Here is a 120242-nt window from a genome sequence, read left to right as displayed (position 1 = left end):
CTCTGGATCCAGAGAAAGGGGCAGATCCAGGAATTGCTTATCATTTTCTTGAACAATGTGATATAGGACATTTTAGGGGTATTTTTTCACTGATTTGAGTATGAGAGAATAATTCATGGATCTTGATTCGAAAGAAAAAAACCCAGCACATTTAGGGAAGCGATACCAATGAATGTGTGAAATTTGGTGCGGCTCGATTGAATATCAGGGGGCCGATGGGCCTCGATGGAGGTATCTGCTCTACTCCGTGACATTCTTGTTATCATCTGCTATTCCCAGGGGTCATCCATCTTGGTTTTCCAACTTGGAAAACCAAAACACAGAGAACTTGGCTGTAACGTGATTTCAAGCTCTGACTTGTGAAATACACAAGCTGCAGCTATAACTCCCCAGCGGTGTCACACTGAATATTGCTGGATGATTCACATCTTTTATTTATTTATTATAGTTAAAAAGAGAAAGATTATCTCCACAGGATAATGTTGGTCTCTGTGTCTGTACCTTGAATAAACACTTCTGATTAAACCTTGCTGCAGCAGATGCCAAATAAACGCAGAGTGAAAAAGCACAAACATGGAGGAGAAATGGAGTCATCTGGGTTGTGTGTGCGCACACAGCACTGTGACTCATTAGCCGTGTGCTTCATTGTTTTTTGGGGGTTACACATTTCCGCCTTTTTTTTTTTTTCCTGTTTTATGGTTTGTCAACAAATAACTTTTTCAAAGTGGCCCCTGCTTTTGAGCTGACCCCCTTCTCTGTGTACTATGACATCATTTCCCTATCGTGTGAGGATTTCTGCTTTGAATCCAGAGTAAAGTGATACTGTGCCAGAAGTTAAGGGAGACGACTTTACTCCCTCCTGTAAACAATGAGAGGCCGAGCTGAGACTGTGGGCATGTGTGGTGGGAGAGAGCTCTTTTCACTGTCTGAGCACAGTCAAACAAAATGACAATGAATGAATGTGTTTACTGTGAGCCGAGTGGTTTTGTAGAAATGAATTAAGTTATGAAAAATAGCTAAAAATGACAGACAGGATATGATTCATTGGTTTTGACCAAGGAGCTTATAGATCAAAATAACTTCTGCTGCCCCCAAGCTGTTTGTAATTGTACAAAAAAGAACAATGGTCATGGCTACATTACAGACAAATATAATTCATTTATTACAGTGCCATGTGTTGACTTGATATATGACATTGTTTTCTTTTATAATTTTCAGCGTATGTCAAGTAACTTCTCATTATATGTGTGTGTGTGTGTGTGTGTGTGTGTGTGTGTGTGTGTGTGTGTGTGTGTGTGTGTGTGTGTGTGTGTGTGTGTGTGTGTGTGTGTGTGTGTGTGTGTGTGTGTGTGGTCCTCAAAATTCAAAATCCTGCTTAGATTTACTTCAGTGTTATTTGATTTATTTACCAGTAGAGCAGAGCAGGAGAAGAATGAAAAACTGAACAGTAGAGTTCGGTGAATTGATCAGAAGAACAACAAAGCTGAGTTAAGTTACTGTGACGTTATTGGCATTATTTCTCTATAAGAGCTTGTAATGCAATATAATGGACAAAGAGAAATCAATTTGAAGTGTAAACGAATATTTAATATTAGATGAAAAAGAACAATCTAAAAACACCAAAGCTTTACCATTGGAGACTCAAAGAACCTCTGTACATATACTTAATCTGAAATGATCCGATTTTAAACAAAGAGCAGAGATGCTAGGGGAGAACCTAAGTGGATTAGGGTATGAGTTAACGTTACATTAGATGACATTAGAGAGGAGGCGAGTGGAATAAAATCCAAATCTGGTTTCAGTATTTCTATACCTCATCTATTTCTAAATGTGTTTGCAAAGTGGTATAATTCTGAAAATGTACACCAGCAACAACAACGAAGAGTAGAATAAAGCAGAGCAGAGCTGTTAAAAATGAGTAGAGTGCAGTAAAGTACAGCAGAGTGTACTAGAGTGCAGTAAAGTGGAGCGGTGCAGACCAGAACAGAGTCGAGCGGAGCGAAGGAAATTGGTGTAAAGTAGAACAGAGGCCCTATAAAGTTAAAAGTGTCACAAAATCAATAAAACCCAGCTGTGCTCTGATGGCTGAAGTCTGGGTGGGAGATGCCTCTATAGGCATTACTACTGATGGTACCACCAGTTCAATACAATTCTATTTGTATTTCTCCACGCACTTTTTGTAGGAGTGTCAAGACCTTACATTATTATAGAGAAACCATACAGATTCCATATCCCACTCACCCTAACCTTAACACTTGGTGACAGTGGTGAAAAAAAACTCCCCTTTAACAGGAAGAAATCTCTGGAGCAAGACTGGATGGCCGTCTGCCTCGACCGGCTGGGTTGTATTATGTAGATGTAATGATCGTATTGATGATAACAGCACCAGTTAAATAACTGGAATGACTCTCAGTGCAGGCCCAACAGTCTCCATATGAAGCCATATTTAAATTCACTAGTTCCAGATTTTTATTTGGATCTGCAGTAAACTGCACACGCTCATAAATAACACCCTACATGTGCCCGATTTTTTCATCATGATCCATTCATTATTCTTTGAGAAATCAAAGAAAATGTAAAAAACTAAAAAACTAAACCCTTTCTCACAATGTTGAAGACATTTTTATTCCTAGATCTGCTCCCTGATCCGCACCAAGATTTAATGGCTTCTTTATATACCGCATCCTTCCACCAGGTTTCGTGGTAATACGTCTATAAATTCCGCTGTAATCATGCTAACTAAGAAACTGAAAATTGGGGCAATTGTGATAACGCCGATGATAAGTAATGGGGTAGTAGTAGTGTTAGATCTGGATCCTGCAGACCTGGAATCAGAGATGTCTGCAGAATGAGAAATGGGGGTTCTGTCTGATAATAGATTGATAATGTGATTAGTTTTGCTGCCCAGAGCCCACAGGCCCAGACAGTAAAGGTCAAATCCCCTCTGAACCTTGTATTTATCTGGACGTCAGGGCAGCCACTGTGATGTGGTCCAGCTCCTCGTGTGTCAAAACATCTGAGCTGGAGCTGGAAACCAGGTCTGACTGAGCTTTAAGTGGCATCATCTTAAAATCGATTATAAAGTTAGGACCAACAATTTCAGTAATTGCCAGCGCAATAAAACCCACATAAGATTATAGTTATTCTACACGCCCTCCACCTCTAAATGCAGTGTAAAGTGGTATAAAATCATTTTTATAATTTCACCATTAAAAATATATGTCAGCTGGAATTTAACTCATTTGGTCCTGAAATGATCAAATATCGTATTTTAAAAAAAAAAGTTGTTATCGTTGCTTCACACGATTAAAGGAGAGGCACTGCTGGAAATTGGTTTATGTTACGGACTGAGATCTGACAGCATGCACGGTGTGGAGTTTCCATGTCTACACACACACACTAACACACACGCACACACACACACACACACAGGACTGCGGACTTAAGTGGCAAACACTCTGCAGGCCTATCCAATTTTCAAGGCGATTTCCTAACTTGAGAAAGAGCGGGCTGTGGATAATTGTGGTGCTCTTCATGCTTGTGATAATAATGTTATTCTAAAGGGGTGAGAGTGGTACCAATGGTGGAAAAAACACTTAAGTTAAAAAAAAAAGAGAGAGAGAGACTGAAGGTAGGACATGTGAGAAACCAGACATTTTAACTCCAGGTTTCATTTACTCTGACAATTAAAGCAATGCGAGAGCTCTGCTAACACCAGTTCTCCTTCTCAATAATCACCACCAGTGAGTTTATAAAAAGAATCAGTTCAGATCATATGAGTGGAAAAAAAGAAAAACATTGTATTTTATAAATATTCATTTCTAGATTGCTAGAACAAATAATTGTCATATCCAGACAGTGTCATATTAGTCAAATGCTGTTTAAATCGGACACACATTCATTTTAATATGCGATAAGCAGTGATTATCCAATGACCAAGATCCATCCATCCATCCGGGGTATTGTTTTTACCCCCGTCAGTGTGTATATGCATTTTAACAATTCTTCTTTTTCACATTCTCTTGCTCATGACTTATAAATGAACTGCTGATACTCTGTCACTTGCACTTCCTATATACACTGTATGTTTTTCCCCATGTTCTCCACAGATCAGGATGCTTGAAGCAGTGAGCGTTCTCGACGCAGTCAAGAAGAACGGGGTTCACTTCTTTTGAGGAATTCCAGAACCACTGGACAGAGACTGTGAAGACGTGGCTTTTTAACTTATCCATCAACAAGTGGTAAAATACTCAGCCAGAGAAAAGAGTGAGAAAAGAGTTACATACTGAAGTAACATAATATTCTTCTTGATCTGTTTAGGTGTGTATTCTGCTCTGTGGTATCTGTAACACACAGCTTTTGATACCCTGAAGAGCATCGAACCACCTGGGTGAGACCTTCAGGGTCAAAACTATTGATTTCAGTGTGTCCTTCATGACCTAAGGACTCGCATGGGAAGAGAACTCTAGTACACACACACACAGTGAAAGCAGTAGTACCTGAGTTTATTATTAATACAATAATAATAAAATAATATTATGGATTTCTCTAATATTTTAACATGAATTCAGTATTTTAGTAACAATTCAGTAACAATTTTGTATCATTTAGCATATGTGCTGTGAGAGAGCAGAAGGAGTGGCAGGAGAACTTAGTGAGCTTTCAGTTAACAGAAACATTCAAGCAGTGCGCAGATGCACGTGTGTGTTGTTAGAAATGCTCTTCATTGGGAAACCTAACACATTATGTGGAGAAATGCTCTCAGAAATGTGGAAATTCATTGTATTTTACAGTATACAGGCCGTCAGGCGACATGGTGCACGTCACCTGCTTCCCTGGCTCAACAAACATCACTTTAAAATTGAAGATACAGTCTATAAATGTTTCATGTTGAATTTATCAAATCTCCCATGATGTTGTTGTCTCATCACGTGACACACTGTAGCACTGCTGTGGCAAAAAGCAGGTCGGCAGGAGTCTGCGATCCCAAAAAAGTAATATTTATGAACATAAATATAAACAAACTGGAGAAAATTAACCAGCTTCCACCTACACTCTCCTCCCTATACTGACCTTCTCACGTCACTGGCTCAGACCACCTGCTCAGGTAAGCATGGGTGGGACCTCCACATATACAAAGCATACAGAACACAACTCAATTATAACCATTGTGTTACCATCTACAACACACACCAATTATCCATGCAGATGCACAAGGTTGAACCAAAATCAAATTTACAACTTGACCTACCATTCTACCCTGTCCCCGTCTTCACTCTCCCTGATTGAGCAGCTGATCTACCCCCACATTTCAAAAACCCTGATAAATCAACAGAAATACAAGAGAGCAGTCGTAATGTTGGGAACAGGGCAACGTGAACGAGACAACCTCTTCACAAACACCATAGGAAACTCAGGTGTAATGTCTATTTGTTGGAGTTATAATCTTAAATCATATATGGTTCCTTTTGACAACATCCAAAGTAGATGAGTTATTGTGTGTCTGTGTTAGTGATTTATTGATTTCCCTGCGACATTGGAAACATATGTGATCCACACAGTAACTCATTGGGAAAATTTAGATAATTGAGTTATCAGGTATTTTCCCAATGAGTTACTGTGTGGATCAGTCAGCTTGGGTTGGTGACTGTACCTTTGTGTATAGGAAGCAGAGAGGAAGCATTTGTGTACATGTTCAATGTTTTGTCGGTGGCTTGAGTACCCAGGCTATTCTGGTGTGTGTGTGTGTGTGTGTGTGTGTGTGTGTGTGTGTGTGTGTGTGTAATACCTCAGAGAGTGCTCAACCGACTGTCTGTGGATGAACTGAATTATGCATCAGGAGTTTCCCTTCCTCCTTCTTATCTCACTCCCTGTCTCCTTCACTCATCTTAACCCCCCCGGTCTCTCAATCATTTGGTTGTTTATCTAATATTCTCTTAGTTACATGACCTTTGTTCTGCGCATCATCCTCCACCATCAGTGTACAGCATCATCCCCTCCTCCCCCATCCGCACGCCTCCCCTCCCTCCATCACTCAGCCCCTCCCAAGCCTACTCATGCGTAAGGTAGTGGGGTGAAAATGCTATGCTCTCAGTGCAGCCTCTGCACGCAATAGTGCTGGGATCGTGTGAGAAGGCCGGCAGACATGATGCAGCCCCACATGGCTGTGGCATGGAGCCACGGAAGAGAGGAACGGAGCAGAGGGGAGGGGTGTAAAAAAATCCCCACAGTCCCTGTTACCCGCAACCAGGGGTCTCAGCTCAGCCGAAACCATGGCAACGTTTCACACTGATGAGGGATTTTTTTCTCTGCCATTGCCAGGGTCAATCAGACGGGTCTCACGCAATGCCACTCTTAAAGGGAGGAGGGGAAGCAGGGTGGAGTGACAGGACGCATCGAGAAAAACAAACAATGCTGAGCGACTTTCCATTCATTTAGGAGGGCGACTGATGAAATCTGTAGCCCAGTATTCCCCGGGCATATTTCTCTTAAACACATTGATTTAAAGTGGTGATTACCGCGCAGGCTAAGGGAGGAGGAGTGGGTACAAATCACACCCATCACTCATCCTCTCTCGCTTTTCAGGGCTCAATCCTCAAAGGCCGGCCGGCGTGCCCCTGTGACTCCCCCTTTTCCCCTCGGGTCCCTCGCAGCCGCTCTGCACACCTCTGCTGGTGCTGGTCTCATTTCAGAGGCGGGCTGTAATGAAATCCTCGCCCTCTGATGTATGTTCCTCCGAGGCAGCGGGCCGTGTGGGCCAGGCCGCTGAGCAAGCGAAGGCCTCTCCATTACAGACGGGTTAACGTCTTGTGTCAAGCTTTGGCCGGCGTGGCTGCAGTTGTGATAACAACGTAATGACTTTCTACCTCTGATTACCAAAGAGTCAGAAACATACAGGATCAAAGTAAATAAAACAGAGTAGCACCTTCGGCTACAATAATAAACCCCCTCAGAAGTGGTGCATGCTGGGAGGATTACTCATATTTTCTCATCTAATTAGGACAATACATCATTTACTTTTCACATGGTGGACCGGGGCTAAATGGAGAGGCCCAGGTTGCTCCACATGGGGTAAGTTAAAGCTCACAGGGAACTGAGGAAAATGAATCAAATCATGAAATACACAGAGTATGTTCAATTATTTTAACAATAACATGACCATTTTGTTAATGGGAGTAATTGTAGTCGTAGCTCACATCTTGAGTAACATGAGACAGGAAATCAGTCAAGATCTGCTGCAATTTCTTCTTTAAATAGACACCACAATAGGGAGTGTGTGTGTCGTTCTGTTTGAATGAAGGTTTACTATAGATTTGTGTGTGTGTGTGTGTCTCAGATGGTGCAGGTGTCTGTGTGTGTGTGGTCCTGCACAGTGGAGGTGCTGGCGGTATGTGGGGGGGCTTTGAGTGAGGAGGCCTCTTGGAGAACCATCACTCGCAGGGTTAATATCTGTTTCCCATCTTTGCCAAGTGGCTCTTGAGGGACTGTGGGTTTCCCCATTTCATTCTCAAAAAGGGGGGAAAAGAGGGGGAAAAAGGCCTCTCTTATGAAATTACAAGCACTTGAAAAGATCTAATGTGGTCTTAATTGTCACGTTGCATTTGACAATGGGTGTGGAGGGAAACCATTGGGTTGGAGAGGGGTTTCTCAAGTGTGTTTCAAATTACAATACGGGGTCCCACAGAAAACGTGCTTGTCTCTGTTGTGCGGCTTTGTTGTCTTGAACAGAATAAGGAGGTGCAAGGCTTGTGTGAAGCACTTCTCCAGAGATAAAGCAAAAAGTAATGACGAGCTTGAATCCCGAGTTTGAGTTAACTGTGCAGCGCTGCATCACATTTACCACACAGTGTGATGAACATAGGGATATTTTCCTGACTTGAAAATATTGGAAACAATATTTAAACACTGTTAATTGACAAGGAGCTCTATTGGCTGTATGAACGGTGACTGCTGTCTGCCAGAAACAAAGCCGAAGGTGACTTAACAAAAAAATCACTTTGCACAGAAGGTCGGGGTGAATGGATTTTGCCTTAATCCTAATCTTTGCCTCTAAATGTTGTGTGAACATAGTGGATGCAGATCAGAAAAGGTCATATGAATAATATCAGATCAGGAAACTTTGAATTTTGTCAATGTGGAAATAAATGATAAACTAGAATAGACAAGATTGAGGAGTTGTAGCAAATTTAGTGGTTTACAATCATTTTGGTTGGTGAAAAAAACAAAGCTATGTCCACATTGTACATATGTCCATTGGATACAGAGGCCAACACTATCCTGAGGTAAATTTTAAAAAGGAGAGAAATTTAAGAATTTCTTTTTTTTCTTTTGTCTTTTTTCTTCTCCCTCTTTCCCGTTCAGACTTCCCTGGGCTTTGGGAACCATTCTAGTTTGTCAACATTTAAAGTCCTCCAGTCTGCTCAAACCATTTCAATCAAGAGACCCTTACAGACACACAAAGGAGAAATAACTGGAATGGCACTCAGAGCACATAGCTCAACCAAGGCCCAACAGTTACCTTAAATTCAAGTCTAACAGCTAAACCAGCTAAACTAAAACAGGTCATGAAATCATAATCTCCATTGAGGAATTGTGATAGACAGATAAACAGACAAACCATATTAAAGCCAACCCACCTATGAAACCACATTTGCCTCTGCTGGATCCGCTAGAGTCCTTTAAATAAGCCTTTCAACCATAAAAAAAAAAAACGGCTCATCTTGCAATGTTAAAGAAAGTGAGAAAATCCTGGATTAGCAACTTTTCCCCAAAACTTAATAGGCGCTTTATGTCCCATCCTTCCACCAAGTTCCGAACAAATCCATTCAGTTTTGCTTTCTCCTGCCAACTAACAAACAAACCAATAAAAGCAACGGTCAGCGGTGAAAACATAACCTCCCTGGCAGAGGTAACAATCTATAGGAGGGATAGACTGTGACTTAGATCTATGAAATTCGTGGTGGTGGTGGTGATGAGGAACGGAGCCCGAGGTTGGGACGTCTCATGAGAGGCGTCCGGTCGGAGGGTTTGACAGCAGACGAGCAGGCATCCAGAGTTGAGGTGGTGCAGGGGGTGGAGGTGGGTCGCGCACAATACTCACGGGGCTGAAATAACAACTAAATGACAGAAGAAGTTTGACAGCTTACAAGCGATTAGCCAAAGGCGAGCGTGTCAGGTTGAGATTGGATGAACGAGCTGGTGGAGCTTAGAGATGGAGGGAAAACTGTGACTTAGGAGACATGCACAAGAAGACAAGTCTCCCTGACTGAACTTTTGTTAAGCTTCATTTGTAGATTTGTGAATATACTACTACCACTGTGAAATGTGATTGATGGATTCTAATGTAAAATATTAAAATGACCCATTCAATTAGAAATTGTTTCACCACCAGGAACAGAACCAACCCTTCTTTTACCGTCCTCATGTTCAAATGCTGATTCCCTGCACCTCGAACACCAGCAAGTGATTTTGCTCCATGCTACACTGTGGTGCCCACAGAAACCAAAACGATCCTTGGAAGTGCATGCTCGACTATGTATGGCCACCCCTGCTGCCAGGTTTCTCCTTTGCCAGCTGCTGTAACCTAATTAGCCATTTCAAGAAACACCCTACCAGCGGAGATGTGTTTCCATGTATGTGAATTTCCCTCACCAGTCATTCACTTCGACATGTTTCCCACCCTCCGCGGCTACAAATCTGCATGTGGCGCACATCTGGGCCTTCATTCATGAACTGGGGTGGTTATCTGATGAGAGAAGGAAATCTGGCAGGCCCTCCTTTGCTCACTGTGTGACAGACTCGAAGGGTTTGAGAAATAAATGTGTCTCGGATTCCACGGAGCTCAATCGTGCAAAGAAAAGTGCTTTTGTTATTTTCCCGTTTAACCGTGAAAACTCTGTTGTGTCTTGTAGCACAAGCTGAAACAATGGGAACAGTTTATTGCCTTTGATAATATTGAACTGGAATCAAAGGACAGTCCGGGGTCTACAAGGGATTTACAGCTTACAAAAATAAAGAGACAGATGCACACACACACACAAATGAAAACAAAATCATCTCTAATTGGATCAGAGCAGCTCTTTGGGCTGTTTCACTGACCACAGAGGCCTTGTCCTCTGATAAGTAGGGATCTAACCAGCGCTGGTTGTCTGTGTTCTGACCTCCACAGTCGATGAGTGTCCACTGACACCTGACACAGCCAGCTTATTCTCCCCACTGGAGCCTAATGTCTGGTGATGGCGGAGACCACCATCCCCTCTTTAGTTTAGGTGCAGTGGGCCGCGTACACATAGGCCAAGCAAGTCTGTCACCCTCCACCCACCTCTCATTAGGACGAGACAACCTGTTTCTGTGCAAACGACTCTTGCAGTATTCAATGCGGGTGGTGGCTCAGGGGTTTCCAACTCACGGTGTCTCGCGGGCCAAAAGATCATAACCAGGCCCAGGGCTGCATTAAAATACCCTCAGCGTCTGGTTCTGGTTGGATTTATACAAGCATTTAACATTATGTGGCTTTTAGAACAATTTAGAAAAATTATACCCCACTGATAGCGGTCTTAAGTTGTGGTTTTCCCCATTACATAGAGCATGTGCATGGCAAGAGCATATAGCAGCAGGAAACCTGCGTGATATTAATGGAATGCACGGCAGCAAATTTGGCAGGGAAGTGGCTATACCTCAGAGACCCCACCAACAGCGCTGGAGTTTTACTGTGCTTTATATAGGACCTAAACCCTCAGTGATCTGTTTTCAATAGGTTTTATATCTGGATTAGCTGCAGGATTTATGATGAATTTGAAACAGTGGTGCTACTCAAAAGCTCAAATAGAAGGGGGGTGCATTATTGAGAGTGAAAGAGACAATTGAAACCATAAGAGAATGATTAAATAACATGTTTCATTCGCGTCAGTGGAATTCTGAATGTAAAACTGTCCAAATTATGAATTCCCTGCATTGAATGTAAACATCTTTTTACCACACAAGTTATTTTAAATGTGAAGTTGCCACCCTTTGGTATATAGATAGCAGGTAAGGTAAAAACAGCTGCCATGAGTCACCTGAACAGCTTCAGTGTTGTATATCTCATTTGTGTCTGGAAAAATATTGGAAACATGTGTTCTACAGTATACATGGAGAATTCTGCATCTTTTGTTATTACTCTTGTTTCCTCTGGATTTTATAAATTCCAGTCCCCTTGCTCCAGGGATAACAATTGGTATACTTTTTGTGTTTAATTCTGTGTCAATGGAGGATTAGCAAAGTATGAATTTCATATGGTGCAATGCCCGTTTTACTGTACATGTGACAATAAAGACTTGAACCCAGTCTGTCGACCATTGTTGTCCTGATCTCAACATTTACTGAATGAACTCAGTATGACATGCTGTGAAGACCTTCCCAATGACTGTTGATCCACTCTGAGTTTGATATATCCAGTAAAATATCTGAGACATAATTGGACAGATTGCTTTAAAATGTGGCCCAGACATTCTTTTTTCCCTCAGGATGAATTGTAATAAGATCTCCTGAGACTGGCATCATATTTGTGTAACATTGTGCTTTATGACAAAATACTGGTGAATGGTCAACATGTTAAATATTCAACCTTTTTAAAATCAATATATTGTCATTGTGGCCATCTTTGCATGCTGTCATTAGACTCCTGTCCCACCCTGATAAGCAACTTATCCAATAATCACCTAAAGACCATTAAACACCTCACAAACCTGATCCATGCAACAAACTTTGTAAGTAAATTTAAGTCTAGCACATCACTTTTTACGAGTCTGGACTTTATATGAAAATAGACGACATGACGACTCCGCCAAAAGTGAAGGCAAAATGGCTCGATCACCCTCTAGTGGCTGACTGCTGTATTAGTCACAAACCCTGCCTCTTCCATGTTAGTGGATGGGACGTGCACTAAACTAAAAAGTCAAAGTACACAGCAAATACATTTAGATGGTTTCTGTCATTTTAGGTAGTTCTTTAAAACTGATGTATGTCCAAGTATGAATATTTCCTGTAAGCTAGCTTTTAATTATGTTATTTGATGCTATAAAAACAAGGTGAAACATTGGTCGAGCGCTTGTGTCAGCGGGACCTTGCTACCGCGGCTCCATCCGCTGAATGCTACTGTGCAGACTCTGGCTCCGAATGCACAAAATGGCAGCCTATACTTATCCAGATAGTAGCAGGAAGTGGAGACGCTTCGTCCATCTTTATAGACACACAGGCTTGTTTGCATCTCCTACATGGATAATAAGCCTGTAGATGCATCAGTGTCATGCGTGAAAATATAGCAAAACAAATAGGCAATAAATGTTGTGAAATACAAAGTTAACCAGCAGTAATGTTTATCAGCTGCCTTGTGTTTGCCTCATAAGTCAGTACAAAGTAAAAATGCCTGTGTAATCAAGTGCAACAGTATGATTGTACCAAACACTCTGTAGCGGTGTGTGGAGGCACAGTACACCACGTCCACAGCCGGGGAACAAACAGCAGATGTATCAGAACTTCACAGGCCGGTTGCTCAGTACGACAACATGGACACAAACCAGCAACAAATGTTAAGAGTACGTGTTGTTAGGAGGAAATTAATCATTTTTGCCTTTTCTTTCCCTTACACATCCACCAGTGAGATGTCGAATGTGATCAATCTCTTCTCTGCACATGCTTCTGATATTATAGTCCCATCCAATTATGGTTGGAATAAAAATGTGCAATGATGCTAATTATGATGGGTGGAGGAGCTTTTTCTCAGTTCCTCTCCTCCTCCATTTGACAGATGCTGCGTTTCATGACGTGAGACTGGTGCATGTTAAATACCGGGCATCGCCAACACTCTCGTTCTGCTTAGCTGGTGGTCCCTCAGAATTATGGTTAAGGAAATGTTTTGTGCGTGTGTATGTGTGTTTTTAACTTTTTGAAAGGACAGACAGAACCACGCTCGGCAAAGCCATCCTTAAAGCATCCATTATGTCCTGCCTCATGTGCCGTCTATGAACACCACATGTTGCTGGTCAACTGTGGGAGAAAATATGACTTTCTAAATCACTTGTGGCAGGTTTACAGCACACTTCCCTCACTGTGTGTCTGTCGTGCTCTCTTTGTGTCTGTCTCTTGTGCAAACACACACATAAACACACATATAAAAACGCGCATATACGTGTGCCAAAAGGAGACACCATCGCTGAAGCATTCGAGTGGATGAGCCGACCACAGAGGGCGGGGCCGACTTTATCATCATTTATTCTGTGTGATGAGAATCTTAAAAGTGATGATTTTACACACACACACACAAACCATTGATTTATAAATTCTACTCATCACTTTCAAAGCAACAAATGGCAGAGGTCCAAACCACATCAAAAATGGATTAACCTCCTGTCGGCCTGGGCACGGGTTCTCTTAGATCTGTGGATGGTGCTCTATTCCAGATCACGGCTGGTAAATAAGGGCGGTCGGGCTTTTGCTGTTAGAGTCGCAAACTCTGGAACTTGTACAGATCTGCCGGCAATGCTATTTCTGTCCTCAAAATATATTTTTTATCACAAAGCTTTTTATCAATTTGGTGTTTTATTTTTATGTGTAACTTAATTCTATTCCACCCTGTTTCTTTCTTTATTGTCTTCCTATTAATTTTTTCTTTTAAGCACTGTAGCTTTGTAAAAAAAAAAAGTGCTGTATAAATAAAGTTTATTATTTTTGTAACATCAAATATAAAGCTCATCAGCCACCCAGAATTTTAAATAGGTTTTGTGAGATATTTTTTATCCTCAATATGGAATGATGCCACTTTTATATACTTGACCTTAAAGTGTATATATATATATATATATGCCTCTAACCTGCAACAGTTTCACAATTGGCGAAAGTATTTTTACACTCCTGTACACTCCCCACGAGCACCACTTTCACACTACACATGATTATTTTATCCATTGGCAATTTAGATATATTGACTAGTGCAGCTTTAAGTAAATGTAGTTTATTTCCACTGCTCAAGCTTCCTGACGGTCATTAGTTTAACAGGGAAAATCAAATCTTAAGAGTTGGGTCTACATATCACCGAACTGAGAGTCAAAGTGGCTCCTCAACATCATAATCCAGTTTTACGCTATAGTTCTCTGACAGTTGATTGTCAACAGAACTTTTGAGTACAGGAACAAAGAGAAGGTACATTATGAGTCTGTTAATCCACTGCCCAGGTTTTTTAATTCTCTCTCAGATATCCTTTAAATAGCTGCAGCAGTTATTTAAGCCGGTCTTCATGTTAAAAGTGGATTTATTTTTAATGAAGCTTGACAATGTCTTGTTCTTTCCACTTGTTCCATGTGTGTTTCCATGTGGTCTGTTCAAATTAAGGATCTGCAGCCACCAATGTGAACTATATTGTGCTGGACCCTGGATTTGCCAAAACACAAACTTAAGTCAACCTCGTTCTGTAAAAAAGAGAAATACTGCCATTAATGCAACTTTCATGGAATCCTTCAGCCAAGAGTTTGGGCACGGCTCGATGTTCCACCCAGAAAAAAACTATTCTCTTCTCCCCACAGAATAATTCAAGATTTTTCTGTTAAGTGTGTGCGACCTCAGAATAGAAGCCAGTCCTGCTCATTAAACCAAAGAATAAAAGTTCAGTAAAATTGATAATTGTTTAGCTCTTTTTTTTCCAGCTGAGCACCGTTTTGAATCACTCATATCAAACAGAATATGTCTTCAATAATGTGTTTGATTGGTCCATGCTGAAAGAGTTACGAGTTCAAGTCCACCGCCACCACAGACCAGTATGGGATTCAAATCTGTGTGGCCATGTGTAGAAACACTCCATCAAACTACTGACCCACAAACAGTCGGACATCTTTGAATCCAGGATGACATTAAGTTACATGGAGACTCGTACATCTGCCACCAGAGCCTGTTTTGTGTGTTGCCAATCATTTAGGGCTCTGTTGGAAATTCTGCGTGGTGCCTCGCTGAACTAAACACCCACTGACTGAAGACAGTCATTCATAGTGTATGAAAAGAACAACCTCAGAGCATCCGGAGCCTGAGGTCACAGTAACAAACTTCACTCTGTCTAATGCATTGTAAGTCTGCAGAGTGAACTTGTGATGGGAATACGACAGTTTGAGTTGGCCAACTGTTTTTTAGAGATTTACCTCTGCCCTGTTGAATTTAGTTAGTTCGACATGTTCTTATTACATATTACGTAAAAGGTTACTCTAGCAGTTTGTTCAACACGACTATAAAACATGATATGCTACAGATAGAATGTTCATGCTGCTAAGACAAGTATGTTGCAGAAAGCAGTCATGTATAGAGCCATGGTCAGGTGGAATCTATTGCCAATACATATTGTGTAGGAGAGTATTAAAGATTTAAGATAAAAACAAATTTTAAACAGCAAACAGTAACTGACTGGTGTCTTTGCTTTGCCGACCAAGCAAACAGGCAGCTTTAGAACCGGCCCTGCACTAGTTAAAATAAGGATGCTAAGGCTTCAGCTAAAGCCAATAGTATAGAGGTTTTACTTGTATCTATAGAGGTAAATTAAGAATGGAATTTGATCCGAATACATTTGAAATGGATTATTTACAGAGAGTTGTACAGAGAGAGCACAAAATTGGCATTCATATGAAATCCCGTTTGTTTCCACATGATGAACGTCAGCCCAATATTCACCCCACTTTTACTTTTGATTTGGCATCATCTACCCACTGCTGAGTGAAATACGGCTGCTGATAGTAGCTAACTTTGTCTGACTGCTGTTTGATGCTGAGCAGGTAGCGTTCAGGAGTTTTTTACTTTTTATTTCATTGGATATCATATAAGTATTTAGGTTATTAAGGTTTCAGTGTATTTACAGACACATTGGCTGAACACAGAGACTGAGGCACAATAAAAGTTCAGAAGCGCATTCAACACCAAGTCCAAAGATGACTATATGAAGCAATATAGGATAATCTGGTGTTCACTTGCAACCAGGAGCGTGTTCCAAGTCCGACACTGGATCCAAAGAACGTTTGTGGCTCAGCTTGGCTCAGTCAGGCAGGAAAACTGGGTTCATGCAGATGATCCTGAGCAGAAAAAGACAGAGTTAGTGTTTCAGAGGAGGCCGGCACAAAAATACAAAAAAGCTTTCCGAGAGGTCAGGTTCAGAAAGGGTTCGCTGAGGCATTAATACCTCAGAGTACATGATGCTCATTCAGAGTAGTGGGCCAGTACTTTTACATACTGACGCAGGAGGCAGTGGATTGATGAATGAACTGCAGGTGGTTGATTGAGCTGGAGAAGGAGGTAACTGGAAGCCACGCCCATCCAGCAGCACACACACACAGGTGAGAGCACACACACACACACACACACACACACACACACACACACACACACACACACACACACACACACACACACACACACGACACAAAAAGAGCATTCAAAATTAATTCCAATATGAAGATTGTCTAAGTGAGACCACAAAAATGGGAAAGATAAACATCTAAGATTCATACTATGAAGAACTGAAAACTTTGCAAGAACTAAAAAAAGTCAACAATAACTAACGGATGAAATTGTGACATAAAGACTAAGTAAGTAGATTTATTCTAATTATGTATGGGAGTGAAAATGCTCATACAGGGAACAATACATCTTTCCACTGAAGTTAAACCACGATGGAGAGAAAATGAGGGTTTGATAAAAGAGACAGTGTAACCCAGCTGAGTAATGTAAGTGGCAGATGTATTGAAAACAATATCCCATCCACCAGGCTTGCCAAATTCAGTTACAGATTTCAGCTTTAACCTATTGGATCCCCGGAGCTGTTTTGAAGGGAGTGAGCAGGAAAGCAAACAGTATTAATCCTCAAAAAGTTCAAAATACCTTCCTGTCATAACAAAGGATCGAGCCCTTGTTCTGCGTAAAGTCTGCAAAATAATATTAAGTGCAGATGTGAAGGAAGATGGAGGCATAAACACAGGGCCCTGTCTTTTCTAAATGTTTAAAAATGAGCCCTAATGCAGACGGGCTGTGGGTATTTGCCCAGCTGTTGCATAAATAAGCAGAGAGATTCAAAGGCTGGATAACCTCCGCCAATGCCCATCAAACCAAACAGATGAGAGGCCGTAGTAATCTGCCCCGTTCTCAAATGGGACAACACTGACTCCAATTAGCCTCCAGTCCCAGATCCGTAGGGGGTAGAAGGTGGAGGCCTGCAAAAGAAACAAAAAAGGGAATATTGTGATCCCCCTTATATTTTACCGAACTACTGCAGTGTCCATTCTAAACCTGCCAGTTTACAAAGGGGGCTGTGTAAATGCCCCGGAGCTACTTCACATTTATTCCTTGTCATTAGTGAGTCCTCCTCAAACAGCTCTACAATATACAGTCACTTTTTATTGTTTTATTGCAGCGGTTTTTATAAAGAGTCTATGGTGCAAGGTTTTTGTGTTCGTCCTACCTAGTTTATCTGCACTGAAGATATTATACTCAATGTCTTTCATGAAATAAAAATGATTTAGCTTTGTTACTCTTCACGTTTGTGGTTTATGAAAAAGTTAGAATGATTTAATTAACTGGTGTTCATACGTTGCATTTCAGAGGTTGCTGAGCAAATGACACAATCTTAAGGCCCTAGTTCAGAACCGTTCAAAATAAAAGCTGTGTAATTCAGCTCGATAATACAGCATGACAGTACCAAAACAATTGTTGTGCGTTGTGTGTCTGTGTCAGTATCAAAATGATCTGGCAGTGACTGTGACCCGCTGTTTGACCTAGTTGTCGACCACTGCTGTATTTTATCTGAGGACGTAGAAGAAGACACGTTCAACTCAGAACTCCAGGGACCGTTAGCATGCTGCCCCACCCCCACTGTCCGCTACAGAGCACCGGTCGCCGGTTTGTGCAGTGTTTATTAATATTGAACGTACTGTGTGTACATATCGCATCAGACTTGGCACTGTACTTTCTGGGTCAATGAGATATACGTACGTTCCATACACAGACAAATGTTTGTGGAATTTGCAAGTACATGCACTCCTCACCTGTTCATCCATGTCATAGAGGACAATGTTTTGCCATGTACTTTTTTTTCCCTTTACTTTCCTTATAACTAAACCACATCAGTTAACATCAGTTCTTTAAAAACACTGATGTCATATATTAGTGCAATCACTTGCTGCCATACTGAGCATCCTGCACCGTTAGGACCCTCACTCATTGGCTGGCTGTCAAATTGCAGATGAATTACGGCGCCTTCTCTCGCATTAGGAGCGAGAGAGCTCCGGAATAACTGGCAGCAGGATCCTACTGGAAACGTATCGGACATCTTTCAAGAGACCCGAGAGATGTTTTCACTACTGTTGAGCTCACTGGCGCTCGCTCTCTGCTCGATTGGAGGGGACGGAGAGCGCCGAGCGGTAATTAAAGCGAGGTGGAAGAAGTGAGCTGACATTCATCAGGAGCGAGCGGGGAACGGCGGCTGATGCTGATCTGTGTGCCAACAGAACCCTAATTCTTCATCTCCAGTTATTTTCTCGGCCTTTCCTCCCTCTAAAGTTTGTTTTGCCACGGTACGGCCAATTATTTAGCCCAATCTCATACTTCCACATTTAATCCTCACTATTGATTGTACAAATACAATTTTCAAAGTTGTTATGTAATTAGATGTATGCTTTGCTGCTGGAAACTTCAAAGCGGCGGCTGTTTCTTTGGACATCGCTTGCCGCTGAGGTAATAATTTCCCTGGGATATTTAAAACAAACACATTAGGCCTGAAAGAATTCAAAACTTGTCTCGGACCATAATGCCCGGCCTTTTGATTGGCACGGGGCGTGGCGTGCCTCTTTTCAGTGGAAAGCAATAGTCGTCTTTAACAGCCTGCGTTTCCAAGCTCCCATGCAGTGTAAATTATAGGATAATAGGGTGCAGGCGATTGCAGACTCTGTTTATTCAATCCATTTCTTCACATAAGTTCCCATTGCCTTTCTCCGTCTCTCCGCTGTGTGTGCGGTGGTCCTGTGATCCTGCTGACCCTCGACATGTGTTTTCACTTTCGGCTCTGATCTCAGCTCTGCGACCAGCGGGGAACCAATACAAATTGAACAGTAACCATTCACAGGCCACTCTTTTTCATACCGCCGTTAAACCCGCTTTGTCTTCCCCAGGAGGAGCTCGGGGCATCGCAGTTTGGTCACGGGGGCTTTTTGCAACTGCTCCCCTCGCAGCCATCAGTTTTTGTTGCAGCCATCCAACAACAATGCGGTTTACTGGCAGTTCATAGCACATATTACATCTTTTAGAGCTAAGTCCCATTATTGCTCCAAAAGAATCCACAAACACAAGCTGAAAACCTTTAAACGTGCAATGACTCTTTCTCAAAGGGTCCAGGATGACGAGCTGCGGCCCAGAGAAAACACTTTGGAGAGGAACAAATCGCCAGTGTTTGGGTGGTGTGCTTTTTATTATTTCAGTTAAGGTGAAGTTTTCATTAGGCCCGTAAGCCCCCCCTTTTGAAAGCGAGCCCTTTTTCTGTGAAACTCGCTGGACAGCAGCCGCTCACAAGTGGCAGGGTATGTTTGTTCAGCTTTTATTGGGAGATGTGGTTTGAAGAAGTTAAAAAGAGCCCTTTTGTTGTTCCTGGGGTTCATATTTTCTCTGGAGTGGCTCCACGCGCTGTGTTTATTCCCCCGGCTGAAAATGAAAAGGGTAAAACCTGAACGCAATAACTCACCTAAAGTGAAGACAAACTCTCAGAAGACTCCACAGATAATCTCCCAGATAAAGATATAAATCAGGCGGGGTGAAAACCCCGAGCTACTTTTATTGAAGGTGCTTGCCAGACTCCGTGTTTAGACGGTTTAACTTCAACGCTTTAAATGGCCGGCGGAGACTTAGCGAGCAGTTTAGTGGCCGAACATAAAATAATCCACAAAACTGAGCCCAGACTTAAACCAAAAGCCGTGATATTTGATCAAATGATGCGGCGCAGATAACGTCTACATGCCATTGCTGTAAAATCAATAACAACAGGACAGGCTGATGCGCTGCAACAGAGTGCGTTAAACATCTCTACACGTTGGTTTCTAACGCGATTCTCAATAATCGTCTCTTCGCTGGGATTCTCCCTCAGAGCCTCTATATTAGAGTAAAAACACGCTCATCACCTGTTTCACATTACCGTTTCACGCATGCAGCCCCAACCCCTGGTATCTTGTAAACTCTGCTTCATTTACTTAGCCTGGCTTTCATTGCAGCCATTTTGCATGGTTTACCTTTGTTTGGTTTATTAACCCAGGGGGTTCCTCAACCTAAACATCCCAGCTGAACGCCTCCGCTTTACGTTTCAAAGTTTTTCGAGAGGTCTGATTTTTTTTTTAAACATTGTTGAAAGTGACAGAGCGTTAGGATGATGGAGTCGATGATCCACTCTGACAAATAGTTATGTTAGGAGGGAATGTGATTGGTAGATGACATATTGAGGATTTCTTTTATCCAAGATCAAGTATTTAAATCACATGTTTTAGATCTATGTTTAACTTTTATTGATTTAAATCTGCTTAAACTAAGGATTATAAAAACAATAATTTTGTTGTATTTGGACATTGGTCATTGTCTCAGGACTGACAAAATTCATTTCTTCTATCTAACTTCCAGGCTGCATCAGTTTCAACAGCACATGTTTGAAACTCAAATTCTCAAAACAGCACCAGACAGAAGGACATACCTAAGAAAACCTGTGCATGCACTGCACGTCAAGTGAGACCGTCCTCGCTTGCTAAACCAAAAATATCCCCGGTTTAGGGACTAGCTCCACGCCGCTGACGGCTGGTGCTCGGTTCCCATGCTCCGGCATTGTGTATCTTCCAGCTGCAGCCAGGGAAAATGGGGGAGGCGCACTCATGGGTGGTCTGCCCCACATGGTCCCACACTCTTGCGGTTTGCGCCCTACATCTGATAGCAGTGGCTCAGCTGGGGCGCGCACAGCTCACAGTCTCTGTGCCATTTTACTGCAACAATCTCGCGCTCCGGGAGGAGGCTGGAACTGTTTACTGTGCGACGTCTTCATCAGGGCGGCCACGCTGCACAGCTGGCTCTCCAACAGCTCTCCATACACCGACACCAGCGTCTCTTTACCAAAGGATGTTGTAAAATTCTCCAAGCGCTTTTACCGTTAGTCAGACAGACAATGGTTCTCAGTGATTGTAACTTTTTATCTTTTCATCCACTTACACCTGCATGCTGCTTTTCAAACAATACTTCCAGTAATGGACACTGCTGTCAGGCTCAGTTGAGAGAGCATTAACTACTCGTGCTGCACCCTAACCATTACCCTGCGCACGTTTGGCTTAAAGAGACTCTCACACACCCTCGCTATGGGGTTAAAATCGATTATTTCTCCACCAGACGGTTTTGCGGTGATATTTCAATTTCAATCCTGAATGTCACCCAGTCGAGTTAATAAGTGAGGGGGACTGTTAGATCATTTATGCCGAGGTAGATTTATCCTCAGGCCCACAAATACCACATTTTATGGACTTTCATACGCTGGCACAGTGATATGAAGTACAGGAGCACAATTAGCTTCATAATAACATTTTATGGAAATAATCAATACGCAGCAGAGCAGAGATTTGGGTGGGGGGGCCTTCAAGTGTGGTCCTCTGCAGCACAGACAGTTTATGGTTCCTGACAAAGTTCTCATGTGCAGAGAAGCCAGCATGTTGCAATCATCTAACTCAGCCACACACGTAAAGATGAATACTGCTGCAATTATTTTCTGAAATGAAAGTGGGGCTCATGGTGGCAGTGAGCATATGTGACATTTTGTCTTCAGCAGTCAGTATTGCACGCTGCACAAATCGCACTTTGTGTCGTTGCACGTCCTTCGAAATCACCTTTTGAGTTATGTTAAAACACAGATAACCTTTTTTCATTCAATAAATATTAATGCTGTTTTTACAACCTTGGGTGAAAGAGTGTCGTGTAAGATAACAGCACGGATTTTATTCAGGCTACAGTCGTGTTATTGGAGCGTTTTTGAGTTGGACGCTTTTATTGAGATTTTATTTAATGCTGCTTCTGTTGCTTCTACATTCATGTCCCTGTGTTTTATACCAGATATAAATATGTCTCTGATTGAGTTCAGTGTAGCAGGTCAAACCCAGGGCAGCATCCCATCACAGGAGGCGCTTCAAAACCCAAACTGACATTTTCTCATGGGACAATATGATCTATAGCTATGGTGCAAGGGGTGACGCTCTGAAAATGCAAGAAAACAAATGAGAAAACCCAGATGCAATTGTAGTGTGTGTGTGTGTGTGTGTGTGTGTGTGTGTGTGTGTGTGTGTGTGTGTGTGTGTGTGTGTGTGTGTGTGTGTGGCGTGTGTGTGCGTGTGTGAAGGGGATGAGCGGTTATAAATTATTTTACTCCAGAAGCCGCTTTTTTTCCAAATGTTTTATGAACAGCATGTTTTCTGAGAGGCTGGCTCAACAATGAGCTCCAGAAGACATCACTCATTCTGTGTTGTGACAGTGATGCAGAGGAAGATGATTCAAAGCTGCTGATTGTCTGTCTCTGGATTGGAGGATTCAGTTTCACAGTCTTGTCTACATCAGACATGCACTGAAGGTGTCGACAACAAATATACGAGTCCTGTGACTGGGGCCACGGGAAGTTGAATATGATCTCACTGAACGGGGATAATCACCATGGCATAGTAGAGGAATTGTCAGTATTTGATGTAATATGTGATCTGAACAGATCCTGGGCTGACGTCTTTGTTTAATGTATTGGCCCACTCGGGCGTATTGGCTCTATCCCTCGATGACTCTGGCTCTAAAAGACGTCATTGGCGCAAGATGTCAGTGTTCATATCCGGGATATTTTGACTTCTTTTGTGGAGAGTGGAAGGAAGAGCAGACTTGATTATATACATATATGATCCAAACCTACAGTAAAATGATACTTGACACAACGATATATGAAAGGGAGGTGTAACAAGATGGTAGGTTGTACCTGTGTCTGCTGCAGTAGACCACTCAGCCAAAAATAAAAAATATCTTGACCCCTACAGAAGCATCAGCCGCTTCCATAGACAAATACTCAAGCCAGACAACCCAAATCCACTCAGCGGAAACAGGAGACATGTGTTGTCAAGCAGCACACCAGGGTATCTCCCCCTGAGGACAGTGGAAGCATCACCATGTGCATTAAATCTGCAGACAGTTCACACACTCTCGTCCTCGCCGTGCGTACAGAGAAGGCTAATTTAAAGAGCAGGAATAATCAGAGCCATATAAAACAATACCAAATTGATATTTGGAATAAATGTGTTTTCAATTCTTGTACCGAGAGGCCGGTGCTTTTAATGTGGTTCAAGAAAATATCACATTCTCAAAGTCCTTTGCTGCCATAAAGACAATATACCTCATAGTTCACGTAGGTCCACAACATAGAATAAAGCGTAATCAATCTTTCACGTAGTTAAAGTGTTAAACGTCTCCCTGCATGTGTGTCCACGCGTGTCCCACATGCGCTTACGCACATATTGAATCAAATACTATTACAACACGTCTGAATTCTACTCAGTTTGAAATAAATCAAGCGATCTTTATATGATGTTTGTAAACAGTCATTTCCTCTTCCTCCTACAGCTTCATCTCTGCTGTAACGTCGGACAAGTCACAACAAAGGAAACCACAATTAAAGGGAAAAGGCTTCTCGAATGATTAAATGATTAAATAGTGAAGCGGCAGTGAGAGAAGTCCTCGCACTCGCTGACAGCCTAATAAATATCTGTAGCCATGAAAGATGAAATGTTGCCATTGTTAGAGGCAGATTTACATGCAAACCATACAGCTTGGATTAAGTTTCACTGCCTCCAACAACAATATATCTTCAATAAAATCCAATGTGATAAAATACAGCCTCTTTTTTTTTTTCCATCGTAACATCTGTAAATATTTGTCATATTCTGTTTGCAAGAGTGACACCTTGAAAAAACGAGTAAGAAGAGAGAAATGAGCATACCCTTGAACTGAAGTGTTTGGTTGATGGAGTGGCTCTTGAACATCTGATAAAGATTAACATTTTATTCTCTAAAATTGCTATTCAACATTTGGGAATATAACTCTTCCGTTCCTCGTGCAGTCTGGACACCATGAGGGATCCGAGGAGTATCGCTTTCCTTTGTGTTCTTCACGTCTTGTCAGACTTGAACTCTCGGCAGTGATCACCACGACAGGCAGAGAGGTGACTTTTTAAGAAGTTACAGCTGATGCAGCCTTTGGAAGGGAAAGTGGCAACGAGCTCCTCTTTCATCCTGAAAGATTTCTGCGCTTATCACTTAAATCTGTCTGCAGTCTTTAACTCACTGGCAGAAGCACAGAAGACCTTCACATGTGGTTTTAGAGTGTGTGGGTTTATAACATGATCTGAGTCTATTACAGTGCGCGTTAACCTCGTGAACTCTTGATTTTCCAGTTACATTTTCCCCTTTTTCTTTTAATTACAAAGAACTCATAATAAGAATATCGCATAAGCAAAAACCAACTGCTTGTTCCAACAGTTCATTATAAATCACTTAATGTACACTGAGCAAAACCCTGAGGTAAGATGCATTGTTGTTTTTATTTTACTCTGAGCTACAGAACCCAAACCCACCAGGAAACTGGACCTAGAAACATCTCACTGACTTCACAGTAGCTGTTTAAAGTCAAATTTGACAATGCAGAGTATGTAATTAACACGGCAGGAATAATTGTAACCTGTTTATGGTTCATTTATGATGGCTTTACATACAAAAAAGAGATAAGTCCATTTTTAAATGCTGTAACCGTCCCTGCCCACCTACTTCCATGGGTCCTTTACGTTGGCATTTCATGGCAACCACTTCCTAACGACAATAAACATGGCGATGGTGAAGGAGGTTGTGATAATGTAAGAGGCAACAGTGGCAGCAGTGTAAAGTGCGGTGGTCCAACTTACCAACTCACAAAGTCTCTCCTCAAAAGGTTCTGCCATTGTTGAAAGTTTTCAGAAGACGTGCACAAATACGGACGAAATGAGCGCAGAATACGAATAATCAAATATTGATTATAAATGAGTATTTAGTTTGATGTATTTACCAATATGCACTAATCACGAAGAGGAGCTGAGACCAATAGGTCCCACAGTTTTGCAGGTATTTACTCATAAGGTTTTTACAGCTCATCCTGAAAGGAGAGAAGAATGTCTGTATCAAATTTCAAATTGATCCATGCAATAGCGTTTGAGACACTCAAAACCACTGATATCCACCTCACAGAGGCGCTGAAGATTGGGGAATTACGAGAGTCAGTGGGATTCATCCTCTAGGAACCATGAATGTCTGTACAAACTTTCGTGGCAATCCATGTGGAAGTTGTTGAGATATTTCAGTCGGAGCTTAAGTGGTGGAACGACCATCTGACAGACAGTTCCATCTTCTAAAAGATGGAAAATAAAAACTACACTTTATTCTCTAATATCTGCTGAGTCTGTGTATGAGAGCATGCATCATGTGTATGTTTGCATTATACTTTACTTTATGTGTGCATATATATATATATATATATATTCTGTATGTGTGTGAGGTGGTTGTGGCAGGCACGGTGCATACGCGCACATATGTGTTTATGTATGTTTGTCAGGAAAGGCTTTGTTTCTGGTTGTGCGTGGGGCGGGCGTGTTTGATTTCAAAGCACGGCAAATGAAACCTGAAACTCTGGAAAAGCTGACAAAACATACCGATCCCAGGTGGTTAATGGGCCGGGAGAAATGACCACTTGACCAGCATCATAGACGACCCCATTCTAATGTGCCCTCTCCCCCCATCTGCTAGATATTACACCTAGAAACCCCTTCTGTTGGTCCAACACATGTAACCGATGGGTGGTCCAGTGATAACACAGCTCGCGGTCTGTCGTGTCACCGAAAGACACCTTTAATTCCTCACCATCATAACAGTCTTCAACATGGGAGGCGGCCAGTGTGGCAAGATGTCATGATCTCAGTCAAGCGATGACAACCTGCTCATTACTCCATGATGCCACTTTGATGCCAGCCGCTGGAGGGATATGGACTTCTGGCAAAAGGATCTTTTGTCTTCATTCACACCAGCAATACAACGCTTTAATCATGTTCTCCCATTCAGATCCCTCAGGAGGACGCAAATAGAAGAGTTTGTTCGACGCAGTAAGAAATCTGCGCTCAGGGAGCCGACTCAAGGAAAGTTCCAGGTGTCAGGGGTGAGAGGTTGAAGGTCCTGGTAGTGTGGGTGGTTCTGATGAAGCGCTGTTAGCAGTTAATGAGGGCTGAACAGACACACTGATCACCCCTTGTAATTTGCGTGGGGCTAATCGCTGAATATTCCCCTTTGACAAGAGAGATTACACGCAGGGCCCAGGGCTGGACAATAGAGATTTGCCATGTAATGTCTCCACTATAGACTCGGAGCACAAAAAAAACGGGTGGATCAGGCCGTAGGGGAGAGGAATTAGAGGAGGGGGAGGCAGGGGGGTGAATGTGACACAAGCCAAGAGGTGCCACCTTTGGGACAATGTGAAGATGGGGAGGGGATGGCGGGGGGTGGGGGTTGGGGGAGGGGCGGCACAGGGAGACCTGACAGCACAAAGCTAAGCATCACATGGGACAGCTATGACCTTAGAGAATGACCATGTGTGGCCATGGGTATTATGATTGGCCAAAATGAGAAAATAATTCTCTGTTTACTTTTGTTTTGTGCTTTAAAGAGATGATATATGTATGACTATATATCTACCTACTTATTCCACAAATGTCTGTCTGTCGCACTTGGCATGTGTATTGTTAAGTGACCAAGAAAGTGTTGTGTCGAGTTTGGTGCGATTTGGACAAGTGATATGTTCATTATTGATAAAAATTTGAATAAACAGGCAAACAGCGGTTTGCAGTCAGTGGTTGCGGCGCTCAGTCTGTTGGTCTGTGGACCGAGTTGAACATCATCTCATGGCAGCAACATTCACAGAATCACCGCCTCTTCAGCAATTTCTCGAAAAAGTTAAAGCACAGCGTTTGGTTTGTTGTGGCAATGGTTTATACCGAGCAGAATTGCAGAGATTTTATTTGGAAAAGTTGTCAACTTGGGTCTGAAGATTGCCTGCCCTGCCTCTCAAATAGCCGGCATGCAATGTATGAAAAAGACCCTAAATAAATAAGTCAAACTAACATACAAGCCACACATGTGAACAGTCATACAGGAACATTTCATTTAAAGAAAAATATTGACTATATTGACGCAATCATGGCTTCATTGCAGATAAACCAGGTAGGATGAACACAAAGTTTCTAACTTAACTCTAAGTCATATTGTATATTGTAGAACTGTTTGAGGAGGACTCACAACATCGAATCATTCTGAAGAAGCTCTGGAGCATTAACACAGGACAAGAGAACAGCCCATTCCAAACATTCATGTTAAGAACGGGCACTGCTCTATTCTAATTACCAATGGATCACATGACCCCTTTCTTGTGAAAGACGTTGCCATAGTGACAAACCAAGAGAGTTTTACCCAACTCTGAATTTTACGTTGTTTCGAGTTTTTTACAGCAAAAAAATTCAACTGTCCTGGCTCATTCTCATTTCTCTCATCAGTGTTGTTTTCAACCACATTAGGAAGCTGTTTTCAGCTAATTCACCACAGTAGCTCCATGAGGCGATAATATGCAGCCAAAAACAATAAATACTGACTGAAGATGAACTGATAAAAACGTTTTTTTCATATTTCCACTTTGTTTTCTGTAGCTTTATCAGTGTCCACATAGCACTAGCTCCATGATGGCCATTTTGGCTCTGTGGGGAAAAAACCCAAGGGGAGGATTTAGGCCTCAGTCCATCAAGCACATGGAAAGCTCATAACTCATTGAGGTCGAGCTCGCTTTAGTGGTTTTCAGTGACACAGATGACTTTTACAGAGGCCAAATGATTCCACACTAAAAGCAGCGTACGCTCTTACATGTGTGAATGTACCATATATACTTACCTCGGTGGTCTGAGTAATGTCCATTACATGTAGCAGCTCACTGTGTACGGCCCAAATGCTGTGTGAGGTTTGGGTTTGTCATGATGATCGGATTTAGATTTTCCCGTTAAAACCACACACAAGTTAACTTCCACTCTGTGTTTCTCATTGAGTTTCTGAGATAGACAAGAACAATGCATCATGGGTAGGTCTTGTGTAATGCAGTGTAACAAGGCTCATGAGACGAAGGCCTGCTGTTGATTAAGGCTCATCACACAAACTGAATAACCAACCTGCACAGAATTAAAGGCCCCATGAAATATAAAATACATGTTCCTTGTTTGTTTTTTTCTCAGTCCTTCATGTATAGCTTGTTATATGGAAAATGTACGTTTAAAAATCAATATTGTAATATTTTTTTATCAAAACGTTTTTCAGTAAAAAAGTTTTCAACAGTTTCATGACCCATCCTAGACTCTGATGTCCGACTCATCTGTAAAATCCACAGGCATAGGTAAAGCTGTTGTCTGCGACAGTCCGCTCTATAGCTTCATGTCTTTAATATGCTGAATCAAACAGTGCTCTCATGTTGGTTTCACAGGGTCTGTACAGGATGGTCTCACCACAAATTTGCAGAGCCAGGTGCTATTTAGGCTTCGCATTATTAGAGCTAATGACAAAAATGTGCGCTAGCCAGAACTAGGCTCGTTTTAAACAGTTACAATAGCTCTTAAATGGTGTTTTGTTCTCAGGAACATGTTCCGTTCAACAAAGGGGAAACATTTTCAGTTTGTAAGAAGTTCAGTCATGGTTAGGATGAGGAGCTCGAAGCTGCAAGAGCAATCCTCCATTCAGGATTCTCCAGCTCTCCATGGTTTGAAAGGTCACCGATGTGAAAAGAGCTTATATTATGGCGCAAAGACAATCTCTTTGGGAAAAGATGGATGGATTTTCTTTGCCCTGCTAGCAATTCCATTGAAACTAACCAATTCACAAGATCTGGTCATTTTAAATGCTGCTGTGTCCAGTCTAGTGGTACTAACAGTCTCAGCAGGGAACATTTCCACAACAGTGAGGGGCAACATGTGATCGAGGTGAGGCTCAAGGAAAGTAAGTCTAACGCCATCTTCTTTCAGAGGACGCAGTTTTTTGAATTTGCATTCTGCTTTGTGTTTTCCACAGGGATCAGTGACTTTAACGCGTTTCTTTTCTTCCCTTTTGTTTTTTTCCTCTCTTTGACATCCCTCGTGTCACTCATCTTTGAGACGTGTGGCTTTTTGTTTTGCCAAAACATCCTTTGGGTTTGGAATCGGTGCCAAAACCAAAGGATGCATGCAACATGTTGAACAAGTCTACAGAGACGGACAGGATTTTTCTCTTTTTTCTTGCCTTTCTTCAGAAGCCTGCAAGGACCACCAAAGATGTCAGTCTCAAACTCAAATTAATTACAACCTCAAGGATGATCCAATTCGTCTGACATCAACTGCATGCACTGCTCCGATGTGTGTGTTTGTGTGCACATGCCGTCCCACATGCATTCACATGCACTAAAAAGAGCTCGAATCCCAAAGGCTCAGTGATGGTCATGGGAATCTGAAGTTGCACATCAAACACAAACTCCCAGTGGCAAGTCTGACGAGAGTCCGTCGGCTCTGAGCATGTACGGTATAATTTGTGAAGTTGTGGGCCGTGTCATTGGCACTTCAGAGGAAATGTGACTCTGTCTCACGCACAGTTTCAGGCTGCAGAGATAAAAACCTGAGGTGCCAGGAGGGAGAAGAGGGGGCACGCACACCGAAGACGTAAAGGTGAAGATTCCGACTGTGGTGCCTTGATTTAACAGCTGAGGTTTTGAAAGCCCAGTGCATATAAAAGCCTGCCATCAACACATATAATCTCTTAGCTGAGCCTATTGAAAGCTGGGTCCCAGGGGTTAATTCTCCCATCACTCCATGTTTGAATCAACTCCTGACTCACATTGAGATGAAAGCCACAGAGTCCCAGGACCGAGCCCGGACTCCGAGGCCCGCTGATCCTGGACGACTGGAGCGGATTATTGCATGTTCGTCTGGTCGGACCTCCATCGGGACAGGAAAACTGAAAAGAAAAACAATAATTAGAGATAATTGCTTGTGTCCAAACACGAGCGTTAAAGCCCTCCTCCCTCCCATCCCCTTTCGTAGTATGTGAGGTGGAATGAAAGGGACACCCCCCTGTTTTGACAGCTGGGCAGGCGAACATAATTTGTGACAGCTGAACTGAAACGTCTTTAACCGCAGGGAGAGACACAGAGAGAGAGAGAAGGATTTGGGCTGAGGGAGAGGAATGGTTAGAGAGAGAGAGAGCGAGACATGGAGAGAGAGAGAGAGAGAGAGAGAGAGAGAGAGACTCAGACAGAGAGGTCTTGCCCAAAAGAAAGGAAGAAGATGTCAGGGGAGAAAAAGAGACATCGGAAAAAGGGGAGAAGTGATTGCCGCGTATAGAGGGGTGGGATTTCAGCAGAAAAGGAAGAGGGAGGTTAAAAGGGGGAAAATTAGTCACACACCATAAACTTTGAAGAGAGGTAGAATTTAAAATAACCCACAAAGAAAAAAGACAGGACAAGAGAGCTTAACATCAAATGCGTGCAAGTGGAAAAGAGGAGAATATTTAAACGGTAGAGCTCGGCTGAACATGGTGTCATGCCAGGTTTGACACATTGGGTTAATTTGCTGCTCCCTGGAGGTGACCCTTGAACTTTGGGGACACGGGGGTCAAATTGAGCTCGGAGTGAGACAGCCAAAATCATGTCAGTCTGAGGAGCCGGGTCATGGGTCACCTCTGAGATTCTTGGTATATAGGCCAAAACAAGGACCATATGTGGACGGAAACACATTTGAAACAAAAATAAGTCCAGATTTTCCGTCCTCACTCCAAACGGGCCATTTTTCTTTTCCCTTTTGTTCCTCCTCCTCCTCTGCCGCCGCTCCTCCCGCTCCGTGGAAGCCTCGACCCACCACAGACTTTCTGCCCTAATTCAATAAAGTCGTAAATACCGGTGTAACAGCAAATTGACATAATGTTGGCCGCGTGCCCTTTAAATTGTCAGTGACAGAAGTTTTCCCAGAGGTGAAATATTAATACAAACACAGGATTTCTTTTCCAAAATAACCCCGGCTCCCAAATTCTCCCGTGTTTACTTTTCTCCTTGCTCCTAATTTCTGTTAGTGTGAAATGTTATACTTACTGTTGCGTTTACTGACAGGGCAGGAATGGAACCCTGGGAGCCGGGAGAGTGACCCTCACAGGGCATCGCTCAGCCAAAGAAGAGAGTCTCTGTCCTTTCACTTTCACTTCATCCGACCGGGGAATCTTCTCTCACCATCTGGGAAGTATGAGTTCATCACAGATTAATCACCATTCAAACTGAAAATAAACCGAAAATTAATAGTTCCTCACTATTTACTTTGTGTTGCGGTTCCTTTCGTTATTGTAATGAGTCACGATTATTCCCAAAAGTATCACAATGTCATATTAAAATACACGCTGCAGTAAAATAACAGTGTGCAGTGTGGGAGTGTGTCAGTAATTAGAGAGAAAAAGGCCAAAACACCAGCTCAGGCTAAAATGTGAGAATGAGGTTATGAGGATTAGTGAGGATATTTTTGTAAATCGGCAACAGGATGGAAACTTAAAGTCACATTACATATAAAACAGCAGGTTTATTATTCTGTAAAGCGGGCTGTTAGGAAATCAGCAACACAGTGACAGGCTCAATGTAATGAAGCAAAGACTAATCCAAATAAAATGACCCTATTAAACTGTGAGCATGAAATATTCAAATATCTGTAAAAAGAGAACCTGCAGTGCCTCTGTGGTGATATGTTACCTATATTAGTATAAGGACACAGACATCTGTATGACAAATTATTACAATATACATAATAATACGTTAAATTCACTTGTATTATATGTCATTTATACAGTCATAACCTCACAAAGTAGTGATACAGAACATGATCAGGGACAAGGTGCAAGTTTACTGTTTGTTGCAGGGAACAACATGGAAGTCAAATACTGGTTGATCTACATATTTTAATTTGTATTAGTCATCCTACTACTACTACTACCACTGCTACCACAACCACTTCTACTGTTACTCCCACCATTCCTACTGTTGTCCGTTTGATTTTCAGCTCTGGTCCCAATTGTTACGGGGAGGCACTAGAGTTTAGTCTAAGACAAGAAAGAGTTTAATCAAAAACTGTAATGAAAATTGTCACATGTTATTTCGAATCGCTTCATTGTTCGCCTGATGTCAAATTGTTCTGTCGGAAACTTGTGAAGCTGCCGTCCAGCCAGGTCTCCCCACAGTGGTATGCTCCTGGTTAAATAAAGGTTACATGAAAATAAGATCATGTCACGTTGCGTTTTACTTCTGACCTGTTGTTTGAATCCCTGAACTCTCTCTCTGAGGGAGATCCCTGCCAGGACAGCAATACATCAACATCCTCGACAGGTGAACACATCTGATGACACCTTCATTACAATGATTTCAGGTTTAGATTCATCTTTACTGATTATGTTCTGATAAATCACATTAAATTAAAAAGAAGTAGAAATCCATGACAATGAACGTAAAGTCATCCGTTGATGAAGATGGAAGATGTTCTTGAAAAGCTTCTGAAAACAAAATGAAGTTAAGGTTATTTTGTCCAAACACTGCAAGGTTACCACTACTCCCAAGGTCACTTGTGACACACAGGAACTGTGTCTGCATTTGCCAGTGATATCTACAACAGCGTATCTTTGATTTAAAGCCTCGTAATTGTGTAGGACATATAAACGTCACATAAAAATCTTTTATATGACTTATTAAAAATAAAATGAAATACTGTTCATGAATGTAATCATCACAGAACTCATTCTCCACATGACTTTGTCCCTCTGCGGTGGGACAAAGCACTGACCCTTGCAGAAGGCACATGAAATTGCACTCAGAATACAGTCACATCCACTGCGGTCGCCCTCATAACACATATATGGTTATTTCCAATAACGCAGCACATGGAGCCGACCTCGCTGGGAGTGAGTAAGCTGGAGAGGGAGATTGATCGTAAAAAAAAAAAAAAGTGATGTCAAAGTTATTAGAGAGGGTAAGAGGGTGGGGGAGGCTGAGATAGGGAGAGAGAGATGACTTTATCAGGGGCAGAGTCAGCGGCTTGTCGTCACTAGAGAGGGAAAGTGACCTGATAGCTTTGCCACATTAGCTCTGTAAAACAAGGCCAAGCATCTCAGCCTCAATCTCAGAAAGTGTGTGCGTGGGTGTGTGCGTGTGTGTGTATGTGTGCGTGCGTGTGCATGTGTGTGATTTCCAAGCACTTTAGCAGCTGTTTGCCTCTGTAAGAGTGTGTCCAAGTAAAGGCAAATATGAGTTTGACCATTGAATGGCGTGTGATAGTGTGATTGTGTTTTTCCCCTTTGTGTGTGTGTGTGTGTGTGTGTGTGTGTGTGTGTGTGTGTGTGTGTGTGTGTGTGTGTGTGTGTGGCTAGCCCAGCTCCCTGAAAGGATGAGTATGTAAATGGTTTATTATGCTGAGAAGGTCTGCAAATCATTTCCTGTGGGTTGACAATTTATCAGATCCCCTTGAGGTTTAGATGCTCCTCTCACAAACACGTCTGCATGTGGGTGTGTGTGTGTGTGTGTGTGTGTGCGCGTGCGCGTGTGTGTGTGTGTGTGTGTGTGTGTGTGTGTGTGTGTGTGTGTCAGGAAGATTAACAGAGACCAAAAGAAAAAAGAATACAAGCAGCTTGAAAAGGTTTGTTTTCTCTGTATCTTAAAGATAAAAAAAGATGGTAATTTGCATTTTTCACCAGCCTCACCACCAGAAGAAGCACAATGAGAAGTGTGAGGCCTTTAATCTGAAAAGGCCAAACCAGTCCAATCAATTCCACAGTGACGTGCATGTGAGCTCTGTGCATGTGTGTGTGTGTGTGTGTGTGTGTGTGTGTGTGTGTGTGTGACTCTACCTTCTTTGCACAGACCTGCTTGCTGGGTGGTGACACTGCTGGCGAGCGAACTGAAAACTGCAAACGACAAAAGCTGGAACAACAGGAAGATAATTCAGATTTGATTGGTTTCACGTGTTCTTCATAAACAACAAAGTTTTCCTGGGCCTCCAGCGTGTTTTCCTGCAAACATGGAATCCATTTGTCCCCTGCGTCTCCGTGCCCTCTAGTTGCACATGCTCTTACATACAGAGCAACACACACCAACACACACACACACACACACACACACACACACACACACACGTACACACACAGTGGAAGGAAAGCAGGCACAGGGAGCAGGCCCACCGCTGTGGCACTGGGATCTTTTGATATATGGTCGGGAACTTATTTTGAAAACAGCCACTTTAAGCTGCTAAAAATAATCATGAGGGACTTGGAGACGAAAATGTGAGTGAGTTTCTCCAGATCTGCCTCTGCCGTCACAATAACATGAAATGAAAGACCTGACAGGAGCTTTGGACACTTAAAGTCATTTTCCTTGAATACAAGCAGCTCCAAATATGCACACACACACACACACACACACACACACACACACACACACACACACACACACACACACACACACACACACACACAAGCTTTCCCCTCAAATACATGAATTTAACATTAATAAAACGATTAATAATAATGATTAAAATATTTTTTTATTCTATTTTTTCATTCAGAAACAGCACCTCTGACAAAATGAACAGAACTTCAGAGAGGACTTTTCAAACGATGGGTCCCAACCCGAGGATCTAAGGGGTCGTGAGATGATCACTCACATACAAAATGAGAACAAAAATTCTGTTTTTGCAAAATACTTCACTTATCAGATTTATCTCTTTAGGTTTTTAAAAATTATTCAAATGACAAGAAACAACTGGACTGACTCAGTGAGCTGCTCACAGCGTACTGCACACAAGCAGGTTGTAATCTGTGATGAAGGGTCACGAGCAGATATTACATGAAGGGTCAAAAGCAAAGAAATTGCCTGAGTGTGTGGAGCGAAGTCAGATCATGTTTAATTTTGTAATTTGGGTTGAAGCAACCCAGTAAGATAATGAAAGTAAAAAAATGTTTGCGCACAGAAAAACATTTGAATGTGGTCACTGCTTACGGCTGATAATTCAAGTAATTCAGATAAAGATAAGATAAGATAAGATAAGATAAAATAAGATAAGATAAGATAAGATAAAATAAAACTTCATTGATCCCACACTGGGGAATTTCACTTGTTACCGCAGCAGATAGGTAGACAAGAGACTGAAAAAGCCTATACAATAAAAATATAAATATACAGAGAACATGTACATAATATACACCTTTCACAACAGCTTGAAAATGCACTTGAGTAAAGTGCAGTGGCACAGGGTGAGTGCACGAGGATGTAACCTGTATTTGTACATTAGTACAAGGAAATGGACGTATACCACATATATGCATATATAGACTGTTATATAGGAAGGTATGGTTAGAGTATATCATGCTATTTGCTACATATACACATAAATGGTTATAAATTCAGAACAGACGTGAGCCTTCAAAAAGAAACGACCTGCTCATCTTTGAAAAGCAATGTTGTAAGGCCGAGCATCTTTCACACTTTATTTTGAATTCAAGTTTCTAGTCGCAAGTTTGTGAATTTTGGGGGAATGTGAAGAAAAGGTTTCACAATAAGTCCAGAATACGTCTCTTCTCAGGAAAGTCATATAAATCATGCATTCTATGGTGATTGAATACTTCCCTGTACAAACATCAGTGACGAGTTAGAAAAAGATGAAATAGAACAAACAACAAGGTCGGACCACGTGAACTAAGATGATTTTGTCCAACTTGAAGCCACATGAGGTGGAGGAAAAGGGTAGAAAGAGGTCTGATGAATCGCTCTGTGTGTGTTAACTGAAATGTTGCCCAACCGCTGCCTCTGAACGTATTTTCCTAAACTGTCAAACATAATATGTCGTAGCTTTTTGTCGCTGCAAACAAAGCTGCTCATTGAACGCAGTGTTACAGGAGAATTTCCTCACACAATGAGCTCAAGTTACAGACTAAACACCGACTTCAGCTGCTGGTTGGTTGCAGAAAGCCCTCTCATTCTTATTAGCATGCACCATATGGGAGTATGGTGGTGTAACAATGCAAACACAATGGCTGGATCCACTGGCTGCCGGCGTGCCGAGCCAGGTCAGCGCTAATTACCCTCGTCTAATCATGATTTCCCGGGGATTATCGGACCCTTTGGTATTTTTTGATTTCAAAAGGAAAATGCCATCTCAGATGTAGTTTCCAAATCCTTCCACAAATGTTTAGCTGCGAGCACAGTGAGTGCGAGGGCCTCCAGCTCGGGCCTCCTGCACAATCCAGGCACTTTAGTGGCCCCATGCACAGTGCAGGCTCATCCTGGGGAACATGTGACAAAGAGAACGCAGACCGGGGAGTGAGAGCTGCTCCAAACACAGACACAACAACACCTGCTGCCCTCACACACACCTCTGGTATCAGAAGATACAGTCATTCATCATTTAGAGAGAAGCTCATCCACCTCACACTGTACTTTATTGTGTATAGAGCATTTTTTAAGATGCCAAATAATTTGAACGAGAAGTTTTTTGTTCATAAATGCAAATAATTGATTGTTATTTGCCTTTAAAAACATCTGCAGCTGTAAAAAAATTAAGTGGTTTTCCTTATTATTAACCACAGAATTACTGATGATGACCCATTCAAAACCCAAACTCATATCAGCTCCAGGTCTCCTCAGATCTTATGTAGGTGAATATTTCCACATTGCCCCCCCCACCCCCCCTGTCTGTTTTTTATGTCAGAGTTGTTATCGTTCAGCATGTTCCATAATACTTTCATAAATCCTCTCCACTCTCCGAGATGGTGGAATAATGGGCCTTGTCGGCCACCCGCATTTTACTGTGCTGTAAAAATAATGAAAGTCATATTGCGCTGCGGTTTGAAATGTGCGCAGGCGAGCGGCGCAAGTTTGAAGGAGGTCCCGACATGTTTTCTGAACTGCTGAGGATTTTCTGTATTACAAGACGTTTTCTGGAAAGATGTGCGCAGAGTGTTTCTGGAGCAAAGTCGACACTTAGAGGAGGATTTTAATAACATGGTATAAAATATAGATGGAGGAAGATATGTTTATTTATTAGGTCAGTGTTTAAAAACAGTGACGTGTCAAAAGACCTGTAAATAAAATGTAGATGTCAAACTTTTTCACAAAGCTGCAGAGATTCACACCGTCAGGCACCGAGAAAATAAAATAGTATTTTATATATAAAACAACAAAAAATAAAACTAAATCCATATATTTGCCTCTAATATAATTACTTATTTTCACACATTTTATAGAATATACTACAAATGAACTGTTTCACAGGTAGCACAAACGAGTAACTTTCAATTAAATAAATAAATAAATAAATAATTTTCTTCCCCAGAACGAGCATTTAAATTTCAACTATCTAACTAATTGATCTTTAAATTCTAATAAATTAATGAACATAAATATTGTTTGCTTGTTTTTGTTAATTTACATGTTGACTGTAGATGAAGTGATCAATTATTTATAAATTTATTTACGGTTTAATTCACATAACTTCAGGTGGGAAAAAAAACGAACACAGCAATTAGTCCATTAGTAAAAAAAAGAATGTTAATCATTGTGCAAGACTGTGTCCAAGTAACTGCACGCATCCGTGTGTGTGTGTGTGTGTGTGTGTGTGTGTGTGTGTGTGTGTGTGTGTGTGTGTGTGTATGTTCGTGTGTGCGCGCGCGCGCGTGTGAGAAGTTGTGTTACAGGTTTTATTGTATGATTTTATTTTTATAGCACTTTTCAACAAGACAATTTCATTCATTACCGTTCATATATACATCGAGGCTTAACAAATACAACTAAACTAAAAACACATACATTAACAGGATCTGTAGATAAACTAGAGTCAAATTTAATGGAAAAGTTGAATAAAATAGGAGAACGAGAGTTTCAGCTACAATCCGGTTCGAATAAACAGTTTAATAATTAACATAAAGTTATAGAAAGTAAGATTTAAGCCTTGATTTAGAAGAACGTTTTAATGTTATTATTATTATTAGCCTATTGTTAGAATTATTGTAGTTATCAGTAGTAATAGTAGTAGTTGTAGTATTTTTGTGTTTCTCTAATCCCGGTGAAACCACCTGACCTGAGCGCTGAGTGAAGGTGTATTGATTCCCTCAGTATTTCTGCCCCCGTGTGGTGCAGGGACACTCATTTATCCTGAGAACAAAAGCGACCCTGAACTACCCACTGAACTATTTAACTACCAACACTAGTAGTCACCATTAAACTGAGTGATCCTGCGGGAAAACTGCAAATAAACATGGAAATTCAAGATGATAATAATAATAATAATAATAATAATAATTATTATTATTATTATTATTATTATTATAAGTGATCGTCCTGACTCCCACTGTGTCTTTAAACGTCACACACAAATACAAGCAATTCTGCCAACATGTGAACAACTGTAACCAAATGTCAAATCACCATTATGACTTTCCGCTCTTTTGTAGTGAATTTTCTCCAGCGAAGAATATTTGAGGAAAAAAAAAACATATTGTTCTTAAGCATCTCTGGTAAATTGTCTCCATGTTTGTTTCAGTCAAAAGTGTCCATCTGCGTTTCCCCTGCCAACATTTGATGGGCATGTACAGTGGTTTGTGCAGCTATCGAGACACAACAAGCACTGGATGTGGAAGCATGTGTGTGTGTGTGTGTGTTTTTTTTTTCTGAATGTAAATTTAGTATCTCAAAGTTTCCAAAAGCTTCAAGTCCTCAGATACAGACGAGTGTGTCCATAAATTTCCATTTTAATGAGGTTTTCTTGCAGGGAGTCTCATCTTTGTGGACTTTATGACTTCATACATAATTATAATGGTAACTCTATGTGTCAGAGGAAAACCTAAGCTATGTGCCGCCGAGGGAAACACTAAAGTTTTATTATAGCAGGGCATCTTCGAGTCTCTCTGACGTATGATTCTTGAACTCATTAGCGAAAAAAGCAGAGGAATTATGTCCAGAACAAGTTTCAGCAGACATTTACTACAGACTGTGTCGGTTAAAGGACGGGTAGATGTCTTCATAAGCAGGTGGACGGGGGGCCGGGTAGAGCTGCTGTCATCACCACGTCCTCTTCCACCCTCGTCCGTCTCCTCAATCCTTTCACAGGATGAATAACATTGAGAGAAGATCTGGCTAATACCCAAATGTTTACAGCCCCAATTGGTTTTGCTTTAAGTACATTTCAGGGAGCAGATTGGCCTTTAAAAGAAAACACTGAGGTTGAGCAATTTCTCCCTTGATCATTCCTCTATTTGGCATTAACCACTGGAAACGCACTGCAGCAGGTCAGAAGTTGTGACAACATAAGTGAGAGCTGGTGAGCTGAGCATGTGTTCATATGATCGGGCAGCAGTTTATAGTTACTCTAGGTTAACTGTATTATTCCCGCTGTCTGTTTGTATTAAAGTGAATTACTTTTACTGGAAACCTGCTGGGAGTAATCATCTAAAAACAATAAAAAGAAATGGAATGCAGCTTTTTTTTTTGGTATTATTTGGTTTCGCAGGACGTCTGTCGCAGGACGTTTGATTGGATTTCAAATAAATGGGATCCCGCAATTAGTGGTAAGAAATTGCTTTTTGTGAACGTGCATAACGTTACGTTCCCCTCAGCATTTTTTTTTGCAGGAACAGGTGGGAAAATAAGACGAACTAAAAGAATGCACGTGATTCCCTTACAAAGCACACACAGTGTATATACTGTTAAACGTCTATGATATGTTATATCTCTGGAGGGTGATTTAATGAGAAGATGAGGAGTATTTTTCCCCATTTTATTGATAAAAGGCTTATTTCATTTTCAGAGAATGTTACACTGATGACTCTCTTTTCATCATCTCCTCTTTCCTAAAATAATCCAGCTTTATTTTTGTTACTTTGTGAAAATATGCTCACTTAACTGCGTTAACTGTTATAAAGATTAATTGCACCATAATTGGCCGATTGGAGCAGTGACGGCCAAAAACACTTCAGGCCGAGTGAAAATAGATCTAAACTCTGGCACAGTGTGTCTGTGTAAATGAGCGCCGTGAGAAGCTGTGGGATTTTCACACACACGCATCGGACACAAGGTCTAATCTGCTCTAGAGTTTCGACATGGTGCATGCTGGGTAATAAGCAAAACCCAGCACTTATAGGGGGAATGCATTCCCTGAAGTTGTGCACCTGAAACTGATGCATTAGTACACGTTTGAGTGATTGAGGAACTCGGCAGGATTAGAATGCGTAAGCCTTAACCCCTCTAACTCCAACCTCAACCCTAAACCAATGCAGGTGCACGACTTCTAAAATCACAGGTTCAACACAGCAGAATGTTCAAGTGAAAGCAGACGTTAGCAGGGCTGAAACTCTGTGTTCGAGGCTTGTGCTTTCTCTAAAGATGGAGGGATGTCTACCGTGCTGTACTTGCATCCCCTGCTTTCTGATCTGTGGTCCTCTGCTGTGAAAGCTGCAGAGGACCATCCACACAGTAAACAGCGTCACGAGGAGGAAGGGCGGCATTCACTGAGCTGCCAGCCTGGAAATCAATAGCCTGCCGTACATCCTGGATCAAAGATTTATAGGCAGGCGGAATACACAGCATTGTTGTAGCACTGTGCAGAACGATGGGTCGATTTATGCAACTTAACGTACAAGAAAGTCCCCTCGAGCTCTGCTCCGTCCCAGGCGTCACAAGCGCCTCTTTGTCCAACTGTCTGCAGCTCCAGCAGGACGTGACGCTGAGCCTGCAGGCGCTGGTGAGCATGAACGTGCCCCCAATGGAGATCAGCATTGGCCCCAGCAGTTGGGTCCACTCAAAGCTGGAGTTGGATTGGTAGCGTTGCCGACCAGAGCCAGGAAGACTCCTGACAGCAGCAGGGCATTTCCAGGCTTTTCCACATCCAGGAAAGTGTCTGCCTGGCGAGGGCGTGGAGCAGGTGCGACCGTCTGAGTCGGGTCACCAGGTGGCCCACTGAGCGCTGCTGCAGGATTTCTAACCCTGCCGGTCTCCGTTACAGGACCACTGCACCACCATCCCAGTCCAGAAACCTCGAGGTCTCTGCAGTGTAACGTGTGCGGACACTGAATCTGGGCCACTGTGCCTCCTCCAGTGAACACAGAGTCGAAGAGGGTGAACACAGAGTAACTGAAGACTCTCAGCTGCCAAAGAGGACGAGTTATAAGTTAACCTGCTCCAGAGAAAACATGGCACCAGTGTTGGTCACTGTGGTCAAATGAAAACTTCTCTATTTCAGCGTGTGTGAAACAACTTGCGGACAATGTGAGTATGGTTGAATAATGTCTGTCTTCACATAGAAGTGCCGGTTGGTAAACTGGGGCAGTTTGTAGCAGACTAAATCCATTTGGAAAGAAATTATACAATGTGATAAACATTCTCGTACACGATACAACATCAGAAAGCCGTCAATATTTGTCTATTGTGTTCATGTTTTAGTTTGGTATGTGTAACCAAACTGCAGACATGCATGACGTGAGGTAATAAGACCACGAGAGGAGATCTGCTGTGTTTCAGGTCCGTCTGAGAGGCTGAGGAGCAGGGGAGAGAGGGAGTCCTCCTGCACGCACAGAACGTGATCCGAAATCCATCCTGTCACATGTCATTTCACACAAACACGTCTCCCGACTGCGCTGTTATGCATAACATATCAGCGACGGCTCATGGCTGCACTAGTCGAACAATCAGTCTAGCATGTTAAATGGAAGGGCTTAAAAACACATCACGCTATACGTGTTACAGTCAGGGGCTAAATGAGCTGCACACCAAGTGAAAGCCACACGGAACACGCAGGTTGGAAGACCCTCAACACTCAGCCAGGGTGTGGCAGAGGTAAGAGAGTGCTGAGGCTCACGTAAGTTTCATATGAGAAACTATGAGAAGAAATATTTTTGTTATGCTTTAGAGACAAAAACAGTGTGAAAATGTTGCATCACGATCACAGTGACCAAAATGATCGTGGTTATCAGTATTATCAGCATTTGTTTGTAATTTGACGACAGTGGATGTTAGAATTTGTTACAGCCTCCACCTGGCTGCTGCTCCTTCCGCCATGTTTTTAACAACACACAACTAATGCTGCCCCTGCATCTTGGAGACTTGCTGAATTTTGGTTGGTTCTGGACAGCATCAACCAAATCATCACGGTAATAACAGTAATTATAACAGTAATTCAAGATTAAACATATACAGTGAAAGCGTCACTTCATCCCTATTGTAGTTGCCAGTCTTTTTTCCTCCAGTATTATCTCATTTATTAATAGTGAGTGTGCCTCCTTCACGGGCTGCAGCAGAGCAGTCTGCAGAACAGCCAGACGTGACTCCGTGTGCTACAGTAGAAAAACACCTATGTTCATGAATGTTTAATTCCGAATGCAAACACGGTGACATGCAAACATGTTTTTCAGTTGAATTTCCGAGCAGTCTGCTCGTGTCCCAGCGGACAGCTTGCATTTATAAAAGCACATCCACACATCCGCATGGCATGAAACCAGCCTGCCAGTTGGAAAGGATGGATCATGTGCAGCTCATGGCGAAGCCAAACAAAAGGTCTTCAAACACACACAGGGCCAGTCGCTGATCACAACAAACCTGTGTGTGTGTGTGTGTGTGTGGATCAAAACCATCGCTGTGAGGACATTTTGGCCAGTTAGGATTAGAATGAAGTTTAGGTTAGCGTTAGAGGTTGAGTTAGGTTTTGGGTCAGGCCTTTCGTGGTGATGGTTAAGTTTAAGTTAGGTTGGGGAATACGTTACGTCAATATCTGTCCTCACAACTATAGGAAGACAATAACGTGTGTATGTGTGTGTGGTTGTTTACCAAAGACTCAGCTCATTTCACTTGGCACTAATGAACAAAGGGACATGTAACTATACAAAGAATCCATATGAGTGCAGTGTTTAAAGAACCCCCCAGAAGTGAAGCTGCACACCCTCTTTCAATTAGCAAACTCCAAATATTTATGGACTGAACATTTCCTCTATGGAAGAAGGAGAGCTCTGTCTGTGTCTCCTGTTGACTCATGTATTGATCCCCTGAGTCTACGCTTCATTTCATTTGACTTCAGCTCTGCCACCTTTTACCTTCTAATTCCTGATGTCTGTCTGTATGTGGAACGCATATCCCATGAACCATTCATCTTATCGGCCTCACACTGTGTATTGTTAAAAGACCAAGGAAGTGCAGTGTCAAATTTGATGCAATATGGACACTTGATAAAGTCAACATTAATAAATATTGAAGAGGTGACCAGTGTTCAGTAGCAGTCAGTGAGCCTTCAGTCTGTGGACAGAAATGAACATGTCTTCTTTTACGTCCTCAGATCAGCAGCAGCAGTGGTCGGCAACTGACTGGGTCAAACCAGGGTTCAAAACTACTGCCACATCATTTTAATTATTCGATTTTTTTAATTTCACCAAAAGCGGACTAACACAGACTGTCACCGGTGTCACAGGTGCTGATCTCTGATGTGGCAGCAACACTCATAGAATCACTTCCTGTTAGGCAATTTGTCTTCAAAGTAAAAGCACAACATGTTGATTTTCAGAAACAAAAAGGGCTATAAATGATGATGATGATGCCACGCCCACTTTATTATAAGACGAATTTAAGGAACTCCTCCCACATCAATTCATCTGCTTTATTCGATAACGCATCTAAGCTGCACATTTTGTTCCCAGATCCATCGATCTTTCCTCTTGGCCTCTCTGAAGCTTTTATTTTCTCCTTTGTGTAAAAAGCGTCAACCTGTGTGAACGGTGCCCTTGTGTTTCTCCCCTCTGTGAGGATGGTGTCCTCATCTTTTCTCTGTTTTTGTGAATGGCGTCCCTGTCTCCTCTCCCTCCGTGTGAACTCTGTCCTCTGTCTATCTGTGTTTATGTGACCGGTGTCCTCGTGTTGTCTCGCTCAGTGTGAACTGCACCCTTGTCCCTCCTCTTCCGTGTGAACAGTGTCCTTGTCTCTTGTCCCGCTGTGTGAATGATGTCCTTGTAGATTCTCTCTCTGAGTCAAATGTGTCCTTGTCTCTCTCTGTTTGGGTTTAATGGTGTCTTTGTCTCTCTCCCTCTGTGTGTTTTAATTTCCCATATTAAAATGTTCCTACTGCTATTTCAGTCAACACCGTACTTACATTCTTTGCATTCATGTCTGTGCGAGAAAAGGGTTAGTCCTCTGTCGTCCTCCACTTCACATTTACTTTCTTCATTTTTAGTTAAAGGGTTTTTTACTTATTGAGAATAAATAGTAAATATAGAGATCTCCAAAGCTGAGGCAAGTATCTGATTTATGATTGATTTGACTTGACTAGAAAACATCTGAAATGATTTCTCCCATTTATATTTGACATGGTCTGTTGCTGCAGTCAAATCATAAGGAACCTGCGTGTCTCTGTATCATATTCAAAGAGAAACGACGCAGTAATGTTGGGGGTTTGCCGGCCCATTAGAGAAAGGACTGAAGGACGACCACAGGATTTAAGATGTGACCATTTCTCAGTCATCCCCTCCCCCCCAAACACACACGCTTACCATGACAAATAGCCTGTGACGTGCCTCTGTGAACATGGCACGGAAGGGTCCACTCCCACTCCCCAGGGCTGACGAGGCAGCGGAGTCTGCCAGTAGATGGGACTCTGAGCGTCTCATCACCGGATCTCGGTTCTTACTCCCTCGTGTCACCTTTCCAGCAGTGGTCAGAGAAAGGTGAAAATATAACTGTGGTATTTATGTTGCTGTCTGTTTGCATTTGGCAGGAAGATCACACCTAGGTTTAGCATGTCCCCTGACTCAGTGTCATGGATGTGCAGCGTGGTGATGTACAGGTTTCACCATGAAATGAGCCAATTAGATTGTATAATTTAATTACTTCAAGCTGCTTACACCCTTGAAATGTACATGTTAACTTTAAATTCAGGTTATATAAAGGTACAACCCTTTCCGAATGACGGTATCCCTATGGAGACGGGGCTTAGCGTGTCAAAATCGCATTGCAGAGGTCAAGTCGTTTCTTTCTGCAGGGGATATTGACAGATTAAATGCTTATTTTACTTTCTACTTTTTCGTGTTGACAAATAGAATCAGACAGCAAGAAGTTTTAATGGCACCTGAGGTATGTTTCAAAGCACATTTCAAAGATATCTGGCATAAATGGCTCCAGAGCTCTGATGACTTGATTACTATAAATCTTTTAAAGCCTATAAAAGAGAAACTGTGAGGGAAATGTCCGCTCCTTAGTCCCTGCATCCACCTCCAAGTTGACCTCTATAAGGAGGCAGGATTTTTGACTGGTTGTTTGTTTTATTTCTGAGTTATTAGATGTTATATTTTAAGGTAAATCCCAATATGATTCCCTAAAGATTGAGAGTAAATATTAATTGATTGATCGATCAGTTGTAAAGCTGATGATCTTCTGGTGTCAGGGAGGCAACGGTAATTTGTCTAAGACCTTTCACAGTGATACATTTCCTGTCAGTTTAGTTAACGCTGAATTGTGTTCATACTTTTATTGCCAGGGGGAAACGGTTGTCAGAGGCCAGCTTGCCGAGTGGAAAATGTGACAGATGCCTTTGGATGTGAGTCTGACATGTTCGGGCTTTGAGTTATTCTAAAGGGGTCTTCTGGGTTTTGGAGTGAGCAGCAGAAGCACAGGAGAGGGATCCATATTAATGCAATAAACTTACACCATCCTTGTTTGTTCAGATGGTTTTTCTTGCGGCGAAGAGGGAGATCAAATGGGCTCATCAATTATAAATTGTCCGTAAATGTTACTGATGTGGGCCTTGCTCTCCGGATTGTAGAATAACTCATCTCTATGGCTCCTGTGGGCCGTTGGACAAACACAACTGTGAGGATGGACAACAAAGATGAAATGCTCCCTTTGCTCCGAGACCGTTTCACGGAGCTGATTCTGACATTCAGGCTCTATCAATCGATACCAGACACAGGCACCCCAACCACCCCTGACCCCACAATTCCCTTTGTTTCTCTTAAAGGAGATTGACATATATGGATGTTTGCATGGTAAATATGGAGCCACAGTCGGCAGCCAGTTAGCTTAGCTTAGCAAAGAGACTGTGGTAAAACCAATGACTGTATATAACGACAGAGGATGTGTCTCTGCTTCCTCCTGTTATCCAGAAATGAAGCCAAAATATCAAACGCCGCCATCTTGCACGATTGAATCTAGAGTCTGCAGAGTAGCGATTTGGAGATGGAGCCACAGTATCGAGGTCCCGGTGATGTACACAGTCTCAGCTGTCAATCATGATGTTTTACCCTGTCTTCATATCATCAAACAACTAATTGAAACCAAACTTACCCGAAAAACAAACACTTGAACAAACATTAGTGTGATAAGAACTACCAAAATCACTGAAACCATCTTGCAAGGAAATTATTTAACGTGTACTTTGATTTTTTCAGTGTGGCTCATGTCCAATCCAAGAACATGGAGGATGCAGTATTGTTGTACAAACAAGACAAGTTGTTAATTATCTCATTGTAGATTCATATTTAACAGACAGACCAAGGAGTGGTGTCATTCGTCCCATGTAACTGTTGACAAAACCACAAATAACTTTATTTCAAAAACATAATGTCAAACTATTCTTTAAGAGGAAGTTTTTTAACCCGCTATACCCAAATAAGGTACAATGTGTTAATCAGTCAACCTGCTCGTGTTTGTGGAAGTTTTTTAAAATTATATTTACCTTCCAGCTGGCTGGTGGTTTCCCAGTTTGGATCGTGTGGTCACATGGTGAATAACTGGAAAAATGAATTCCAGACTGGAAAAACTCACGTGAATGCAACTTCAAGTGGGAACAATAACACGGAAAGATGGTGAACACTTTGGTACACAAGTTGCCATCAGTTTACGTAATCAATCAACATGCATTTTTTTTTACAATCAGCTCTGAATAAACACAAGCAATTTGTTTTCATCATCCGTGTTTTCTCCTTATTCACATTCCGAATAACACGAGAAAACACAGTCAGCAGATGCTGAGCTGAATGACCTGGCTGTGGCACATGTGTGCACGTAGTTTGGATCCACTCATGTATCTCGTAGGAAGAAAGCAAATACATGTATTCCCCCTACAAGCAAGTGAAAACTTTCAAACTTTCACAATCTAATTTGTCTTCACTAGCCTGCTCACCTGTGTAGCCCAAACACTCAAGACTCACACACATCGTCTCAAGTCGTATAAAACGCATGGCCACTCACAAAAGCCGACACGTGGAGCAACACGGTTTCAGGATATGACTTCAGCTCACATATCTCACTCCGGCCTTTCAGAGAATAACATCACACACAAGAGACCCTAAGATCTCTTCACGTTCGTCTGAGTGAGGCGGACAGGGGAAAGTAGAGTCAACGCTGATGGCTCACACATGTTGCTGCATTTCAAACTGCGAGGAGGAGGTTCTCAGGCCGCAAGGCATGGCCGAGTGTGTAAATAGGCACACGGTCATGATGTGGTGCTGAGCGCGTACGCACAGACATGCATACATGCTCCTGAGCGAGGCGACTGCGTGGAGTTCTCGCAGTGCAAACACGTTAACATGTGTAGCGTTCAAACTTTTCATGTTCTCCCCTCCTGCATGTCAGCAGAGGTTAGTATAAACCTTTTGACATGGATTAGGCTCCTAAAAAAACTGACAATAGATTTGTTTTTTTTATCTTGTCGTTTTTCTGACCTTTCAGTCTCCAACATCTCATCAGTGAAATCTGTATATTTGGGGGGATTTATAGGGCTTTAAAGGGCCGGTTCAGCTCCGCACACATTTGTTTTTCCCTCTGTGCCTGAGAGCTATCTGTCAATTCAGGTCATTTCAGCGCGATTTTGAAATGTTTCAACCTTTCCTCCGAGCCCCGCTGAAGCATAGTCACCAAATTGTCTCCAGACAAAAGGAAAGATGATAATGTTGAATCTTCCAGAAGTGATTTTTGTTTCTTTGACTGAGTCAGAGCCAAATACAAGAGGTTTAATTCTGCTGTAAAAAGAACTGATCATCAACATGTCATCGTGACTCATTGAGTTTATTGTTCTTCCCATGATGACAGAGGTAGCAGCTTAGACATTACGGCCTCTGTGACAGTTCTCCACCTGCCTAATGTTTGAGAAAAACACAATTCACAATTCCATTAATTCCCGAGCTAAGCAGCAAGCATTGAATAAAGTAATCAGGCTTCATTTCAAGTAGAAAGGTTCAAGACATATTTACCATATTTCAGGCAATACATCTGGTAATTATCAAGACATTTTAGTGAGATAACTGTCCTTAAGACTTGCACTATAAACACTTACTGTTCATTTCCAAGGCTTAAAGAAATCACACAGAACACACTTGAAGTAGTCATTTTCATATATTTGTATATATTCATATATTACACATTTAATACAGGCACAATGAGAAATCATAAAGTAGAGACAAAAAGTGGCTGATATTGGTAAAAATGTACAATTTATGAGAATCATTTACAAAATGTTGCTCTTCATAGAACATATAAAGAAAGAAAATGAAAGTGACCTAGAAATGAGCCTTCAAAAAGTTATTTAGAAAGTGTTGCGGGGACAGCAAGAACCAGCTTGCTAATACTGAATATACCTACAGAATCTGTGAAGTCCATTTTTTTTAATGCATTTGGTTCATCTGACCAAAAATCCTGGACAGAATCGATTACGGGGGGATCACAGAGCAACATGTTGATTTTTCGCTGTACAAACTTCTGGTGCTACAATTTTAGGATTTCATATAAACTCATTCATTTCAAACATTTGGCTGATTAAAAGTTCAACAGACAACAACGGTGTCCGGCTCTAAGATATTATTAAAAGCTTGAGTCTTAATCCAGCTACTAAAGAATCATACAAAACATTAAAAACATTATGAATTTATGAATAGATTTAATCACCCTGGCAAGATATGATCAATCCTGAAGTTTCCAAGTGAGACATTAAATGAATCAAATGAGGGTTTGAGTTTAGAACAGCTGTAAACCAGTTAAAAAGTTTTATAGCACTGACAAAGTGATTAAACATGAGTCTGAACTGTCGTCTCCTAAAATCTTATTTGAGGTCAGTTGGCCACAGGATGCACAGCGTATGAAACTCCTGCCTCCCACAAGGTTTCATCCATATTCAATCACAGCTTCCACGCAACTTATTGCATCTCCAGATGAGTCACATACCGACACACCAACCAATTTCAGGATCATCGCGGGGATGAGGTCAACGAAAGTATGTCCGACACACAACATAACGTAAAATACTCCATCTAGAAGTACAACAGCCTCTAACAGCAGCAGCAGCAGCAGCAGCAGCAGCAGCAGCGAGCCCTCCAAACGTGACACATTTCCACTCATCCTTTTTTCTACACGCGCTCCTGCTGTACAAGAGGCTGAAGCTTATCCCAGCATGCACTGTGCGAGAGGCAGGACCCATCAGTAATCTATTACAGGGCAATGGCAACACTGTGTCACAGCATGTAACCACACTGGATTACACAGTGTAGTAGAGCAGTTGGTTTAAGGCATTTCAATCGTTAGTTTGGCCTTAATGTGCTACTGTTCTCAAACATCACTAATGCTCAGTGAGTATGTGACAGGTTGAGGTCGACTGACGAGTACAGAAAAGAAGACGAGATATAAAAACTAAAAATGAGTTCAATGATCAAACTCAATCCAAGAAGGCAAACGTGACAAACTAATTTCTGGAAGACTGTTGGCTTGTAAAAAGAGGCGACATTTTCCCTTCGGTATCCAAATAGAGCTGTAAAAAACACAACTGGCACAACGTCGGTGCTGTTCTCATGAACTGTACTGGAGTTTACAAAACAAGTTCGATTCAGGCACATTTCTCCAACGATAGGGCACAAAAGTTTGATTTTAAAAAAACACAGCCAGTTTAGAAAAAGCTACGACTTTTTGGGGTAACGCCCTTGCAATTTTTTTTAAGTACCTAACAATTTGACACAATGTTTAAGATTGGTGAGAAGAATAGAAATTTGGGGTTCAAATGTAGAAAAAAAGACACGTCGTGACTGAAAGGGGAATTTAAAAGGGGAAAAATATTATAAATTTTAAAAAGACCCCACTGATCACAAAGCCCATTATGGGTGATTGTTTAAAAAACTCCACGCATGTTACCACAGAGAAATGTAGCTTAAATCTAGAACAACCCAGATCTGGGTAAAACATTGAAGCACTTTTGTTACCTACTGATCCACAGAATAAGACGAGGCACTGAGGTCAGATTTAGTTTTTTGCATTTTGTTTGAAAGCACTTCAAAGTTAGTTTCAAGATCAAGCTTGTGCCACGAGAAAGTGAGAGAGGGGTGAGACAGATTCTACCTTCATGGCTTCATTGCACATGAAACAAAACACGAAAAGACTACTTGTGCGGAGGCGAAGAGAACGATCGGCAAACAAAAGTGATTTGAGAACTAAGCCAGAGCTGGTGGAGCAGAAGATTCAGCGTTAATATTTACAAGATCAGAGGAAAAAGAGAGACTTCTCTTCTCTTCTCTTCCAGACAGAAATGGTTTTGTTTTAAATTCCTCAAAGGCTCTTGAAAAGAAGAACAAACATAAGCGGAAAAAAAGATTGTTAGTGCACTTTTTTCTTTCTTTTTTTTTTTATGATTTCAAAAAACAATATAGATTTATATCTAATCCATAAATCGTTTCTGACTATACAAAAGTGAACTGATGAGAAAGCATTATTCCACTTCATATCTACACAGTTCCTGAAAGCTCATCTTAGTTTTCTTTTATTCTTTTTTTTTTAGACAGTGTTCAATACTCAGTGCTGTTTTATTGTAGTGAGATTCTTGCCGCCTGGGCAAAAAGCACAGTGGTGCTCAGGTGGATCCAGAGGTTTCGGAGGCTAAAGTTGCCAAGTTGTGTGTAGAGAGAGATGTATGTATGTGAACCAGAGCGGGGGGGGCCACCTCAGCAATCTGCCATATAACGTCCTAAAGAAGAAGAACACAGGGGACAGTTTGAGTTGTTGATGCATTATATCAGAATCAGGTGAGTATGGATGGTCAAGCGTGTGGCATACCTGAGGCGAATCTCTTCTTGCTGAGAGAAAGTCTGTATCCAGGCCCCTGGAGCTCCATGTCCACTCCGGACAGGGTGCTCCCCTCGTTCATAAACTGCACTGCCATAGTGGAGGGGTTTGACGGACCGCTCGACAGCTCGAACTTGGCCCTCAGCGATCCAGCACCTGGGGTCAAACACAGACAAGTACATTCAAACTCCAGCGACTGGTTCAGGGCTGCACCACAAAATCCACAATCACGGATTCTGCTTAACAAATTTGTAAGAACGGACAATTAAAAAGATTCCATACCTTCATTTTCAGACCTTTCTGAGATGTCAGTCAGCTTCCACAAACACTTATTTTGCTCGGAATTCCTAAAATTAGAGGGGGGGAAAAAAAGCTTAGCGGGGACATATACTTTTTCAGTTTTTCTTCCTCTGATGTGTTACAGTTTTGTGGATATGAAAGTCCAAAAGTTTGAAAAACCCAAAGTCCGCTAGGAAATCTATTCCTGAAGCTCCTGAAACGCCTCATCAGTAGTCCGGCCCATTCTTCCGGGGTGTCAAGATGTGACATGACATCACAATGCCATGCATTTGCATAATGCACGTCAAGCAGCTGGTCTTACGCCTGGTGCACACTGCATTATCGGGGGGGGGGTCTTAAAGAGACAGGAGCTAAAACTAAGTGTTTCAGACAGAGGCTGAAAAGAGGAGCTGCAGAAATGGGAGGAAAGTGACGTGTGTTCCGAACATGAGAGCAACTAAACCCAAACTGAAATGATGAACCTGAATACGAGCAGAATACGTCTCCTTTAAGTCTCCTGTTCAACTGAGATGCATCACACATGTTGTGCTCCAGTGCCACATCTCACCATATGGAGTTGGGCAGAGACTGCATGTTGGTGACTCCTCCGTCAACAGGCACTAAGATCTGGACGTTGGTGAGCTGCCCAGGAGAGGCCATGGAATCTGGGTTGTAGCGGTAGTCTACCCTCAGGTCTGTTGTAGTGTCTGTACACTTCCAGTACACAGCCATGTTTAGAGGCGTGGAATGGATCCCATCAGACAACACCTGAACACAGCAGCGCAGTGAATTAAAGAACAGTCAGTATGAACAGCATTTTGAACAATTAACAGTGATTTTTGTTAATATCCTTTCCTACAATGAACCTATCAAACCACGCAGCATTAATCTCAATGTTTTGACACAAATCTAGTTGGTCCCTGTGCTGAAAACAGAACCAAAGCACAACTCATTTCACTAAACAGAAACCAGGACCAAGACCAACTCTTCTCACATCACCAAACGTTTTTTGACCAGACTCAGCAGATTTATGGATTCTTTTTAACACTTCAATTAATTGATATTTGTTCCTAAGTTTCTCAATTCACCTCTCGTGAACTAAAACTCCTATTTATTTATCAGGAGAACTCTACAAGTGGCAGTACGACCTTAAGATGTTTGTGAGGTTTGTTCGCCAGCCTGAGTCATGAAGCGGGATGCGTGATGACAGTCTGGTCAAACCAGGTGAACGATCCCCGGGAGGATATTTAACCCCAACCTGCTCTAGGACTGCAGCTGACTAAGTGACAATAGGAACTTGAAATTAAAAACTATAAATTGATATTGCAAATTAAAAAAGATTTTGGTCATTAGTTTCATGCACACAGTTCATTCTGACTAAATGATATGCAACCACTTCTCTTTATGAAAAAAATTTGTCTGTAACTTTGGAACATGGCTATCGAAGCTCTTTCAAATAAAAAAATATACATTCTACATGATCTATGTTTCTCTCTCTCCTCTGCCCTTGCGTTCATGTTGGTTTTTTTGGTGCTTTTCTCTCAGGCTTGTTTGAAGTGTGAATCACTTTGGGGAAAATGTGTTTTCAGACAGCATTCTTCGACTACATTTATTTGATCTAGATTATGCCCCCGGCTGGACGCTGGCTGACAGACCTGGTATTTTAGGATGTCCACATTGTAGTAGGAAGCTGAGGGATTCTGATCAGAGGCTTTTCTGAGGTAGGACGTCAGCGCTTGCATGTTGAACCAGAAGTCCTTGGAATTTGAGTCACTTTGGGAAGGATCACTGGATAAAGAGCAAGCAGTTAGAAATATACACACACGCACACAGACACACACACACACGCGCACACACACGCGGAATTATCAGAGACTCAATTATTCATTGCTCTTCTTGGCTTTGTGTGTAAAGCTCCAATAGCTTGGAAAAAATGACCCTGTTTTATCCAACCAGCTACTAAATCATAAATTCCAGTGAATTCAATTAGGCCAGCCATGTGGTCTTGAGGGAACCGGAGCGAGAATCATAAAAAAAAGAAACGTAAAAAGAAACAGAAAACGTTGTCATTTTAGAAATGAACTGGTCACAAACTCTTTGTCTTAAAAATAGTGCTGACAAGTTAAATGGCACGTTGGAACTCCACTGCATGTGATGTAAAACACACACAAAACCCCTTGGACTGAGACAAAAGAGGTGAGAGAAAACATAAAGTGCGTTAAACGAAGCAGCTGTTATATAAAGTTTGCTGTTCTTTGCTATTTTAGGGCGCAAAGTATTTCAGAAAAGACACGAGCTGTTGAGAACCTGGCTGTTAAAGTCTGGTGGAAAATACTTCCTTGACAACTTAATGACGGGTTTATGTCAGATTACTAATTGAATTTCCCCTCGCTGACGCAGACTACATTTCCTCCATTCTCACTCGTATCATCAGGGCCAAACCCTCCTTTGACTCGACCGCAACTCGAACAAGTTATCAACTCATCAAGTCTGCGAGTGTCTTTACACGCAACGCACACACACGCCTGTTTGTATTTTCGCTGCTGTGTGTTCACCTTCACCGGACACCTCACCTGTATAAGAGCTGCTGGTTGGGTAGGATCTGCTCCAGCCTGCTGATGTTCTTCAGTTTGAAGGAGAGGACGGCCGGGGAGGGGTTGGAGGTGAACACCTTGATGATGCCCATGGGGAACGACAGCGTCATGTCCCCCGTGATCTTCACAATGCACCTGTGGAGTGCAGAAGTGTGAATATGAGCTATGTCATAGAGGTATTTAACCTCTGTGGGTCTGTACCTGTGTTGAGTCGTTATGTTTGACAGGCAGATCGTTGAACCCCCACACCCCCACCCTTGTGGGTGGTTGGGGTCCTCTGAGTCAAGGTGTGATTGGCTAGATGATTGACCTGGATGACAATCTTCACAGACAAAGTATCCATGAAACCTTCCTAGTGTGATGTCTTTAAATCTCATGCTCTCTCTGACCAACAGCCCAAAAGACATTAACTAGTCAATAAGCATCTGTTAAAAAGGCATGAAAGCCTCTACTTGAGAAACAGAATCTAAAGAATTTTTTAAAGACCTGAACAATTAATCTATTATCAAAATTACTGTTCATTTTTTGCCCCACTTTTCTTTTCATCACTATCACTGAATGCAAAGTCATACTTGACAGATTTGGTCTTTAGCCTGTTAATCCGCTCTTTATATAAAGTTCCGTCCAAGGCCTGTTTAAAGTAGATATCCAGCCTGTTGTTGACTTCTGGATCAATCCGACACATTAGCTTTAGGTTTTAACACATGTCCACATCTGTGAGTCTTAATGTGTGTCTGTCTGCCTCTATAGACTAATATTGATCAAGTTTCAAAATAACTTCTGGGATGAGAAGAGTCTTCCTCCATTTGGGGTCCGTCCTGGGCTGCGGTGGCTAACGACCCACAGCGTGTCTCAACCCTGCACCGCGTCTCTGCTGCATTGCTTATGAAATGTTCCATTTGCTAATCCCTGCAAAAATAAGCTTTTTTTGCACGCCGGCAATTTAACAGCAGTTAACTAATAAAAGGCTGTATGTTTTCACTGCCCCAGACTATAATCTGCCCCATGTAGGTTATCCACTCTGAAAGAATGGTGTCGGACTAACGCAAAACATTCCACACATGCAGAGCGAGGGGGAGATACACTCGGCAAAATTGGCAGCCAAAGACCTACTGAGCAAAGTGTACATTGGCAAGGGACCATGAAGCACAAACACCACGCAATGTACGGTATAACTTATAGCGTCATGTGTGTTATTGTTTAAGTTCAAATATGGACAAAAATGTGAATGCGTGCAGGTCCACGCCGGGTCCTTTGAGCGGTAGGAGGTCATGTGAGACTCACTTAGAAGGATCAGCCCCTTTGAAGTAAGCATTAACCGACTCTGTGAAGGCCACGGCAATGGGCAAAGCATCTTGGGATGCCAGGGTCACAGGGCTGGGACCGCGAGACGTCCCTGAGAAAGAGAAAGGCACAGAGATTCAGGCCTGTTGACTCAGCTGCAGCTCAGACTTCCAGAACATCGGGCTCCAAAGCTCACATCAGAATTAGGAAGGTTTGATCATGCAATGATGCATTATATAATTAAGAATATTTGTATTATTACATCTTGTGCGGTCAGTCATTCATTCAGTGCAAATCAGTACATTCTGTTATTTTTCAAATAAACAGAAATGCGACACGGTTTGAGAGCAGTTCGTGCTACAGCTGCTTTAGTCATAATTAAATACTAGTAGACAGTCGGAATGACCTCAGACGGCACATGAAAACTTAAATTAAGAAAAGATGTAGCAGTCGTATCATTCATTATTTTAACAACTCAAAACAATCAACAACTCTGTATAATGTTAGAAGCTTTTTACAGAAAGACAAATGTAAGAAACATGAGGGCAGATAAATGCAATCACGGCAAAGCAAAAAAAAAAACGGTCCAGTCGTCGATCCAGTCCATTCAACACACTGGTGTTAGTTTTGGTTAAATACAGAGGAGAGTCCTCTTGTATGAACTTCAACCATACCTGCTGGTGTTTCACAGCGCTTCTCAAAGGTAGGCAGCTTCGCTATGAACACATCATCCTCTTTACGCCAAATTAAAAGGCATAAAGGGGAAAGGAGGAGATAAACAAACCCAGAGAGCACAAATGTGAGGAGAGATGCTGCTGAGCGCTGTTGTGAGCCGCTCTCTAAATGTGTGGCGGTGGCAGGTGAGCCCTAAGCTGACAAGGCTGATGTGATTTGCACAGAGATGAACAAAGAGCTGACGGGGCCCTAATGATGACGTTCATAGAATCAGTGAAAAGTATGCAGAGCAGAGATGATGACTGTAAGCACCATGGAAAGGAGTGTCTCTCTTAGGGAAACGAGAGTTGGGAAAGGCAGACTCACTTTGGCTTAGTAGAAAAAAAGGAGAAAGTAAGAGCAGCTCGGGCTCTGGGGAGGAGAGGGGGTGAGCAAAGGTGTGCTCGGCTCCTGTACGGAGAGGAGTGAAGCAAGGAGCTGAAGAGGCAGTGAAGGAAGAGGGAGAAAGGAGAAAACAGGACGTTATGATGCAGAGACAAGGGCATGTGGAACACTGGGGAGGAGCGGAGGAAAAAGATAATAAATAGAAAAATGTACGCATGTGTATAGAAAAGGTATGGAGGACGCTGAGGAGGCTTACCAACGGTGGGGGTGTTGCCGGCGCTGAGAGAGGCATTCGAGGACAAGGAGGAGGAACTCTCCGCCCGGGCGAGTGGGGCAGTAGGTGGAGGACTGGCGTCGGACGTTTTGGGTGGGCTGAACGGCCGTACCTGCACAAGGGGAGTCAATGACACAGGATGGTACTGCAATGTTAGAAAGGAATTTGAACAGGATGTGTGTTGCTCATGTGGGGGAGTTATAGTGACTCACAATCTCATTGATTCCTGTGAGTTTTCCAGTGGGGAGTTTGGGCCTGGAGGAGGGTCGTGGTGGGGGCACCAGGGCTCCAGCTGTCAGCGGCGTAGTGGGCCGGTTCGGTAATGGCACTGCACAGGTAAACAAGGTTCCACTGGTTAGTGACAGATTAACAGCAGGAAAAGAAAATCCGTATTTACATGTACATATACAACTGGGCTTCAAAACCATCATGCATCATCCTTAAACCTCTTATTTGTAAATCTTCACAGCAAAGCGTTAAAAAAAAAATCTTCACAGGAATCACAAACACATTCCAAAATAAATTTCACAAAAATAAAATCACAGACAAACATGTTACAAAACAGGCAGTGAGTTGGATAAACACATTTCCATAAAATTAAATAAAGAAAAATACAACAACATTCAAATAGGAAACGAATGCAAAAAAAAATAACAACAAATAGTAAAAACAAAACAAATAATAATAAACAAAGCAAAAGCAATATAACATATTTAGTTCAAACTCCAACCTCAGGCATGAAGCACGCTCTGACATTAGTAGTAATGTTACCATTGAATACTTTGCTTGGTGGAGATGCACCCATCGCCCTATCTGTAATCCCAGTGAAGACATCCGTGAAGCAGGAGTTGCCGTCCTCTCTGCTGCCCGGTGCTTTGCAGTAGGTGTCTGCAGAGTCATCAGAGAGGAAGCGGCTCGCCCTGCCAGAGCCTGGCTGAGGCCTCTGGAGCTCCTTCGCGCACGGCCCTGATCCCTGGCGGCGAGGCGGAGCGAAGCCATCACTGAACGCGATCCACTGGCTCTGGGACCAGGACACGGAGGAGAAGGCGTCGACGCTCTTTGGAGGGCTGGCGGCGGCCGGGCTTCTGATGGGGTCCACCGTCTCAGTCGGCAGGGTGATGGGGGCGCTCTGGGCCCGCGCCGGTGCGGGTTTGCTTGCTTGGAAAGCGTTTTCTGGCGAGTCCCACGGAGAGGACGTGGATGAGGAGAAAGAGGAGACATCTTTGGATTGCTGGCTCTCTGCCAGGGGAGGGGAGCGCTCCCGTTGTGGCACCGTCTCAACTGAAGGAGGTGATGCGATTGACAGAGGCGATAAACATGACAGAGCAGAGTATAGAGAGCAACCCTTGAGACATGAAGTCATATAGCAGCAAATCATTGAGTCAAGCTGTTTCCTGTCTGTTCGCCCTGACAGATACAATCACTCTGCTGTTAGGTCTCATACTAATGAAGCAGCAGCATAACCTCTGATGTTCTGTCCTGCTTGGATCTCCTATAATTTCCTCATGTTGCTTTAAAAACACACATTCCACTACAGATAGCCAGCTGACAATATCGGCTCTCCCTTTTGGCATTCAACCAAATAAGAACCACTGAGTTATAATGATGTTTTTGTCTTTCCTGAGTGTCTATAATATGTTTTTTAGCCTATTTAATTGTTTCAGACGAATTGGGAGTGGTTAAGTTTTATAGCTGCACAGTTATATTGTACTCAAATTTAATCTTAGCTTTATTTTATTACAGTTGGTGGAAATTTGGCAGAGTAAAACCAATATAGAACTCACAAATTAAGAACAGTTACATGAATCTACTGTAGCTCACAATGAGCTTAAAACATGTCTAAAAATAGTTTTGTTTTTGTGTTCTTAAGAAATACCCGGCACACCATGCAACTAGAATGTATCAAACCCTGATTTCAGACATGTCCTGACAATTAAAAGTCACACACCCATGCATCTGAAGCACAAAATACTTCTAGGTTTACATAAGGAGAAACAAAAACTGAACATAAATACCATGCAAAACAGCAGCTGATGAATGCTTCGAGTTCTTCACACAAGGTTTCATTTCAATTATTGGGGCGCACAGATTTTACCTGATGCCTCTGGCAGAAAGACGTCGGAATCATTCATCAGAAAAGATGGGGATGGAGAGATTGAAAGGAAAACAGAGCCAAGGTCTAACAAGAGAAGTTCAAATAAATAAATCAAAGTAAAGTAAAAAAAAAAACATCAAGTGATATAAATTCAGATAGCAAAAACAAAAAAGCAAAGTTAAAAAGAATTTAAACCAGAAACATAAAAATGTACAGACAAAAATATAGTGAACACAACATATGGCATAAAATAAAGAAAAAAGTCCATCAATCTTTTTTAATCTCTGCCTCAGAGTTTAATCTTTGTAAATCCGCACAGACTAGATGTGTTTAATGTGTCATGTGTGTGTTTGGAGCTGGTAAAACTGCGCCACTGTACACAGAGATTTAACAGGCTGTACGCGGGGACTTAATTCCCGTCACCGCATCTTAATCGGGGCACTTTACGATGCTCTTTTGACTTGTAAGTCACAACCTTTGACAGCAACAAGACAATGTTTGACAACATACGTGCCAATGGGCTTTACAGCCGACCCGCTGACCTCCACTAGGTGCCAATTAACTGTGGATTACCCTTAGCCTAGGCAATGGGTCAGCGCTAATGTCACTCTGTTTAAACACTGGTGTCATGCACGTAAAGCCATGAGAGTCACACTATCACACTTTTTGTGCAGCGAAAACCTCGAGAGTGAAATGCTTAGAGAAGCATTACTGCAAACACTTAAGGTAGGTTTTGAAGAAAAAAACAGAGACAAGCACGAAAGCACAAACTGGGGAAATGACCTCAAAATACTGATATTATAATCCTGCTATTTTAATTCCCTTAGGGGTCAATATTGTGTTCAGTTCCTTTATCTGGGAGGAGAAGCTTCCAATTGAGTAGCTGGGAAAAAGAATGAGAGGGAGGCAGCATAGTGACTCCACAGAGAGATCAACAGACTGGATCACTGCCTTGACTCAGTGAGTAAAAACCCTGCGTACTTAAAGTTATAACCCTTCACACTTTCTTTACAATCAACCCTCAATTGATGATTATTTAATGTCTTCCTTTTTATCATCCTCTTAATGCATTCACATTCCTTCAGCACATTAGATTGTATTGGTGGTGCTTGTTTCAGATTGTCTATCTAAGCACAAACGTTTCACAGATAACGATGGACACACGTAAGCCAATGCAATTGAATCTCACTGGTAAGAGCCTCACTATTAAATGTTCACTTTCTTTACACTGTATCATAACGGTTTTCATTCACCGCCACTGCAAACCAGACATTTGCTGCTATAGTGCTGTTTCACGTTAAAAGTTCTCAACAGAGAGTCAACAGAAAACATTCAGCATTAATCACTGACCACGACCGTTCACCAAAATGGTCATTTATTTCAGGGCATTTTTCTGTCAGAAGATTATTCTGTTGTTTTGTGGAAAACTCGTTATGCCAAATGTAAAATCAGATGTAGTTGAAATATTTTTTTTGACCGGACTTAAATTCAAGTGAGCTCTCGGAGGTTCACATTTTTGTTTGAGGGATTCTGTTACAGAGCAAAGATTTAAAGTATCATCCATGAAATCATGTGACAATATGTGCACAGAGATGCAGATAGGACAAAGTGATGTTACCTGCTGAGGAGGACACAGAGGAGGAGGAGCCTGCTGCTAGAGTCGGGCTGAACGGGTCCAGAGACAGAAGGTCGTTGTTGGTCAGTCTGACAGAGGAGAGAGGGAGTCAAAACAAACCTTCTCACATTTTCAAGAGGGGTTTCCTTTCTATCATCAAACTGTGGAACTGGAGATCAGCGATAGACGATTTGATTGCTTGGGGGCAGTCAATGTAGAGTATGTAAGAGTGTTAGCAACCCCGCAACGCAGAGTATACAGTAAATGTTCAAATAAATGTACTACACTTTTTACTTTTTTTTTTAAAACTATAAAGCAGCACAGAAATTTGAATTTGTGAATTGCCAACATAAACCATCATGCGATATTGGCAGCTTTTGCTAAAAGCTCCAAATACAAGCAAGGTAGCATGAAAGTGCACCACGGGTGTTGCAAGATCCCTCATGGTCCGATTTTTCACACAGAACCTTTATTTTATTTTTCCATTAAATAACAATGTCTGCTCTGTTCAAACAGCAGCTCAATGCATCTGTACGATATCACAGCGTCATGTTCCGTTTTGTCTTTAATATCACAATCTATTCTAAATCATATCCATAATGTGGAGAATGGCAATGCGTGTCAGATTCAGGGAAAAGAGATGGCAAACTAGTGTAATTAAGGATTTAAAAACACTTGTTACTTGTGTTGAATAATAGGTTTGACGTGCCATTGAAAAAACATCTTTAATTGCACAGTAGGGTGCAGATTCTAGAGATTATCTTGATAACAAGTCGACACAAGCCTATTTTAAAGCAGCTTTTAAATACAAAAATGAACAAAGACTATTTCAAGTGCACAGATGAGATAAATGTATAGTAGAGCCTATGAACACGTTGGCAATTAAACAGACAGTTAAAAAAGGAAGTTGTGATGTTTTCCTCTAATACTCACTCATATGATGTTGGCACTCGGGGTTTCGCCAGCTCATCGCCTGCAGCGAGGGCAAAACAAACACAAACTCAGACCTGCACCGGGTGATGACAGCAATTACGCTTTCACAGCGAGGAAAAAATAAAACCGAAAAACCAACACGGGAGCTTTTTCACCATCTTGTATTCAAAGACATTTGCCAAAAAGTACATCACACCTTAAACCAGAAACACAACTGAGGTTTTGACTGAACAAGTGGGAACCACCGTCTGCCATGAAAAATCATAGAAATATATTTGCAGTAAGATTTATTTTAGATACAATACATTTCTTATTGATGCCTTATAAAGCAAAACCTTACTGCAAAAGCATTAAGACAACCCGCTAATGTGTTTTTGATGCGGTGGTAACACTTTACAACAGGGGGAGTGATTTAGCAACTAAAAATAAAATCAGGCGTTGCTTGGTTATTCTGTGCCCCTGTCTAAAGTGTTACAATAACCTGCTAAGATTCATACAAGCAGAACTGAAGCACCAGAGGTAAGAGGATGCGGCTGAAAGGACCCAAATTTATAACCGCACATGTCAGTAGAATTCTTTCCCAATAAGACAGTGAGAGAACACGGTGTCAGTGGTGTTAGCTGGTGTCAGCTGCATCAGCTGAGTGAAGAGGCTCCTATGAGGGGACAGAGATGAGAGCTGTGGCAGGTACGTTGAGCGGAGGAGGGCAAGGCAGGGTTGGAGGGTAACTACTGCAGCGAACACATACTCACCACGACCCTGAGCCTTAGGGCTTAATGCAGATACTCCTGTGGTCCCTAAGCATATGTACAGTACATCTATCAATGCCATTGCCTTGTGTAAAGTTGACTCAGTGAGTGTTTCAGCAGCATAATGTGAATACAAATAACATTAATACAATTATCATTTAGGGTCATGCAAAGGCTGAATCTGAGAGTTTGGAACAAAAAGAAAAGAAAGAGCTTTTCAGCTGATAAAATAAAAAAATAGATTTTCTGAATTTATAGTCAAGGATTTTATGATTTTTCAAATGTGCATTAAGACGACATGGAGCTTGAATCATTACATGACAGACCAAACACACTAAACTGTAACAGTTTGGAGAAGATAAAATAAAAATCGGACATGTCAAAAATACGAACAGCTAATGTAGCAATTAATGGTTTTTGTAGAAATAACCCTGAAGCTCACATTTACAGAAACGAACAGTTATTTACTTTTTCTTGGGATGTGTTGATTTTGGCTACATTTCTGGATTTTCCTTTTTAAAGACAACCTCTTTAAAAACCTCCCAGGCCAAGAAAAACGGAGCTGAGGAGTTGTACAGTTGACCCCCCCTCTCCTTCCTTCACAGTCATCCAGCAACACACAGATACAGAGAGGTCAGACTGAGAAAATACTCACTGGACTGGTTCCTCCGCATCTGTCCCTGAAAACAAAACAAAAAAAGAGCAATTAATCAAAGACGCATGAGACCCACCACAAATTTTCATCTGTGCTTTCCAAAACTTGGCTGATTTTGTCCCAAACAAAACTAAAAAAGACTGACAAGACAGAAATTATCAGTCCCCATGTAGGACGCATAAAACTGGCAGTTAATAAAGAAAGAATCCTACGGGTCATCATGTTCTTCTCTGCTTCACTACAACATTTGCAACTTTTGGAAACACAAACACAAATCCTCTAATGTCAAATAAGTTGATGTAAGCCTCGAACAGTTGTTTATATAACAATATATAAAATTTCAAACATATAAAACCACTGTGAAAGTAGGGTTAAGAAAACTTGAGGGATGAAAACTATATTATTGATTATTCCCAGAGGCCGAGGGCATTTTCCACTTCAGAGTTAGAGACAGTAAATCACAGGATTACTCCCGACTCACACATACCAGACGTTAAACGTAGGGTAAAAAAAAATCACTAGCGCAAAACTGTGCATCTACGCCCGTACGACAATCAGTCAAGGACAAAACAGCGCGTGCCCCCAAAACTTCACCAACTTCCTTCCCAGAGCCTTTTTTTTTTTTTTTGCGAGGAACGTAAATCTGCCATGTCACGCTGCGGAACACAAGATATGCGAGATATGCTCTTGGGGGCCACCAACCCAATGGAAACTCAGAGCATCAATTTCAATAAAGAACGTTTTCGTACGAGGAGAATGGTTAGGGGGACAGTCAAGGGAGGAGGGGAGAAAAAGAAACAAAATGGGTTTAAGGAACATAGCAAAAGCGTTTAACCACCGTAGAGCTGTGAGGCCAGGGTTTAGTCCCACAGGCGCTAAGCGGCAAATGGGTTCAATTACGGCTCTTGCTGGCCACACACACACACGACTTCCATTGCTCTTTCAATAAAGGGAACACCGTGGAGGGAGAACCAAACAGGAGAAGAAATGAAAAAGACAGAAAAATGAGCACTGAGGGGGGAAAAAAAGGAAAATCTCTCAGTAATTCACACCAGATGATGCAACATTCGTCATCACCTTGGATGTATGCTGGAAATTTAATCCAGAACTTTTGGGATACATATAAAGCAGGGAAAATACATCTAAACAGATATAGAGGAAGTGAAATGCAATGTAATGATTATTTTTTAGTATTTAACTGAAAATAAGTCAAACACACAAACAGCGGTTTATGTTTTTTTTTCGTTTTTGGTACTTTAAGGATGAGAAAGTAATTGCGGGTTCGAGTCACGACAACAACCAAAACCGAACTGCAAGGAACAAAGTCTAATGTTTAAAAGAGAACATCTTTCCTCCTGAGTCTTGTTACATTAAATAGAAAAAAAAAACATCCCCTATAAACTTGTAATGTATCGTTACCATTAATTCCAAGGGTGGAAAAAAAGAAAACGTAAAAAAAAAGGCCTATAAAGTATTCATAAATAACCACAACAGAGTCCTGTCTAGAAGAAGTGGGATCCAATAAAAGCCAAAGAGTGAAAGCAAAGAAAGAAACAAGGGAAAGAAAGAGTGAGGTTCAACACAAACAGTGAGGAGGAATGGTGGTGTGAGCAGGGTGGGGGGAGGCTGAGGCAGAGGGAGGAAGATGCCGTGACATTGGTTTAATGTGCAGCCGGGGAGTGCGACGGGTGAAACCCACTAGACCCCATTCGCGACACTGAGCGTGCCCCCTCAGCCACTCCACAACACCATTAACAACAACAACAGCTCAGTGCACACACGGTGCATGTTTGCACACAAGCAGTAGTGAGGCTTTAAATTTTAATGGCAGTTGCTATTTTCATAGAGCAGTGGAGAGTGATTCAGAGATTGAAGTGATGGTGAGGGACAAGGAGCTGAATGAAGGGCTCCATGACTGAGGTCACGGTTCAGACTGGGCTCTCTCTCCGTGTGTGTGTGTACGTGTGTGTGTGTGTGTGCGCGTGTCGCGCATTTGTGAGTGTGCAGTTTCACAAAACATCCCCTGCAAGCGCCTGTAAAGAGAGCTGTGTGTATAAGTCTGCAGCAAAGGCCAACAACATCAGCCACTTAAATGAAAAAATTATTGACCCAGAGTTATTGATATTTTTTTTTGTTTAAAAATAAAACGTGATCCTGAGGTTGTTCACCATGAAACTGAACTCTGAGCAAAAACACAACACGAAATGTGTGCATGCAGGAAACGTACTAGACCAGAAGCCAATCTGGCATGTGAAATAAATTGGACATAACACATACGCCTTCCCATTGTAAATAAAATAAGCTCCAAGCAAGAGTGACTGATGGCAAACGACTACAGGGGGGATAGCCAGGCTGAATAAATGGCATTCCCATGTAGCCCGACAAAGGTTAGATATTCTGCTGTTGCCCTCTAGTGTTGGACAGGCAGAGCAGACGTGTGGTGCAGCAGAGCAGCACAGCAACAGGTTTGAGTTTGGGAGTTTTACTATTTAACAAGTCACTAAAGCCATACCGAGGTGGAGGGCGACAGGATGATGTTTCCAATGGAGGCTTTGAGCTCGTCGATGGTGGCTCGGTTCTGGTGCGTGCCGTTGTTTGGCTGAACGGGCTTGATCTCGACGTGGAACTTCCTGGGTTCGTCTTCGTCCTCGGAGTCGCTGGACGAATAGAAGGAATTCTCTTTGGCATGTGGGAAGGAAAAAGGGTTAAGGAGACAACAGCAGCAGAGCAGAAAGAAAAGAGAGGAGAGAGCATCTACAGTCCAGTTGTGTTAGGTCCTGGCCTCAGGATGCAAATGGTGCGAACAGAAAAAAACAAATAGCAACAATGACTCTTAGAAGCTGTGCAAAGGATATCGTTTTCATTTCCTTCTGGTCGGATACAGAAGCCCTCCGCATCAACTTGGGGAACATTCTGTAAAAACACAAGTTAGACACTTAAAAAAATTCTAGTTGCACAAGTCAATCATCACAAAGTTAAAATAAATATATTAGTATACAAAAACAGCTAAATGATACATACCAAAATAATTTTTATCAACACTTAAGATTTTGCTCATCTCATCGTGCTACATTTTGAAAATTCATTAAAATTTTCAATCAAGGATTAGACAATAAATAAATTCTGATGATATACATGGAATATTATGCAGTTAAAATAGGACAAACAATTAGCATTAACAAGTATTAACAAGTAGCTTATACAATAATTTTCTCTTAGCATATTAATTATCTGTCTTTTGTCTTTAGTCAAACTTTATAACTTTTAGATTTGTTCTTCCAGATTTGTCTCAGTGTAAGTCATGTTATTTAAATACAATTTATCGTATTCTGTTGATCAGCAGAAGTTAAATGGTTTAAACCCTTTAATTCTCTTTGCATACTAAACTTTTGTCCTCTGCTAAAATTTTTAACATAAACTAAAACATTCTAGATTTAGATTTTTTTCAAATGTAAATAAGTGTCATTTTCATCAAAGTGTGTCATTTAGTCAAGTGTAGATCATATCATTTAAATAACATTTAAATGGAGTTCTGGTTTTAATGTTTACATAGAGAAGGAAAATAGTCACTCTCTCCCCTGTTTATACAGTATCTATATTACATTACCAATGAAACACAGTGGAAATGTTACACACATTTTTCAAAAACTCAACACACACTTAATTCCAGTAATTCTGCACCACACCCAAACATAACGTTTGGCTGACACTCATCATGTCATCATGTGCGACAAGAGCTTAGTGGTGCAAGCAAACATTTTCACAACTACAAATTTTCACATTAAACATTTATATAAGCTACTTTAGAGGATACAAGAATAGCAATACACGACAAGGGAAATGCTTTTGTTGAAATCCAATGCTGATAAAAAAAAAAAAAGCTTTCAACAATTGACTTAAAAAAAAGAAAATCTGTGTCAATTAAATGTTTTAATTTATTTATGTATGATGGTCTGAATATTCTCTCAGTGTGTGTGTGTGTGTCTGTTTCTGTGTATTAGCTTGCTTACAGCGTTCTGGATGTCTATGGCCCCATAGTATCCGGGGGGAGCGCCATTGGCAGTGTTCTACAAGCACAAACAGAGAGAAATAAATGAATGAATGAGCATATCTACAACACAAACAAGAGGGAACAGAGAGAGACAGTGGGAGAGAGTCACATGTTCAAGGAGTAAAATACAAAGCAAAATAATACGAGCAAGGATCTTTTCTACCTCCTGCTGTTTGAAATCAAAAGAACATCCAAAGCTGAATTAATATTTTAAGTGTCAACTGAAAGAAAACATTCATTAGCTATTTGGGTAGAAAAATATACTCACAGCAGCTTCAACTTCTGTAGACTCCCTGAAAGACAAACGGTCGTATAATGATGAGCATTTTGTATTTATTACAATATTTATCTGTTATACTATTATATGTTTATTTTTATGATTATTATTTTTAATCAGGAGGCAAAGAAAAACAAGCTGCATAAACTGTGTTGATGGACTGAAGAGGAAGTCTTGGGACTCACGTAGAGTCTGTGTCCTTGTCTTTCCTACGGATGCCGAATGGTTTTCGCTTTCTGGGTTTAGCACCTTAATGCAAAAACAAAGCAATTATAAACACCCCCCAAAAAATACATTAAATGTTTTATTTAAAATTTGACAGCTTTAACTTTACTTTACTTCAATGAAATGTCACTTGCAGTGTATTTGTGAAAACTTGTATTGTGTATTAATTCTGTGACAAGACCCACCTTCAGTTGCGATAGCTGTATTGCACTCCTCAAACTCAATGGGCCCTAATGAGACAAAAAAAATCATTTAGGTTCAGTTGGCAAGGAAAGGGTCAACAGCCCCCTGCTGTGAATGCTGTGAATGTACATCACGCAATAATCACACACACACATATATACACACGGCACAAACACACTCGGGCAAACACACAATACGCGGTCTGGCGTGCCATACAGAGTGTAGATACACACAGGGCTAGGCTGGTCCCAGAGGGCAGACAGGGTCAATAGCAGAGTCAACTGTGTGTCTGGTGGCACTCAGAGATATGACACTCCCTCTTGGGCACACAAAGCACCACTGTACAACACAGACTCTTCCTCATAGAAACACACACAAAAAAACCACCTGGGACAAATGAATCACCACAATCAAAATCCAATTCTAAATGTGTGTGTGTGTGTGTGTGTGTGTGTGTGTGTGTGTGTGTGTGTGTGTGTGTGTGTGTGTGTGTGTGTGTGTGTGTGTGTGTGTGTGTGTGTGTGTGTGTGTGTGTGTGTGCAGGTATGAAGTGAGCTGAAACTAAACCTGCCCACACGGGACATGCAAAGTCACTAACCCTATTACAATAAGACAAACAAGTCCAAGATTACACGCAGAGAAGTGTTTAAAGCCACATGGACAAATCTGCTCTCAGGCTTAAGAGATGCCCTTTTCTCCTTCTCTATGGCATGTGAAAATATGGCCAGAAAAAAACAACAAAAAACAAACAAGAAACAACTACACAAATCACGCACACACACATACATGCGAAGCCTGCTGAAATAACAGACTGGACCAACAAATCGTCATATCTACTCCAGCCAACAGCCTTAATATCACTTGGAGCGCGACCAGCCGTGGATGTGATTTAACATAAAAAATAACATAGCTTTTGTATATTGGGAGACATCATTCAAAAACAACTACGTTTACACTTAATTTAATGCTCATCAATTATACACATGTACCTCCGAGGCCCTGCACGCTTCAAATGAGCCTCCAGAAACATTTATGGGGGCTTTTAAAGGGTCGACACTTTAAGGTACACATGCTAACACGCACACACAGAGTTGCAGGAGGACCAGAGGCAAGTCATGCAATGTGTGTATGAGTCAATCAGGAAAATCCAGGAGGTTTGGCTGTGTGTGGCTGTGTGTGGCTGTGTGTGGGTGTGTGTGTGTGTGTGTGTGTGTGTGTGTGTGTGTGTGTGTGTGTGTGTGTGTGTGTGTGTGTGTGTGAGTGAGCGTGTGATTATCTGTTAGAAAGAGTGACTATTTAATGAAACAAACTGAAGTCAGTTTCACATCAGTGTAATGGCCACACTAGTGCATGTGATCCATATCTTTAATTGTAAATTAATAAGACACACTCACGCACTACAGTACAGCAATTTATTTCTATGCAGTATTAACATGGCAGCTGCACGGTTATGACGTCTAGCCAAGTAACAGGAAACAACACATCTTGCTAAAATGCTATTTTAAAATAGATTTTCTTAAATCGAATGACCTGAAGGACACGTAGTCTGTGTCTGCCAGCAAACCAGATACAGACAGATGTGCTGCACATGACTGGAAAGCTTACTAGCTTGCAAGATGAGCAGGAGAAAGAGAGAGACAGAGAGAGAGAGAGAGAGAGAGATGGGGCACGACCCTCTGGCAATATTTGCCGATACACTAACATGCCTTGACCTGAAAACAACAAAGCTAATGATATTTTAACTCAAAATGTATACATTAGCAGTGGTCCAATGAAGTCTCCCCAGAGGACGCCAGTCGCGAGCAGAATTGACGCATTGTTTGGCGTGTGCAATGCTGAGTGAAGCGCAGGGAAGCGGCGAGTCACGAGAGGCATGCATCACGCCAAGTGAAGTGGATAAAGTACACCAATGACCGATCTACTCTACTGTGCAATATCAGGCCTCTTCACCGCCGGCAAACGCACAATGCAGAGCACGAATGGCTGTTTGGGTGTGCGTGTGTGCGCGTGCGTGAGAGTGTTTCATGCCAATCAAAACAAAATTGGCATGCTCACTCAAGAAGCATTCTCCCATGGGAGGAAGTGAGAGAGACACACGCAGACGTGGTAATTTCGCTGCCCCCACTCGCTCATTGTGCCGACATAAACCAGGTGAGAAGATCTGAATCCGTGAGGTGTGTCTTTTCCACGAGAGGAAGCTCGTAATCATTATCTCCTTTCACATCATTTTTAATTGAATGCATCAGCTGAAGGTATTGTCAAACCAAAAATAATTAAAATAAAAAAGGGACCCAGAAAAGGGGAAATTACTGGAAAATTACACATTGCATTCTTGGTCCAAGCTCTGGGGATGTTTAACAAATGCAGCGGATTCACGTTAGGCCAAGGCAGAGCAGGAACTCTTTGCCGCTAGCATCCCGCGATTGCATCTGACAATATTTATGCACACCAACTGCAGAAAAAGTCTAAACACCAGACACATGAATATTACCTAAATCTGGGCCGACATTAGGAACTGTTTAAACATCTCCTAAACAGACAGACGACTTTGTTTATACAGGGGAAGATGTTTCTTTTCTTTCTACTCTCTGTGAGGGAAGCATGCAGTCACGCATGAGCGGAGGATGGTTTTTTAAATTGCATATGCTTCACATGGCACTGGGAGTGGGAGAGGGGCAGAGGGGGTTTGCGTGTCTGGCCCGCCGCCAGTTGACAGCTCAGCTGGATATCGTTGAACACTCCGAACCCCCCTGCCTCGCAGTGTGTCACTTTGGGATTGTTTCCGCAATAGAAAGTTTATTCAACCTCTCTCTCTCTAAAGGCACCGGACTGGCCATCCGTTCAGCTATTTAATCAGGGGACAGACAGGTTATTTTTCTGACAGGGCCGGGGCTGCTGTGCAATCCCTAATGAACAGCTTGATACAAGAGGAATTTTCTGACCGTTTCTTAGCCTCAATTAATTCTGCTGTCCAAACAAATGAAGGCCACCACTCCTTGGACGCAGCGTCTGGACACAGGGGTCACCGTTTGTGTACACACAAACACAGCAGAGGTGAACCCTTTGTGCCTGTGACCTGACGTAATGTAGTGCAAGTACAGGGACTAGTGAAGTGACTGGACATTTTACGACGGGGCTTTAAACTGTTCACAGATTTTCGCCGACTAATTATTAGGCGCTGCTGTTAACATCTAGCTGCAGGGCTACTACATGAACTACACGAGCGACCAGCCATCAGTGAATGAGCTTGTGTGTGTGCAAAAAGAGGGAGGTGAGGGTGTAGAGCCGAAGGAGTCTGAGGAGTATTCCCTTGATTATTGTGGCATGGCAAAGTTTACACAAGAGTCATTGTTGAGCTCTGACCTCCTGAAGAGGTTGGTTCTGCCTGCTTAGTCTGTGAGCACAGCAAAGCCCCCCGTGTGTCACATGCTTACTGGAATGCCAAGCCTGCCTACCTTTACAGCAGATTACTATGATTGACTCTGATGGCCCTCTCCTTCTTCTAATTGCCCCTCTCTATACACCCCTCCCATCCGCACAAGGCAGGAACAGGCCGAGGGCCCCGTTCCCCGGACTAATTTATTTACACACAACGCAGGCACTGACAAACACGGGTTATTAGAATAAAAACACACGAGTCAGTGTGGCTTACCTGGTCTCTCCTTTCCCGTTCCTTTGCTCTCAGACAGCTTCTGTATCAAGCTCTCCACCGAGGTGTTTTCAACGTTCCTCACAAACTCGTGGTGGAGCTATAAAGTCAAAAAGAACAAATATGTATGGTCAGTTACTAGAAACTCAGAGACTTACTGGAGATGATAGGAACACAGGGAAGTTCAACTGATTTTTTGGTCCATTCGATGTTGGTGTTCTGAAATTTATACAGTTAATTGCTGATCAATAACATCCACAGTAATAATCAACAGTATCCTCACTATTCCAAAGGTCAAATTACATATCAAAGTACTGGCAGCACAGCCACATCCAACATCACCAGCAAAGATGGAACAACAGTGAATAAATATTGCAGTGTGTTTTTCCAGTGCCCTGAACCTGACTGAAGAATGACACATTTTCATTCACTTTAAAACCTGGTCTCAGGCGGGCATTTCTCCCTATGGAGATCATCAAAATGTGCTTTTTTTCCCAGGCGATCACTTCTCATTGTTCATGGCTTGCATGTAGCTTTTGGCTTCCAAGAAAATGTTTTACATCTATTATTACATGGACAGTCTGTATAGCTTGCCAGCTACATACAGTATATACTGTGTTTATGGATAAATTAAAGCTGTATTACATGAAAGAGATTTTAAGATTCACCTTATTGTCATTCAGACCATACACAGAACGTGCACAGTAGAAGGAAATAATAAGTAAAAGAATAAATAGATAAATATGGTACAGACAGACATGAGGATATTGCATGGACAGAATTACATTGTACAAATTGATAAATAAGATGTAAACAGACGTACTGATAATAGATAAATATAACTATTGTATGTACTGTATCGTAATGCACTGTAAGCTTGAGACTTCACTACACTTTATTATGTGGCTTCTCATTAAAGTTTATCAGTCTTATTTGCTTTTTCTCTACTCAGAACAGAATTTACTGTTTTGAATATTGTCTCATTATAAATTATGTAACTTAATATGTAAAATGTTCATTAACAATTGGGGGAACTACAGTTAGATGACTTAGCCAACATTAACTTTATTGCTCTTTGATTGATTTTATATTTGATAATTTTGTGTGAATAGTAACTAGTCACCATATAAAGTGTGGGTATGAGCCTTTGGTGCCTGTCACGTGCAGCACTCTTCTCCCCTTACTGCCTATTACCCTTTTTAAAATCAGTTTCACTGCAGGAGCTGCATGTGGAAAGTGGCAAGTTTTGACAAAAATGCTGTAATCACACACTCGACCTACGTCTTTTACTGTTTTTCTAGCATTTTCTTTGCATTCTTTTCAGCAGCACCATCACTCCATCCTCAGAGCACCACCCAAGATGGCCGTGATTGGTTTAAAGAAATACAAACAAGCCAAAGCATTTTTTTCCCCACCACATCAGAATGATAATGGGTGCTGCCAGACCGTTCTCCAGCGCTGGCACAGCGATGTGCAGCACTGCGTCAGACTATGTCATAACATGCACACATTTCTAAGAATAAAGAAAAACAAAGGATTAGTGTCACATTTTTGCTGCGATTTGTTTTATGATATACATGACGGGAGACAAATGCATCCGGCTGCACTCTCCCTGTGACTTGCACTGCTTTTCCCTTTTGTTGATATTTCTAACATTTATTCTGTATTTGGCCTGTGGAGACAAACCGTACTGTACCGTCATTCTATTGTGTCAGGTTGAATCATTGTTGGCACTGTGGCCTGCCCTTTGGGCAGTATCAGAGGAAGGGTAGTGTTTGTTTGCTTGTTTGTTTTGGATGTGCATGTGTGCTTGTGTGTTTACTGAGGGGGAAGTGAAAGCGATGTATAGGCGTGGGGATGAAGAACAGCGGTTGACTGTGCCGTCTCACCAAACCATTTAAATGTGCGTGATACTGTAAGCGCAGAGTGGCTCCACTATCAAACAAACACACACGCATACACACACATATGTGTCTGCCCCCCGGGCCCCTGGAGCGAGGTGGAGTGCATTAGCCTTCTGTGCCCTGGCAGGAGAGGATGTTGGGGGGGATGGTGATGTGGGTGAGGAGGGAGGAGGGGGGGCAGCAGGGAGGCTGCCGCGGTGAGGAAGTATGCTCACTGCAGCACACGCGATCTGTCAGGTGCTGCTGGCATGACGGGGGGGGGCACTAATGTCATCAACCTGCGTGGCCTGCTCGCCTCACAAACACGCATAAACACACACACGCACACACAAACACACAGAAAACTCGTCCTGTGGAGACCTCTCTCGCCCACATGCTCGAAACATGCATCTGCCTTCAAGGGATCCTCACTCACACACAAACGCTCGTTTAAAAAAGCAAACACAGCACGCACACTGACAGACACACCTGCCCTTATGCCCCATATGAGTTTGAAGCGCTCGGTGCAGGGAACTCTGCACTTCTCTCAACTGAAATAGGAACTTAATATAAATCTATATGGTGTTTCCTTTCTTTACACTGCTAACCTTTTTATCTCATCCTTTCATTCTAACCTGCTTATCCTTCACGCCCACTGAGCTGATACTGGATAAGTCTACTCTGAAAACGCCTGCGAGGTTGACATGATTTTAGTGACACACTTTCGGTTCCAGGTGCCCTTCACTTTGGTTTCATTCACTCAACTTCCCTGCAATTACGTCTCATCTGATAAACTGATACACATGGACTCACCAGCAAACTAAATGGGTTTAAGGCACGCAGAGATTCATGCTCTCCCATCACTGATGTGCAAATCTGTTTGCAGGCACTCCAACCATCCAGTAGATACATTAGTGCAGTGAGAAGGACATGATTCCAACCAACTTCCAACCAAGGAACACTAACACGTAGTAGTTGACTGATGTGAGTTTCTCATTGGCTGATACCCTGATAAATATTGATATAAATAGAAGTTAAAAGTACAGTAATAGGCCGGATATTTCATATACTGTATATATATATATATATATATATGTGTGTGTACATGAGTAGTAGAGTTAACAAATAAAACTATAGCAATATGCTGGAAGGTTCTTGTACATGCATTAATTTTCTACAACTGTATTTATTTATATACTGTAGTACTATATTAATATAGAAGGCTAATAAGTTATAAACTTAGTTAGAGAATGGGGATGCTTGTGGCTGATATAAAAATTATTTTAATTTCATAAAAATAGAAAAGAGAGACAAAATGTATTTATTCTAACACTAATGTATTATTCACTTAAACATATACAAATATTTCTAAATAAAGTTTGCATTGTCTGTTTGCTTAAGGAGATATGCACTGAACTTTTTTTCAATGAAAAAAATGTCCACAAGTAAACCAAAAAAACTAAATCATAAGAGAAAGAAAGAAAACTTGTCAGATATGAGCCAAATCAACCAGCTGATGAATGACTTGGTCTGTCACTTCTAACAGTGTTTGATGTTGTTTAGTTTGCACAGGCCCCTGGTGGCAGGAGATAGCTTTTCCTCTGTATCTCATAGGAGCTGTAACAGGTTTTACAGTGATGACGACAATATATTTTTTTCCAATCGTTACTTTTATGTAATTTTCTGCTTTTGGAACTCATCCTCTTGTGAATGCTGCTCCCACGTTTCACTGCAGTCACCGAGTATGTGACAAATAAACCTTTATTTTATAATATTTAAATATTGTATCTTGAACTATGGCTGAAAATATTCTGACATCAGGGGGACAGAATGCAAGGATAAGGTCTTCGTGTATTCTGTGTCTAATAATATATGTGAGCTTGCATGTGTAATTGAAGCAGCCTTCATATTTGATATTTAAATGTAAGAATATGCACATGTATGAATTTGTCTGTTTGCTTGTCAACATGAATGCCTGCGGCCTCAGTGACTAAGCACAATTTTGCTGAGTTAAAACTGGTCCCAGCCTCTTTCACCCTTCTCCCTCCCTCACCCGCTCCCTCTCGCCCCACCATTATGTAATAATGATTTTTCCCAAAGTCCCTCACAGCTTGGTTTGTAGGGCACTTATCTCCAAATCATAATTTCTTAGACTCGTTCGGATTTTCTGGTATGGAACGACCGGCCACTTGTCTCCGAGCAGTCTTTTAATTTGGCTCAGCAACAGGCAGCAGCACTGCCCATCTCCAGCTCAGAAGCAGGAACTGTGAGACTGAATAACCTGTGGTAGCCTGTCGCTCCGCATTCTTTCCAACTTGCCGCACGAGCTGAGAGGTGAGCCTGAGACACTCTCACAGTGGAGCTGCGTCGCCCTCTATGGACAGAGAGGAAACTACACCCAGGGCATCACTACCGAGCGGCCACAGATGAATGAGAACAGGGCAGCAGAGTGTTGGTCTTGACGTATTCTGTGTGGCGCTGGTAAGTATGATTGCTGCACAAATAAATGAAACGGAATCTCTGTTTAACATTAAATGCTGATTAATATAGCTGTGAGCGATGTTTGAAAGCGCGCACAATTGGAGTTGATCGCACTTACTGCCATTTTCTGAAACCCAAACACACTGGCGCAGAAACGGGCAGGCCTGTGCAGCACATTGAACTATCAGACACAGTGTTTGGCAAGTGTTTGGACTTCTGGAGGTGTTTTAGGTAGGCTGAGAGGGAGTTTTGATCAGTTTTTAATTGCTCGGCATAAAAGGCTGAATGGACCATTTCCTGCTTCTTAGTTAAATGATTAGCGAGATCAAAGACGACACTAATTGATATGACACACAGTGAACCCAATGAGCACAGCCGCAGGTCAACAAGACACCTACTCCACCCACAGGAATGTTAGAGATGTATGTGCGCATGTGCGTGTGTGTGTGTGTGTGTGTGTGTGTGTGTATGTGTGTGTATATGTGTGCATACACTCACCTCTCCTATTTGAATGTGTGTCTCGTTGACTGACTGCGAGTATGACTGAATGATCTCCTTCATGTGGAGAATGTGGTTTTCTTCAATGTCTTGGAATTTCTGTAACACAGGGTGAGAACAGTTATGATGTGGAGATGCAACATATCCTTCAGTCACTCAACAAACATGCATTACGGAATCAGTGTCATTAATCAGCCATGACAACAAATAAAGGTTTTAGGTGAAAAAATGCCGCTTGGGAACATTTCTTATTTTAGCTGCTTTCAGACATACACTGAACTCTGAACGGAGGAGGGGTATGTGTAAAGACAAATGTCCGAGTGAGAGCCTCCGAAGGTTCTGCAGATTTTCTCTGCCTGGCCTCCTTTAAAAAAAAAAAAAAAGGAGTCGGCAGACAGTCCAGAGGAGATGATGTCAGAACTCCTGCTGGATTCACCACAAGTGAGTGGGGGTTTGATGTGTTTCGAACACGCAGCAAACGCAAAAATGATAAAGAAACAAAAGAAAACAAATATCTCAGGGTGAAAAAGCGGTGTCAAACATTGAGAAGACACCGACGAAGAGGTCAAGAGAGTTTGTGGTGATAAGAGCTGACGCCGGTGTTGATGTGCCCTAAACAAAGTCACGTGATCTCTGCAGCGGAATTAATAGGTTACTTCCTGCCTCTGTCTGCTGCACCATCCCTCACCTGAATCCTGCGGAGGATTTGTTGTTGTTGTGAACGCAACTGTATACGGTGCTCATACACAAAACGTACCACAGGATATAATGCGTCACTGTAGCAATGTTTACACGTGCCGTCCACACTCTTCCGGAGGTTTCGAGTACTTAAAAATGCTGCTGGACCCATTTATTTAGAAAACCCCTGAGCTGCGATGTAGTCTGGACAGGCAGAAATAAAGAGGTTTGGAAATAATAATGCAGTCACCCACATTTGCTTCCTGATTGGGTCTTATCAGTCATGACTTCACTACCAGCAGTAAAGGCAAAGCGTCGCTAACACTTATCATCAGTCATAGTTCCACCTCGTCGTCGGTCCAAGAAAACAAAACTCTGCTCTTGCTTTTCACCATTCGACTGCAGAGTAGACAATCTGCTTCCTTCTTACACCGGCACGCACATGCCCAGTACACGTGAAAGGTCATGTGATATGTGTTTTCAGGTGCGTTAGTATGCACACGGATTATTACTCACACGAGGCTGAAATGCTTGCGTGGACGGAAATAGTTTTAGTTGGGAAAAGATGGATGTAGCCTCAGTATTGAGCTGTATTACAGTGCAGATCACCACCTTAAAAGCTAGAAGTTACTTCCATTTGACTCTCACTCTGGGCTTGTGGGATAAACCACAGAGGATGAGTATAAATAATAGGAAACTGTCCAGGAAGAGGACGACGAGCTTCCCCTACCACAAACACACAAAGTGCTGCATCTACTCTACAGAGACACTCACACACAAAGTGAGACTGCACTTCTGTCATTCACCACAATAAGCTCACACACAGACACACCCACCCGCCCACAGACACATCAAGACAAAGAGGACACACATGGAGGAGCCCCAGTGATGTCAGAGAGCCACATGTGTTCAGTGTTTATAACCAATGTCCACATGTGCTGACTTTGAGATGAGCTGCAGACGGCGGTGCCAAGGAAGCGGAGCTGCAACACCACTTTCTCTTGGGAAAAACAAACACAAAGAAATGTAGGGATAACCGGGACCATCTCTGGTGGCGCAGCTGCTGCGGTGCAGGAGGATATGGAGACCATATTCTGCTGATCTGATTTTAATTTGGAGTTTATCTAATCAGTCGCTCAGATGGATCCAATCAGAGCTTTCCACGATGACTCCGTTGCAGAGAGGAAAAAACGCAATCTGGAGATGACACAGGGCACGAAACGGGGGAACACACACAGACACACATATGAGGCTGCCATATTACACAGCAAAAGTCTTGCATACCACAAAGACAGACAAAGTTTCATTTAAGACACATGCACACACAGCACAAGGAAATACAATAATCACCATACCTGTGCAGTTTCTGTCATCTTCTGTTCAAATTCTGACTTGGCTGTGGCATACTTCTCCACATATGCTTTGTAGGTTTCTGTGGCTTTTTTGGCTTTCACTCCAGCCTGCAAAGTATAAACAGCCAGATAAATGGCGATCATAGGTTTAAATACTGTAGACAATGGGCCTCTGTTTTCCTCGATCAAATGATGAATCAGCAGGAAAATCTAACTCCTCTTAACATTTTGCAGGCAAGAGACTTTTTGAGGTTAAGGTTTATGTATGGTGTTAAGGCACTTCATGACGAGTTATTAGCATACCATGATTATGTGGGTGTGTGTGTGTGTGTGTGTGTGTGTGTGTGTGTGTGTGTGTGTGTGTGTGTGTGTGTGTGTGTGTGACCTCCCACCTTGTCCACATCTCTCTGGGTGGCCCCCTCTTTGCGGAGGCGCTCCTGCTCCACAGTTTTGGCGTTGTAGATCTCCTTGGACTTCTGCAGAGCCTGAGATATGGTCTGGATGTTCTGGACGGCCTCCAGGGTAGACGCCACCTCTTCTTTTGTCTGACAACAACGCAAATGTCTTCTACAGTTACTCGGCTAACCACCAGCTAGATAATAAGTGCAAGTGCCACCCATTGCTCTATAGTTCCACTGTAGCATAACACAGAGTCAACATTTGTTCTCGAATACCCTTTTATATCATGTGAGAAAAAGACAGAGGTCCTTTATTGCTCTAGTAAAACACAATTTCACTCTCCAGCATTTGACACAGAACTGTTGCACAGTAAAGTGGGGAGTGATTATAGTTATGCTGTAGCTATTAAATATAGATACAACTCTGCATTTGATCTGAAGAGACTGCATTTGTTCTGTTTCTATAAAGGACACAAAATTAAGAAATATAATCAGGACATAATTACAGTGGCCACACTGATTGCTGGTAATCGCTATAGAATCTGTGGGTGAGGGACAAGATTTTGAGTATGGAAGCCTTCGGATTTCCGTTTCTAGTTTGACCCATCACGCTTCATCGGGCTTTGGGTGCCTGCAGGTAAACAGTCCGCGTGGAGAGCAACAGAAGCGGATCACAAAGACCGAAATGCATCGGCTGTCGGGTTTTTCATTTATCTACATTCAGATGCAGATAGCTGTTAAAATATTGGCCGATGCCCCAGAGGCTAATTCATGGTCAGGCTTGGAGATTGCCTTACTGTTAATCAATAGTTTTACTCATTGATTTACCTATTTGATGCTCATCTTGACACAGTCATGTAATGTAAACATCACTGAAGTTAGCAAAAGAAAAATAAACAAACAACATTTGCACCTTCTCCGTGATGGGTGTTTAGTTTTGGCCGTTTGCACCGCTTTACTTCAATGTGCATCGTATCTGCAAGTAAGCGAAGAAACACAAAGCAGAGGAGCAGGGAGTGCAGGGAAGTGACGGAGAGAAACTGTGACAGCCTTTTTGCCATGCTGGAAGCACAAACACAACTCGGCTAATTCCTAACTCCTATTTTACTTTGTGTTCTGTGGCCTCATGCATGAGATATGAGCTGATGGTGTGTCTCAGCAGGGCGGAGAAATGGAGGAGTGAGGTGTGGGGGGGAGGAAAAAGCTTCATAGAAAAACACTACAGGCTACAGATTCTCTGAATTTCCAAAAGTGTTTAGCAATGAGAACTTTGATCAACCTGAGTGCTCTAGTTTCCCGTGTTCTCCATTTGTGTACCTTCTTGTGTGCTTTGGCCTGCTCCTCCACGTACTTCTGAACCTCTTTTATGAGTTCCTGCAGTTTCCTCACGAGCTCCATGTGACAGCTGACCAGCTTCTCTGTCGAGCTCTTGAACACGTCCCACACTGGAGCAAATGTCCTGGGATGAAGGATGATCAACAAGTCAGAGGCTAAGACACGACAAAACCCTTTTCGCATAAATTCACATTGATCTTTTTTTTTTTTTTTTGTACAGAAAGACAGAAAGCTGTTTACACTCACCCAAGCTGAGAAAAGTTGCCAGCTGACTTGGCAAGTTTGGTCATTGATCTGGCGTAGGCCTCTTCAATAGTACTCCTAGGAGAGGGAGAAAACACAACACACAGATATTACTTATTAAATTAGTATAAATGGTCACAGACAACACCTCAATTATCCCCAGATACGTCAATGATACCAAGATGGCAATTCTTAAAAACAAACTGTAATGTATAGTACGTTTTTTCTTAAGTATTTGCAACTAGGTTATGGCACAAATAGGCCACGGCACTGAACAACTGCGGATCCCGGCCAAAAACATCCACTTAGAGCGTGCAGCATAAATGTTTGACCACATGCACAGTGTAGGGAAATAAGTATGGTTTGGTTTTTGATTTGTTCACAACCCTGACGCTGACAGCGTATGAACGATAGTGTTTGAAACCCTGCTTCTCTCAATTTTCATTTTTATTCCTTCATTCTGTAGCAAAGTGACAGGAGTTAAAAAAAAAAAAACTGCGGCAGAGTTCTAGTGAAGGTCTGAATTATGCATGTCTCGTTTTGCCAGCCTCTCTCTGCAGTCACGTCACAGGAACAAGGTCAGCCAGGGGGAAACGGGACAAACTTGTGCGACGCAAACACATGCATGCACACAAGTACACACACAGGTACACACAGACAAGCGCAAACGTCCCATGGAAGAACAAGTGCACTCAGAGACAGCACTGCATCAATACACAGGATGGGGAAGAGCTAGAGATGAACTATTGGCTCCATTCCCACTTCCACATCTTCCTGTGAGCCCAGAGTGGCAGTTCCAGTTTCACACATCATTATGTTGTAAATACTTCTAAAATATCGCTTAAAAAACTAGTGTGCATTGTGCTTTTAAACCAGGACAAAAGATTGTAATTATTAACTACTAGATTAGTCACACAGACTTTTGACTTGCAAACAAACAAACTACTTCTCTAAGTGAAGTTTGATCTGTTCCTTAATATTATTTTTCTTTTAAATGCTCCATATGTTGGAGGTTGTTGTTACCTCCACCAAGAAAGTTATGTTTTCACCCCTGTCAGTTGGTTGTATGCGTTTGTTTCTTTGTCAGCATGATTACGAAGAACTACTACTGAATGAATTTATCGGAAAGAACTCGTGAAATTATGGTATGTCTCCAAACAAAAGGACAGAACCAGGATTTTTTTTACTTTAACAATGTAAGATAGGCCATTTATATTTTTTACATTCTCACCAATTCCACAGGGAATGATTCGTGGAAATTACATCTTTGAGTGTGTTCAACTTGATGCAGCTTGATTGAATTGAAGGGAATGTTGGCCCTTGGCAGAGGTATGTGCCCTACTGAGTGTTCTTATACTTTAGCCACTAGCTCAAGGGCCACCTAATATTTGGGTCTGAACTCCATAACCAAAATGACACTTCAGGCTTTAAAATCGACAACGTATGATCTGATTTTAAATCTGTACATGAAGATATTCTTAGTTTCTCTTCCTTTCTATGAAAACATTGTGTGACACTGACACTGAGACTGACCACAGATGAAGTGACCAGAAGAAGATCATCTGTGGTTGAAGCAATTTTCGTACAGCCGGTCTAAGAGAGACATTATTGTCCTTAAAACAGTAGCAAAAACTAAATTTTATATATCTCCAACACAACCTTGCAATCTCTATGACAATGAGCAAACTGTCTGATGTTGTGTCTAAAATCCAAACTATAAACCATTTCCAAACTGGTTTTGAACAACGCAAAAAACAAAAGGAAATGGCAAATGTGTGCACATCTGAAAATGTTTGAATAAATGGTAACGGTACAGCTTCATCAAATCACATGGAAAACGTTCTGACATCTCTTTGGGAAGTTTTACTGGCAGTGACAAACTAACTGTATTATTCACTGTCACTTTAAAAGTGCTGAAAAGTGATTTTTCTCTGATCGTATTGTTCAAAAGAGTATGATGATAAGAATGCAGTACTTGGGAGCGCAGAGTTGTTTCTTTGAGACACACTAGGTGAAATAACCAGTGCATGAACCTTTAGTTGAGATTATTTTTAGTTGGTCCAGTGACTTGGACGGTGTGTGATTTGTTTGTGGTTGAAATGTTTTGAATCGTATCCACTTGCTTTAAAAGGGGAGGTATTTGTTTATATTTTAGTGCAGATTCAAAGCAGCTGCAAGATACTTTATGGATGTGTTTGTCTCCTGATCCTGCGAATATAATCTTCAGACGCTTTCAGGGAATGGGGCATTATTGACAGAAGGGTAAACGTTCTGGGAATATATTCACAGAGTGCAATGTGCTGTTTCCCCCACAAGAGGGAGCCATAGTGAAGCTTTTCAAAAGGGAAGCAACCATGTCACATCATTGAGCCGATGAAGTCAACCAGGAAGCTGGCACAGAGTGAATAGATTTATGATACACCCAAAAGCAATACAAGCAATAGTTAATAAAACCAAGCTCTACTTGACCTTCTGTCTCCTTCATTAATAATGCTCTCATTCATTTGCATGTGTATAAACAGCCACATTCCTGCAGACCATGAGGACGGTTAATAATTGAGCAGAGCTAGAAGCTTAAAGATGATACATAACAAACGAGTCTGGAGTGTTTAAACAGAAAAGCTTTACAAATGGTTCAAGAATCATTCAGCAATACAACGCAAGTAAACGTTAACAACTGACATAATGGAGAGACGCTAATGTTCCTTCATGTTACTTTTGAATTGTCATCAGTCACTTTCCCATCATCTCTCAATGGACAGAGCCGATCGAGGATATCAAATCTGACTGAGCGCATTCCTCCGAGTCAGATAGACACTGTTGCATTCCAGTGGCAGACCGTCTATCAAGTAGCAGGTTATGAACACACAGCTCTTACACAGTGAGGTTCATCTTTGTGGAGGTTGGTAGAATTGGATAAGAAGCTGTTACTATGTTATTATCACGCTGTTGACACTGAGGGTGTGAAACATGCCAGGTTACAGATGGAGTCGGGTTTAAGCTCCCTGAACAAAGAGTTGAAGTTTACATAACAAGCACAGTTTCAGTTTCTTCAGTTTCAGCTTCTGTGATGTGACGACTGGCTACTTTTCTTTGTCATGTATCACAGTAAACTTAATATAATTAGCTTTTTGACTTTTCATCAGACAAAACATGACTAATAATCAATAACCATATCATAAAAACAACAGGGGTTATCCAACAATGAGAAATGTTATTTGAAGCCCCAGCTGTAACAAACCCACAACTCTGAAAATGTAAACTAGCAGCAGTAGATAGTTGATATTAGCAGCAGCAGTAAAGTATTTGGATGAATGAAAAGAAGAGGAGCTGCAGGTGTCGACTGGGAATTTTCCATTTCAATACCAAGAAAACCCCAGGACAGGAGAGACGTGTATTTTATAAACACATGATATAATACGTTAATGAGTAACATGTTACACGTGATTAACTGGTAAACCATGGGCAAATGGTCACCTCCCCAGTATAAGACTGAGTAACTTACCTTTCTCTGATGAAGTCTGTCAGCTCCTTGGAGGAGATTTGGCCATGCTTCATGTTATGGTAGAGCACGTCAAAGCCATTGTTCTTTTCCCCCTGTAATATCAGAGACAAGACAAATGCAGACGGATCAGTGGGCAGAATAAGAACCAAGTCCAACAAAGACAATACCTCAGTTATTGATCCCACTTTACCCTGAAGGGTTTTTCTACAAGCAGCGTTCTCATCGTCTGCATCGCTTCCAGCTGCATCCGCAGCAGCTTCTGGTCGACCATACTTATCCTGGCCATGTCTGAGAGTAATGAAATATCAATAAACGCTGTAATGGTGGTAGACTGGTATAAAGGCTCCAGCATCTAATGTAGGAGACAACCAGAGATCTGTCTTATCTGTGTTGCCGTAACCACGCAACTGCGTAACAAGTGTCCAGTTGCACCGATGCTTTAAAAATGCAAACAAACATCTGAATAATTAAAATGAAAGAGAATTGATGGATTTAGGTTAAACTAAATGTTTCATAGTCATAAATGACCATACACTTCTAATACAGATATACTGATACCCTACTGCTGCTATACTAGTACTATTAGTAACAATAATTATGATCATTTGTGTTCTGCTTATTTACATACTCAACAATGATTTAAATGGTTAGGATAGAAAAATAAACAAGCCAATGAATAAAACATAAAATGAATAAGTGTCAACAAGCAATCTCAATGAATTCAAAGGAAAATATCACAATGAATAAAAGAATAACTTAATATTGTATCTACTTTACCAGCGCAAGACCGACAAATCAGCTATATCGATATTAGTTTATTGCATCAGTGTATATCTGGGCCATTACACAGTTTGTCAACCAGAAAGCTCTGACAGGTGGACTTTCAACTGTGAAACCTCACTCAATGTTCAACTCTTTATTAAATGCTACGACTGATAAAACTTACCCATACTGTCGACTGAAGCAGTATAACCAATCAATCAATCAATCAATCAATCAATCAATCAATCAATCAATCAATCAATCAGACAATAACTATTTCATTATTCATACATCTTGTAATCTTTTAATGTTGCAAGTAATCCTTTTTCATTGGAAAGTACTTTGTGCTTATTTGCTTGAAAAATGCTATACAATAAAATAATTATTATCATTATTATTATTATTATCGTTATTGCTATTATCAATATCATATTTATAATTATAGTCCCTATGTAGAGTCTGTTTACAACAGTACAGTTGACAGGTGGTCCGGCAACGGCTAAACTCTCGACAGTAAAGTCTCCTTGTCATATCTGAGAAGAGAGGAACTTAACCCTAACCACTTTACTCTCTCATCGCCCTCCATTAGGCTGCTTCTTTAGTGAGCAGGAGGGAACAGACAAATCACAGCTTGTAGCGACAAAGTGTCCTCGGATTATCTAAGAAAACAAATGTGATACTTTTTCCAAATCATTATCTAGATGACTGAAGCACTTCTTCAACCCAAATGTCCCAGATGAAGACAAATAAGGAAACTCATACTTTCACTCAAACAAAGGCTAAGGTCAATAAGATAACACCTCTGTCCACACTCTCAGGTTCATCCTCATTCTTGTCGGATTCTGTTTGCCAGCATTGTTTCACGGCAACCTAAGATGTCACAGATATTTCCTGGTTCCTGGAGCGATCCACAGTCAGCAGTTTGGTGCACAGGCTTCAACATCAGTGCAGTGTTACACCGTGGTTTAGCTCTGTTGGTCCACACTGACGACCATGAAAGGTCAGTAAGTCGGTGTCAAAAAGTCAGAGTCAGCTCAAATAGAACTTTATTTACAGAGCAAATACACATTAAAGGAAAAGCATCCGTCTCCATGCTGCAGCTCACTGGCCGACATTTTAACCTGGAGAGATGTTTCCTGTTCTAACAAGATAACCATTAAAAAAAGGACACGTTTAGCTGTTCCCCCCGCCAGCAGCAAACAGCACGGCATACAAAAAACTACTGCACGCCTTTCGATTTAAATGCCAGGAAGGGGAGACGCAGACCGTAACACCGACCTGCACAGCACTTACTGGACCATGAGTGAGAGAAACACAGATGATTGGCCAATCAGCCCACAGAACGGGGAAGTGAGCGAGAACACACGGCTCCAAACGGAGCAGGAACAGGAAGAAAGTACATTCTGCGCAACAACTGTGCTCACGTGGAATGTGATGTCAGTGAATACAAAGAAAAATAAAAACAAACACAGGAAACAGGCTCAGGGCGTTTTTGACTTTATACCACGTTTCAATAGTGGAATTGGTTCTGAAAATCTTTACGCAACAAGAGAGGAGCCAGGGATGCATATAAAACCTTTAATCAGATTTGACTTGACTTAAATATGTGAATCACTGTATAAGTTCACTACAAGTTCTTATGTTATGGCTGTTGTATGACTTCTGATATGAGTGGTAGTGGAGAAGTGATACCAGCGTGTCTCAGTTACTCAATGTCCTCATCTGGAGACTCATTGATAAAAGCCCTCACACTGGGTGTTTAATATTCCAACCACACATTGTGAAATTCAAAAGTGGTCATTATGCTTGCGTTTTGGATGGAGAGGGTTCTTTAACTCCCTGCTCCACCCCACAGGGAGAAAACCGTGCTGAGAGGTTAGCACACATGTCAGTCACGGTTTGTTTGAGCAACAGCTCAGCGAGCGGCTGAGACAGCTTCCTATAGAAGGGTAGGAGTTGATAAACACAGGCTGTGACACACTGCACTATGTCCTGTAGTGTGCACAGACTGCGGCGTCTTTGTGTGCTTCAGGCTGAAAAAAAAGAAAATCTAGGTAATAGCTCAGCGACTAGACGTCTAACGTCATGGTTGAACGTGCAGTAATGCTTAAGCTGGGAAGAGAGCTCAGTCCCTATGGCTCAGATGGAAAAAGCAGCAACGTCAGAATTTAATATACAGTAATAAACTACGGCTTCAGGTTATATAATGCTAAATTAAACAGCGTGTTCTTTCCCTGGAAAAAAAGCTACTGTGACACAACTCAGGTACTTGTACGCGGTCCCAGAACTACTGAGGGTTCAGTGAACTTCTACCTGAAGTTGTACTTATAATGCAAACAGCAGCATTACGTAAGCTTAACTTTGGTTAAAAATAAGATTTGAGTCTTGTTCTGCGGTCTGTTTTTCTAAAGACTATTTAAGCCCCTCGTTTTTCACCATTCATAAGACCATAAAAACACACTTTTTGAAAATTTAAAAAGGACCAAACTTTGAATCAGTAAAACTAAAGTAAAAAACTAAACACCGTTTTTAGTCATGTCCTACAGAGGATGTCCACAGAATTGGGTCCAGACTTTCTCCTGAGGTTTCGTTTCACACATGCACAACACAGCGGGGGGGTTCTCTACTCAGTCGTGTTCACAACAACAACAAACTCTCCGCAGGGTTCAGGTGAGGGGTGGAGCAGCAGACAGAGCCGGGTTGTAACGTATAAATTCCACTGTGGAGATCGTCAGATTGTGTTTACAACACTGGCGCCATCCCATTGCCACAAACTCTCTTGACATCTTCGTCAGTATCTTTCAGGTGTGTCTCTCTGTTTTTTTTTCACACGGAGATATTTGTTTTCGTGTTAGAAGCGTCATCACGCCCACTCACTCCCAGAGAATCCAGCCAGGGATCCCCTGCTGTGCTCTTACATCGACTTCTGCTAACTGTCTGCAGATTTTATACGAGGGGGCCAGCTGGAGAAAGTCCGCAGAAAATCTGGAGGCTCTCACTCTGACATTTGCAGAAGATCTACGGAGCTCAGTGCATGTCTAAAAGCAGCTTCACAGATTAATGCTAAAAGTAACCGCCACTTGCAGTGGGGTAAACTATATGAAGATATACATTATACAAAGCACACAGCTTTCTCATCACAGACGCCTGAGTCATTATTTCAATGAGCAGACAATGGGACACAGGCAGTGCTATAATTAAGTGGCTCCATTCACCCTATATAGGGTCCAGAGCTATGAATGCAAAAACACAAAGCACTGCTTTAAAATACACATTGTACTGTGTTTTCACACAGCAACATCTGTGTAATTATAGAGTGCACAGAGTAGAGTGTATACTCCTGCCAAGGGACAAAAGTGCCCTTAGAATCAATCAAGCTGCACCAGATTGTACAAGTTATAGATATGAGTCCCATAAATATACCCGATCTTCTTTTGAATCAAGATCCGTGAATTATTAAAACAAAATCCCTATCTTGAGATATGTAAAATTGTCTGGATCTGAGCGAAATGCGATGGGGTCTTTCTTTGAAATCAATGCAATAGTTTTTGCAAAATTCTCCTGTTTATCATGTAACATCTGCCGGGCAGAGGGGGACAGGAACTCTCTCTCTCTCTCTCTCTCTCTCTGTCACAGTACAATACCCGTGTCAATATCCAGTGTGTGCAGAATCAAGTGTTTAGTGTCTGACAGGCAGTAATGCAACACATGACACGGAAGGAGTCCTGGTTAACTCAGTATTGTGCAACAGCAACAAAAGACAACCAGGACCAAACCAAGCCTGAGAGTCACTTAAAACCACTCCTAGTGTTAGTACATGTCTACACACTCAGCTAGTAGGTACATCAGGCTGAAACTAAAGGTCCTTCAGTGAATCCTAACTTTATGAAGGTTGTAATGTTGAGTTTCTACTGAACTAAATTCAACTTGACTTTATTAATCATTGCAATATGAAACAAGGTCTTTACTTATCCTACAAAGCAGTCTGCATCTACCTACAAATTCTACAAACTGTGTTTATATGTGGAATGCATATTTCATGAACCATTCATCTAATCGGCTTCACACTTGGCATGCGCTTTATTAATGGTCCGGGAAAAGTGCAGTGTCAACAGTGCCATTTGAAGGCTTGAGACGTTCAATATCAATAAAATGGGAATAAACAGGTGACACGTGCACTGTAATAGTCAGTGAGAGCTGGGCAGTGAGCCTTCAGTCTGTGAACCAAGTGGAACATGTCTTCCTCTACAGCCTCTGATAAACTGCAGCAGCGGTTGAAAACTGGGTCAAAATTGCCGCCACATAATTTTGATACATTTTCGTTCACTATATCAGGCAGTCACACACATTCAAAGGTGCTGATCGCCGCCATTGGAAACAGCATTCATAGAATCACTTCCTCTTGAGCAGTCTTTTGCAATGTTTGTTTTGTTGCTGCAATGCTTTGTATCGAGCTTACTTACAGAGCTTTTATTTTTGAAAAGTTGTGAACTTGGGTCTGAAGATTGTGTTGGTTGCTTAACAGACCTCTGAAATAGCAACGTACATTGAAAAAATAACAGCGGTTAAGTAAATAGTAACAGTAATAAAGCAAATTCAGTTTTATTTCATGAAAAAGAGTGAGGATAAAATCTTCATTGCAGATAAACCAGGTAGGGTGAACGAAAAATATAAAAGCTCTGCACACAACGTCCATCATGCAAACAATAAAAAGGGACAGTATATTGTAGAGCTGTTTGAGGAGGACTCGCTAATGGCAAGGAATAAATCTGAAGTGGCTCCAGAACAGTGTATGTTGATTGAGAACCAATTTCCATGCAACTATATGTTTGTAACCTATTTGTATGTGTGTGATAAATTCCATCAAAATAGAAGTTAGTATGTGCTACGAGCACAAAGTAAAAGTAATTACACCAACTTCCTCACAGACCTGAGCTGACGCAGATCTGTGTTGAAACACACTTTCTTGCTGCAAGTGGAAATTGCTCTAGTGTACATACAGTCATCACATAATGCTGCAAAATGTATCACGGGTTAGATAAGTGTATTTAAAAGAAGTTTATGTCCATAATTCCTACTGGGAGCAGTAAAACAGAAAATATTAGTAGAAGGATTAAGAGGGTTTCAGCTGACGTGACGTCTGAGCAAACATTCAGGTGAAAACAGCAGCAACTTTCACTGAGGAATTTAACAGTGGCTAAACAAGCCTCCCTCTTTCCAGACATCATGTAAACGAACGGCCTGGTGCAGACCCCAGAGCTCTGAGCGTGTAGACAGCAGGATGACATCACAGTGTCTGCCCCGGGTCATGTGACCACTCAGGTCTGGGAGCGGTGCACTGTGCTGTCGCAACGCATCAGTCTGACAACAACACACGTATCTAGTATGTGGTAGGCACACACGGGCTGGGCTTTGTTTGTGGTATACACATCAATCTACAAGAGCCTGACCACTGCTTACAGTTACGGATGTGGCATCGAGCGTGCAGGGTGAATCCCAGAGCAAGTTGGTGCATCACAACTTGTGACTCATTTCACCACCTCCACACAAAGATGACATGAGTTCTGGAGCTCGGGCAGTGAAAGTAAACGACAACAAACCACCACGAGAGAGGATTTCTGTTTCATAACCAGAGCAAACGTCTATGTTTCATCCTCTGGGAACGCTGGAGAGATCCCACCAGTTCTCGTGGCTCTTTGCTGGAGCCTCACAACTAAAACTCCACTGCAAAACCCTCCACTGAAGACAGGATGGAAAGCAATATGGTGGCTGCTTCGATTGTGCTTGATTAATTTGAGACTCTGTTAAAAGAAATTGAAGGGAAATATGTCACCAGTGCACTGTCCATCTCTACCTCTTGTTTCAGTCTTGCTGTTGTTGCAACACTTCCCTTGTCTGACCTCCAGCTTGCACAGTGAGATGTGTGAGAATCTATCGGACCACACACACAACACAGACACCAGGGAGAAGACGGCCATCCCGGGGCTGTTGGCTGTATCAACACTGTTTGCTTATCGCGTTGCCATCTCATTTTCCCATGACTGGCCGGAGGGTAACTGACTCCACATCAAGAATAAGCTCATCACAGACGTAGCGCTAAAATTAGAGCATTAGCTCCACTATCCTGCTGCCATTCTGAACTATTGGACCACGGAGACATTTCAGTACATGTGGGGGACAGTCACACGGTCGCTTTGAAAGCTTTCATCCGCAGACGACAGAGAACTCACATGAAAAAGGGAAATGAAACATGCAAGCAAATCTAGATGTTGCAGCCAGTGAGCAATCGAGTGACAGAGAAACATGGCCGTTCAATGTCTGGCTCCCAATTCCACAAGGACTTGTTTATTCAGCTGAGGGGCGATATTGTCTACGACTAAGATCCGAGCCAAGATTATATACATGGAAAAGAACCAAGAAAATGTCTACCCATTGAAAGAGGGCAGGATGGAGGGAGGCGCTTTCTCCTGCATGCTGTGCAAAAAGTAAAGATTGACAAACGTTTCATATCTGAAAACCCAATGTGAGCGTGTTTGTGTGCTTGTGGTGATGATTTGTGGTCAAGTCAAAGGGAAATGGGTGCATGTCCTTCATGCCAAGTGTGTGTGCGTGCATGCGCTGCATGTTAAACACACAGCTGATCCTTGCCATCACTGGATCCTCTTGTGGTCCACTGAGGGGCACAAAGGGCAGATTGAGGGATCGGGAGCATCTCAGCTCCCCCCTCTCTTTCCATGTCACTGATTATGAAAGTCTCTGTTGCAAGAAGAGAGGCTTGAGAAGTCGACAGCACTGTACTTTTGTAATTACTACAAACACATGGCTTAATGTTGTTTCCATTCGGTAACTGAGTTAAGCAGGGCTGTGATTTCCCACCTTCGATGGAAGACTGAGATGTTTTATGAATGGAGGTTATTTCTAGTGGCTGACACACTCCACATAAAAGATGTTTCAGCAACATGACCACATTTCCAGGCACCATAAATACACCTGAAGCGTCTGTGGATCAGGACGTAGAGCGGTTCAATCCCAGTCTCCCCCATTCAAGTGTCCTTGGGCAAGATGCCTGAGGAAATAAGGCTTCTCTTTTAAATCTCAGCTAAATACATACTTTTTCTTCCAGAAGGCATATTCCTGATTTCACTTGGGGTGCCAGGCTATTTTAGTATTTGTCTCTATTACTATTAATACCATTATTATTTAGGTACTTCCTTTTGTATTTCAACCATTTGTTTTCTGTTGTGTAGCACTTTGTAGTTTGTGTTGGAAAACAAATTGCCCCTGACAGCTGTAAGTGACAGTGCTGCACTAAGATGCACTCTACGAATATGTGCGTGAAACACAGGGAAAGCTCTGTGTGTTGGATGTACATTTACCGGATCATTGAAAAACACGTTTATACGTATAACCACAATATCTCTAGTATATTCACTCATGCAATATTAATCTATTTATTTATTAGCCATTGTCCAAACCTCCCTGATCTCAGAGTGATAAAAGGTGATCAAGCCAGGAGACTAAAAACCCACAACATCACCCACACATGACCTGAGATCAGAGCTGGAGCGGTGGTCGCTTCAGTGACATTGTGTTCGTGGCTGTAGAGATTTATTCAAATGAAAATGACAGACAGGACAAATGATTGAGCAGGACTTTAACTTTGTAAACCTGCCGTAACAGAGCCACGTCGGAGGAGTATCGCGAGAGGATTGACCTTTAGTCGGCCGGGTTCAGGGTGTGAACTGGGAAACACGCGCAGCAGCAGCACCGGGCACATTCAAACGCGAGCTAAACAAAAGTGAGAATCTGTGGCTTTTTTAAAAAACTGCTCCTCTGGACTCGCTCAACGTTTTTGGCCTCTCACTGAAACTTTGTTACGGAAGAAAAACGGACGCGTCCGGCCCGAGGGGGGGGCTGTGACGGGCAGCCGCGGCGGCCAATGGCATTCTCGGAAGTGACCATCAACATTCCAAGCGAGTCTGAGAGGGCCAATTAGCGGCGGCGGGGGGTGGGATTCATGGAGGTTGCAAGTTAGATGCGGCTACCGAGGCCCAAAGTCCCGCGGTGGCCAAATAATAATCGCCGAGGAGAATAAGCGGAGGAGCGGGGAGCTGCAGGCCGGGGAGCGCGGCGGACACCGGACACCGGACACCGCCGCCTCCACGGGAGCGAGCCTGTGAACCGGACGCCGTGAATATCACCCAGTTCCTGGCTGACATGACCGCGGTGGGGAGGGCGAGCAGTGCGGAGGATCAGAAGAACAGCACCGGTGTAAACAGCGTGAACAAGAAGGCACCACCTACCCAGAAACTCTCCAGAAAGTAGGGCGTTATCATCTTGTTTTGCTCCTCTTCGCCGCCGCCGTTTACCCGCTTCTAATGCAACGTTGAAGGCGTAAATCATCCACCGTCCTCCCCCCGGTTCTCTCGGATCTGCCTGTCCCCGTTTTCCTCCTCTCTCCCCTTTCTTCTCCCTCCCCACCGCGAGACTCCACCTCCGCTCGACTGTGCTGCGGCTCGTCCCCTCCAACGGTTTGGGAAACAGCGCCACGGCTGGCGGAGGGAGACAAGGGAAGTGATGCCTTCAAGTGCTCCGCTTGAGCTCCGGCACTCGTGAAGATTTTTTTTTCTTTACACGTACAGAAAAAGAGGATATAAAAGTTGTCCAAAACATAAAAGGGAGATATTTAGAACACACATTTAATAAGTAAATACGTCTAAGAGCAAATACTAAAGACATACTATGAATCAAAATAAGAAGAATTTACTTATATCCTCATGAAACTCTTTTGCTTTGCCACTGTGCATTTCCTTAAAGGTTCAGTGTGTAGAATTTAGTGACATCTAGTGGTGAAGTGGCATGTTGCAGCTGAATTCACCTCACCCTCCCCTTCCAAACACGAAGGAGAACCTGTGGTAAAGTTAAGTTGTCATTAAAACTGAAATGGTGTTTAGCTTGTCTAGTTCTGGCTACTGTAAAAAGAAAACCTGGCGGCCTCCGTAGAGAGGACCCGCTTCTGATGTAAATATAAAGTATTTAAATAAAAAGCACCCATTCTAGGGTAAAGAAAGCAACGATTTATACAATTTAGTTGAAGTAACTGGGGACCACTTCTAAAAACGTCAAAAAAAAAACATGTAATGCCTTAAAAATGCCATAAAATGCCGAACACTTGGATGACACAACAGGGGCAGTATGGAGGCATTTTATGTTTTATTACGTTTGAAGAAGTGGTAGTAATTTGCAACACTGTTTACCCCTGAAACCCCAAAAGTGTTTCACACTTCACCCACCCCTCCATCGGCATAGTGGTGAGTAGATAATGAGTGAATTTTCATTTTTGGGTGTTCTATCACTTCAAGGCAACACAGATTCCACAAACAGGTGCTAAAAACAAGTCAAACATGACTGTAGTATAAACACTAGGGTGTAACTGCTTTAGCATTCCTGCCCTTCCTCGTAATGCAGGACACAATACACACATCTGATGAGTAGTCAGACGGAATGCAGCATGTTGTGCTGCTGCAGTCATATTTGCACAGGATTCATTAAGGTTACATCATGTGTCTGCTCACTTTTAATGGATCCATCGCTTTTTAAAAATGAAGAAAAAAAAAATCATCACTGGGTCCTTCTTCGTAATCATTTCCTGGCTACATTCTTTTTAAGACATAAACATTTTAATATGGTAACATGATGGAACCAGTCGGAATTGTGTGCAGCTGCAGAAGGAAAAAGGCTCTAAATGTGAGAAAATACAGGACAAAACCCCACAATAATGTAAACAATTTATTGGAACAATGTACAGACTCAAGCAATGGTAACCAGTCACACTCACTATATCATCTTACAAATATTACAAAATTACTACAGTACAATATAGATTCTTTGCATGATCCAAAATATTTGGTGGCCCCAAAAGTATTAATTTTAAAATTCAGCAGCTTATTAAAAAAACTCAAACCATGTCTATCAAAATGATGTTTTTGCTGTTATTAGCAAAAAAGATGAAGGCAGATCGTCTAATCAAGTTCGAAGGCTAAACGAGAATACCGGAGTTCTTTGACAAGACATTCCTCAATATTGGTGGGTGTTTTATAAAATACAAATTTTCAATAAAGCTTCGTAGAAAGTCAAACTTATATTTTCAAACATCATGTTCATAACATAATGTCCATAAGTCCTCAACCTATTTCTTTGCTTTTTTAGGCGTTGCCCGTTTCTTTAGATACAGCATACTGTATATCTATTGCAAAACACCAACCAAACCTCAAAGTATTTGCTCTCAAGGCATTGTGTACACATTACACTAAATATTTATCGTAGTCTGTTAACAATCACTTTAGATAAAAGGTACATAAAGTATGTGCAAGTTTCCAAATTAATCTTCCCTCTTGCATTGCAGTCGTAGTAACACTTGACAGCTAGCTGTGTTTCACACATACCACACTAATGTCAATTCACACCCACGGCTACCCACTTTTAACACGGAGGGCAAGAGTTGAACTTATCTTCAGTTGTTGAGAGGAAATGGATAAAGGCGTGTACACATTGGGGGGGAAACCATGAAAACCAGAAACACTGAACACAGACGACCTGAGGTTAACACGTAGAAAACACATATTCAAGTAGTGACACACAACTACAATGTATAGCAGCAGTCAAGTCAGAAATACAGCACACAGCAGGGCTGGGGGATTTTTTTGTGTGTTTTATAGACTCTACACTCTTTCAATGACGGACCAACCGGACTGTGAACACACACGCACACACACACCCCATCAAGCTGTGATTACTCCATTGTTTTGCATGCCAAACAGCTGGAATGTGACAGACAAAAAATCACGTCAAAACACAAAATGATGTGGCACATTTAAGTATTTGCCTCTGTATTCCATGATGCATTATGTCCGGAATTTAACCCACACCCACCCCATTAACATTAAATCTAAGCGACTAGTTGTATATTTCACATTGTATAAGTTTATCAGAGAAACTAAACTACTTTTAAAGTCTAATAACCCAATTGCATCAAGATACGTATTATTACTTCATACTTATTGCATTAGGTAAATAGATTTTAGCAGCAATAGTTTATTATCTGTGTTAACACTAGAATCATATTTCGAAGGGTTTGGCTACAACATTAATTTCAAGCGCTTGTAATTTGAAATTTAAGTGCATATTATGTGCATCGCATAAGGTTAAATAACTGCAGTTATTACTCTGGCCGGCAGAGGAAAAATTACTGGCTGGGCGTTAAGAAAAAATGAAAAACGATTAAAAAGAAAATCTCCCTCTCGTTCCAACCCATCATGGAATACATTCAGCCTATCTGTAACGGAAACACACTTAATTAAATAGAACAGCGCAAAAACAACCAGGGACAATAACGTTGTGGTTTCACAGCTTTTTTTTTAAACTATACATCCAGCTACGGGGGTCAAAGTTAAGGGAGAACACTCCAGCAAGATTTACGTGACGTTATAACTGTCCCAGTGTTGCAACACCCGAAAAGGTTCTTTTTAAACCTTAAATTGAAGCTCCCCTCCCTCCCATAATCCCCTCCCCACTATATGTTGGGGTGTGAGGGGCCACCAACATGCAAGAGATGAAAGCATCCAAGTACCCCACGAAAACACAACCACCCAAAACATTACACAGTCATCCTCGAGATCATGCTTTTAGCACAAGAAGCCAAACAACCGAGAACAAAATTTCAGTACATTGAGAAAATAAAACATATCCAACATTGAGTTGATGGGCTGCATGGTTCTGATAGCCAAACGTCACTAAAGACGGGATTAGTGTTGTTGTGGTTCAAGTCCGAGAAACAAACGGTGACGACCGACTCAGGATGTCAACCCGTGTGCTTCTCCTTCGCGAGGCTCAGACAATAGAAAGGATGGGAAGCATCTAAAGCTCAGATATGCTTGCTGATGAATGTCACATCCACACCACAAGATCAGACTGAGAGATTCACTCCACCTTTACGTCACAGCCAGGATTTTCTTCTTTTTTTTTGTTGTTTTTTTTGTAAACCCAGTCATGCTACTTTTCAGCTGATTGCTGTAATTCTCACGTAGAGGAAACAAAAAGTACTGTAAGCAGATAAATTGCAAGATCGAAGAAGAACCTTATCACAGGGCAATGACGGCTGTCGAACGCAACGCACATCACTAATATTCTACAGCTTTTCACAATGATACAAGCATGCTACCTATTCCCAGAAAAGCTGCCCTTAAAACAAAACTGTGTGCTCTCCAGTGACACAATGAACAGCGTTTGCCCTGCTAAAGAATAGAAACACTGAAATTATCTGACAAATATATAGGCGATAACTTATTCTCTGTGATATGCAGCATTGTAAAATCACTGTCTCCAGAGATGGATCCACTATGATGCATTCTTATTATGCGCTGATGTTCCTTAGCCTTAAGCTATCTTTCTAAAGAAAATTTCTCTTGCTGAATGTTCACTGTGTTTACTGAGTATAATCTTCAGTTTAACTAAACTGCCATGAGCCATTTACCTGGCTGACATCGTTATACATGTGTGACTGCTCTTCTTTCACTTCCTGCACACAACATTTCGATACACAAAAACTCGTAAAACAAATTATTTTCTCCGTATCTCCCTACATTTCTTTTCAGTAGTTTGGTTGACAGAAAGTAAAGTGTTTGGAGAAGAGATAGAGAAAAAAAAAACAGATTAAGATGTGATTACATGAATTTTCCTCCCATGGTAAGGTTGTTCTGCCTGTCCCTTTCCCCCTGTTGCCGGTGCATAGAGGGCTCTGAGCACTGCAGCTACCACCTCCCTCCCACCCCGTCCACCAGGTCGGGGAGGGGTCCGCACCCCTTCCCTCCCCTCAGCAGGCAGACCCTTCCCCCCAGTAAAGGGTAACATGTTCCCTGGGTAAAAGAGGTTCCCTAGTTTGTCTCCCAAAGTGAATGACCTGTGTGCAGAGAAAAGAGAGCCGTCATGAATATACTGGAATCACATTGCGTATTTTCTCAACAATATGAAACCAAATCACAGGGAGAACTGACCCCAGCGATGAGGCACACTGCTCTGGAAACAGTTACACCCCGTAAAAGGTGGCAAGCCGCTCCTTCAGTGGCGTGGGGAACTGATCTGAGAATCGTCTCCAGTTTTCCTCTCCCACCTGGTTCTTGAACCCGTGAAGGATCTGAAAATTCGATACCAGGAGACATTTCATGCTATTTTTTACAACTTTTTCAAAATAGATCTTGTGCATGACAGGGTTATTATGACTGTCACCCTGGCAGTCCTCCACTAGGGGGCAGACAGAGCAACTAAGTGAACGACAAAACAAATGAATAAAAAACATCTGCATCCTAAATGAGCTTTGGTAGATTTTAACTGAACTATATAAACAGTCATTTTCAGCTTTTACCTTGTAGAACATGTCTCTGAGATCCTCTTTTGGATTTACCCAGGAGGCCACTGCGTCACAGAAGAATATAAAATCCTGTTCCAGAGAAGAGAGGTGAGGCAACATTTGAACTTCCAGAGAAATAAAAGAAAGAAAGCACAATGACCAGGCTGCTATCTTCGTGCTGGATCTCACCTGCACTACACCTCCCGGATTTACACTGATCATAGTGCAAATTCCTCTGAACGCAGAGTCTTTCTCCTCATTGTCTCTTATATTTCGTAGAGAGGTGCACCTGACAAAGGGGACGGCCAAATTTAACATGAGACGATTCAAAAACCATAAAGTAACAATTTTAGAAACTTGTATAACAACCATTATGAATCACTGATGCTAATACCTATATATATATATATATAACAATACACTAACATTTTATTGTGAGATATTCACAAAATTATTTCTTTCCTTATAAAAATGTATTGTTTAGGTGTTTTCTTTCCTTATCAATAAAAAAACAGTGTCTACAATGACCCGAGATAACGAGTCAAGCATGCACACAAAACAAATATAGTAAAACAATGTCTTTATCTTAATACAACTACTCTGAGCTCTTATAACTTGATTTAGTCTGAGCAGTGTGTTCAGCGTCTTTAGCACCTTGAAAATAACATTACTTTTTGATAGACTGACTAGAGAAGGTTTTGGGGGTCACTATGGGACAGGCACATGCAGCTGGGTGACTACTAAATGAGAAAGGGATTTAGGAATTGCTTTTTTTTGCATCCTTTCTCATGTTGTTGAACCAGCAGGCATGTGACAAATCTGATCCCATGCATCTTTTAGGTTGTTAGCAACAGTTAACGATGACAACAAAAAAAACTAAAAACTAAACAAATCAAAGTGTAATACACGAAGGTGCTACTGAGGCAAAAAGAAAATCACATGTAGGACCTAAAAGAGGACAGGGTTAGTCACATGGTTGGCAATGATTACGAACTGATAACAAAGGAAAAAAGAAATAAAAAACAGAAAAGACTTCATTTGAGAAGGAGAGTGAAGAGAGAAGGAGAGCAACAGGGGGAGAAGAGGAGAGCCACAGGAGACAGCGAGGAGATCGGAGGAAAGCAGAGAGAAGATGAATTAAATAAAAGATTGAATAATACACACCAGGGTCTTATAAACTGCTGTAGCATGGGTGCCACCTCTTGAGGACAAACGTAACCAAGACGACCAATTGTTATTGCTAAGGTAACGCAATCACGGTTACACACCACCAAACGCCAACCAAGACATGAGCAATGAGGAGGGGGAGGAGAAAAATAAAGAAAAAACAAACAACTCAGAGACATAAATCAACAGAATCTGTGTATGATAATAAACAGAAGATTTCACTGGTGTCGATTATTACTGCCCCTTCAGTCACGGGGAGGAATGTAAAATATGACACTCTAAAAAAAACATACAACACGTTTAAGGGAGAACACATTGACAGCTTTGACAGGACATTCATAGAAAAAGGCAAACAGTGTCATCTGCTTTCAGAAATCATATGGCTCAAACAGATTTTGTAATCTGATCCAAATCAATTAGCTTGATTTAAAATGTAGGTCTGAAAAATGACGACACAGGCTCGCTGAGGTTTAGCATGTGTATGCGACTGGCATAAACAAGAGCAGTTCACTTGAGAAATTTCTCCCTTAAACTCACAAATGTCAATTTTTCCATAAGAAACAGAAATGTGGTTTTTTTGTCGTGGTTCATTTGAAAAGAAATGAAAGATTACTCCAAGCCAACTACATGGAGGGAGACTAGTATCCAGCACAGCAGGTTCTTATGAGGCAGAGAGGAGGGAGGACCTAAGTTTAAGAGACACAAAACTATGCAACATTCTCATTAACAAACAGGCATTTATGAACAGTCCAATGACACATGCAGAAAGCAGATGGTATGCTCATTAGAGTACAGTTCAGTGCAGGATCAGCTGATCAGAGTCGAAATGACAAGTGCTGTCAATTTATTGCCACGCCCACTCCTAGCTGTGGTCTTACGTGGCTATTTTACACCAGATTTCACTCTGGTTGTCTGGTTGAACTGGTTGTCACAGATCTCTAAAGAAACAAACAGCATTTGTTCATTCATTTGTATCATTTTGCTTCACTGTCGTGTTTTCAATCGTTTACATTGAAAACAAGCAACAATAGGTGAAAGTAGGGGTGGGCGATATGACCTAAAGTTAATATCACGGTATTAATGTATTTTCAAGTTTTGGCACGACGTCCGATCATGAATCCGGATCATTTCGGTCCATTTTAACCTCAATCCTGGCTATGCTATGCGTGTGGCAGGTGAACTGCGTGCTGCATTCTTTTTTTTCCTCCAATGTGAGTGGGAGTGTGGAGTGAGGACACTCAAACAGGACACTCCGGCACAGTGAAAGGCAACTGGGCCAAATGCACGCCTGCCCTGATCCTGAAGCAGTGACAGTAAAGATTTACTGAAACCCTGTCAACAGAGTTTCCTCTCCCGTGGCTGCCTCAGTGTCTCCGTCCAGATCCGACACTCCACTATTCTCTTAAAGCTAAGACACTACTTTTGACGCTTTAGTTGATCAGTTGGACTGCTCCCTTTCTAACCAGGCTACGGCTGAGATAGCGATTATGTTTTACTTTCCAATATAATTCGGCTGTTGATTTATCACAGTGAAGACGATATTGCTCAATCCATGTCGTTACCGCCCACCCCTATAGGTGAAAACATTCACTGGGTCAGATGCAAAAAAGTGATTAATAAATTCTTTTAAAACTAGACGTATCATGTATCCTGCATCAAACATTGGCCATTCTTAACAACACTTAACATCTATTGGCAGATATGCATCAACATTTAAAGAACAGTAAATAAAAGCAACAAATAAACTGACAGCAAACAAACAGGAACACATCTACAGAGTCCCTACTTTTCCTTTTATTTTGGCAGGTTACACTTCACGCTTGCGTGAATCCTTTTTCTCAACGATATCTGACTCATCGCATTATAATTTCCAATTCAAAGAGTAAAAACAAGAGAGGAGTGTAACCTTTTTTTAGACGAATGCTCTAGGCTAGGTGCCCTACATTTAGCAACTTCAAGTGTTCTCGCAATCATTCACGAGTAGTTATTGTTAAAGTGTTGGGTAAATATGTCTGAAGTCTAACAGTTAACTGTGTAAGGCTGGGAACTCTCCAATCTATGTATCTCACACACTGCCTGTGCTTCACCTTCTGTTGTTACGATATTCTACCTCACCCTATGGTGCACAGTCAGACCACAGTAGTTAATCCCAAGACCGGGCACTTACATGGCTCGCTCGATTCAAGATTGTCAAGAATTTCACACCAGGTCTTGCCCGGGGGTTTCATTTACTTTGATGCCCATTTGCAGGCACAGCGCTGCCAGGTTGCAAATCAGCAGATGAACTACTTTACATTCCATACTTTGGTGAAACCAGCGAAACCTGTAAGGCTCAGGGCTTGGGAAGGGCGGGACAGGCACCGTAGTGAGTGTGGTGAATCCTGACTGAATGGACCTGAGTGTGTGAGCACCTCCCTGTGCATGTGGTGAGCTGGCTGGCTAGCTCAGCACTGCCACCGAGTGGTACCTGTGTTTTCCAGCAGAGTCTTTGGGGTATTGGGCCTGTTAATGATCTCCACCAGCTGGTGCAGCACCATGGCAATGTATGGCTGCATTTCAGGCCCTATGAGTGGAGAACAGATAAGCAATGACGGACAGAAATCTGTTGACTGTGCACTCTGGTGATTGTATTTGCACAACACAATATATAGTACAAAATCATTTACTGTGAATGTGTGGTAAACCTAAGGCACTTACCCATTTGTATAGATATCTCTCCGATCGCCCATGTCGCATTGTTGCACACTGATATTAACTCTGGGTTTAAATTAGTGCCCAGTATGGGCATAAAATCAGCTGTAAGAAGGAGAGCAAGTAAACTTAGCAACAAACTAAAAACGTATTGCCAAACTGTGTTTCAGAATCAGCTGCACAGAACGTACCGATGCAGGGTTTGACGTGCTGGAAACAAGCCTTGGTCAGATCCCCCAGCAGAGCAAACGAACTCTGACGCACTTCGGGCATTTTGTCCTGAACAGACGGAGTGAAGAACAAAAGGTTTAACACTGCAGGTGACTTAATCAGTTCATCAGATGAGTGACATGTTAACGCACTGTGACAGCTCCTCACCTGCATGCACTGATACATGAGAGTGAGGATGTTGCTGCGAGCAACTAGCTCCTCAATGGTGCCACCCAGACCCTCAGCAAGTCCACTGAGAAGATCCAACGCCACAATCATGAAATCTTTGTCAGGGGCCTCATACTGGTCAGGCTGTGACTGGTGAAGCTACAACAGCGTAGGACGATAGAAAAGAGGGTCAGAGTTCAAGTTAAATTGACGTTAAAATTAAAATTATTTTGAAGTAAAGCTCTGGAGTTATGGAGTTGGGTAGATTTCAGGTAGTTCACCTATATACCTACATATTGTTTTCACCACTTGGGGCTAGTGCAATAATCTATAAACGATAACCTATTCTGACCTTGTAAAAATTGATATCCTCAACATGTAAGGAAATGATTACCTACTCACACCTCCAGCAGACAGAGCAACATCAGCATTCATTCGTATTCATGTTTGTGTCCAACTGATGAATGAACTGAAAGTGACTTCTACAGATATTGACTAAAGCTGATTTAAGACATGCACTGATCTCCGGACTTTCTCTGGAGTTTCTCTGGCCAGCCCCCAAGTAAAAACTCTGGAGAATTCCCAAATAACTGATGTGAGAAAACAGCAGGAGATCCTTCGCAGGATTCACCACGAGTGTGTGGGTGTGTTGATGACGTTTCTAACATGTGACAGATGCAAAAATGGAAAAAAAAAGAACTATTACAAGCATCTCAAGGGGCCAGACACTGAAGAAGATGTCACGAGAGCTTTGGGTAATAAGGGTCAACGCCGGTTTCAATGTGCTGTAATTAAAAAGACGGGATCTCTGCAGCCGAATAATTCGTTATATCCTGCCTCTGCACCACGGAGATTTCTGTGTTGTTGTGAACGCGTCTGAGAGGAGAATCTCCTGCATTGTTCATGTATGAAAGGCAAACTCCGGAGAAAGTCCGGACCAAATTGTGCAGACATCCTTCGGAGTGTATGCATGTGTGTATATCTACACTTTTAAGGGTCCTGTGCTCTCACCATAGATTGAGCGAGGGTTTTTTGGACCAGGTTGACACAGCGCTGGTACACAGGCTCACAGTAGGGCAGGAAGCCATCCTGCAGGGCCGTGGCTACTGACGACAGACACTGAGGAAACGATTAAACCGTTAGCTGTTAACATCACAGGACTAACACCAATTACACAGGCAGTATGTGACCATTAGAAACTCACTTCTAATAAAGGGAAGAGATCTTTGTCTTCATCTTTCAGCTGGTTCCATTTCTGGATCAGTGGAGGCATCAACATCTGGATGTACTCCTAATAGATGACACAGATTAAATTAGTCTTCACATATACGCTGTATGAAAATAACAAGTGAGGATGGTAATTACAGGCATTAAGGTATTCACCCATACGTTCAAACAATTAAATCTAGAAAGCATGGGGGTGGTGTTAATTGGATTTGTTAGTTTTTCTTTAACAATTGAAAGTACACTTTCCACTACTACAAAAGTAAAATGAGGAAGAGGGAATAAAGAGTGCTAACGTGCTAATTTTAGAGTCAAACAGAAAAGTGAAGTGAAACAGTCCTTCTTTCAGTTCTGCATACCGGTTTATTCAGATGATGTCCCACAGAGTCTGCCAACGTTCCTATGGCGTCATAAAGAATAAGCAGATTTTTGTGCTGGTACTTGCTGAAAGCGAACACCAGCGTGTCCAGGATGAACGCCAGGTAGGGCACCAGCTCTGTACAGGCCTCCTCCTCCAGAGTGGCAAAGGCACTGGTCAGGAGAGTGGAGAGAAGTGGAAAAGGAAGACAACACTGTAAGTGGAACCTCTCAAAAACATTAATACATATCTGCGTGTAGTTCGGACTCCGAAAAGGACAAATGTGGGTCGCACCATTCACAAAGCAGTACAGGGATGACATTATGCATTACAACATGGGTTTACCTGCAAGCAGCCTCCTGCACCCGCTTGTTGCTGTCCAGAATACGTTTGAGCAGCTCCGTCATCAGGGGCTTCAGGTAATCATCTGGGGGCTGGCTGACAACCCAGTGAGCGTAGCGGCTCAGCGTCCAGCAGGTGATTGAACGGACCAGGGCCTTCTTGTCAGACAAACACTGGACGAGATGGGGGATGAGCTCAGGCAGGTATGGGATCATGCCCTGCATACATCCTGCAGACAGGGATGAGAACAGTGTCAACTCAGGCTGATTCCATATTCTGAGGGGGGGCTTTACTCCCTATGGTTTGTCTCCGGCTTTTTCCTTCCTCTCTTTCTTTCTCTACCTACCTTCAGCTATGGCGCCCAGCACAAGGATGCCGGACTCTTTCACCACCCACTCTGGATGGAAGAGCAGCTCTTTGAGGAGTGGCAGAAGGTGCAGCAGCAGATCGTCCCTGAACACGTTGGCCAACACGTCCAACGCTGCGGCTGAACACTTACCTAACGTTTGGAGAACAGAAGAAAGACACACACACAAACACAGAAGTGGACAAACATCATACAGACAACACAGGTACAGACATACAAAAAACAAGTAATCAATACACTAAAAAGAAAGGGAGACCGTTAAAAAGACAATTTATAATCAGTAAGGGGGGAAAAAAGTTTGACAGAGATGCAGACAGTTCCCAGAGCACAGACAATGAACTCACGCAGGTTCCAGTCAGAAATTGTGTCGTCATCATCATCCAGTTCATCATCGTCATCTTCCTCATCCTCGATCCCATCACCCTCGTGCTGCTGGGCAACTGTGCGCGACCGGTGGAAGCGCGGCCTGATGTCTTGCTCGTTGTCGGGAATCGCTTCGTCCTCCTCCTCAATGTCGCCCTGATGAGGAATGTGAGGAATGAATAAGGGATGAAGGGATGAAGGGATGATGTATGTTGCGGTTATATTACTCTTAACTTGGCTGAAAGGCGGTTGAACTACAACAGTGTGTATTTGAAAAGAACAATCACGACCACAATAGAAGTTCAGTCTGAATAAAATCAGATTCTTCACAGACATCATGTTTGTGTTTACATCGTTCTAAAAATGTCCGAAGTAAAATATACAAAACGTGCCATCCTGAGTGATGGGCCACTTCATCGTGTTATCTGTACAGGTACAAATACCAGGCTATATAAACTGACCTTGAGCAGGATGATGTCAATCTCAGAGTACTTCATCCCGTTGACAAGCACCGGAGTGAGCCTGGAGTGGACACCAGAGGGAAACATTATGAGGACAAAGGGCAAGGATAGGTTGGAGGCCACACGTAATCACTCACATCTGATTTGTGCTGTGGTACAGTTTAATGGAACAGTGTGGTGACAGATGTTACAGCTGAGGTCAACAGCCAAGGTTCTTAATCAGCCGTCCTGAGGTGGGGAAGAAGAATGTCAACCTGTGACAAGGTCTTCAGATAGAACCTGCCAAGGCTGCTATGAATCAACGGCTTTCAATATTGGTATAAGAGTGTCACTGTGTGTATTATCAGTAGGTGTGTGTGTGTGTGTGTGTGTGTGTGTGTGTGTGTGTGTGTGTGTGTGTGTGTGTGTGTGTGTGTGTGTGTGTGATCTTACTGGGAAAGGTGTCCACACAGCACTTCCTTACACACTGGCTGCTCCGCCAGAGTGAGCCAGAACTCACAGGCCTCCAGGGCAACATTTTCATCTTGGTCCTGAGTCCTCAGTAGCATGTACTGAGATTCAATTAAGAGAAATTACATTCAAGATTACATACGTTAGGCTTTTAATCACAAACTGAACATTTGATTAAAAAAATACGGATGCAATTTGTAGCCCAACTGTAACACAAGTACGTCTGTCCACAGGGCGTCATCAGGAGTGTACACAGACAGTGGGCGGCTCAGCTGTCGCATTCTTGCCAGCACCTGACTCAACACGGTTCTTGTCTACTCCCAAAATGGGCAAAGAGGTGGACTGTGGGTAGAGCTGAGGAGGGCCGGGTAAAGACTGGTCGCTGAAGCACATAGCTCGACGAGACCTGGCTAGCTCAGGCTAATAGGTTAGGCTAGATGCTATCCTTGATTTGCTATTGATTGATTTTGTCAACAATCCCATAAACAAGATTACATAGTATTATTTAAAAGACTAAATTATTTATCCTGACAAGTGGCCATTTTAGTGTTTAAGCACATTTTACTTTATCAGAAGTAAAAAGTGTAATCGAGAAATAAACTACGAGGCATCAGATACACAGACAACACACTGTAGGATCAGGTCATTCTTATTGCTTATCATTTGGTCTTTAGTGAGAAGTTATGTCAGTAGTAAAATTATAAAAATATATAATATAATCTGACTCATCCTTAAAATACATATAGTCACTCTTCTTCTTTCCACCAGTGTTTAACTCTCATTCAGTCCCCAGTCTCACTCACCTCGATGATGTTGTGCATGTGCGGCAGCAGACGGTCCAGGCGGACTTCGAGCAGCATGACCAGAGCTCTGCACACATTCTTCCTCACCTCGGGTTCCTCATCTGTTGCCAGTGCAAACAGGTTCTATGGGACGATAGAAGGACACCAGGGTCAAAAGGTGAAGTGTGTGAAACAACAAGTACCACAACAAGTAATACCAATAATAAGAACAATAGTGAAGCAGCCATTGTATTACATGTGAGTAACAAACTGTTTTCTGGAACAAATATAAACGGTGGTGACAAAGTCTATATGGTAATATATCCCATTATATCCACATACAGATATCTATCTAATGCTTAGGTTTTATAAAGTGTATTTTGCACTTATGCTTACTAGTAGTTTGATATATTGTAGATATACTTTTTTCCATTTGTCATTTTTCCATTTAATTTCTTCTTCTAACCTCTAAATATAATTAACACATTCAGCAATAAAGTCAGACTGATAAAGTTAATTAAAACAGCCAGAGAAAATTTAGGACAACATAAAAACAGCAGAAAACAACATCACGACGTGAACTTTTTCATTTGAGTTAAATATACAAAATACAAAGAATACAAAAGAAACCACATTACGTACTAGCCATAATTTGCATACAGCTTGGAGCAGGCAGGAGTGGCTGTATGACGCAACAAGCTGAGAGGTAGACCGCAGACAAATTGTCTGAGTGTTAGCTGGTATTTACCAAAGCAGGAGGGGAGGCAGTTTGTCTGCATAGTGTAACTATAGCAACAGATAAATAAGAGTCACACTTGCCTCGATGAAAGAGTCGATGTGTAGCATGAGAGCCTGGGTCCTGCTGATGATGAACTGATTGACGCAGGCGATGGCATGGGACCTGTAATACAATAACCAACACTTAAGAGTCACACCAACAATTTTACCTCACATGTTGCACGCTATGAATGCAGCCTCTGTCTTTTCCTTTGCTCCAACGGCACTAATTCAGGCTTCAAATATGAGGAGCTCTTTTCCACAGCGAACAGACGGAGACTCCAACCGTACATTTGCATGGACCTTTAATCTAGTCTGGGCATGAACTGTGCACGTGTGATTACATGAATCTGCTGCATGAAACATACTCACCAGCAGATCTGTTCAAGATCATTTTGTACAATGGACTGATAATATCATGCATCATGAATAAAATATACAACTATAGGGAAGTGAATACATAAACGCACTCATTGAATATTAATTAACCTCCACTGGATGGTGATGGTTTAAATAGTGTATGACTGACAGTGAAAATTACATTTAAACAAAACTATTGCAGTGGTTGTTCTATACCTGCCTGTTAGGAATGGGCTGTTTGTTTGCTTGTCCTGTGTTAAAGGGATAGTTTATCCAAAAATGAAAATTCACTCATTAGCTACTCACCCCTGTGCCGATGGGCGGTGAGTCCACAAAACACTTCTGGAGTCTCAGGGGTAAACTTTGTTAGAGTAGAATCCAATACAATTGAAGTCAATGGGGAGTCCTTCTTCAGATGTGATAAAACAACAGAAAAACCATAACATGCCTCCATACTGCTCCTGTGGTGTCATCCAAGTGTCGTTAAGCCATGACATTTATATTCAACTCCAAATTAGGTCATTTACACCAAGTTTTAACCCTAAATGTCCTCTGATATCTTCCAACGAGGTGCTTTCAGGGACCGTCGGAAATGCTAACGTCCGCTAGCTTAGCCACTTCTGGTGGATTTTTAGGCTTAGAACACAGTGGAAATGGTCTCGTTTCGAGTCCAATATGAATGTCGGGGCTTCCGGACACTTGGATGACACCACACGAGCAGTATGGAGGCATGCTATGTTTTTTCTGTTGTATTACGTCTGACGATAGGTCACTAATCAGCTAAACTGTTTACACCTGAAACTCCAGAAGTGTTTTGTAGACTCAAACACTTCACCCCCCATCGGCATAGGGGTGAGTAGATGATGAGTGAATTTTCATTTCTGGGTGAACTATCCCTTTAAGGCTGCGGATCTACTTCAGAATTATTCCTGGTCATTGGTGATTCCTCCTCAAACAGTTCTACAATAAACTGTCACATTTGATTGTTTGTGTACTGGACGTTGTGTGCCGAGTATTTTATGAACACTGGATGGTGCACAGTGATGTCAGACAACTTTGAGTTCATCCTACCGGGATTATCTGCTCTGACCATTTTATAGTCAATGTTTTTCATGAAATGAAATTGCTTTGTTAGTGCTCATGTGTCTGGTTTATATTTGAGTTTGAATGATTTTTCTGAACTGCTGTTATTTTTTCAGGCATTGCATGTCGGGTATTTCAAAGGCCTTGATATAAGGCATTTTAGCAACGAAACGAACGTCATGCTTTTATTTTGAAGACAAATTGCTTTCTATGACTGTTGCTGCCATGATGGAGATCAGCACCAACGTCTCCGATGTCTGTCCGATACTTGAACTGGCTGCGATTTTGACCAGCAGTTTGACCCAGTTGCTGACTGCCGCTGTAGTTTATCAGTGGACGCAGAAGAAGACATGTTTAAGTCTGTCCACTGACTATAGACACACTGCACCCCCCCACTGACTTCTGATTGCCTATCTAATTTTATTAATACTGAACATGTCCAAATCGCACCATACTCTGCACTGCATTTCCTCGGCCAATTAGCAAAACATATGCCAAGTGTGAAGCTGATTAGCTGAATGGTTCACAAGATATGCATTCCACGTACAGACAGACAGACAGACAGACAGACAGACAGACGTTAGACGGAATTAGTAGGTAGATGGAAAGCATTAGAAAAAAACATTATACCTGATCTTCGGACTGTTGTGCTTAAAAAACTGTAAGAACTTGGGGATCATGACGTTGAGAGGACGATCCAGCATGTCACTGTCCAGGATCTCAGCAGAGTCTTCACAGATCTTCTGCAGGGCTCCGAACGCTCCCTGAGGGATGATGACAAAAGAAAAGCACTAAGAATAACAGCAGAACAAAGGGATGAGATGAAATCCACTGTACAGATTCTCACAACGACCAAGCGGTTATACCACAGATACTGAGATGCTATAGCTAATAATAGATCTGTTGGTGATTCCTAAAGGAAGTCTTCCTCGCATGCAGTTATAAAAAGGCTATGGTGGTTGAATGGGTTTATTTTTCAGTTCCTTTTTCATATTGTGCTGACCTCCTGCTGTTTTTATAATATATGTTCATATATAGTGTATTTGCTCCCTAGTCAGCACATGTATTATAACCTTTTATGTAAGAAATATGGACTGTAGGTCATATTTCTACAGTCTGAAGGTTATTGGAGCAGGAAGGGATGAGCCGACTGAGCACGTTTCTGAGCACTAACAGTTGGCAAGCAGTCAGATCTAAATATACCCCCACACTCGTTCTTAATACTGGCTGCTTGACGGATGGTTAGTATGCATGCTCACGATATGCTGCAGACTCCAGTGTCTTCTCACAAAAATGCAGCCTGAGGATCAGACACAAGAAACGGCAACGCGCACACACCGTCGCTGTCTGAAATGTGTTTCCATGGAAACCGTTCTCACGTCTGCATGCTGCTCAGATGACAGACACAGAAATGTCTCAAAGAGGGAAAAAAAAAAACATGGGGGTGCGTCGAAGGATGGAGCAAGATGAGGATGCTCAAGGCGGAGACTGTGTCAAGGTCACAGAAGTCAAGTGGGAGTCAAAGGAATGAATCCATTTTCCCCTAATAAGTACGGTCGGCTCACTGGCACCTTGCAGAGGAGCAGCCGGCTTAAAATTCATTATGGAAAAAAATAAATCTGTGTTTCAGAGGCTGCACAGGAGGGACAACAAAATATGATTTAAATGTGAAAAAACAAAATATCACAAGATTTAACAGACTAAAACAAAAATGATTCCTGATTAGTCCAACTGCTGTTTTTAAATTACATCCTTTAAAATCTATCATTCAACTGATGGAGTATTTGAGAAGATTTGCTGCTTTTTTCTGTTTGAAATCATTGTAAGGTGAATATCTTTACATTTTGGACTGTTGGTTGGACAAAGAAATACGAGATTTGATATATTTTATAAATACAAAACCATATACTGAGAAAAATTCATTCATTCATTAAAATTATAAGATTGTTAGTCGCAGCCCAATGTGGATGTTAAGAGTTACAGTATGTGGCCACTTTACATTTTTGAAATATCACAAATCCAAACGTATTTCTTAACAGAACCATATAATTACTATTTTGTTTTGTGACAATAATGAATGAACAAGGACTAGTCAGCAGTTCAGCATCAGACTCTGGAAATTCTATACAATGCTGAAATGTAGCTCTATTCCACCTGATCCATGTGACAACATGAGGAGCACGACAAAGGGCCGCTCCCGCTGATGTCACGACATTATATACTGTAAGTGTTTGAGCGGGCGGGCGTGTGTCAGAGAAGGGCAAAGAAATGGGAGTGGCCTTCAGGCATTCCGGTGACGCTGAAGCGTAATCCTCCCTTCAAGTCCGGCTACGGAAGGTCATTAAACTGGAGAATGTAAGTCATACAGATGACAGCGAGCCGGTTGCCGGGGGCAGAGAGAGGTATGTCAACTGCACATCTCCTTTCACACTCCTGCTCTGAAGAAAAACCTGAATTATGGTGCGGTTCACATGAGCACAGGTGAGCATTTATCCTGTTGAAGCCGCATCAGACTTGACCCTCACAACACCATCACACCCGCTTTCCAACTGCCATTAATCAAAACAGTAAAAGTGCTCTCAGGCAAAACCTATATTAAGCCATCCACCAACACTGCACTTGGCATCCAACACACCTGCTCGTGTCTTTTTATAGAGCACGCAGAGAGGGGGTGGCATGGCGGTGCAGGGCACTCCTTCTACAACCCCACCACGTTTTCCGGGAACTGGTGTTGATTTGCAAGTAATTTATGATATGTATTGATAACCATTCAAAAATAAGACCATTGAAACTATCAAAATTGAAGACCTATTTGAGAACGTAGTGAAATTTAAGACTTAGGGTAAGTACGACAGACAGGAAGGTGTCCCCGAACTTTTTGCACTTCCCCATCATTAAAGGTAAGGTGAAGTAGCCAGGTAGAGATTCACCCTGAAAACACTGTGTAATGTCTCAAACTACCTGCAGAGAGAGAAGGTACCCATAGTCTTTCCCACAGCCAAGACGCGAGTACTGAGCCAAATTCTGACCAGGGTGTTTGTAGACTCAGTTATCAGTTCCACGTTGGTCTGGTTTTTAGTTAGATTACGGTGTGATAATACGTAATATCGTTGAGAAAGAACGACAACACACGTTACACATTACAAACTATGGAAGAAGGAAATGAAGTACATAAATAATAGTGCTAATAATAATAATAGAGCTAAAACACCAAAATAGCCTGGCACCCCAAGTAAATTCAGGATTATGTCTTCCCCCCAAAGAAAGTACGTTTTTAGCTGAGATTTAAAGACGACACACCGTCTCAGACAACCTCATTTCCTCAGGCAAGGACCCTGATGGTGAACCCTCTGACCACCTCCTAGTTTTCAGCCTAGATTCAGGAAGTGACAGCAGACCCTTCCCGAAAGATCAAAAGCGGCACAGATGTAGATAGGGAATTAAAAGATCTGAGATACAGCCTGGGGTCACACCATGAAGAGCCTTAATTATCAATAAAATCTTAAAAAAATCAATCCTGAAACAAACTGGGAGCCAATGTAGAAACTATAAAACAGGTGTGATGCAATCATATCTATTGTTTTCGTGTTCTTAGCCTAGCTGCTGATAATTAAGACCTAACTAAATTTATTTCCAACCTAGTACATAATATTTTAACGCATTTAAAACTTTTAAGGCCTAAAATTCCTATTATCAAATTTTAGACCTTTTTAAGACCCTGCAGAAACCATGTAAGACAATGAAATACTTAGAATAACACATTACTCAAAGCTGCACACCATCATTACCATATATAAGCTCATAATGAGTATAACTCTGTAACAGAGTGATGAGGATGATCTTGCATAGATCTACTACAGATTCATGACAGTGGATATTTACACTATTAAAAACACTTCACATGGCTTGGATACCAGAATGCATATAGCTCCAGCAGCCAGTAAAAAATATTCCTAAAATAGATATCAAAGTCCTTGTGTCGGCAGTAACAGCGTGGATTATCAAGGGGTCTCTATGGCAACAGTCAACACCTTCAAAAATGAATTTGGAACGACACGGGTATTTTTGCTGCATCCGAAACATGAACGAGAGCTGCTGTGGGGTTGGCCGAGCTCATCGTGGTTTACACACAAGAGGGAATTCTGACTTCTGTCCACATCTAACTCTCCAAAGACGTACAGAGAAGGTTATTGTCCACAGCAGAGGACATAAAGTGGAAATCAGTTTTAACTTAACATCATTGCGTGAGCTCAAACGGAAGGAATTGTTTAAAAATGAAGTGAAGTTACTCATGATCGGGTTTGACCATGTCAAAGGGCCAACTCACACAGACGCAAATGCAAGGCCAATATTGACCAAAGTTGAACTCCATGCAAAGCCACACTACAGGAAGAGAAGGTTTTATTCACTTCGCCCACTCGCGCGGATTGGTAATGAACGGTAAGCGAAGGTTCGCAACTGAAACATGTATATCGTGTATGTGAGACGTGCACAGATTAGCATGCAGGTTATTATGGAAAAGAGGAGCAGGACTAGACTGTCTTTAAAATTCAGTACAGTACATCCAGTTTAAATCAGTACATCCAGTTTAAATCAAAATTGGGTGAAAAAACACCAACAACCTTATGAAACTTTTCTGTGGAAAAAGTCCTTAATTTCACAGCCTGTAATAATTAAAACCATTATATCCAGTGTAGTATTGCCATTATTTTGCCACATCCACTTAAACAAGACTAGACTCTCTCAATGACAGTGAACATAGACCTGGCACACACACGCACGCACGCACGCACGCGCACGCGCACACACACACACACACACACACACACACACACACACACACACACACACACACACACACACACACACACACACACACACACACACACACACACACACACACACACACACACACATTTTGCGCCACAAGATTAGAAAAACAGTACGGCACCAATTTGAACCATCTTCAACGTCAGAACCTAAGAAGCTTTCAAAGCTGCTTTTCAAAAACATAGCAAGTCTTATGAGGAGTTGCTACATTCAGTCACTGTTCAGTATTAAGCCACACACACACACACACACACACACACACACACACACACACACACACACACACACACACACACACACACACACACACACACACACACACACACACACACACACACACACACACACACACACACACACACACACACACTTAAGGATCCTCTGCAGTAAATAGATGACCTAAATCTCCACTTCTGAATGAGCTTCATAAGAGCGGCGGGCTGTGGTGCAACTAGAAGAGACAATTTTTTTTCTGTCACACCACTTCTTTAAATTTCAGACAATCATGTGCACATTCCTGCTCCGAGCAGTGATGGGTAATCCTGCAAGGATCCATTTCAAATGCCCTTCGCCACGGCTGAATTTAGCACGACAGTTTAACATGCTACTTAATTTGTGCATGTGCTACGGTGCAAAGGTGTACACGTTCTCTACCGTGGCTGATGTCACAGGCACACGCAGCTGACAGCATATTAACAAGCAGGGAGTTTATGAGAGTCTAAGTATGGGTGAGGCGCCATCACACTGATCAGCTGATCCAATATCGTCTTCAAGTGGTGTATTTATCTACCATTACAATGTAGTAACTGTACAAGAGCAGATATCATCGTGAACCGATCTACATTTAGCACTTAAACTGGATACATTGAATAATAAATGATATTACACTGTAAATCAAATGGGGTCAGTGTAGAGATAATAAATACAAATAATTGTTTAATGATTGCTTATATAGAAAAAAAAAATTTGCAGTATAAAGACGGCACCATCTTGTTTTTTGCTAATATGCAGATTTAAAAAAAGCTATTCAGTGTGTCAGATCAGAAAATGGGGTCATATGGTTTTCTGGTCCAAATAATCTGTAGTTGTGGCTGGTGCTCCAGCTGTGAGACTGCCTCTGGCTCATCTGGCCAGCAGGACACTATCCAGATGCTGTTTTATAGCTGACCCAGCTCTCCTTCCTCCCCACAGTAAATAAATAAACAAACAAACATGCGGAACTGTGTGCCTGAACAGCACAAGTGAGCTACAACATATGTTCACAAAGGTGCACACATTTAATCACTACCTCTCTCACATACACACACACAAACACACACGAGCAGGTATAGAAAAGAGCTGATGCACATTTTTTCTTTCAATGTACTTTGAGCTGACTCTGCACAATAAGACAAGATTAGGAATTTAGAAGAACTACAGTAATGTTTAAGAGACCTGAATACCAACATTCGGCCAGTCCCACTTTGGGTCTAATACTTGCCAGAGAGATCAGACACCATCGACAACAAAATAAACATATAGAACAATATACAACATCTACAAACCGTCTACTACAGCACTGTTTGTCCTCACCTCACATGTGTTGTAGTCCTCCGAATCCAGCAGCAGGCAGAGCTTAGGCAGAAGCTCCGGCCAGTTTTGTAGCTCTCCTTTGGAGGCAATCGTGGTGATGAGGATACCTGAGATGAGGGAAGGATTTACTGTTAGTTACACTGGTGGGACACAAGTATAAACAATAGACATGTTGTTGTGTCATGCACAGTCTCACACAAATCCAAAATCATTCATGAATACACTTGTTTACCATTCATTGATTAAAATTGTCATAATAACTAAATAGTGTGAAATTAAATATCTTATTTGTTATGTTATTATGAAGTTATAAACTGAATTGTTTTATTGATGTCTTTGCTTTATTTGATACCTGCTTTGGCTGTCATCTACGACTAATACTGACAGGTTTTGACATTTTTCTGCTGTTACGGTCTTGTAATTAACTGTATTTTTAATGTGACAATATTTTGGATCTGCATTATCTGGTGGATACTTTTCTTGAGCAAGTTCCAATCTTATGACTAGTGATCACTGCCTCCAGTGGACTGAACTTACCCACAGTGGCCCGGATAAGGGGAGAAGTGTCCCCAATGTTTTGGAGGCACTCGTTCTTGATGAAATCAGACACACCATTGGGGAAGTTCTGATAGTGAGCTTTCACATTGTTCTTCAGTATCAGCCCACTCAGGGAGCGCGTTGGCTCATCTTGTAGGGTGGAGAGAAGACAAACAAATGAAAACATAAAGTAAACACACCGGTGGAGTCACAGCTTCAGTGTTACAGTGGTGTGAAGGTCGTTGACTCAGTCGTTGAATTGATAACAGGATTTTACTGCCTCAACATTACTGTTCATTCAGACCCAGCAAGATTCACACAAGCATCAGAACATAATCTAGAAGCTGTTCAGCGAAATGCTAGAATAATCCTTGAAAGTAAAACAAAGGGATTAGTTAACAAATGATGGATAGCTGCTAATGCTATTTGTGTGAATTGCTGCCAATATAAATTTAACTATAAATCGATGGCTTTATTTTTGGTCATCTTATTGTTCCCGAATATGCGGCTTGTTTCATCTGAACTATGAGAAATGCCTTAACTCCACTTAACATGTGGGTCATCTACTGTGCAGACAGTCAAGCCAAGAGTTGTGTGGTGCCAGGAATTAGGTTTAAAATTAGAGTGACCCATATTCTTAGTGCCACATCATCTGTGGCAAAGATGCCACCGGGGAAGCAGAGTCATGGCTCCACAGACCTGTCACTGGGCAGTTACATAAAAAAATGACACGTCTGTCGTTCACACTGTCCGGTAGCGTCGGATCATCTCGGGAACAGGGTGCAGATACGAGAACAGAACACACTGAAACGGACAAGACAGATTGCTTACCTTCGGATTTTAACTTTGTCAAAACAAATATTAAATAGTTGTTGAAGTCTGGATACTGGTTGAGCTGCTCCAGTCTCTAAGGAAGGTGGTTGAGGAAGACAAAGTGCTAACTGTACGTGCAGCGTGTCACAAGGCTGTGAGCACATTACCACTGCAATCCATAACATGGTAATTATGGTTAAAAACTGATTTGCTTCAGCTATAAGAGATGTAGAAAGAGCCGGTGTTTATGTTGTCGAGTGGCGGTGTACATTACAAATAACAGTATAATAACGTGTGTGAGTGGGAAGTCGGCGTATGTTGATGGGGGAGGTCATAAATATGTCATTTGACGTGACTGAATGCTGTACCTACCCAGCCAGATAGCATACTTAGGGCTACAACAGCATTTGGACTATGAGTTAATGACTCGGCGCATATGAAATGTAACATAAGTATGAATGATTTTCCTTCTGGGTTTTTTTTACACATTGCTGGAGGTGACATCAATTGATAATAATATGGTGACACCTACAGAAAGCATTCTGCTTCTGTATGACCTTGTGAAATCACCTCTTGATACATCGACTGATGACTTTGTTTATACTTCCGACATTCAGTGGGATGATTGAACAAAATACTACCGATGCTAATATTTACTACCGATGTATCAGGGTATTTGCAAAAGCGTTATTTTATGTGTCCCGTGTGCATCTTTGTACAGTCTTGTGTTGTGTTGTTGTCTTTCTACTCCGACCTGCCAAGGGTCTGCAGATGGGAACCAGCTTTAAGATATAATCTGGTACAATGCATCAAATGGGGACATTTGTGTGTGTGTTTTTTTACAGTACACGGTCCCTTTCAAATAAAATAAATAGTCCAGTCACTAATTGGATACATGAGGATTACTGTTCTGCTCCTCAATGTCATTACGTCATTATGACAACATGTATAATATGTTAACGACTGTCTGATCCCTTCGTGCATGTGAGACGTCACGCGTTACTGCAGGCTGACAGCTAGACACAGCACTTTGACTTGGACATCAGCTTGTGGATGATAAACAAATGGTGTCGCATGAATTGCACTCCTCGTGTTTACTGCCAGAGGACAATGAGAGGTGAGGGCGGACAGGGATGCGACTAACCGCTGGGTGTACAGAGGAAGGTAGCTCCGATTAAGCAGATGGAAACACACCAGCCCAATGTCACAAAGGCACGGCACGGCACGGCCCTGCTGAGCTTACTGGAGACAACACAAAGCAACAGCCGGAGCCGGGGCACCTGCGTACCAGCTCCTAACGGTAACCACCCGGCTAGCCCCGGCTATCGTTAGCCTGTTGAGTCTGGCAGCGCAGACGAGTGGGGAAAACAACGCGTTATCCTCCGAGCGGGGCCTCGGGAGAAGGATACTTGCTGGACGGACCTCTGCGTGGACGTGTCCGGAGACTGGGACTCTTTGAGCAGCTGTAGAATCTGTTGAAGTCCCTGCTCGTCTGGCTTCCATTCACACTCCATCTTGCTCCTCTGCTGCTGCTGCGGATAAAGGAGCAACGTTAGCCAACACACGGGATTTGTCATTAAACGGCTCTTTCAAATGAAAACCCCCGCAGATTGGGTAGACGTAAAGAGACGTGAGTTTACCTGTTCGTGTGCCTGAGGCGGACTCCGTGAGGGGGTGAGTGCGGCTGTCTGGCTCCTCAGACAGGGGCCTGCTTCACCCACATCCGTTTCCAACAAGCTGGGAAAAGCTGCGGGTCACACACACATAGACTGTATATAAGAGGCAGCCCCATCAGCTGACACGCGGCCGAGGGGTCCTAGTGCTCCAGCATTTAGAATGTGTTCGCAAATACACCAGCTGTTATCATCTTTAACACGTAGCGACATCAACGCGTGTTTTTTTTTAATTTTTGATCTGGAATTTAAAACCATTTTCTGTCAGAGATGTTAATGGTTGTATAAACACAGCGTGATAACTGTGTCATATTTACGACAGCACTTGAAGGCAACATGGTGCACCTGAAGGCCTCACTGTTGGTTTCGATATGAGCAAACGTTAAACAGCGGCCACCAGCGGTTGGTTTGGATACCTGCATTCCCAAAGAAAGCGAGAGATCAGATAGTAAAGCTGCTTTCAGACCAGACGTGCACTGAATTGAGGATAATCTCCGGACACTCTCCGGAGGGGGTGTAAGTGAGAGTACAAATGTCTGGGTGAGGGGCTCCGGGCTTTCCCCTGCCGGCGCCTCCAAAAATTGGAACATGGCCAGATGAGCCCACGTGAGAAAACAGCAGGAGATCCTCCAGAGGATTCACTGCAAACAAGTGGGAGTGTTGATGACGTTTCTAACGCGCAACGGATGCAAAGATGGAAAAACAAAACAAAGAATACAAATATCTCAGAATGAAACACGGTGCTGCACGCATATAATAAGAATCATGATAACAATAATAATAATAATAATAAACTACTTTATTTGTATAGCACCTTCCATACAAGATATGCAACTAAAAGTGCTTTCCATACAATATAGATACAAAAATAAATAATAGATAATGCTGTGAAATAGTATTATTAGACACCGAGGTCAAGAGAGTTTTTGGTGATAAGGGCAGGTGTCAACGTGTTGTTAACAAAAATACATGATGTCTGCAGCGAAATTCATGTTACGTCCCGTCTCTGTCTGCTGCACCACCCCTCACCTGAATCTCCTGCTGCGTTGTTCAAGTGTGAAGGACAAACTCCAGAGAAAGTCCAGACCTAATTGAGGGGACATCCTCAGGAGTTCCTGTCTGAAAACCGATTGAGAGTTTAAACAAGGATGTGTTATAATGTTGTGAAACAGTATTATCTGTGATATTACAGTTCTCTATAGGTGCAGAATCTGGAAGTAAGCTTCCTGTCAAAAGTGTGTTTTCAAAATATTCAAAGGGTATAATTGAACATCAGTTCCTTAAAATAAAATAAATACAGAGTGTTGATGATGTGTGAAGTTCACTAGAACATGAGGTCACTAAATCCTTGACCTTTGGCCTTCGACCACCAAAATCAAACAAGTTCATCTTCCAACTTAATGTTTCTAGCAAATTTGAAGAAATTCTCTCAATGTGTTCCTGAGATGTCACATTCACAAGATCCAAAATGTATATTATTTGAGCTGACCTTGACCTTTGACCACCAAATTCCATTCAGTTCAGGACGTTCTTTAAGATTCAAGATTCAAGATTCAAGATTCAAGATTCAAGATTCAAGATTCAAGAGTTTATTGTCATATGCACAACGATTACATTTAGCAGTCGCTTGCAATGAAATGCTTGGGTCACAGGCTCTCTTATAGCAATGCTCCGAATATTACAAGCAGAAAAAATATCGAGTAAAATAAGATAAAATAGAATATCAAAATTTAAAATAGAAATAAAATATATATATCTAAAATATATATATACACCTAAAGAAAAAAAGGAAAACAATAGTGCAAGTGTGTGCAATAGTGCAAATATGCTAAGGTGCAGAGTTAGTGGAATTATGACAGATTGGAGGAGTCAGATTTAGATATCGTGTTCACAAGAATGGGACGGATGGACAACCCAAAAACATAATACATCCGGCCACTGGCTGTTGCCAGCGCAGAGTCGATTTAATGTTTGGGAGAAATTGGAAATTTTAGGCTTTACATTCCAATAGTCAGTATTCCAGGTTTTCCATAGATTTTGATGTTGAGTGTCGTCCTTGTTAAACCAGGCCACATAACATTTACCCAACAATGCCTCTGTAATCCGTAGTGTAAATCCAGCTTGAAACGTTGGTGTTGACGTGTTATTGATGTATTCTATTTGTTTAGAGGATAAATATCAAATCTGAAAAAAAGACATATAGATAGATAGATGGATGGATAGATGGATGGATAGATGGATGCATGATAGATAGATAGATGGATGGATGGATGGATAGATAGATAGATAGATAGATAGATAGATAGATA

At 42.0% G+C, this 120242-nt stretch overlaps 3 protein-coding genes across 15 annotated transcripts; all 3 read right to left on the bottom strand.

The window, feature by feature from the left end:
- Positions 1–39159: 39159 nt before the first annotated feature.
- Positions 39160–44816, bottom strand: tmem174 (transmembrane protein 174). The gene is given in 5 exon segments (XM_047344549.1): positions 39160–39219; positions 39222–39276; positions 40574–41000; positions 41003–41318; positions 44700–44816. Coding segments are annotated over 5 exon segments (975 nt in total).
- Positions 44817–48518: 3702 nt separating this feature from the next.
- fcho2 (FCH and mu domain containing endocytic adaptor 2) lies at positions 48519–92832 on the bottom strand. Of its 10 annotated transcripts, XM_035184546.2 has the most exons (31): positions 92604–92832; positions 83539–83630; positions 80037–80111; positions 79773–79914; positions 78450–78602; positions 78061–78165; positions 76028–76126; positions 71169–71265; positions 67519–67563; positions 67294–67357; positions 67100–67124; positions 66791–66847; positions 65636–65693; positions 65293–65468; positions 62781–62805; positions 62129–62173; positions 61377–61416; positions 60447–60532; positions 58829–58912; positions 57505–58014; positions 56946–57061; positions 56716–56845; positions 56442–56552; positions 56075–56134; positions 55401–55512; positions 54096–54251; positions 53178–53310; positions 52091–52290; positions 51526–51590; positions 51235–51399; positions 48519–51145 (listed from the first exon to the last, which is right to left on the bottom strand). In XM_035184546.2, exons 1-31 carry the CDS (start codon positions 92634–92636, stop codon positions 51123–51125), a joined length of 3282 nt encoding a protein of 1093 aa, XP_035040437.2. In that variant the 5' UTR covers positions 92637–92832; the 3' UTR covers positions 48519–51122. The 10 variants fall into 10 exon arrangements, with proteins under 10 accessions (XP_035040437.2, XP_035040440.1, XP_035040439.2 ...); XM_035184549.2 differs by lacking the exon at positions 56442–56552; XM_035184548.2 differs by lacking the exon at positions 58829–58912.
- Positions 92833–94076: 1244 nt separating this feature from the next.
- On the bottom strand, positions 94077–118002 carry tnpo1 (transportin 1). 4 transcript variants are annotated; one of them, XM_035184558.1, is made up of 25 exons: positions 117901–118002; positions 117670–117792; positions 116279–116354; positions 115448–115597; positions 114911–115017; positions 109139–109272; positions 107108–107189; positions 106310–106432; positions 105489–105607; positions 105057–105117; positions 104577–104751; positions 104212–104364; positions 103869–104094; positions 103525–103696; positions 103146–103232; positions 102953–103060; positions 101942–102100; positions 101755–101842; positions 101570–101668; positions 101340–101435; positions 98870–98945; positions 97895–97994; positions 97721–97795; positions 97353–97492; positions 94077–97258 (listed from the first exon to the last, which is right to left on the bottom strand). In XM_035184558.1, exons 2-24 carry the CDS (start codon positions 117772–117774, stop codon positions 97385–97387), a joined length of 2679 nt encoding a protein of 892 aa, XP_035040449.1. In that variant the 5' UTR covers positions 117775–117792; positions 117901–118002; the 3' UTR covers positions 94077–97258; positions 97353–97384. The 4 variants fall into 4 exon arrangements, 3 of the variants coding, with proteins under 3 accessions (XP_035040449.1, XP_035040450.1, XP_035040451.1); XM_035184559.1 differs by having other exon boundaries at positions 117670–117789; XR_004698878.1 differs by lacking the exons at positions 94077–97258; positions 97353–97492; positions 98870–98945.
- Positions 118003–120242: the final 2240 nt, after the last annotated feature.

Source organism: Hippoglossus stenolepis, chromosome 18 (genome assembly GCF_022539355.2).
Source record: "Hippoglossus stenolepis isolate QCI-W04-F060 chromosome 18, HSTE1.2, whole genome shotgun sequence".
In the NCBI taxonomy this organism is placed as follows: Eukaryota; Metazoa; Chordata; class Actinopteri; order Pleuronectiformes; family Pleuronectidae; genus Hippoglossus; species Hippoglossus stenolepis.
Note: the sequence above shows the minus strand (reverse complement) of the source record. Positions and strands in the feature narration are given on the sequence as shown.

Bases quoted from the DNA above. Each gene is read 5' to 3' on its own strand.
- tnpo1 (XM_035184558.1), bottom strand. From the start codon at position 117,774: ATGGAGTGTGAATGGAAGCCAGACGAGCAGGGACTTCAACAGATTCTA. The intron at 104,752-105,056 runs GTCAGTTTATAT...ATTCCTCATCAG, and splicing joins TTGACATCATCCTGCTCAAG to GGCGACATTGAGGAGGAGGA. The intron at 104,365-104,576 runs GTGAGTTCATTG...TCCAAACGTTAG, and splicing joins AATTTCTGACTGGAACCTGC to GTAAGTGTTCAGCCGCAGCG.
- fcho2 (XM_035184546.2), bottom strand. From the start codon at position 92,636: ATGATAACGCCCTACTTTCTGGAGAGTTTCTGG. The intron at 78,166-78,449 runs GTGGGAGGTCAC...TATACTTTGCAG, and splicing joins CCCAGAGAGATGTGGACAAG to GCTGGAGTGAAAGCCAAAAA. The intron at 55,513-56,074 runs GTATGGTTGAAG...TCTCTTTCTCAG, and splicing joins GCGCTGTGAAACACCAGCAG to GGACGTCTCGCGGTCCCAGC.